Source organism: Argiope bruennichi, chromosome X2, assembly GCF_947563725.1.
Source record: "Argiope bruennichi chromosome X2, qqArgBrue1.1, whole genome shotgun sequence".
Classification (NCBI taxonomy): domain Eukaryota; kingdom Metazoa; phylum Arthropoda; class Arachnida; order Araneae; family Araneidae; genus Argiope; species Argiope bruennichi.
Window position 1 is genome coordinate 85,200,044 of NC_079163.1, and position 113,581 is coordinate 85,313,624.

General features: G+C 28.1%; 1 protein-coding gene across 1 annotated transcript; it reads left to right on the top strand.

Moving 5' to 3' along the window:
* The first annotated feature begins 16,952 nt into the window (after positions 1-16,952).
* On the top strand, positions 16,953-101,015 carry LOC129960925 (1-phosphatidylinositol 4,5-bisphosphate phosphodiesterase gamma-1-like). The gene is made up of 31 exons (XM_056074669.1): positions 16,953-17,210; positions 19,087-19,236; positions 21,678-21,813; positions 25,045-25,126; positions 25,813-25,893; positions 31,742-31,831; positions 36,874-36,975; positions 38,361-38,476; positions 39,134-39,219; positions 41,115-41,235; positions 41,419-41,504; positions 45,950-46,032; positions 46,502-46,556; positions 47,359-47,543; positions 51,599-51,969; positions 53,656-53,778; positions 60,690-60,867; positions 61,373-61,441; positions 62,828-63,022; positions 64,849-64,915; positions 69,971-70,125; positions 71,077-71,173; positions 77,074-77,159; positions 77,426-77,552; positions 77,929-77,974; positions 78,604-78,706; positions 81,055-81,169; positions 83,548-83,706; positions 85,027-85,118; positions 89,227-89,357; positions 100,401-101,015. The coding sequence occupies exons 1-31, from the start codon at positions 17,003-17,005 to the stop codon at positions 100,441-100,443; spliced, it is 3,738 nt and encodes a 1,245-aa protein (XP_055930644.1). The 5' UTR covers positions 16,953-17,002; the 3' UTR covers positions 100,444-101,015.
* The last annotated feature ends 12,566 nt before the right edge of the window (positions 101,016-113,581 follow it).

Consider the following 113,581-nt stretch of genomic DNA (forward strand, 5'->3'; position numbering starts at 1 on the left):
AAAAAAAAAAAGTCAGTATACACTTCCTAGTTTGATAAATAAAAATAAAATAATTTACTGTAAAACTAACAGCTTAAACATAATCATAGAAACTAAATACTCAATTTTACTCAGATGAATGTATACATTTCAAAAATTGCTTATTATACAAGTAAACATAAATATTTTCATTATGGAAATTTTAATATTTATAAACATAAATGCTAAACATTTTTTTTCCATCGTAGTAACTATTATATAATCCTACTTAATCCCATAATGAAAATTATAATGAATAAATCTAAAGTTCAATTAAGAAAGGAGGATGAGGTATGTTAGCATACAACAAAATAAAATTTTATTCAATACAAAACTATTTTCTGGATGCATTACACAAGTACAAAATAATAAAAAACATCTTGCTAAAGAAAAGGAGTAAATTCTTTTATAAAATGTAATTTTTTTTCTTTTGTTTGAATGAAATAAAAAATATTTAAATGTAGCTTTTAAGATATGAAAAAAAAATGTGCATCTTAGCAAGAGGAAATTTATATTCATTTAAATAAAAATCACATAGTATTAAGCAGCAAAGTACAAAACAAATGCTTAAATAGATTTCAAGACATTAAAAATATACATTCATTTTAATGTCTTTGTGTAATAAGAAATTTATATTCATTGAAATGAAAATGTTGATGTATGGAACAATAAAATCAAACACTACAAGAAATTTAATAAACAAGGATAATTTTATATGAACTTAGAAACGCACCACAGAAAAAAGCTTTATTAAATATAAAGGCAATTTTCTGGGTGCATCACCAAGCAATGAAAAACAAATCAACACAACTTTTTGACAAGTTTAACAAAAAGTTATTCTCTTGAAAAATGTACAATCCACATTCTTTTTGTTTTCATTACATTTAAAATATAGTTAAATTGAAACTAGAATTATATATATATATATATATATATACATAAAATATGTATTTAAATTTATCTCAGCTACAAACAGTTTCTATTGGAGTAAAAATCATTTTATTATTGAAATAATTAAGTATTTTAAAAAATCACTTTGTACTTGTTGATATCACTACACTTTTATCACTTCTAGAAACTGTTAAAATTTCTCTTCTATGGTCTTGTTATATATGGTCTAGTTTATATAGCATAATATATATGTTGATGCATACTTATTTGTTTGAATAACCAAAAAAGTTACTGTGGAAAGAAGTTCTTCACTCTAAAATCAAAAATATTCTGCACTAGAATGATTTCTATTGTATTTAGCATTGGAACTTGCAAGACAAATTGTGACACACTGAATTCAACGAACCAAATTTTTTAGTCAACTAGCGGCATTCAGCACTCTCTTTGGGCATTGACAATAAGAAATTGGCAATCTATCCACCTTTAACTTGCAAATCAAGGTTGGACTGTCTTGGTGAATACTGTTGAATATTGCCTATCAGTGCATCCTGTATTTTTATTACACTCTAATACATATAATAGATCTTTATTTCCAAAATCCCACTTTGACTTTTAACTCTGTCTACCAATAAGCTAACAACAGAATGTTTTGAACTGAATAAGTAGCAGTCATTATCATGTTACTATATTCGAATAAAAAAAAATGAATCTGGATAAAGTACCATCAACTGAAAAAAAAAAAAAAAAAAAAACAGATTTCTTGTATACCAATTAGGCAATAAAGTATATGAAAAGTGTGAATGATTAGTTGTATCAAATGGGGTTAAGCATAAAAGAAGAAAATTAAAAAGGATAAATAATTTGAAACAGAGAAGCTGGCAATCCATTTATGATATCTACACAGTCTGATTGAGCAGAAGAAAGTGATTGAAGCTATAAAGTTCTCGCAGTTAGCAAGAAGTGGAAATTCATCGAGAAGATATTAGTGATTGATAGATGTAGTGAACAATCCTGAATACTTCATCCTTTGATGGAGTAGTGAAATTGAACATTTTTCACATGCCCTGAAAGCAAATGTTTTTCTTGATTACAGATAATCTATCAATAGTCAACATGAAAATAAATATTTGCAACGAGTTTTTGCTCATTAAATTTAAAAGTTCATAAGCATCTCGTGATACATATTTATCATCAAGATATTTCTGGTCATGAGTAAACTAGAGAAAAAGAATTCATGCAATAAATTTCCAAATATAAGTTATTTCAGAATAAAAAATATGCATGGTAATAAAGGAAAACTTTCCTTTTTGTATTTACTATCCTGAATGTAGAAGCACAAGCTCAGAAATGATATATGTCATTATAAACTCAGGTAATAGAAATTAATAATTAGAAAGAAACTAGTATATAGATATATATTTATTTACTGTACAAAGCTGAAACTTTTGCTAGAAGCAAAGCTTGGCATCATTTAGCATAATTAGATAAAATAAGTATATTAACTTTTTGAGATATGTGCTCACTACAGTTGTTTTATCTCAAATTGTTCAAAATAAAATTTTCTTGAGTTTTATAAAGTACTTTCTGGAAAGATATTTTTTCAAAGAAAAGCAAACAAAGATTATGATGAAAGATTATTTGGAAAAGCATAAATTCGAACAATTAGTCAGGAAGTTGCCAGCTCATGTTAGCTTTATGACGACTAGTCTTAAAAAGATTTACATAGCCCTTACATGAACTGGCTGTTTATGTATAGAAATTTAATGGCATATATATAAATCAGTGTAAAAAAGGATTATTTAATCCTGCCAGTGGGCTATTGCATAGTGGCGACATTTGCTTTCTTCAAATCAAACCAAGACAATTGAAATTAATATTTTAACAATTCCTCATGTTATTTACGTATAATGACATAATATGTCATAAAAATGGGAGAAAGTGAAGAATCGGCTGCTGCTTTCAAATATCCCTGACGTGTTCTCCTGAGAAGCTCTGTAATCGATTTGGATATCAAAATAGCACCATCGCAAAAATCTTTAAAAAACATGACCAAATAAGTGGACAATTTTTCACATTAACTCAAAAATGTACTCAGCTACTTGCAATCTGCTGTTGCAGTTATCAATTTCTTGTTTACTAAACATATAAATACAAAATGAAGAGCGAATGATAAGTAAAGAATAAAATTGGGCTGTGTTTATAAATCCTAAGCTTTTAAACAAGAACATGAGAATAAAGAACTAGGCAACAAAATTTAATTAACATGAATGGTGAATGATAGTTAAAATATTCTTACCAGATTCAATACCTCTTTTCAAATAACTCAGTACAACTTACAAAATTTTATACTCAGAAATAAAAAGAATAATCCACACAATATCAAAAATCTACTTAAACTTTATCTGCTCTACTGCAACCTGCATGAAATTTGTTTACAATTTCAATGCTTCAAGCAGGAACAAGCGTTTAAATACAGTCTTCACAGCTTTGGCCGATTTCTTTCCGCATGTGCACCAAAGCCTGGAAAAACTGATCGGAGGGAATCCAGCCACCCGTGTGGAACAATGGATGAAGAAAAGTGGATTGAAGCTCTAGCACGACGTTAAAAATGTTATAGTGCGACGCCTTTGGCAATGTAACGACTAAACGTGCATATTTTTTTTATTGAACCTATCCAATCAAGCAATCAGAATAATTTTATCGACAAGTTTTGCCAGGAACAAGGTGTTTTTCTATCTATAATCACTAAGGATCTAGGTCTGCCACAATGTCTGCGGGATGTTACTTTTGGCTCAGTTTATCTATTTCTTGATTGTTGTTAATTCGGAAATAATTTTAAAAAGTTATTTGATTGGAGAATCGGTAGCAAAGATTTTTTGCATGTATCTCAAAGAACAGATTATTGAAAGTTCGCAAGGAACAACAAGGAAAAGCATTTTTTAATTAGACTAATATGTTTAGATTCTGAAATAGAAGACAAGAATAGATTATGCATTCATTCACATTTCTTAAGATTAATTAGAAGATTCTTAGGATACTACCTGATAATTTCAAATTACTGTGTAATTTGACAAATGTTATTTGTCTGATTTTTTTTTTTTTTTTTTTTTCATTTTTACATGAAGGTTTCACTTTAAAAGTAAGCATTATATTTTAAAAATTCAATGAATATTTAATTCATTCTAAATAAATAATATTTGTTTATTTGGCTACTTACAAATGTAATAATTATACATTAAATGCCTAAATTATAATGTTTTATCCATATTTTCAAGTTTTATTGCATGAATAACTATTTTGATTTTGAAATAGCATGTTTGAATTCATATATATATACATATATAGAAAATGATAGTTTCTTTCGCTGCATTTGAATTGCAAATCTTAATTATTTCTTTAAATTTTCTGTACATAATGAGACATATCTGATCTTTCATTGGTTGCTTTAATTCAGAGTTACACATTATAATTTCAATCATGTTTGCAAATTATTGTCAGAAGTCTTGTTTTCTTTTATTGAAAATTTTCTTTGAATGCACCTTTTATATATAACAATATTTCATTCTTTTCACTTAACTATGTTGAGTGTAACTATGAGTGTTAAGAAAATTTTTGAAATCATTTTTTCTCTTTAAAATGTCTAATAAAGGGTAAAATGTTTGAACAAAAACTGATCAGTAATCAAAAAGAATGCAAGGAAAACATGTTATATAAAATTTTATTGACATCTGAGTGATAAAAATAAATAGTGATGAATAATATACAAAATGAAACTCATATTCAATAATTTAGTTTATCAGAAGGGCCAAATTACTAGAGTGCATTATTTTCAATAGGCCGGTCATACATTTGTATGGCATTTAAATTTTCAGTTTTTATTTTCAGATTCCATCTCCCCCATGTGTTTCAAAATTTGCATATGATATTTGGATTGATTTTATTCATTAGTTTTAACTACCAACACCCTCAAACAGGGAGCTCTGTATGATTTCATAGAAAAAATAAAAATCTTTTGTTTTAGTCTAAGTTGAATTTAAAGTAATAAAGTTGAATATAAGGTGCACATACACATTGAAACTTCGAAAATCGTTCAAAATATCTAATATTTTTTTTTTTTTTTGTCTCAAAATGTTCTCCGATTCTTTAGCTTTCTAACGATACCAAGATGTTATCAATATTCGGAATATTTCTCGTATTATAATTATTTTTCTTGAGGTACTTTCACTAAAAACTCTATTTTCGTTTTTTAAAAACTCCTTTTATGAAGAATGATATTTTCCCATTATGTTGTTTCATTCAAAGAATCATTACTGAACAAGAAATTAACCAAATACAATTATATATATATCAAAATAATCTGTATGAAACAATGGATGTTTTGTGCCTCAATCAAAGTTATATTTATAGAAATGAATTTTTAATAGCTATTGAAAAGTTAAAATTACAGAAAAAATCTTGCTTTTTCTATTTATCGTTGATGAAAAAATTGTTAAAAAAACTATATATTTTTATAACTTGATTGAGGCAGACAACATGAAGACTAATATTAGGCATAATTTCCAACTAGAATTGTGTATCTGTACTAATTAGAATTTAAGATATCATGTTTCAAAAAATGTGCTAATTAACTGATTAAATATTATTTAATTAATTAATAATTAGTGTAATATGGTTTTTTCTCACTGAAATGATATTAAACATATATTAATGACGTACCGTAAAAAAACTGGATTTTTAAAGTTAAAATTTAAAAAAAACTCTTCTGGTGTGTGCCTACACCTTAGTCAGCTAATGGAAATCATAAATTAATGGAAATAAAAATTAGTGATTCAAATATATTCGCCGACGGTTTTTAAAAGAGTTTCTTAAAAAATTGTGAATTTAAAATTTGGTGAACAATAAAATAAAATTATTCTGATTACAATTTTTTATTTCAAACAAAAACTTGAAAAGATGTAAGAAGCCGACAACAAAATAAAACTGCAAATATTAGAAAGACTGGTGAAGAAAAAACATATTCAAGTCTCCACATGTGTTTAGTAATTCCCTATTTAAATGAAAGATGGAATCCTCTTTTTCAGGTAGTATTTTTTCCCTGAAGTCGAGTCATAAAAGGTGGTAAAAGGGCCGAGTAAACTCATTGAGGACGAATAAAGGACGGACTTCCCAAGTACAAAACATCTGCTGATTTTCCGCAAGCCTTTTACCCACGCGCCGATTTCAATCAATAAGCATTTTCAAAGCGTTGTTTCATATTTTACACACTTCGGAAAACTGAGGGGAAAGTATCTGGACGAAATTTCATTTGAAATAATACTTTTCTAATGTTTTGACGTTTTAAATCTGAATTCTTATAGAAAAATTGGCATATTTTGAAGAAAATTGATTTTAAAAAGTTTTTTTCCTATGTTATTTAAGAAGGCATCAGTTCTCCAAAAATGAAATTCATTTAAGGGGTCCGACTGCGTTAAAAACACTGGTTTTCGACCACACTGGCGAATTTTTCTTTTATTATTATTCCTTGTAGTTCAGGCTTTTCTCTTTCCAAAATAGTATCTTCTAGGAAAAGTAAGGTCTGATCTATCATCCAGGATAATTTTATACATTTTTTTAGCTAAAATATTTCTTTAACTTCATATTTCTTAAACTTTAATTTTTATAAAAATTATCCACCGTTAGCATGATATCTCAAAAACTAATACAGGTATTTACATAAAAATTTCAGCGTGTGTTTTAAATACTGTGGACAATGAAATGAACCAAAAGTTTTATTGTTGGTGAAATACTTTTTCATTTATAGGTGTTTTTAGAAAAATTAAGTTGTAAATTTATGGAAAAAATGTATATATACGTACATTTTTACCCATAATTTCTTTGCATCTCAAAATGTTTCTTAGATTTTGGTTCATTTCATTCATCATTATATTCTATAACTTGTGTACAAAGAAAAATAGGATTGCTGCATTACAATTTTGTGTAGAGTGTTAACCGTTTAGGTTAAATTTCATTAAAATTTACTACAAATTTTCCTATTTCTCAAAATATATTATATTTCCAAATAATTTTTTTGTATATATAGTGTTTATAATTGACAATACACATGTGAAATATTTTTAAGACATTTTTATCAGCTATAAGTTTTAGAATATAACATTTCAAAGCATTCTATTTGCATAAAATAATTTCCAAATATCTTATGAAAATATCATATCATAAAAGAATTTCAAAGAAATTTAATTTTTTTATTCATTTCAGATTCATTTTGAATTTCTTTATGAACATTACGAAGTTATAGAAATAATTCTTATGCTTAAAAATTCATATCTCTGTTTAAACTTATAAGCGGAACCAAAAATGATAGAGCGAGTAAATTTTATTGCACCGACAGCGCCTTTACACATATCATTGGTCTGAGGCGATTTCAGTTTTTAACAGATGTTCTCTGTGAGATTCCAAGTCTCTTGAATGTGATTAATTATCAATCATTGACATGTCGTTTCGAGAACTAATTCTATCGGAACTCAGGATTGAACGGTCACAATTGAACACGTTGGAAAACATTCAGCCAATCAGATAAAACACTTGCCAGTAATAAATAAGCAAATAATTCGATATTTATGCTTTTTATGATAGCCATCAGGAATGATTGAATTTATTTTGTGCTCAAGATATAAATTTTTTTAGAATTTTTTAGTTAAAAAAAACACGCCTTTTTTTCTATTAATTTTTTTTATTAATCATTCATTGTCGCTGACTAAATCGGATATTTGAGGAGAAATGACACTTCAGATGATACTCTTTTTCTGTTGTTAAGTTAAATTAAATTAAATTATTGACTGATCTATTATTTTTGTTTGAATAGCTTTCAATTTTTAATAATCTGCATAGGAAAAATAAATATAGACAATATCAACATATATAACTCATCGGATTTTTTAAAGTTTTCTTAATACTCTACAAGAACCAAATCTGGGAAATACTTATTTATTTAATTTATATATTAAATTAGTGTAATTTTATGTACTGTGAGAAGCATTCAAGAGTATCTTACAGGCTCAGCTAGATTTTTACACTCTGAATGAAAAAGATAAGCCATAGATAGTATCATTTTTACGAATACCGCTATAAAGTTATTTTTGAATCAAGGAAAAAAAAATCCCGCAAAGACAGTTTTTTTTTTTTTTTTTTTTTGAAAATTATATGTAGATGCACTGAGTTCGTGGAGATTTCAATTAGATTACCTTGTTAAACGGTGAAATACACAAAGATAAGATGAGACTTTTATAAATCACAATCTTTAAAACCTTTATAATTATATTTATATTAGCGAAATAATGTATTAATTTTACTGTTATTTTTTTAATTCCTTAAAGTATATAGTATTGTGAGGCACAAACACCTCATTTAGCTATATCTTTTACAGTACTGATTTTTTAAACGTTTTCTTTGAATCACGGCTAAAAATTTTACAATAGACATTTTAAAAAATGCAGAATTTATTTTAAAATAAAAGAATGTTAATTGAAGATATTTTAGTTTTGATAATAAATACTTTATAATTAATGGATTTTTTACGATTTTTTAATATAGTTTACGTGCGTTTCTTTTATTAAAACTTTCCCTGAAAAAGAAAATACAATTTAAATAAAAATAATGTGTAGACAATACAATCTAAAATATGCATGACTGAAAATCGAAAGGCTGGATGCAACTCTTTTTCAGCAATTTTTTTCCTTTACTTTTAGAAATTTCGATTGGATTTTTTTTAAATCTTTAGTTTAAATTGATTGAGACGCAGTAAACATTACTGGTATTTTCTTCAAATGACTTTTTTGCAAATTTATGAGATTATATTTTCGAGTCTAATGATTTCAGTACTGTTTTATATACCTCTAGAACACTTTGTTGAAGAGGAAGGGAAAGTAGAAGAAATTTTATGTTAAATTGGTAATTTATTTAACTTCATTTAAATTAAAAATATTTTAAAGAAAATCAGTTTATTGCAAAGAGAATAAATAAATATTTTTAATGCGAATATTATAATTTTTTCCCTTTTAATTCCGAAATTCGCGAAATTTTAATAAGCGAAGCAATTTTTTTCTTTGCCACCCATAATATTGGTGATATGTAAACAAAAGTATTGGTATATACGTGATGCCAGCATTTAAATTTTCTGTTATACATTAAAAAAAATTTACATTTGGATGAATTTCTGTGCATCACCCAAGATGTTTTTAAAATTCCATAAAGATAATGGACAATAAACATAATTCCATAAAGATAAATTCCTTGGAAATTTATCATTAGTAATTTATTTGAAATCTCCCATTTATTTTTAAAAGAGTTTAACAATAAGCTATAAATCTGTTTTTAAAAAATTGGGCAATCATTCAGAGCAGCGGAATTCTCATGCTAACCAGGCACAGAAAATTTAACTATGCGCATATCAAATCGTTTAAATCATGGAAAAATAGTAATTGTGGTGTTTATATCTATTTAAAGATATCACATATGAAATTTGTTTGGAGCATTGGATATCTGCAGAAACTTGTTAAAAAACAAACAAATATTTTTCTGTAGATACTGGAGTGCGAAAGAATTATTGTTTTCGTACAATGAGACAAGCCGCGTATTACTTCCAGCAATAGTCATTATCGTGCGATATGATCGGAAGAGCTCGGACTATGAGTTCTTCCGTGACTCTTTGTGAAATGGGAAACTCTATGCATGTGATCAATAGGTTCTGTTTCCTGCCACAACTATTTGTGGGAGGTCTGTTTCAGGAACGTACATTAATGTGTAAGGGACTTTCCCTATTCATGATTGAATTCTTGTTTGAGAGCTTCCATTGGACAGATCGTATCGATTGTTACTTTCTATCGTGATCCAAGACCTGTAATCAAAATACACCAGTAAGATCATTACAGGGATTTGAATCACTCTCCTTTTTGAAAAGTATTGATCACTGGTATTTGTGTCTTTTTAATATTGGTTACGTTTTAATATTGGCTCTTAAAATATTCCTCATCCATAAAACAGACATTTTAGATAAAAAAGTTTATATTTTTTCAAAATACTTTTTTAAAAATACAAAAATCTATTCATCTATAAAAGGAATATAAAATTAGTTATGCTTAGAATATAGAATGGTGCCATCTATTGGTAGAATATAGAACTAAAGTAAATATTTTAAAGAAATGATATTTCTTTTTAATTCAACTTTTTCAGAAAATGCTTTTCTCCAATAATTAAATTAAATAAATAGTTTTGAAAAAAATCAAACTTAAAAAGTTAGCTGAAATAGATAAATTAATTCAATCACACTTTACTTAAATTAGTAAATTAAGTATTAATTACAATTAATAAATTTTATATTTAATACTAATTAATAATACGATTGAAATAACAAATATTTGGAACAAATATTTAAAAATAACAATAATAAAATTATTTTTTATTCAAAAAATCGTGCATTATGCATCGCTATTTCAGTGCAATGCATAAATGTATTACTTCATCTATCCTTTAAAATGAGATTTAAAACAGTTATTTTAGATAAAGAGTAATTTATATTTTTTCAAAATACTTTTTTAAGAATACAAAAAGCCTATAAAAGTAATATAAAATTAATTATGTTTTGAATAGAAGGAAAAAATGGTTTCTTTTACAATCATTTATTAAATCGCATCCATAAAAGTATATATTTTATATGAGAAATACCGAGTGTTTCAAAAATGACCGGTGTATTTGAAAAATCAATAAAAACTAAATGGGAACGATAGAAATACACCGTTTGTTGCATTATGCTTGGGACAATAATAAATTTTCAGGCAGACAAACTTGCGAAATTAGTTACAATTTACAACAACAGATGGCGCTGCAGGCGATTTCAAAGATATAGAAGAAAACGCAGTCTGTTAGTTCGCCATTCTGTAAGTCGTCTTTCTGCTGTAAGCGTGTGCTTTTCACAAATTGCAAGTTTACTGTGAAAAAATGATTTATTCCTTAGAACAGAGGATTTTTCTGGTGCTGGAATTCCACCGCCTAGAACACAGTGTTGTTGCAACAAGACGAAGTTTACAACGGAAGTTTAATGTAGCCAAAGGACCGAAAAACGACACAATAAAGGATCTGTTTGAAAAATTTCAACGGAATGGGAACGTGAAGGTTGAACGAGCTGGAAAAGTACGGCGACCGCGTACAGGCAACAACAGAGGGTAATGCTCAGCTTGTGCAACAGATGATCAAACAGCGGCCTCGGCTTTCCATTAGCTGTGTCCATATAAAGCCAACGTCCACGTATCGTCTCATGCGTCAGAGTTTACACCTCTATCCATACAAAATTCAAATTCGGCAACCCCTCAGTGCTGCTTCCATGAATGCACGAGAGACATTCGCTAACGATATGGTGCAAAGGATTGGTGACGGCGATATCCATGCGGGCAGCATTTGGTTTATTGACGAAGCTTATTTTTACCTGGACGGCTTCGTCAATAAACAGAACTGGCGCATATGGGGAACCGAAAACCCCCATGTTACAGTCCCATCGTCCCTGCATCCGAAAAAAGAAATGGTTTGGGCCGCCATTTCTTCCAAAGGACTCAATGGCCCATTTTTCAGATCTGTAATTATAATTGCACCACGCTATCTTGACATTCTTCGTGAATTTGTGGTGGTACAAAATACCTTAGAGGACACTGCGAACACCTCGTGGTTTATGCAAGATGGTGCCCGGCCACATCGCACGGCCGACGTCTTTAATTTCATGAATGAACATTTCGATGATCGTGTGATTGCTTTGGACTATCCCATACATATAGGAAGCGGTGTGGATTGGCCTCCCTACTCACCAGACATGAACCCCTGTGACTTCTTTCTGTGGGGACACTTGAAAGACCAGGTGAACCGCTACAATCCAGAAACAATGGGGTCAATTCATGTGACGTAAAAGTCACATGTCATGAGCTATCCGCGCATGGCATTTAAGTTTCATCCGCACCGCTTTCGTCGATTAGTCTGCCATTAACGTTCTCCGCCGAGTATGAAGCGGATTTTTTTGTTTACATTTGATGTTATAATTTTTGAGTCATTTTATTTCCTCTTATTATGTGTTAAAAGAGGGAATACTGGTGTGCTGATGGATGCTTTAATGCGAAACACAAGAGTGACTGTCATGATAAAATGTTTTCTTATTTTCCTTTCAACAATCCTGCCTAGGGTTGGTACCTCTGGTATAGATTTTTTCAAGCCTTCGAAGTCGGTGATATGCTTCGATCATTTTGAAGAATTCATTCAGTGTGTGTTCATTTATTAAATCGTAAATGGAATTCCAGTAATTTTTTAGAAAAATTCTTCGAAAAAAAGAATTTGTTAAGCGATTTGCCAACAAAAACAATCAAACAAAATCGTGAGAGCATTTCTAATTCACTTTATTCACATTTGATGAAATTTCTGATAATTTTGAATATGCTTAGAAGGTTTTAAAATGTTTACATGAATATTACATTGCATTTTCTAAAAAATCTTATCTAAATTTAATTAATGTAAGTAAACAAACTCCTGCTGCAAAAATAACAACTGCTATAATGCTAAACTTATGTGGAAGTGAATAAATTTCTTAAAGATTTATTTAATAAGTGAAATCTTTACTAACTACTGAAAATTGAATTTTCTTATTGACTGTTATAATATATATATATAATTTATGTATTTTATTAAATGTGCTCTTAATTTGATAAATTGAATGCTATATATAAGAAATATAAATATATATATTTAAGTTTTGAAAACACATGTCATTTAATTAAGTATATAAATTAGTTAAGTATAAAAACCATTAATTAACGAAAAATAATTTTTGCATTTGATTTTTGGTTTTTGGCATTATAATAAAATGCATTATGAGGTTTTACTTTTTTATTATGAACCTTAAAGTTTTCTTTATCTTTTAGTAATTCATGTTATTCAGTTATTGCTGGGTAATCATGTCTAATAACAAAAGAGCAAAATGGATGGCTCCAGAAAGCATTATTACTAGTTTTCTAATTACATTTGCAGATTTGTGATGGATTCAAAGTGAATTTATATCAAACAACTTTTCTATTGTTAAAAATGAAATGTCAATAGTTTATTGTATTTAAACTGAAATTGACTTTATCATAATATCATGTTATACCATTATGCACCTCAGTGATTTCTGTTTTAATAAATACAGGTCTTTTCATTGAAAATCAATTTCCATATCAGCATTTATTATATAATTTTCATTCCCAACTTCATTGCTACATGCATGTTTCACTTTTTTTTTCTATTTTTTTTAATATATCAATTTTGAATTATAAAATTCTGTAAAAGCATAAAAGTGTTTCTTCTAACTCATCTTTATATCCTATTTAATTTCTCTCATTATATATATATATATATATATATATATATATATATATCATGACCTTATTCTTGTTTATTAAATTTACTGTATTGTATGTTTTATTTTATGATATTCATTCAATGTAATTTTTATCAATGTAACTTTAACATTTTAAAAAAAATTTCATAAATGTTCTGCTTTAAAAGTATATTGTTCGTATCTATACCTTTTATATTTCATAATTTGAAATTGTAAACATAATTTATTCAATATATACTAATTTGAATTTCATGTTCTTTCCTCTGAGCAAACTGAAAACATCAAAGTCTCAATATTAATAAAAATCAATACATAAGAAAAAAAATGTAATAATTTTATAAGTAAGCTTTAAAATATTAACTTATCTAAGAGTAATAATTTATTTTTAAAAAGAACTATATTTATAAGATTCAACATTCAATAATATGTAAAAAAAGAACATATGTAATTTTTCAAAAACATAGTCATTTGTCAAAATGTATCCTTTGGATAAAAAAAAAGGGGGAGGATATGGGAAAGGAAAGAATAAAGCAGCACCAAACGAATTAAAAAGCGACGTTAATTAATTATGCAAAAACAATAATTCCATTGAAAATGCTAATTAAAATTTTAATATAAGAAATAAAATTATATAACTACGAAGATTTGGGGAAAATAATTCAAAATAATATCTTTAAAAAAAAAATCAGAAGTTTTTAATAATTGATCGGCTAGCGTAACATTTCCTAAACAATGATTTCATCAACGTTATCGGCAGACATCCCGACATGCGCAGAACGGTTGAAAATTGAACAGAAACGGTTTGTTTGGTACCTGACACGTGACCGTGAATTGACCCCATTGAACAACTGGAGCAATACATCTGTTCTGCATGTGAAGCCATCCCGCCTGAGACGTTTACACGGGTTTATGCTCCTTTCGTTCTCAGACTAGGCCATGTTATTGCTGCGCATGGTGGATATTTGGAAAATATCGTAGTTTAGATTTTTCTAGATTGCAGCGTCATTTGTTGTTTAAAATCGTAACTAATTTCGCAAGTTTGTCTGCCTGAAAATTTACTGTTATCCCAAGCATATTGCAACAAACGGTGTATTTCTATCGCTGCCCGTTTAGTTTTTATTGATTTTTCAAATATACCGGTCATTTTTGAAACACCCGGTATTTACACAATAACATTTTTTTTTTCAAAATATATTCAGCAAAAAAGGATATAAAACTCCTTTTATTGATACAAAATTGATCATTCTTAGGTTATTGAAACCTCATGATAAAGACAAGACAATTCCTCGTGATCAAAAACAGCAGAAATGAGATAGAATTATCAAAAACTGCAAATACAAAGTCAAGTAAAATGAATCTCAAGTTTCCTTAGTATTGAAGTACTGAAAAATGTATTGAAAAATAATAAATTATTCATAATTCTTAAAAATTAATACACGGTCGATCATTCTTAGGTGAATGTACCAAAAAGACATCGAAGGAATAGTCGCCTTCAATTTTATGTACGATATTAATGTAAAATCTTTAAGTCTGAAATAGGAAAATATGTTGTAAGTGGAAAAGGAATAAAAAGAGTCTTTGATTTCCTTCATCCTAAAACAACAAAGGAACAACTCCCCGTATTGACATTACGCGGACAAATCTTAAGCGGCCTGAGCCGACACTTCTGAAGGGGTAGCGGCTGATCCCCGACCCTACATGGGGAGGGAAAGGAAATACAAGAAACACAAAACATTCTTCTCTTGTGTCTTCAGGGGTATATATTCTCCCATTCCCTTAACGGGAATAAAGGGAAAAGGAGAAATCTATGAATAGGCTGAAAAGTGAACGGACCGGTTATTCTTGGAATTATGTTATCATTGCTTCGCATATCACTGAAACTGGACTCATCCACAGGAAAGTGTGAAGTCACCGCTCCGCTTAATGGTATTTTCAACCTGTACTTCCGGATATTTGCATTTCACAATGCACTATCCCATAAAGATCATTTTTAATTGCCTGTGACATGACTTCCTACTGACATTTAAGGTGGGTTCAGACGAGGCTTATTATTGCGCGCAATAGAAGGTCACGCCTACTTCAGGAAAATCACGTGACTGCAACGGGACAATGGCAAATGGTTGTCCCGTCGGGACAACTATTAGCCATTGTCCCATCAACGTTGTCTCAACTGTTCACACGGGGACAATAGAGGGACAACAGTAGAGAGACAACGATTGCGCGCAATAAAAAGCCTCGTGTGAACACACCTTCATTCTGTTCACTCTGCAGGCGCCATCTATTGGCAGAATATAGAACTAAAGTGAACATTTTAAAGAAATTATATTTTTTTCAATTCAACTTTTTCAGAAAAAAGCTTTACTCCAATAAATAAATTAAATAAATAGTTTTGGAAAAAAAAATTAAAATTACAAAGTAAGCTGAAATAGATAAATTAATTCAATCACATGTTACTTAAATTAGTATATTAATTATTAATTATAATTAATTAATTTTATATTTAATACTAATTAATAATTTTTAATTAATAATATGATTGAAATAACAGATATTTGGAACGAATATTTAAAAATAACAATAGCGTAATTATTTTTTATTCCAAAATCGTGGATTATGCATCTCTAATTCACAATATTGTTCAATATTTCCGAAATATTATACAATATTGTAGTGCTACTTGAGTAGCGGCAGTATATTGCATTTAAAAATCTGTCAATTAAGGTTTAAAAATAGTTTTACATAGAACCAAAAAGAATTTTTTTCTTTAGCAGAATTTAAATTCTAAACACAGATGTGCGGGCACGCAAACACACACACACATGTTAGAATTATAAAATAAAATAGTATTAAAACCGAAGGTAATTAATTAGGAATGTCATTAGAATAATATTTCAAAATTTAAATGATATTTGATAGTAAGTTTTATAAGTTAGAGAATGCAACCTTCGTATATTAAAATATCGCAAATAAATAAATAAATTTTTAATAAAATAGAGACTTCGGGCTTCTGAAAATGGTTGTATCTCTATGCAGTAGCCTACTTTACGTATTTAAGAGCCGAACTTTGCATTCTTTCTATTTATTTTGATGAAAAACGGCTTACTTGAAATTAATAAGAGATTTCATTTTTTAAAAAAAACTTTTAATTATAATGAAAGTATTGCACTTTTTTTCGCATTTCACAAATATAAATCACGTAAGACTTTTAACATTAGTACTTTAAAGTCATTTTAGTAACACTAGATTGTTCATGATTGTATGAATTACTAAGTACTCCAAAATGATGCTGAAATAATATAATTATTTCCGAATATGCTTTTTCTGAATGAAAAAACAACATTATTTTTCTGCTTCTTAGTTTTTTACGGATTCCTAATCATGCCGTAATGAGAATTTACTATCTCTATTTCTTTCGAAAATTTGAACGAAACTTCCGATTTATGATGAAGCTGGAAATCATGAATTCCGGAAGCATTTTTTTAATTTCTTCTTCTTTTTTTTTTTTTTCCGATGTCGACGAATCATTCACTTTTACGAGTTAATCTCGAACCATCGATTGTGCGCTCTTCACTGAAAAGTATTCATATGACGTCACATCCGTTGTTATTTCATTCTATTTGTGCTTATTTTTATAAAAGAAAAGCGCGTTCACTGAAAGTTTATATACAGAAGTATAAACAATTTTAAATGGCTTCAAATGCGAATTGTTTCAATTCTATTCCCATATCAATGTCAGAAAATGAACAGATATATCGAAAATTAGAAAAAGGCGCTAATTTATTAAAAGTATATTTAAAAAGAAAGCCAGAAAGAGTGACTTTTTGTGTAAAGCTTGAAACTCGTCAAATACTTCTGTTAAAACAAGTTGCTGGACGCAGCGTTCTTGAAAGTGCCGGTGTGTTATATGAATTTAATTACTGACTGTAAATTGTACCTTTTAAAATTAATCATTTCTTTTTCAATCATAATTTGTTTGACGGTACTTTTAGATTGAAATGAAAATGCCGTGTTTAGTTAGCTTAAAAGAAGGATCCCCCCCCCAGATCAGCAAGATTTTTCAATTATCAAATTAGTTTCATCATATGCCATCTATTTAGTTATTTTTTTTTCTCTATTTAACATAGTCTTCACAGTTTCTGTTATCTGCATATTTATTTTGTTGATTGTGTATACTGAACTAGAAAAAGGAAACTAATGTAAAAGATATGTGTTTGTTACAGAGGAGAACTAAACTGTTTTAATTAATTTGAAAATGAATATCTCTACTCTGTAAAAATGGTTTAGTTATGAATATTAAAGAGTTATGAAAATAGAATAATACTTATGAGTGAGGTGATGGTGCTTTTGCAAGTTTTGAAATTAATTTATTTATGTTACAATGAATGCAAATTATGATACATTGATAAAAATAATATAGTTTAGAATACAGCCTATGATCAGTGACTTATGAAGCATTCATGTTTGCATATAATTTGTAACTCTTTGCATGGGTCTCTTTATTGAGTTTGTGATGAAGATGATAAGTATAATAATCTTGCGTGTTTTTATGATTGTGTTAAGAATTCGTAATTTTGAAGCATTTGATTCCTTTTATCTTAAATATTTATTTGAATTATTGTTAAATAAGCATTCTGCTTAGACTAGATAAATAATTAACTTATAAAATTATTCATAACCATGGAGAGCTCATTAAATTGGTTGTATATTTGTTATCAGCATGATATAAACTTTTCATTAATATTTTGATGAAATATTTTAGAACATTTGCTTAAAGCACTGAGGTTTCCATGAAACAATTTCTAAAAATGTGATGGGTTGTAGATGAGCTAATTTTCTAATAAGAGAAAAACAAAAAGTATTTTTTTTTGTTATGTAAAACTTTTAAACTTTGCCAGAAAATTAATTTCCTATTTAAGTTGTTTTTAATATGATTATTTCATTATATATTAAAATTGTATTGTGTTTTTATTCATTAGCTTGTAAAGTTATCTTTCACAAATTCTAATTAATCTTGCTTTGTAGAAAATTTTATGGGAGCAAATTGGAGAAAATTTTATTTAAGCACTGCAGAAACTGTTTTTTGATTCATTTTGGCCAGTAAAGCTGTTTTTAAATTTGTCATGTATTTTTTGCAATATAAATTTTTGTATCTGTATTGAGTCAGCTGTTTTAATTAGTGTTTGCATGTTTAATGCATTCACTGTTTCGTCTTAAATATTTAAAATTTTGCATATTAAACTAATTTCGATTAAAACAGTACTGTAATTTCTTTGTAAAAACTGTGCTAAACTAAATGCGTTATGGCAATTAGTTCAGAGCTTGATATCTTTTTTGCATTATCAAGTACAAAATAAATTATTCAGTTTTAAAAAAAAAAAACTTATTTTTTTTCCTTTAAGACTAAATTGAAGATAGTTGGCCTGTTAATATATATTTATATCATATCAAATATCTATATTTTGTTCACTTCATAATATTTTTACAAAAAAAAAGCATGAAAGAAATGTTAAGAAAATGTTTATTGAAGAACATTGAAATAGAAGAATTATTTCTAAATTTTATCTTGAAAATCAAGAAAAGCTGTCATTAGATTAAAGAAGAAATAATCAATAGTTCAATAAGTTTTGCTGGATATTATAAACTTTGACCTTTTGTATAATAGAGCAGCTATAATGGAACCATAGTTATGCAGTAAATGATTAAATTCTTGTAATTTAATTTATTATGTTTAATTTATAAAGTTTATAATAAAAATCTTTTCTGCTTCAAAGTTGATTTGCGAGAAGTAAAAGAAGTTCGGATTGGGAAGAATTCAAAAGCCTTTGAAAGATGGCCTGAAGAAACTCGAAAATTTCAAAACAATGAATGCTTTCTTATACTTTTTGGCAATTCCTTTTCTTTGAAATCATTGTCATGTGTTGGTAAGTTCTTTTAATTTATTCTGTTCTCTCTTTTAAGTACATGTATGTAATTTGGGTGTTTGTGTAAATGATTAAGAAAAATTTTTTTTGTTCATCTTTTTAGTTTCCGAGTTAAATAAAATAAGAAGAAAATATTTATTAGATATGACACTTAATAGAATATTACTTATCTTCTGTATAACAACAATTTGGGAATTATAAATATACCCAAATTTTAGATGTTTTGCCTGCTTTCATTATTTCAAAATAAAATTTTCTGACATTTTTTTTTAATATTATGTTTGGGAAGATAAAAAAACTGTATTTTTAGGAAGTTAAGTTAGTTATGAATTAAATAAAACTATTTCCATAGGAATCTTGATAAATGTTGAATAGTATTTTTGAATCCTATTAATTTATTGCATCTTAATATGTTTTTGATAAGATTACAGTGTGTATAGGCATCTAAATTCTGTTTATGCTGTGTATTTCACAATTACATCTGTTTTTGTTATTATGATTGGCATAAAGTTATGTTTCTAATTCTATGCAGCTAAAAATCCATGAGCTTTTGTACATGATTTTCTTTAAATGAATGAAATGAAATTATTTTCTCTCATAATTATTTGTCATTGATCAGATTCATAATTATTATTTAAAAACTCTTGAAAAAGTCATTTTAATTTCTCATGATTCTCTTGCAATTATGTTTTTAGAAATTTTAAGAAAGGTGTGTGATTTCAGTCTGAGAATTTTTAATATTTGACAGTGTGAAGCATTATATATTTTTAACTGAATTTTATAATGACCTTACATTCTGTATTAACTTAGGTGCATAATGCATTTTAATGCTTAAAATAACTACAAATTTGAAATTTTTATAGTTAAAAGCTGAGTCTTCAATTAATACAGTAATGACAAGTGAAAATTGATTAACAAAATTAATAAATTGAAAATTTTCGAGTAACTATTGTAAGTGTTTGCAAATCGAAATGTATTTCCTATACTTTCTAAATTATAAGGATAAAATCCTATTAAGATTTCTTTAACAAATGTCTGTCATTGCCATATGATGATTGAAGTGCCTGAATACTTTTATGTTTATAAAATAGACATGACATATTTTTGCAGAAATGCAAATTTCAGCATTTTCAGAATATCATTTTATCATTCTTGAGATCACTGTAAATCTACACTAAAATTTTTGTTAATATGTTATGGTAGATGTGCACACAAAAGAAACAAGAAGCATGCAAACCGAAACTGTGCTTTATGAACAAATCTTATGTATGCTTAAGAGAAAAGAAGTTTCAAATTTATTGGATAATGCATAATTCTCCCAAAAGCTGTTCAAGGTACATATGTTATACACATAGAAAAAATAGGGTTTAGCCACATTTTGGGACCAATGGGGAAATGCCTGAAGGTTAAATTCTTTTCTTTCTTACTTTTCATTTCATTCAGTCAGGAAATATATGGAACAGTTGATTGTAGAACAAAAACGTTAGTTCACCATGAAAGAAGTTATTTAATTTTTGTGATTGTTTTAACATATTTTGATTATTTGCAAAAGGAATTAATTATTGACGTCTTTTAGTAAAGTGCATCTGCTTGATTGATCCAGCTATGGGAAAGAGGTTACACTTAGTAAGAGTCTGTAGAAACTGCCACTTTTATAACAACTGTTTTGATGAGGGCTTAGGATAAAGAGGCTTATGCATTATTAATTCATTAGTGTCAATTGATTTAAAAATATATCTCCTGTTGGTAATGCAGGTAAATTTATTCTCATAGACATTTGATGGTCTGAATTATTCACTATGGAAAAATATACTAACCTCTGTAAGTTTCATATAAGCTATAATTAGTTGTTTTCATGGTCCTCATATTGAAGGCATACACAACATAATATCAGACTTAATATATAAAAGATAAGAAAAATGCACACTGAACCATATTCTTCAATCAGATTCTTCAATACAAAAAGATGATTAAATAGCAGTCTGCTATTGAGTATTTCATGGGGAAAAAAATATTTTTTTGTATGATGTTACTGATTGTAGTTTGTGCCAAAATTTAAACTCCAAAAAAGAGAATGGAAGAAAAATTTGATAGTAAGAAAATAACAATGAGGAAAAATTAAAGAACAAGCTGCCATCAACGAAAGAGAGCAGTAGTTCCAATTCTTTGAAAGTGGGGGAAAATTAAAATTGAATTGAACTGAAATTTAAAAATAATTTTCTAGATAAATGTTTCAATTTTGATGCATTTTCTGCTGAATTCTGCAATATTTTTAATGTCTCAAGCTCTTTTGATATTAATTATTATTATTTTTTATTTTTCAACTAATCAAACTTATTTTACTTTTTAATGTTTGAGTTTAGTATGATTCATTATTTATGAAGTTTAGATTTCTTTGTTTCAAACCTGTGTCATATCTGTATAAACTTTTATTTCTTTAGCGAAAAAGGATGAATGTGAAATGTTAGTCAAAGGTATTCGCCAGCTTGCCATTGATAGTACTAATGCACCCTATCCATTGTTAGTTGAAAGGTGGCTTCGTAAAGAATTTTATAGTATGGAGAACTTGAGAGGAGTGTATGTGTTTTAAACATTTTTTTAGATTTGGTTATTATTAAGATGTATATAATCTGAATAAATTAACCCTTATATGTATGTATGCATATGTAATAAGTTATTTATCCTTGTTCTTAATATTACAGTAGTTTCCACTTAATGTGATCTCTTTGGGACTTGAAGAATTTTGATAACATTAACCAATTGATAGCAATCGTGAAATAGGGTAAAATGGTCTATATTATTTTATCACATCATGGAAAAAGGGGGGAAAAACCCTGCATACCTCAGTGCTACCTATAATTTATTGCAGAAATTATTAAAAAATTCATTAGCTGTTCCTTGTCGACAATTATTCCTTAACAGTTTATTTATATTTTGTTTGTACATGCATTGTTTTATTAATTAATGGAACAAGACTGCATGGTGCATCTTAAAATATCAATTGCTTATCTCATTTTGGCATTTGTTGGAAGGTTGTCTTCAGCACATTCATCCTTATTGGGATCATCAACATGTATTGTTTGGTTTTGTTCACAAACAGCTTGACAGATTTCCATGTATGTTAGTGTGGCAGCTACTGGAATGTCCTTGTCAAAGAATGTTTACTCTTCATGCCTTTCCTTTACCATACTTTCAAGAGGTTCAATGACAGTTTAACTTTTTTTTTTTTTTTATATCTAATACTTCACAGAAGCCAGCACGGATGATGAAATTTCTGATTGCATCTGCCAATATCCAATTCCAGGAATTTCTAAGATGCAGAACTACTAAAAGATTTTGTATCCAAGTTAATTGCACTAATATTTTCATTGTCTTCAAAAATCTCTAAAATTCTGCATCCCACTTCCTGTTGGTTGAAAGCATACAAATTATTTCTTGATTGCAAGATTATATTAAGGATGTCTTATTTGCTGGCAAAAATACAACATTGATATGTTTTAATGACATATTCAAAGTGTGGGCAGTGCAGTTATTTATCAAAAGCAGCAGTTGCATGGTCTACTTCACCAGCGATTAATTAAATATGACGAATTTCATCCCAGCAGAAGTGTTTGCAAATTTGTTCAACCATATATATATATATATATTTAAACAGCATTTTGCTTTTCTTTTACTAACCACTAGAAGTTGTTTTTTTTCTCGCCACCCATGCTTATATAGCACAGAATAGTCACTCTGCTTAATGACCTTTTGTACTTTTACTCTTGAAAAGATAGGCGTGATTTTGCTTGACTCTAAAATACAGACCACATTTGATCATATTATACATATCTTTTGGAATGCAACGTACAGTAAGTTTTGGTCTAATTTTTTTTTTCTTTCTTCAATTTATTGATTTGCCATTGCTATGTCGCCTAATTTATTTATTCAATGAGTTTGCTTGAAAATGATGTTTCCTTGTTTTCTCCAAAGTGAAGTTAACCATCTATAGCAACACGTTTTTTAAAAATCCATTTTAACTGTTAAATCTTCTGTTTTTGGTGCATTAATGGAACATTGATTTGAGTATCCTATTTTTATTCATTTGTAAACCAAAATATCGGCTTTTTTTTGTCTTTCTATGCATTTGTTTTGCTTCAATGAGTGTTTTCATTTGCTTTTTTTCTCTTAATAGATCTACTCGATTTTGCAGAATTTTACAAAGTAGAGGCTGTAAAATTTTCAACTGTGCTGAAGAGTTGTGCTGACTTATTTTCGGTACATTTTCATATGTATTGAGGATTTCAATTTTGTTTCGAACTCTCAAATCAGGTCTTTTTTTATATCTATTTTGCATTCATAACTCAATGGCAGCAATAGTGGGTTATAGTTGTTCAAAAGATTTCTAGTCAGACCTGTCAGTGTGACTGTCCCTTTAAATTAGTTCAGACCATTTTAATTCAGACATAAAGAATATGAAAGCCATCCTTACCTATTGAATGAACAACTTTCAAAGTAGAGAAAGTGAACTATTCCACTCCCTGAAATTCTTTGTGTGCTATGTGGTGATAAGAGGGGGGAAAGAAAAAAAAAGACACCCAGATGTTTTGTTAAAAGTGGAATGAGAAATTCTGTGAATAGCAGTCGTCAATGTTGGTTAAAAATAAAGGATTGGTGAATTCTCTGTTTCAAAACTGATAACATAAAATGTTGTAGTGATAACTTAAATTAATATTTTTGTATACATTTGAATGCATCAATTTGGGACCAGAAGTTTTTGATAATAGAAAGCAAATTGTAACATAATCACAATCATATTAAATGGCATGCATTGTATTTTCTGTTTGCTTGTTTCTTTCTTACTTGAAACTGCAATATCATACAAAAAATATGTTCTTTAAATGAAGGCTTATTATTTTCTGATTCAACTCCTTTAATAACTAGTTGGGATAAGTGTTTTACCTTGAAATTTACAGTTAAAAAAACTTCTTAACCAGTCAAAGGTTTAAAAAAATGGTATAAATAAATTTGTCTTCTAATACTGCTGCAAATTCCCTAAATATTGATTAATTTGATTAAGTACATCCTTCTTGTATTTCTTGCTGAATAGTTTTTGATGTAAGAGTGCATTAAGTATATTTTTAAAGTAAAAGCTACAAATATTACCCTTTAATATAACTTAAGTAATTAAACAGTTTGAAAAATTAACATATTTCAGCTGCATGAAAATAAAGTAAAAATCATATCTAGCACTTCTTTGTTCTAATTATTTGTTGCTGATATGAAATTCATCTCATATTCATAAAATAAATAGAAAATATATTTCTAAAATACTTTCCAGTAATATTTTATAGCATATTAATGCAAATTTTTCATAAAATGTGTTTTCCTGAAATTTTTTTCCTCTGCTATATGCAATTAAGCTGTGAATGCTAACAAAGATTTTTAAATTGAGAAATATGCTTAGTAATTTAAAAAAAATTATTTTATTGAATAATTTTTCTGATTAGTAAATTTATAATTGTTAATCACAGAAATATTATCTAGAGAAATTCTGTGTTGAATGTTTATTACAGTATGCATCAGTGATGCAAGGTAACTAGCTAGCAGGTTGCTTGTTTTAGCTATTGGCTAGAACAACTGAGTTATCCACATAGCTTGAATTTTATTCAGAAATGTTTGGTATCAAAGATTGAATTTGAATTAAAAAATTATTTTATGTATATTGTTTTTTCATGAAATATTTACTTAATTGTTTGTCTTGCATTGTGATGCAGAACGTTTACATGCAAAGCAAAATAATAAATCATTTTATTTATTTTCATTTAGGATAACTATTAAGGATTTAAAAGCATTTTTGCCAAAGATAAATCTAAAATTGGCCACTAATAGACTTAAAGAGTTTTTTCAGGTATGTAATTTTTATGTATTACAGTTAAAATATTTGTGCAATTGAAATTCAACTGTTATTTAAAATACAAGAGGGGAGACAAAAATGTTTAAAAATAAGTTAGGAATACACAAATTATGTGGTTGCACAGATTATGTGGTTGCAGATGTAATAAATGAACACTAAAGGATTCGCTCTGCATTGTAGCAATAGTGTATAACACAATGTATAATAATATGCATAATTCTACTTGTGGAAGAAAATCTATGAGTCAAAGGACAACATACAACAGATAATTTATACTGGCATTACGTTTCTCAGTCTATACTGACTTCCAATACAGCTTTACAAAGGAACCTATTGCACATTATTAGAGAAAATAACCCTAAAGTAATGATCTGGGTGACATTCTGTATAACACATTGTTCTGTGTCTTATTTGGTCTCCTGTATTTTCATTATTGTGCATTTGTAACAGTCTATCTAGCAATCATATGTTGCTTTTTGTGACCACATTTCCTGCATAAAAATTACTTATTTGTGCATGTCTGATTTATTTTTAAAGTTGTCTGTAGACTTTTTACTTCCATAAATTTTATTTAATTAATAATTATTGATTTTAAGTATGTAAAAATCTTTAGTTTATGATGTTAACTTTTTTGTCAAATGTGTTTAGTACTGACATTTTAATTTTGCATCTTTGCTTAGGATGTTGATACTAGAAGAGTGGGAGAAATTGGTTTTGAAGGCTTTGCCTCCTTTTATCATAATTTAATTCATGATGAACAGGTAAAATAACCATCCATTTTCATTTAAATTTAATTTGTGCTTTTCATTCTGAGTATCAACTTTATTTAAATAAATGTAGATTTCAATATATATTTTAGCATATAAATTTTATACGGATTTCTTGTGTTGAGGGAAATGCTGCAAAATAGTTCAATTTTGAATAATCAAGGCAAGTTTATGAAGAGACATTGCAAAATTTTAACAAACAGGTCACAATACTCATGACATAGACTTATATATTTACTCCATAAATGAAGGCACATTATGGATAAACTATCCTGATGCATAAAATGAAGGTACATTTTCGCAATTAAAAAAACAGCTTTATGATTTCTTAAGCGTGTACTGCTTCAAGCTCATTTCTTTAGCTCTGAAATTAAATTAGTTTTCATATTTTCATCTGTTCATATATTGAAAGGTTTCTTCCCAAATTCTGAGAGTAGAATGGAAATTAGCTTCACAGTGTTTTTTTTTTTCTTCTGTAAAATTTTTTATTCTAGTTTTGCTCAATATTGATGAAAAAATGCCTCATAGTCATTCCTACCTAGTTGTATAAAAATTTCCTTCCAACAAGGATAATTTTGTTGATGTTAAATCTATACAGTATTTAACTTGTAACTTTAATATAGCACATCTATTTACGGTTGATTAAAGTCAAATGATTAATTTAGTTTTTTGTAGCACATAGAAAGGATATGCATAAGTATTTTCATAAACTTCTTAGTATTTCACCCTTCCATTAAAACTGCATATCATGAGCAGAAAATTATCGAATATGAAGATATGTAAAATTATGAGAAACATAAAAGATAGATGAAAAACTATTCAAGTTGCATCTACTCCAGTAATTTTCTTAATTATAACTCTGAAAAAAAAATCCTTTTCGAGTTTGTTTTGGTTGAGTTAAATCATATAATTTCTTCTTTGGTTCTTAATAATTGGCTTTCAGATTGCATCAATTCTTTTGATTTGTGGATTTTTTGAATGGGCATGTGCATGTTTTGCAGATAATTTTAAAGTCAAATTTTTAATGTCAAAGATCTTATTGAATTATTATTTGCAATAATGATATATAACCTAACACCAGTTAGGTGGTATGCTGGTATGCCAGAAGAGTGCTTATAGTTCTTGTCCTTTAGATCTTGGGGCTCTGATTTTAAGATTTGGTAGAAAAATATGGCTCAGTTTTCCATCAGATCATCTGTTATTTTGTGCTATTTTCATTGCTTTCTCAAGGATCATGTGTATTCCTTAGAATGGAACAGGTTTAAAATTTGTGGCCTACTCAGTGTGAGTGAGATAGAAGAGAAATATTTTGACTGGAGAGAACGCAATTACTTGTCCTGTTGCAAATTCTTTCACTATTTAGTTTCACTTCATACTTTATTATTAGTTATAATCAGCTTCAATTTGCCAAAAATCATAATGTTTCTCCAACTATAGTTTCCGATAATCCCAGAAAATATATTTCTCTTAATTTGCTGTTAGGAGGGACAACATTCTTTTTCAGAATATTTTCAGTAGAATTGCAGTTTCTAATTATTGGTAGTTTAGAACTCATTAAGTTGACCATTCCTGTGAACTTAGAGTATAAAACCCTGTCATTAATTATGAAAAAGGAGGAGCTTTAAAAAGAAAAAAAAAAAAATTGTCACATAGTCTAGACATGGAACATTTTATACAAATAATGAATTTTCTATGTTCTGGATTTCCTTTTGTGTTCTAGAAATAAGAACTAAAATCTATTTCATTTTTTTTCTTTATTGCGGATGTATAGTAATATATGTTTCATATAATCAGCATTTAAAGAGATTATACCTTTGATTACAAAAAAATGTAATCTGAAAAATAGAAACTTGATTGATATATATGAGGCCATTTCTTCCTATATGAGTTTCTTTTGTATTTAAATATTATTATGGATAGTTTGTTTTTTCTGGTTTTATTTTGTTTGAACTAATTGTTGATTCATTTGATTTATTCTTTTCTTATTGTGTATTGTTTCTCTTGACTTTTTGTTTATTGTATAGCTATTACAGTGCACGAAAAAAGTATAAGGACAACATGTAATTGCATGAAAATATGCTTTATTTCCATTTCACCTAAATGAACTTTTTATATTTCTTACTTCTGCGGCATAATTTTGTGATAACACTTATACCACATAAAAAACATAATTTAACTTCAAAATATTGATTTTGCAAAATTTAATATTAAAGGAAATATGGAAAAAATTATAAGGACATGTTGTAAAATACTTAAAAAATGTTTCAATAATCAAGAAAACTACCTTTATTTTCAATCACTTGAATAAAACGAGAGGTCATAGATCCTGAAAGATCTTTTAAAATCTCCACAGATATTTTTTCCCAAGCGTCTTTGATAGCGACGACTAGATCTTGTGTACATTGATACTGTGTGCCGTTTTTATAAACTTCTCGGGCTAGAAGTCCCCATAAGTTTTCGATTGGATTAAGATTGGGACTTCTCGCCGGCCAATCAAGTAAATTTACAGAATTAGCCTCAAACCAGAGTTTTGCACTCGTAGAAACGTGTATCGAAGCATTATCCTGCTGAAAAATATAGTCCCCTGAAGTAATTAGTGGCGCTTCAGGTAACAAAATTTCTCCTAACATATCAACATATCTGTTCGAATTCATTTTACGGTTGATAAATACGATTGGAGTGGTTCCATATGCCGCAAAAGCGCCCCATACCATAACCGAGCCACCACCATATTGACGCCTGGAAAACACTTCCTTGGTCTTTCGCAGATCATACCAAAAATAACGAAAACGATCAGGTCCATCAAGATTGAACTTTTTTTCGTCCGAAAAAATTACATCAGCCCACTTTTGACCAAGAGAAATGTATTTTTTGGCAAAGTAAACTCTTCTTTTCTTATGATTTGTAAGAGGGGGGCGTGACGCTAATTTCCCATAAGAAACTTGAGGATGTTTACTCAAAACATTTTAAACAGTTCTTGTTGAGCATGGTAAACTCAAATTTTGTCTAACTTCATTTGCAGTTTCTCTTTTCTCGCAAGCTCTCCTTACAATCATTCTTTTTTGTCGACGAGTGAGAATTTCTGGTCTCCCAGTTCGCTTTTTCATACCATACATCCCAGGAGTTTTTAGAAAATTATAAACCACCGTTTTAGATCTCTTGATTCTTTTTGAAATTTTCCATCCACTTAATCCACATTCTCGAAAAGCAACAAGTTTTCCTTTTTCAGAGTCAGAAAGTTGAGTTCCTTTGGGCATCGTTTAAAAATTCACACTGAAAGTCGCCGAGTGGGAAATTCTTTTCGCAAATGAATCTTTTAACTCGGAATTGTCATTTTATGCTTTCAAATATGCAAATTTTTAAATAATTACTGGAGAAAAAGCAATGTCCTTATACTTTTTCCGTTTTTATTTAGGTTTAAAAATCAAAATTTAAATTTTAGCAGATTTAAAAGTGAAAATTTTATGTACTTTACACATAAAATATTTTAGTTTTACTTCTATTTTTGCTGCAAAATTTGCATACGATTCTGTAAACAAGGCTTCTAGATTTGGCGATTTTTCGCGTGTCCTTATAATTTTTTCGGGCACTGTATTATATTGTAACTAGTTTGGTAAAACTTGTATTGTTAGGGCATTGTTACTATTGTTGTTATATTTGTTTTACTAAGTATTCTCATGAAAAGCGAGGTGGCTGTTGCTCTGCTTGAGACATTTCCCGCATTCTTTTTAAAGACTTTGTAATTTATATCGGTTTCTGATTTTCGGCATCAGCAAGTGTCATTCTGCTAAATGGGGTTGTTTTGTGGCGATGTCATTTAGTACTCCCGTTTCACTCTTGACTTGTTTGTGGTTTATTTATATTATCTTCTCTTATTTAATACAGTTTCTTTTAGATGAAAAGCATTATCATGTTATAAATTATTTTCATTGAGTTAGTGTTATTTTTATGTGAAGTTCTCCTCATAGTTGATGCATTTTTTTATTTACCATTTCTTGTCATGTCTGAGTAGAACCAGAACAAAACTTAAATCATTAATTATTTATATCATGGAATTTCAAACATATTGCAGATTGAATATTTAAATAATATCAGTCATGAAGCATAATTTTACCATTCTCAAATTTATTTAACTTTTAATTTGAAACTGTTATGTCTTTCGTTTTTCCAAAATTGTTTCAATTTGATTTCACATCATTTTCACCCTAGTATCAAAATTTTGCTCTCAGTAATGATTTCTATGTTGGTGAAGTTAAAAAAATTAATTTATTATTTGGGCATTAATTCCAATTCACATTCTTGCTTTTATTTTAACTTTTTTATTTATGACAGTACCCATAGACAGTCAGTAGTGCTGAATTTTAGAAACATTTGGCTTTCATTTAATAAGAAATTTTTCTTTTTCTTAAAAGGGTGAATTATATTTTAGTGTTAATGCTTTTCAAAACTTATTCACTTGATTAAACTATGTCTTCATAGATTTCTATCAGCTGAAGCTCTGTAAGGTATAAGAGAATTATTTTTTTCTTTAATTGATTAACTGTTGGTTTATCGTTCGTTCCATTTTATTATTATTAATAATATACTTTCTTGAATTTAAAATTAGTACATGAAAAATAGAAATATTTTTATAGTTATCAAATACCAGGTTTTGATTTTGTTTCAGTATCACAGTAGTTACAATGAAATAGTAATTTTTATATTCATATTAAACAAAATCAATAGCAATGAAAGTCTTTTTAGTTCTTAAGTTGCAAAGCTTAGATTACAAGATAATGGTTTCTTTACTTATAACTCTCTTTTTTTGGAGATGAGAACGTGTCCAGTTTCATTCAAATTAAAACCTAGTATTAGCTACTTAGCAGGTATCGACTATTAGATATCTATTTTAGCAGAGTATTTATATTTTTACTATTATTTAGTAATGGAACAGATAATCATGGTTATTACTGATTGCATTGTTTTTTCAAAATATTTTTTGTTGTAAACAAATCACTTTTGAATTATCAATATTTTTGTGATCTTGTGATTTTAAATTTCATCATGTTGGAAATTTTAGAGATGATAGCCTGAAATGCATCATAAACTAGGTATTCCATGACTGTGATGGCATGATGTTAAGGTTTTGGCTTCGGGATTGCAGGGTTTAAGGTTGGAAATCTGATTCTACCGAAGAATTGTCGAGTAAGCGGATCTGGTGCACATTAAATCAGCCAGAACCAAATATCTTTGTTTATTTGTAGCAGAAACATAGAGAGGTAGATGTCAACTCAGGCGTCATTTCTTGTCACCTGTCCAGGGTTCAAAAGTAAGATGTCTGGCCTTAAGTAGCCATAGTATTGCCGTAAAATATTAATCAAATATAAGAATTTCGAAATTCGTGTACTTGAAACTAGTTTTTGATTTTATCTTAAAAAAATAAATGAATTGCCTTAAAAATAAAGTTTATTGGCATATATAACTACTGATGATTGGTTTATGAACTTTCAGACAATGCCTGCTATTCTCAACAAAGTCTCTCAAATTTGCTACATACAGATATGTAATAAAAAAAAATTGTCAACTTCATTAAAGGAAAAGACAGTATAAAAAAAATCTATTTATCTCCTGTTTGCAGAAAAGCTTTTGATTTTGGAGACTCGGTGGTTGATTGTGTTTATTGCAGATAAACTTTCTGATTTTCTTTTTTATTCTATGTTTAGTTTTGGTTAGGAAAAATGTTTTTTTTTAACCATTTACTTATTTAAACTTTTCATACTAAATGAAAGAAAATGAAATACATCTATGATTTAAATTAATTCTTGATATTTATTTTTGGCATTATTCCTGCTTCTTTTTTCAGTTATTTAGTGGTACGTTTGGACAATATACAAAGGATGGTCAAAGAGTTACTTTGCAAGAATTCCAAAATTTTTTATTGGAGCAACAGAAAGTAGGCAATTTTCATTAGATTTGTTAATTTTTTTTTTGAAATATTTTCTATGTTTTTAAAAAACGTGTATCTAAGGAAAAAGTCCTTTTTTTTTTTTTTTCCTTTGAAGGATTGAAATATATGCATAAATGTGAAGGGAAAAAAATGAAATTTGTTCAAAGGTATATATAAATTATATATGTGGTTTTTTAATTAATCAGTTAATACAATTCTATTATTAAATAAATTTAGACCATTTTATGAATACTGAGCTGTATTTTTTTAGGTTTTCTTAATCCAAATTAATTCTGCTAATAGTTTAAGAAATATCTCAAAGTTATTATAAACTCCAGAAAATAAAAATTATGAAATTGATGTAACTCGTGCTAAATTCTAAAATTACATTGTGTCTTCATTTACATTATGTACATTCATTATATTTTTATTTGAGCGATTTTAATTAATTTACATATTCAATAATATCATATTTCTCCTTGAGCATATTTCTGTGCTTTTGTGTCTATTTAGACTGATTTATCTCTCATGAATATTTTTTAAGGGTAAATGCAATTTCATATCAACTTGTAGGATCTGAAATTGTTTTACATTGGTTTATTTTTTTAAAAAATAAATCTTCAACTTTTAAAACCAGTTTTCATGTTATGTATTTCATTATATTTTTATTACATTATATTTTTATTTGAGCGATTTTAATTAATTTACATATTCAATAATATCATATTTCTCCTTGAGCATATTTCTGTGCTTTTGTGTCTATTTAGACTGATTTATCTCTCATGAATATTTTTTTTAAGGGTAAATGCAATTTCATATCAACTTGTAGGATCTGAAATTGTTTTACATTGGTTTATTTTTTAAAAAAAATAAATCTTCAACTTTTAAAACCAGTTTTCATGTTATGTATTTCATGTGCCCGTGAATCTACATTCAATGCACATTTGAATTCATTATCATTTTTACTTGGTTATAAAAAATGTGCAGTTTTCTTTTTTTTGTTTAGGAATTTACATTTAAACCATAATATAATGATTGCTATTGTTGATTTAAACAAGTTATATTATAAGATTTTGGCACTGTGCAATCAAAAAAGTATCTGGATATTTGTTATTTCTTGCAATCTATAAAAGTTAAATTCCAGAAAAAAAATTTCATTCGTTTCAAAAAAATATTCTCTTTAAAAATATATAAACTGCTTTCACACAAGAGGCCATTTACAAATTTATATTTGCGTAATCTTCACATTTTCTTAGTTGCAATCCCGAATTTGTCTTTTATAATAGATTCTGCATATTAAGAAATCCACATATATAAAATTTTAGACAAATTTGCTCGAAATAACTGGAGATATACGAGAAAAATGATTTAGGGGCTGTTCCAATATGTGTAAACTTAGCACTATAAATACTTACCTTTATTCAAATTTTCACTTCAGTCCTTAATACTGCAACTTTGTTTTAGGAAGAATTGATGGTTTTATTTTATTGTTTGAACAGCACTAAATTAGACAGATCTGAATTCATGATTTATTTATATATTTAATTGCAAATAAATAATATTTTTGTAATATATTGTTTAACATAAAATAAATAGTATCTTTGAAGTATGGTATTTAACATAATCAAAAATTTGGGATAAGTTACTATTATTATTAAAAACAAGCTTACATTCAAAGTTTTTTAGTAGTTAATGCTGATTTTCTAATTACAGAAATAACATCATGTTTGATTTGCACATTCAAATTTCCACCATATGATACTTAAAATCATTTTTAAGAAATATTTTTTAATATTTATTTTCTTTTACCATAAAGTGTATTAAATAAAAAATAACTAATGCAGCATTTATAGGAAATTTATAGGCTTCAGTTTCATAAAAAAATTATTTTGTGAAAGTAATGACACTGCATTATCCATTATCATTATGTATTTTATTCAATAATATTTTATTTTATTCTGTATAAATTATGTAATTTGTACAGAATTTTGCTTCTGTATTTTTAAAAAAAATTATGTATCTCACATATCATTTCTTCAGTCGTAATAGGCTCCCATTTATCCCAACCGCATCTTCGCTTGAAGTGTAATCGGAATAGAATCTGTTACATGTACCGATTTTTCCCCTTTGCCTTAGCATTCTTTAAGAAAAATCTTAATCTAAAGTAACATTGAAAAACATGCTTTGATTTTCTTCCTGTTTTAATGATTTTTTATACCTGGTGGGCAATCCTTTTGCGAAGTAAAGATGCCTCCCCCCTACAAAAAAAAAAAAAAAAAATCTCTAACTTGAAAGCTTTTGGTTATTGCCACATATCGGAAATGGAAAAAATTTGGAATGTCGATGCTTTAAGTCCAGTTCCTTTGAAATTTTTATTAGTTTCTATTTAAAAAATTTTATCGTGTTATCTTAGAAATTAATTAAAAGTATAAAATGTGCTTTCATATTTTTAAAAAGTGCATTATTTTTGTCTCGCTTATTAAGTATTTTAATGCATAACAATTATTATTTTCAAAGATTCATCTTTTCTTGAAATACAAGGTGATTAAAATTAAATTGGTGGTATTCTGTGATTCGTAACTCCATTTCTACTGTACGGATCCGAGTGAAACTTCATATTTGTGTTATTTAGAGCATGGAGCAGAGGTTTCCCGCAGGAAAAAAAAAAAAAAAAAAAAGTTTGAAATTTTGCTCATTGATGGTGTCGTACTGCTTAAAATCATATACTAATGAGTAGCTAATTTAATTTCACTATAAAAGCGATACGTATAGTTCGAAGAAATTATTCACCCACAGTGAACATACCACTGATGAAAGAAGATCGTTTATTGGTCGTAAAACTTTTATCAGAATGCAAGGAATGTTTCATCAGCACTTCTTGCGTACCCGCAGATGAAAAACTAAAGGAAAGGACCCATGTTTGTGAATGCAGTAAGGCTTGATGGTTAGGCTTGGAAGAAACCGGTTCTCTGTTTATTGCACCTGTAAGAAAACGAGTGTAACGGAGCCGGCAGTTAACGGAGGAAATTGCAATTGCAGTGGCCTCTCTATAACATGTGCACTGGACATTTCATGAGCAACCGTGCGGATAATTTTATACAACGTTTTGAAATTGTATCCTTACAAAATGCATTTCGTGAAACAATGGAAATCAGGATTACAATGTCTTGATTTTACCTTGCGTTTTCTTCCGAAATTTACGTGGATGAGTATGGGCATCGCATGTTTTTGGAACAGATGAGGCTCATTTTCACGTAGATGATGCTGTAAACATACAGAACTACCACATCTGGAATTCCATCAATCCTCATGTTGTGCATGAACTGCGCCCCATTCCTCATACGTCATGGCATGGTGACGATGCATCAACGCGAATTTTATTATTGACCCGTACTTCTGCATGGAAGTAGCAGTGGAAGAGTTCGTTAAGTGTATAGTTATCGGTGACCGATACAGCTTTTTGGCAAAGAGGCTGTTTGGCCACCTCAGTGATAATGCAAGACGGTGCAAATGCTCATATAATAAAACTTGTAAAAAACGTGATGCAAGTTCACTGCCCTAATGAACGTGTCACTTTGTTTACTTCTCCATTTGCCTGGCTACAGCAGTCATTAGATCTGAACCTTTTTGTCTTCTGATTGTTTATCAAGGACTTGTTACTAATGCTGTGAACTTGAAAGTCAGCTGTATAAATAAAGTATTAATTTATACAGCACACAAGTGTATAAATTAATAAAATATTCTGTTTTTTTATTTTTATTTTTTAACTGTCATCTTTCTTTTTTTTAGTTACAGCTCCAGCTGTTGGCAAAATTCCAAATTATTTTTTTTTTGACAGAAACCTCGGCTTTATAGTCCAAGTAACGAATATATGATGTTTAATTCAGATCCTTTCAGTAAAAATAGAGCTGCGAGTTTCTGAGTACTATCAGTTTAATTTTAACTACGTTTGTATATTGGGGGGGGGGAAGAAAGAAGTTTCATTTAACATTAGAAATTTAAATTTACAATTGCTTATAACTCATAAATCATTACACAAATTTCCAAAATGTTATATGAAAATGTTATGTTACAAATGTTATATTTGAACTATTTTAATATGGAGAATTTAGATATGTTTTCGAAATTTTGCTACTTGTAAAAATTTTACCCTTTCTTTATATGAAGAAATATTTCATACACTTTCTGATAATGCATTTTACAGTAATAGGCATTTTCAGTTTTACTTTGAAGTAATTGATTTTTCAATAAAGAGCAGTGTCTGCATACTTTTTTGATGGACTGTACATTAGTAAAATAAATAAACTAGAAAGTCTTAATTAAAAAAAAAATTCTTTTTGTGTAGAATTATTATAGTGCCATTAATTTGTGATTGTTAAATCTAGCTCGGTTTTCATTTATGTCCACTTTATTTTTTTCCTGGTACTTCAGTAAATGCATTCGATTTCTTATATTGTATATTTTTATGTTTGTCACTGATTAATACCGTTTTCTAATCAGCCTAAAAATTGTAATTATATAACAATGTATTAATTGTTTTTGACATCATAAACAAATTGTTATAACATGAAATTGAATTATGATACCGATGTAGACTATAGATAGCAAATTAAATTTTAATATAGTTATTTTTTGTGGAGAGTTACTATAGTTCCATTTATCTGTGGTTGTTAAATTTAGCCATATTCCGTTTATTTGTACTAGGGACCTATTATGGTAAATACGAGTTCTTGATTTATTCAGTCATTCTTTGTTTGACTCTGAGGATTTACATTTTCTAATTAACCATGGGCTAATTATCGAAACCTTAAAAATATCTGACTGATTAGCAAGAGCACACATGGTATGTAGAAGTGATGGAAGTTTTAGGTATTTCTTTGTTTTTAATAAAAAGAAATGCCAGTTGTTTTAGATTTCTTGCCTGAAAGCTGAAATGAAAGTTGTTTTGAAATAGTACTTTTTCCATTACTTAAAAAAAAAGAATAGCAAATCTTTTGTTACATTTTTTGTTAGCATGAATGCATGTTTATGATATGTCATTGTTACAGGATCCAGATGCTTTAGACGAACAAAAAGTTAGCCAGTTCATGAGGGAATATCTTCAAGATCCGATTAGGGATGCCCAGGAGCCATTTTTTACTGTCCCTGAGGTTTGTTTTAGAAGAAATTAAAATATAAATTTATACATTATATCTATAATTTAAGTACCATGAATATAACAATAAATTGCAGGTAATGGATATGTAACTTATATTTAGTAAGTAATTTATTTTGTACAAAAATAATTAAAGGATTGATTGCACTTCTGGATTGTTTCTTTTCTCATTGAAGTGTCATTATTCGCCACCGAACTGCATACTGCAAATGAAGAGAAATGCATATCTCATTTTCAGGTGCTGCCATTTGATTATAGAAATCTGATGCTTATTTATTTTTATTAAAATTTTTTTTAGTAAAGTTGTAAAATCAAAACATTTGCTTTAAAAATTTTAAAATATTTGGAATACTTGTGATACAAATATTATAAATTACTTATTGAAAATCATATAGAACTCAGTGAAGAAATAAGAGGAAATGTACCATCTTAAAATTTAGAAAATTATATAAATTTTTGCTCAAAGAATTAATAATGCAAAATCATTATTTTTAAAATATGGAATAGAATGCATGTATTAATATATGTATACTCATGTTTCAGTGGGAATTTGATTGTAATTTCATGAAAATCTGTATATCCATTTTTTTATTTGTAAATCAACAAATATTTTCAGCTTTCACTTCTGCTTACAAACATATGTATTGATATGTATATACTTTTTATATCTAAAACAAGGATTCTTAAATTGTGAATTATTATGTGATCAAATAGCTGAACAAACTTTGTGCAGTAGAAATTTTTTTCTTTATATTCAACATTTTTGATAAAAACTTGTTGGAAACTAATGTTGATATAAATATGTCATTTAAATTTGTTGAATAAGCCCTGTAAGATAAATTTCATCATTATCTTCATTTAACACTTTATTTTTATTTATGAATCATTTTTGATTTTTGAATAATTAAAATTGACTTCGGAAAAGATGGTGTGAGTGAAAAAAATGTCCAATTAAAATCTTTTTAATTTTAAAAAAAATTATTTCTATTATATTTATTTTAATTTGAATTCATTTATTTTTTAAAATTTATTTAAGCAGATGTAGGGGTATTGTTTTAAGAATTGGGCATAACCTTAAAAGAACTTTGGAATTTTCTTAATAAAAATTTTCTTTGACTTTTTTGAGCAGATTCTGTTGAACTTTTATCATTATATTGGCATACTTGAAATAATTTTAAACATTTCTAAATAATGTGAAAATGTACCTGCATAGTATAGGAAAAGCATAATTCAAATTCATTCGAAGCTAAGATTAAGTACTGAATATTTTTTCCGCTTTCATCAAAAGAAGAAGGGGGGGGGGGAAGTAGAAATTGTTAAGAATTATAGTTATTCTTTGCAAGCTAAGCTTTTGCAGCTAATTATATTTTTTTTGTGTAGTTTTTAGATTTCCTGTTTTCTAAGCAAAATGATGCATGGGATGCCAAACACAATGAAGTAAATCAAGATATGACTCAGCCCTTAGTCAATTATTGGATTGCATCATCTCATAATACGTATGTATTTTTCCTTATGAAATTTTAAAGTACATATTTCAATTTCAAACTGATATCCTGTACTTTTATTTTAAAAAATGTATTTTATTATACTATTTACATAATAGTACTCTATAACTAGGATGTATATTGAGTGAATAAAGTTTTTATGATAAGTAGTTTCATGTTCATTTTATATAATATAAAATATGAATCATCATTCTATAATTCAGTGTTGAAAGTTTGTAATTTAAAATTATTTACTTTTGTTGAATTATTAGTATTGTCTCTATATGAATTGGTCTTTCATATTATATGTGCTGGTAATTATATGCATTAAGATGATATAAACTCTACTAAGTTGACACATTGACTGCTATTTGATTCCCAAAGGCAATTCACATCTGATATCTAATTAGATAATAACTTATCTATTTTAATTAAAAGATAGTAGAGAAGGGTTTTCTAATTAAATGGAAGGATGAAATGGCAGGCATGAGTTATGGCAATTATGTTATTATTGCTTATCAAGAATAATTATTTTATATTGCATGCAGAAAACGATCATCTGTGATCTATGTATGACATCTTTATTATAAATACATAATAAAAGTGTCTTTTTAGTTATTCACAGTAACAATTTTTAATTTATCATTTTAATTTCTTGTTCTCATTTAGCTATCTTACTGGTGATCAAGTAAAATCAGAATCGTCCACTGAAGCCTATGCCAGGTGCCTTAGAATGGGATGTCGATGTATTGAATGTATGTATAAATGCTTTTTTATTCATGGTGTAATCATTTAATAAAAATTTAAACTGTATTTGATCCATTCAAATTTTGAAAGCAAGAAATTTGCAATGAATATACTGGTTTACTAATTATGTTTACTCTTGAAATTAAATGCAATTCTACATAGACTAGATTGGTCTTCCTGTAATTCTGCTTTGTGAAGTTTCCTTTAATCTGGGCTCAATGCTGGCATTCTAGAACAGGGACTCTTAGTCTGTGGGTATGCAAAGATAATTTTGATAGTGGGAAGAAGCAGAATAAAAGGGATTAAAATTTTAAAAAAGAAGAGAAATGTTGTAAAATATTGTTTTTCCCCATTCATGTGAAAAGTTGAAAGCTTTTGAAATCTGGAAGATATTGGTAAACACCCTATATATAAATTTTGCAGTAAGTCTCAGGCTACAGACATGACTTTGTAAATGTCGTCATTTAAATATAATTTTATAAAACTCATATCTATGAAACAGTTTCAAAGATTACATTGAAATTTTAAATGAATTGTTTATGATGGAGAATAATTGTCATTAGTTGATGTGGGACTATTTTGATGCTACATTCATTTGTTTTGGCATTGGATGAATGATATTAAAAGCTGAAATAAAATATAAATTCAAAATAAATCTTTCAAATGTTACTAATTTATTTCGTGTTTGTTCACTTTTATTTTGAGCTCTTAACATTTTTAATAAAAATTGTGCAGAAAGAAATTTGGGGGGAGTAGGATGGTGAGATACTAAAAAATAAAAAGTCTAATCTAGGACTATGGGAAGAATAAAAGATAAGGATTTACAGTTCTAGAGCATGACAGATAATCAAAATCGTAATCTATACAACAAATTATCTCAAAATTTCTGACATCCTGTGAAATTTTGTATTTTAAAATAATTCATGTCTGAGTGTAAAGCAGTCATTGAATAAATTTTTTATTATATTTACTTTTTGCTTAATAATAGCAGCTCATCTGTTAATGTTTAGCAAATGGTCATGCTTGTTGTAAAAATTAATATATTTAATGTCTTAACAAATGTATAATACAATCACAAAAGCAAATGTTTTTCTACTATCCAATTAGCAAACATATTATCCATTAAAACATTAAACTAAAAATGCATGCAACAAATGAGTTTCTTCAAAACTAGTTGTTTTAATTGTTATTTTAAGTTTTCAATATAAATCAGTATATAATTTGATTATAAAGATTTTTTCAATATGTAGAAATTACAAAAGCTGGCATGTGTATTTTTGTTAGAGTTATGGCTGAGAGATTGCTTGGTTTAATTTCCAGATTTGACACAAATTATATATATTTAGAAATGATTCCTTTTCAACACTCTGAAGTGAATTTTTTTTTTAAAGATTTCTTATATATTTGTTAATTAACTTTTTATTTTATAACTTATATTTTTATTGGTTAGATAGTAAATAAAGAGGTTTTAGTTAGAGGGGAAAAAAGTAGTTTCTCTAGTTGAATTTGTTAAACCTTTATAATCTTTTGATATTAATTTTAAGAGTTTAAAAATTGTAGTGTAAGCTGATGAAATGCGTATACTTTCATAAGTATAAGCATTTCATCAGTCTTGTTTCAAGTTTCAAGACCCCCCCCCCGGAATGTTATGAAAATATATAGTACATTTGATATTCTGATAAATTTTATGTTTATGTTAGAAAATATTGGATACTATTTTATTGTTTTAAAATGCTATTGTATTTCTTTTTAATAGAATTTGTAAATTCTATGCATAAATTACTGAAAATATGCATTCCATTTGATTAAATTTGAGCAAGTAACTTTTACTGGTAACTTTCATGTTTTTAATTTGCAGCTGTGCATGTTTTTTAAATCACTTTTTTTAAAATTCCCTATGTAGTGGACTGCTGGGATGGTCCTGATAGCATGCCTAGTGTCTATCATGGACATACACTGACAAGCAAAATTAAATTTATAGATGTCATCAGGACAATCAAAGAACATGCATTTGTTACATCTGAGTAAGGGTTTATTTTTGGCTTCTAGTTTTTTTAATAATATTTAGTATTATTATTTTTTTTCCTTGGCATCACATTTTTGCAATCATAGTTTTTCTTTCCTGAAGTCAAGCAGTAATTCAATATGTCTTTGTAAACTGTGTTATGCTCTATCTAGTTAATTAATAGTTAATCCTTTTCATTCAGGTATCCAGTTATTTTGTCAATTGAAAACCATTGCACTTTACCTCAACAAAGAAATATGGCTGCTGCATTTCTTGAAGTTTTTGGAGGTAACTTATTTTTTAAAATATATATGAATAGCAATTTTTGTGATTTTCATTATGTAAAAACTTTAATATTTTTTTTTTTATTTCAGGACATATAAAGTAAAGTAATTTAAAAAGAATCATTTGATAATTTAAATTAAGTTTTTTTATATCATTATTTATTACTATTTTATTCATAAGGAAATATTATTCCAACTTCTTCAGTGTGGCGAAAACGTAGTTTGTGCTGTAGATTTTCTTTGAATAGAATTTTCGCGATTTTGTTCCTATTGGCAGCCTTTCTTTATTTTAATTGAGTCATTATATTTCCAATGTGCACATGGAAACAGCCAAATTCTAATGTTCTTATGAATAAAAAAAGCCCTTCCGTCACAAATAATTTTGGAGATAGCAATATAGTTGGTTGCTTTTGGTCAACTGCAGCAAATCAAAAGATTTCAAGATCGAACTGAAGAATATTCCTAATGTTTTTGCAAGAAAGCTAGAGGCATCTAAATTGAAAACATTATTACAACTAGAACTATTCGTTTCTCAAGTTACTAATATATTTTGGGAAATAAATAGATTGATAAAAATTGCTTGCATCCTACCAGTGTTAATATGCGCTTGCGAAAAAAGTTTCAATCCACCGAGAAAAAGTTATCTGCACTCTACCATGGTTCAGAATAATCTTCAGTTTAATGATCTTAAAAGTGAATAGTAGCAAGTGAAGAAAATTAGATTTACATCATATAGTAGGAAAGTTTGACAAATTGTATCTGAAAAACCAAATTGCACTTCCACTTGGACCTACTATCACTATGAACTGATTTATCATACGTTCCAACAAAATATAATACATTTGCTTTTTATGTTTATGCCTATTTTATAATATTTCATTTATTAATTATAATTTGAAAGCTGTATCTTTTTGATGAGAAATGTACTATTGGATATTTGGGAATGGATGCAAAATTTTACTATCTATTTGTAAATATTTAAATTAAATTTTTTTTATTATGTTTAAATATATTGTATAAGGTCCAGTATTCTTACATGTTAAATCTTTTTGATGAAAATAGTAAGAAAAATATTGCTTAAAAAATTAGTGAAATTATAAATGATGGATGTCATGGTAATTTAATTCAAAGATTTTTAATTTCACTGTCAGATTCTATTTATTTGCTTGAGTCTGAGTTAAATTTAAAATAACTCTAATTATGAAAATGGAATTGCATGATTTAATGCTAATTTATCAGTGGTTGCGATTGTTATTTCCTTCGCAATATGTACAAATATGCATAGAATAATAATAATAAAAAAAATTAACAGATATTGACAAAATTTTTATAATCTTTTCAAGCAATGGGCTATAGAACTAGGATGTAAATAAAGATTGGCGAAAAATAAAGAGCGTTATTATTACAGTCTTCACCTGTACAGCAGAGCATGCCCATTTGCTGTGCAACAGCTGTAAAAATGTGTTATGAGCTCAGATTCTCATATAATTATCTGTTTGGCTTATAATTACCGCATTGTTTTTGCTAATCTGTTTGTTATAGCTGTTTTAATTTGTTTAAAGGAGATTTTTCAGAACCATAGTATAAAATAATTTAAGTTACTTTCTAACTACTAATTTAATCTTCACTTTAGAATATTTATAATCAGATATTTTAGTTTTCAAATACTAAGGCCCAATTTAAATTTTGAAAATTACATTTGTTCTATTTTGAATGATGATTTAATAACTAAGAAATTTCAGTAGTACTTTTTTTATATATTGCAGAATTAGCAGCATTCTGGAAAAGGGTCGAATGTGAACCACTGTTTGTAAATTGTCTGCCAACTTTGCATTTCGAAATGGAAATTTTCAAAGATGCGAAACATTTGTTTCTTATGAAATACTTTTGGACAATATATACTTTGCTTGCAAGATTCATCATTACATATAATCATTCACTGCCATCTATGAGAATATCCCTGCCCCTTTGGTTTGCAAAATCAACTTCTGTTTTTGTGTATAGCAAATGAGACAGATTTAAAAAAAAAAAAAAAATTAGTTGATTTATTGATTTGCGAATAAACTTAAGCATGAATAAATAGCTAAAGTCAATGAGCCGAGTTCTGCTATTTTTATTTTATATTTCTTTATATCAGGGCTGCTACGGTACCGGGAGAACCTGGAAAACTGGGGAAATGAATAAAATTTAAAAATCGTTGAAATAAAGGGAAAATGCAAGGAAATTCGTAAATTTCCGTAAAAATCGGAATAATATATTGAATTTTAAGCTTCTTAGTTCCTTTTTTATTCCATCTAAAAAAATGGCAATCTATGAACATTGCATGAATAATGGATCATTGCCATAGCACCAGAAATGGAACCAGTGTGTAATCGCGAAAACTCAATCCTTTTCTGCGATTACACACTCGTTCCCCTCCCCCCTTTTTTGTATAGATCAGTCTAATTTCGATTTCAAAGGTAGTTGTTCTCTTTTTATGAGATTCCTGAATTGTAGCTATTGAAGATGCGTTAGAATGCTATAACTATGAGAGAATAGAATAAATTTCTCTGGAGAGAATAGCAGCATTTAATCTGCAGAAGCATCGCGGTGGTATTTAGTCACTCACACGTGAGTTTATTGAGTGCTTTGTTTATTATTTGAGAAATTGTGGGCTTAATCAGAGTAGATTAGAGAACTTTTTAAAATAATGGTCTGCTTAAAATTTGTATTTAATACGGATCTGATGGATAAAAGTATGAATCCTGACTTCGCCGAATTGGTTAGAAAAATTCCGTATTATCCGTTTGTTGCATACTGTTTGTAAATAGCTTATAAGCTTAAGTAATATGGGAAAACAGGCATTTACTAGCCATGCTAAAAGAAGAAAGCATGCAAAACGGATATTTTATGTGCCAGTTAAAAATAGTAATTGTTGATATCGGACTAAAAGGAATATAGATGACACGTTAAGTCCAAAAACATCAAATTTGATGTTTTCGGACTAAACTTTTTAGTTCAAGAACAGTAATCGAAAACTGAACTATTGTGGGCATTTTAATTTGTTGCGCCACATTCGTCCTTTAATGCATTCAATGATATGTCGGAAATATTTTCACATATTTTCACTGATTGTGAAATAGCCCAAAGATGTACTTAGATTGTACAAAAATGGCGTGTATTATTTGTTACGGATTTTTTTTTTTCAACAACGTATTTTGTTACAGATTTTTTCATCATTCTTGTTGAACAGTAGTGAAAAATATTGTCAAAAGAAGCATGATCGAAGTAGCAAAAATTTTAGATAGCTTATTTTTGATAGAGCTTGATGATCCTAGAAATATAAGGCTGGGAAAATAACACGTTACTGGAATAATGACTACAAGTTACTTGATTATTAATAAAGCTACTGAAACTGAAAAAAAAGTTTTATATTTGTGAAGAATTCTGCTAGAGCCATTTAGACCTACTAATAAAGAAGTTCAGTGGGGCACCCGTCTTGCGTGGCAAGGCTATCTCCACGGTCCTGATGCGATTCAGACTTGGCGTTATAGTTGCACTGTGCCGAGAAGAGGAATGAAAGTTTAAGTTCATCGTTCTTTATTCAGAATCCAAGAGGTCTGGTACTTTGAGGTCTACAAGTCTTGGTACTACAAGAGGTCTGGTACCTTCTTCACTTTTTCTTTTTATGCCTGCTCCTTTATTTTTCTGTTCCTTTTATTTATTTTTTATTTTTATTTTCTTTGGATGCCTTTAGCTTCTTTTGCATCTCGTACACATGCACATGAAAGTTTTTTTTTTTTTTTTTTGAATAACCAGTCCTTTGATACCTTTTTAAATTATTTTTTTTTAATTTTAATTATGAGCTTTTTATTGGTGTAACGACACTTTTGGCACACACCTAATCATCATCAGAATAAAACATATTTGAAAGCATGTCCAAAAATGTTACTGTTTTAAATACTGCATCTCGTTTAAATCCATATTTATTGAAGAATCTTGCTTTTTCTACTCATTAAAACTATACTGTATTGTTATTAAATTATTACTATCACTTGAGTACTGTTCTCACATTTCTTTATTTATTGCATATGCGTACAGGAAAAACATGGGGAATTCTTTTTCCAGATTTTTTCAATTAGTGGATCCCTATTTGTTTCAATCCGTTTTTAACGATTAGTTTTGTTTTGGCGTTCTTGGGCATTATGATAAGGTGAATCCATTGGAGGACCAAAAAAACTTCTGTTGTTATATATATGCATATAAAGTATATTGCAAATAATATATATATATATATATATATATATATTTCTTGAACATCCTGCCAATGCTCATGAGACTTTCTACTGCTACTTTTCTTAGTTAATCTGTGACACCAAATTTTGCTTTCCGGTAACAACCATCTAGATTTACGCATCTTCTAGTTTTGGGTAGATTTACCAGGAGTCATATTCATTTTCTTTATTTTAGATATGCTCCTAGTACAACCCATTGAAAGAGATGGTACACAGATGCCATCACCAGCCCAATTAAAAAGAAGAATTATTATTAAGGTAAGAAGATAATATGTATCTCTAATTAATTAATTTTTAATTTTTTTGGAACTTTCAACTGTGTTCTAGCATTAAACCATGTAATATATTTGTTTTTCAGTAGTTTTTTTGGATTATCTTTTTCTATTGGCCATATGAAATGAATATTAAAAATTAAATTTAAAAAAAAATCATTTTCTATCTAGCTAGTAGCGATAGAAAATATTATTAATAATTATAAAAACAGGTAGGTAATACAAAATGTATGAAAAAGAAAGATATCTGTTCACAACTCACCATCAAATACAGATCATTGTTTCTTCTGACCAATAACTTACTTACTATCATTAATTGAATTCTTTTGTTAAGTTTATTATTGCTTACTTTTTGTTTGTAGTTATTTTAATAGCATAATAACATTTTGTGGAGTTGAATTTAGCATTTTCAACGTCTTTTCCCCTCTTTTTGAAGTTCTCTTTTATTTTTCCAGCATAAAAAACTGCCAGATGGACATGAAGAAAAACTAATTTTGCAAAGGGATGAAGGTATAGAAATATTGTTATATAATGATGAAAGTGCATTTTTAATTTAGAAACTTTTAGTACTGAATGGATATTTCAAATTATCACCTCTGCTTACGTTTTAGTTAGGTATCAAATTGACTTGATTTGTTTTTTTTTACTCGATTATTGCAGTGAATGTAATATAATTCATTTTAATGTTATAAATGGAGTCAGATTTGACAGAGGGTTTCTGAATTTCTGAAATCGTATAAGAACTGAATCTCGTTCCCCTCGCTAGGTTTCCAAGACTAAACTGAGAAAACAGAGGCAGTTAAAAAATATCAAATTTTGAACAACAACCAAACTTGAAGGTTTTTGTTTGGGGGGGGGGAACAGTCACGTCTTACGTTCCTAATAAAAGCAGATGCACTAACTGATATTGCAATTTAATTGAACTATTCTAACTGTCGGTGAGTGGAGTGTGTATTGTGTGATTGCTTCATTTTATAAGCTTGGAAATCCCTCTTCTCCCCCTAAAAAGTAGAAGTAAATGAGATATTAAGCAATCTAAAGGATTGTCAAATCTAAACCTAATCAATTAGAGGGACTCTGTCAGATGAAGTATAAGTTATATTGACATCAGATTTGAGCTTGAGATATTTGAAAATTATTTTTAAAAAGATTCACGAATTTTTAGGTACTTAATTCTGTAATATCATTACTGCTTATGCAATACCAATGAAACGTTCTACAAATACCCTGCATTAATATCCTTTCCTTTGGGTTTCATTAATTTTATAAATTTAATATTATTTGTGGATTTTGAAAATTATTGTTATTGTAGGGGCTGATGCTGATATTAGCAATGCTGTCAAAAATGGTATTCTTTACTTGGAGGATCCTGTAGATCATGAATGGAGGCCTCATTTTTTTATGCTTACGCAAAACAAGATGTACTATGCTGAAGAACAGCAGTGCACTGAAGACGAAGATGGAGATAATGAAGACAGTAACACTCATACAAAAGAGGTATTAAAAATGAAAGTGATTATATGAAGGTATTTTACGAACGAATAAAATGTTGTTTCCAAATACTCAACCAATAAATAAAACAATATTTAGAGGTATTATACCAATTGTTAAATTATTTGCTGTGTATTTCTATTTGCTGGAATTGTATCAATGGATAAAAATTTATTTACAGGAATTGTGGCTTTTAATAAAATGCTGTTTTCCAAAACTGTGCCATTGGATGAAACATTATCCCAGGAAATGTTATTTGCTCGACATTGTCTGCAGGCTTTCTTTCTTTCTTTCTTTTTCGTCCTTATAGCTGAGGGATCATTGTGTGTTGAATTTTCACTAATCAGTTTTAAATGTAATGTCTTTAAAATTCAAGAATTTTTTCGATTTTTCTCCTGTTTTCTTACTTATTTAATTCTCAGATATGTTGAAGATAGTTATTATTCTAATTTCTGTTCTCTTCCCTCATATTTCCCAGAATTCTAAAGTTAAAACATGTTTTTGAAGGCTTCTCAGTGATTCTCATAGGAGAAAAATCAGGTTAAACAGAATGTGCACTATCTATAAATAGTGTTTTATTCGAAAGTACAGTACATGCAAATAAGAGAATCCAAGTATAAGTAGCATTTCTTTACACAAATTTTAACAATGTATTAAAAACTGGCAAATTCAACAGATACAATGGAAAAGTTTGAATCTAAACTCAGCAATGGAAAAATATTTTATTGAATTTGTAGTTAAAGCAGTTGCTTTTTATTGTCTTCATTTGAGAAGAATTTTAATTTTGATATAGTCTGTAACATTGTATTTTCAAACTAAATATTCTTTGTATTGAATTTGTTTTTTCTACAGAACCATTCGACAGCTGTACTCTTTTCTGTTGGTTCTTAATTGGTTAGCCAACAAATTATATGATTCATTGTGCACAAAAGTATTTTATGTACTCCATATATTTATTGAGGTTTGAGAAGAACTTCTGTTTCTCAGCTCCTATGCTACTTTACTATATGAAGAGTATTTTTCATTTTTGACTGAAAGTTAATTGCTTCAACAGATAACAGTAAACAAATATGTTATTCGTTCTTGCTAATCTTTCATTGAACAAGGATAAAGGAAAAGGAGCCAATTCAAAAAGTAAATTAGTTTTTGAGTTTTGACTGCTTTTTCTTATGAAAATATATTTCTTTTGAAATAGTGTTTGGGTCTATAGGCATCCCTTCATCATGCAGCTTCATAAACACTACTTTTCCAAGAGTACCTTGCATATGAAATTTCTCACAAAAATTCTTTTCATGCTTGAATGTCATATTTGATTCTGATAAATAGTGTTTTTTATTTATCCTTGATTACTTCTGTAGTCAGTTGATATTACATATTCCCATCTCAGAATAAATTGGGGCAAAGGAACCAATTTACAAATTCTTTCAATTGTTGTTACTCCTACTTACTTTGGATAACTTTATATTCACATGTTGCACAATGGCTCAAGACGATTAGTCATATATTTTCTGCACCTGTTCAAAAACTATTGTAATTGTAGGCATAATTGCTACTCATTTATTCATTGTGTTGTCGATAGTCTTCTTCCGTGAGTTAAGCTTCCAGTATTTTCAAAGATTTCATTAATATTTGTTGAATGGTCATGTCAGTCCAAATTCCTGACTAGAATTGATCAGATTTCCTGACTTTCAAGGAGTCTTTTCTTAACTAAAAAAATCTTATTCATTAAGTTTTAGTCAATACATATTAAAAGTATTAATGTACATCTTGTATAAATAATAGGATAGTAGAAGATTTTAACATTTCTTAGGTAACCTATTTATTACCCCATTAATGATAGATTGTCAATGATCTTTACTAGTGGTACAGCTCTGACCTTTGAAGAAGTTGAAATTATTAAAATTTGATGTGTACTAAATTGATAAATACTTTGTTGGTAGACTAATAAGTGGAGGTAGGCATTGTTGACAATTATTGTAGCCATGTTCAAAAATAAGGTCCAAATATACGAAATGATATAGAACTATATCTGATGTAATGGTATTTATATATATACAGTGAAACTTCTTTGAGCGGCGACTTCTCCATTCTGTGGAAATTTAGCCGTTTTGTAGGGTTTTCGTTACAATTGCAAGGTAATTGTTGTAATGCATAATATAAATGTCTGACACATTTAAAGTGAAGTCTGACACTTATCTAAAGATAAAATAGTATTTCATTTTTTTTTGGCCATATAGCCACATAGTGATCGAAAAATGATGTTATTCCATATACAAAATATGTCCTGCTACCCATTGCTGGCAGAGAAATTTTCAATTCCTAGAGCATCCTCAAGTTCTTTTGCCGTGTGTTGTATCATATATCCACTGAAAGAAGTTTTCCTCACATGAACAATTTTAAATACTACGAAATTTGAAGTCTTCGTATTTTTTCAAAATCAAATCATTTTCTTTAATGATTTTGTTGACTTACATTCTTTCCCAGTTAAATATTTCAGCTAACTTTCTTGTTGATGTGCCGTTCTTGTATTGTTACAGAACTCGAATGTACTACTCGAAATTCAGAAAAACTCATTTCAACATCGTTGCAAAAATCAATGATCAACTAATGAAAGAAACATTAATGACGTTTTGTGTTCCAAAATTATCTTATAGCCGGAAAAAACAAGAACTACAAACGATCTTACTTAACCTGGCCTTGAATTTTTCGGCTCTTAGTTAGAAGCAGGAAGTGAACACATTTTCATGAAAAATGGGATTACTGAATCGATGAGGCGGCCAATCAGAGGGGGTTGGATGCCGTTGACAAGGGTTATTTTATCATTTGGTCTATGGGCCAAGACTGAATACTATACAGGGGTGGCCGCTCGAAGAGGTTTCACTGTATAGACATACACACATACACATACAATGAGAGTCAAAAGAAAATTAACACCTATGATTGATTTAGAAATGTGTGATTTCAAATATATTATATGTATTATAGGGTATGTGTGAAGTATAAGCAGAAAATTTGCATGAACTTCAAGTAACTCTTTTTCACATGTAAAATAATAAAAATAAAAGAAAACTTTTGGCTTTCCACAAAATAATAGGAACCAAGTGCCTCTTTTTCTCCCTGGTCTATTTACCATTTTTGAAAAGAGAATATGGAACATGATGACCATCTTATGCACTTGGAATCATAAAATTAATAAAAATTTATGAGAATTGCATTTAACTTTGTGTAGGATCTGTGATAATACCATTTGAAGAAATTTTTTTTTAACATTTTGAAATAATATGAGATTGCTTCTGATTTAGCTCAATAAGAAGTTATTAAAAAATATTGCTAACAGTCAGTATATCTAAAAGTAAACAAAACAAATATTTTGCTTACTTTTCAAATATATGATTTTTTAAAAAATGATCATGGCATCTCTTTATATTTGTTAAATTTCAATGCTCTAGGTGTGTTCTGTAAAGAATCAGATCAACAATTTTCTCAGTAGAATGTGACCATGTATAAAAAGGCTACTGATAGACACACATGCACCCATTTATATTGTTATTAAGGATAATATTAAATAATAAGTAGACTGTATATTTTTAATGGCATTTTAATTAATTCCTCTAATTATTTTGAATTAGGTTTCAAATTACTCAACAGTTTTATAATGAATTTTCCTCTTCAATATCCTTAGACACCCTATAAATTGGTTAATTTTTGTCTTGGCTAAGGTAATTTGCAGGTGTCCATTCCCCGAAATCAAACTGATTCAAACATATTGCAGTTGTAGTTTCTGCAAGATAGCTTGCAGGAAGCATCCTGGATGAAATCATCATTTATATATTATTTTGAATTGGTTGTCAATTTATTAAAGAATAGATTGTTAGTATTGTGGAAAGTACTTATTCTCTGATAATTTTAAAAATTTACCTTTAGTTTACTAAGTCTGCTCCGTTTTTATCCCTTTTTAAATACATACAAATCTTAGGTCCCAAGGTTCAATCGTAATATTTAACTAATTGATATTTTGAATTTAAATTTTTGCGTACACATTTTATTTACTGCTTTTTTAGGATGTTCCTAGTGATGAAATTCATTTTGGAGAAAAATGGTTTCATGGGAAGCTGCCGGGTGGTCGAAATCAAGCTCAGGAACTTCTGAATCAGTATTCAAGTTTAGGTGATGGCAGTTTCCTTGTTCGTGAGAGTGAAACATTTGTTGGTGACTATTCTTTGTCATTTTGGAGACAGGGTGTAGTTAATCACTGTCGAATCAGGTCAAGGCAAGAAAGAGGACAAACAAAATACTTCTTAATTGACACTATTTCTTTTGATACTCTTTATAGTCTGATCACATATTATCAGTCTAATCAGTTGAGAAGTCCTGAGTTTTGTATGTGTTTGACTGAACCTGTTCCTCAGCCGAACAAACATGAAGGGAAGGAGTAAGTACTGTTTAAATTTTTTTATTTTTTTTTATTTAGCGAATTAAATTAGTAATTTACTTATCTGTACTTAGATGTATTTACCAGTGCATCAGTTGTCTGTGCTGATTCCTTGAATTTTTTTGTTTATGGAATTAAATATTTGTTGCTTTAATTCTTTATGAATCTGAAAATTTATTTTCATACATCATTTTATTGATTTGAATCATCTCATTTTATGAATTTGAATCATATCTTCATACTTATTAGTGTTTGCATTGGTAATGTTATTGATAAGTAATAGATGTCATTATTATAAATAATGGTAGTTTATAGGATACAAAATGTTTAATACTTGCTCTGTAATTTTCTTAATGGAACTGACTATTTATTATATCATTATCTTAATGCTGACTTAATTTTTTTATGCAGTTTACTGTTATATTTTCTTATAGAAATATTTCTAGTTTCATGCATACCATTTAATTTTCTTTAATTTTTTTGTTTTGAATTATTTTTTAAGGAAAATAATTAAAAAATAAATATATCTTAATGCACAAATTAAAGCTTATGCTATTAGTTAATTAATAGAGGAGGAATTGCTGAAGAGTCTTATCAATTTTTCTTAGGTTTCTTTATTATTGCTAGATTGAGAGAAACCATGAATGTTCATATACCCTTCAGTCATAATGTTAATAGTGAACTGTCATCCACTGAATGTAAGAACTATGAACTAACATAAATAAAAGGCTTCTTTTTTGGATGTATGTAATTCAATATTTGAAAAATATCTTTTGCAACTCTCATTTTTTTAGTCAATGTGTAATCACTTGTAATGTAATTACAGAAAAGGGGCTGTTTAAAGTACTAAGTTATTTAATGTTATGAACATCATCATGGTTTTGAAAAAAGATAAATGGGCATTATGTTTAAATTTCTCATTAAAATTTTTTTCTGTTTAAATTTTTTTATTAAATTATTTTTTAAAATCTGTTTGGCATCATTAAAATCATATGGAAATATACGCTGGTAAATAATAATGAATTAAAACTCAATAATAAAAGCTTTGTTTCTTTATTATAAAATAAACTTATGTAATATGTAACTTGAGTAACACAGCCTTAGATAATTAAATTTGCTTGGTTGTAATTATACTATGGCTGCTGTTGGATTTCTATTGTGATAAGCATGGCAGAATTTAAGAATGGTTTCTTATTCTCTTTGCAATATCCCATCTTTTATTACTTGTATTTTTTCAACCTATTCTTATTCTTGAGAAAAGTTAACATTCAAACAATTTTTTGCGTTCTGTTATGAGCAGGGACTATTTCATTTTGAAATGAGAATGATTTGGAAATATGTAATTTGGTATTCACGATATTTACATTTCGTCGAATTTTCTTTTTTATGTGCAAAAAAAAAAAGAACAATTCTTTTAGAGCTGTTGCTTTTTTAGATTTTGAAAAATAAATATTCAGAGTTTTGGTGGTGGATGCCTTTCTAAGAACAAAAGGCTAGATTTTACTTATTCATGTAATATAGCATTTTCTGTGGATACTTTGAACTAATAAAAAGGTTACACAGCCAGTAAATATAATTTATGATATCATAATTTGTAAGTCAATACGTAATACCGGAATTACAAGCATTTAATCATAGAATGTTGAAATGTGATGTTTTATTTCATAGAATTGACTTTTTTAACAGATGGTTTCATTCCAATATGACAAGAGCACAAGCAGAAGAAATGCTAAAAAGAGTACATTATGATGGTGCATATTTGGTTCGTCCAAGTGAAAAAGATGCAAATTGTTTTGCTATTTCTTTCAGGTAACTATTCTTAAAGTGATAATCCATGTATAATAGAGAATAAAGACTAAATTGTATTCTCACATAATTTTTTTTTGTTAGCAATTAATGATTTACAACTTCAAAAAGTTAGTGCATTCAATTTTTACCTCATTCTAGGCAAAATATGCTGCCTAATGAACATAATAAAGAATGTATTCAAGAATTTTCATTTAAATTTAGAGAGAACGATTTAACAGTGTGGAAATTTAATAGAATCTGACCATATTCTTAACTCGTAACATTTGACTCAATTTTTTTTATTCAAACTATGATTTGTGTATAAATAGTTCCTGTAATTATTAGCCAATGATTCTGATTTCCTGTACTATTAAGTATTAAAATTACTAACTGAAAGAGTTGTCTGAGGAAACAAGTAGATAGGTAAACTGGTTCAGGAAGATAGGTAAAATGCTATTTTGAAATTAATTTCTCTGTGATTATGACATTGAAATTGAAGAACTGGTATTAATTAAACTTGATAAATTACCCGATTTTAAAACTATTTCAAAATCTAAATTTTTATATACATTTTGAAATAATTAAAAAAAACAGTTTTTATAAATCAAGTGAATTTAATAATTCAGTTATGTAGCAAAATCATCAGAATGTTGAACTTTAAGAAACCATGATGTTCAGCTTTTCAATGTTTTGTAACTTCAAAAAATTTAACCTTTCTTTTTATAAAAGTCAGTATGTAAGTAAATCTAATTATCAAAACAACAATTCTGTCAGATATAATCCAAACTATTCTCTAAGTAATTAGTTGAAAGTAACTTTTTAATAGATAGAGATACTGCAGGAAAATTATCACAATTAGTATTAAAACATTAAGAAACTTTCAAGATATTTTTAAGGGAAAAAAAATCCTGAATATTACAAAATTTCATAAAATTTAATGTTTCCATTATAAGTCAGAATGAAACTAACTCTGTGCATGCATGAAAATATATTTTAATTTTCCATGCCTTTAAAGGTAACGAAAATTAGATTAGACATTTTAAATTTTTTAAAATTCTTTTAAGATTGCAAGTTGTTTAGTTTTCAGAGAATAAAGCACTAAAAAAATATTTTCTTTTGAAACAATAGACGAAAGACGTTTTAAGACTAGTCTCATTGGTGTGGGACAAGAGATCGCACGCATGCACGCACCCCCCCCCCCGCAGAGATGTGAGTTGCAGATCTGCAAAAAATAGTTTTTAATTAATAAAGAATGAACCATTCAGTTAATTAGCACGAAACTTTCCGAGAATTTCCTTGGGGTCTCAGTACATCTCTGTGTGCAAAATTTGAACAGAATCTGCCCAGTAGTTTTTTTTTAGTCTATAGAGGACACACGTAAATCAATATTGCCTTATATATATATATATATATATATATATATATATATATATATATATATAACCAATCTTAAGTAAGAAAAAGTTTGAAAACGAAACAAAACAGTTTCGAAATCGCAACTAAAATTTATAACCTATTTAAACTAAAACCAAAAAAGAACTTCATAGTATTTAGAGAGCGCAATTGCAGCTACTTCTAAAACACAGATAAATTAATACAAAAGTATTAGAATCAAGTTAATAGGAAAAACAAAAAATCAAATAAAAATTAAACCAAAAAAATTATAAAAAATATAAAAAAAGAATCCGGCCTGAAGACTTTTTCAAGGGTTACCCTCAGGCGGGGATTCAAAGAAAGGGATTTTTTCTGTAAATCTGTAAAAATGATAAAACAATAGTTGGTATATACGATAAAAGGGATGATTTCAACTTTAAAATAACAAAACTATGTAACTACCATTCCAATCTAAACTCTAAAATTTTCAAAAATCTAATTTTCTCACAAGTTAACAGGATCAAAAGGGTTTGCAATAATAAAAATTCTTATATTGAAGCATCAAACAACCTCCTTAAAAATTTAATTAAAAATGAATTTCCTAGAAATTACTGTAATGTCAATTTTTTAATTAAACAAGGTATGGTTTGGGATTAATCCTTTGGCTTAAATAAAAATAGAACTTTCCTTGCATATTGGATCACTCAATAGATGGCGCTGGGAGCCTACATCTGTTTACATAATTTACCGTTAGTATTTTAAAAACAGGGAATCACAATCGATAGTTTAAAGTTTCCTTGACTGTTGATGGTATGTACTGGCCTTTTCGTTTTTAATTTTTAATTTTAGTGCTATTTTTTGTTTTTATTGTTATTTTTGTTATTGTATTTTTACTTTGTTGTGGTTAATTTCTTCTAATTTGTTGTTTTATATTTCCTCTCTGTTAAAATGGTATATCTCTTGAGCATAATTTCAGGGGATTTTCGGGTCACGAGGAATCATTATTAGACAATGTCTGTATTTCCTCACAGAAAAAATCCCTTTCTTTGAATCCCTGCCTGAGGGTGACCCTTGAAAAAGTCTTCAGGCCGGATTCTTTTTATATATTTTTTATAATTTTTTTGGTTTAATTTTTATTTGATTTTTTGTTTTTCCTATTAACTTGATTCTAATACTTTTGTGTATATATATATATATATATATATATATATATATATAATATAATATATGATATTTTATATATATATATGATATTTTAAACGCTAATTTAAGTTTAATTAATTCAAGAGAAACTTTGTGAAATTGCTGAATCGGCTAAAAGCCTAACTTTCCCACACTCCGAGTGAAGGGACAAAATACCACTGACGTGACAAATTCTTTTTTAAAAGATCCCTGTGTTTCCCTTATGTCGTCGACGCGTGTAGCAAAAATCTCTATCGAAATCTTAATAATATATTAGCACCGTTAAGAAATATTTTCCCTATCAAAATCTCAGGTTATATATGACCAGGGATAAAATGTTCAAGAGCTTTTTCCTCATTCCTTTCCGCTTGTACATAATGCCTGCTTCTCCAAAATGAAATAAACCGACGTCACGAAATCGAAAGATTTTCACTGTCTTCAAAACTGCATCTTGCTTCACATAAAATAATGCTTACACACATATATACAGGGTATCCCATAATTACCGCCCAAACTCTGCACAGCCAGATTCCTTGTTGGGAGTACATAAAAACCGCCCAGATAACTGCACATGTACGACACATAGTTTTGGAGAAAAATACGAAAAACAAAATATGACGTTACATCCGGTGCAAGGGAAAAACACTGTAGTAGACACATTAACAGAACTATTTGCATATCTTTCCGGACGATGATGTTCAAATGTCGCTTCATGCCTGTACGCGCCGTGGAATGATGTGAAGCCATCGTATAACTCGTATTTAAAAGGCTTTAATTCATATTTATTTTTATTCGCCATATGTGGTCCCAGTTTAATTCTCATTGGATCCGCTCGTAAGAATATCAGGAACGCTGATTTGTAAATGTGTGGGCTGGCATACTCGGGGATCGCCTGCTTGGACCATATCTGTTGCCTAAACGGCTCTTGGAACATTCCTACTTTGTATTTCTCTCTGATGTGTTACTCAATTTTCTCGATGACATACCCTTAACGGCAATACAAGAAGACCTTTGGTTCCAACACGATGGGACTCCGGCACATTTCTGAGTTCCTGTATGTGATTGGCTGGATGTGGAATACCCCGACCGCTAAATCGGGCATGTGGGTCTGGTTCTGTAAATGCCACATCCACCAGAATTCACACCGTGGGATTTTTTCCTATGGTGCCATCTCAAAGAACTGGTGTATCGAAATATAGTGACTACACAAACGGATTTAATTGCTCGTCTGCATGTTGTTTATACTTCGGTGCGTGCGAGGTATGCATTCATCCATTCCATGGCGGGCTCAAACTTGCCTCGATACGCACGGCGAACATTTTGAACATCTGCTTTTGTAGTTTGAAAATAGTTCTGTTGTTGCGTCAAATAAAATATTTTTCCTTGCACTGGATGTGACGTCATACTTTGTTTTCGTATTTTTCTCGCAAACTATGTGTCGTGCAGGTACAGTTCTGTGGACATTTTTTATGTACTTCCAACGAGGAATCTGGCTGTGCAGAGTTTGGGTGGTATTTATGGGACAACCTGTATATATATAAGGCAAATTTGAAATATTATTGTAATTTAGATGTTAATTTCATGTTCAAATATTTTTGTAACACACTTGTTAAATTAATTGTTAATAGTACATCAGGTCATTGTATTCCAGATTGCCTTAAAAATTGCAAGAGTAGCCTTAAAAAGACCATAAATTTTTATACAGGCAAAGGATGGGAAGCCTGTTGTATGGATACATATTGAATTCTGTAATGATTGGAAGTATAAGGTTAAAAACTAAATTTTTCTACAACTTCCATAGTGTAAAAGTAGTAAAATATTTCCCATCATGCATCTATGTATGTACAAAGTTTCCTGCTTCTATCTATAAAATTTGCAAATATATTAAAATGTTATTATTTATTACTGACTTAGATAACTTATTGTTACTTCTGATTGAAGTTGGAATAAATCTTGTTGTGCTTTTCAGGGGTAATACACACATCGCAATATGCTATTAAAAGGTCTGATTTAGAAAAAGATAATGCATTTGTTAACTCTTATTAAAATACCCCCCCCCCCAAAAAAATGACCAGTAATGGAGTGAAACATTTTCAAAACTTTTTCTTACACCATCAAAACCTCCACAGAGTTGCATTGTTCTGGCACAATGCTTTCGTATACGCTTGCATTCTGTTCTGCCATCAGGGCAGGCTTTTTGAATTCGTTGGCAAATATCTGTTACAAATACAGGAGGATGTATATATAGCAGAACCTAAGCAACCCCATGAATAAAAGCAAAGCGGCACCAAGTCAGGTGATTTAAGTTGAAATTTATCAGGTCCTTGCAATATAATCCACTTGTCATAGAACTCTGCATTCAACCATTGTTTTACAGCTGACATATGAATAGGAGGACCATATTATTGCTACCAATGTGTGCGGGAAGCATTGCCTGTTGCAATCCATCCATTAGTTCAGACGGTGCAATTCAAAACAAATCGAATGCATCTGTCACTACTGTATAAAACTGCAACTACCATGTGCATGCAGATAGATAGATATTATTACCGCATACACAGATTACTTAAAATTCAGCAATACCCCCAGATAATTATAATTTGGTTTTATGAATAGAATATTAGATATGTATTGAATTTTTGATTATGTGTGTCATCAGGATTGCATATCTTGATCTATCTGTTTGTGTGAATATGATTGTTCAAAAAGCTAGATGGATGAATTTTTGTTCAATTGATTTTCACTATTCTTGTAGACATCGGATCAGAGGATTGCTAGATTATCAGAGATTGATTAGAAAAAGTATTTTAGTACCAAACCTATGTTTATTGTAATAGAATTTCAAAGCATACTAAATTATGTATGTTTGTAAAGTTTGATTGCCGTGGAATTTTGTCTTGGGGCTTTTAATAGCTAATGAATGGAAGGTAAATATTTTTATTAAGCATTACTATTTACAATACATGTATTATTTAAGTATTTGAATGGGCAAATTTAATGACAGTACAATTTCTTAATTAATATTAAGAAATTGTATTTAACTTTACACTGTCAATAGTTGTGAAAGCTGTCATCGCACAATACACCGTACTGCACAGAAACAACTTTCGACTCTACTATTGGGCCTTAACTTGCCTAGTTTTCAGAATCCACCAGGAATGTGCATGCGCAATCAAATATGTCACTACTTAGTTTAATTATAGCTGAATTTTAATTATTATGCGACTTCTAGGTATGAGAAAGAACATTAGGGCTACAGATCTTATCTATTGTTACGAAAAATTCCCTAAAATTCCGCAATCAAATAGTGGGTGTATGGTGGATTAGTCCATCTGGTTCAGCATCAAAACTATTAAAGACGTTTATTCAGCACGAAGACACGGATACAGCAAACAGAGCAGAGCGTACACAAGAAGAGTACTAACAACAAACAAAAGCACACCAGCAGCAAATCGGTAGTAAACAACAGTAGTATCACAAAGTGCTTTGATAAAATTTCGCTGGAGGAGAGACTTCACTAATTATTCACATCCATCCGAACTGCTGCTGTTCTTCGTTGTCTACTCTTTTGTGCTGTGGTTGACTGCAGACTCAATTCTGACTTGTCTAAGGACAGGCCCTGAGCATGCGACTCAATGCTACTTCAATATTTGACTACAAAACTCGGCACATGACTGTTTAATCACTTGAGCTCTACTCAGTTGACTCTAGCTCGGTCTACCGATTTTTTTACCCACACTTCAGAAGCAGGACACAACAAGTACTAGAAGGATCGTTATAATTCCCCTCCTAATGATCATATTGCCAAAATTCCGGTTGATTCCGAAATTTTCTATTTTGTCGTCAATTTCAAGTCAATACCAAGTCCTGGGGTCATTGATCCGTCATTTGTTCATCATCCGCCAGAACTGTCTTACGATGAAACTAACTGCGCAGGGAAGCAATATTAGAAACTCGTAAAATTATTAGAAACTTGTACATGTTTAATGAAAATTACGAAATAGAAATTAAAATCTAAGCAGCGATCTATTGCTTGCAATACTCCAGTCACAGAAATCTGCATGACCTATTTTCACTTAAATGCTCCCTATTTGCCCTTCTGAATATGCTGGGTTATAAGGGGCCAGGATTATTTTGAGTCTATTGCATATGTCATTTACATGAAAGTTCCATAATATGGAAATAGATTAAAAAGTTGAATAGTGTAGAGGTATTGGATTTTTCCACAATATGAAATGTTATTTTTCTTTTATAAATTATTTAATGATCGTATTCAAATGGAAAATATAAATTTTCAGCTATTTTATTTATTACTTTCTCACATTTCCTTTTCTTATGGCTAGCATTTTATTTATGATTCTGGTATTTCTTTTTAGAGCTGAGAACAAAATAAAACACTGTAGAATAAAGCAAGAAGGCCGTCTTTATACCATTGGCACTGCACAGTTTGAGAGCTTAGTGGAACTAGTCAATTATTATGAAAAACACACTCTTTACCGGAAAGTTAAATTAAAGTACCCTGTTAACGAACAAGTGGTTCGTAGAATTGGTGGAGTAAGTTATTTGTTATTTTTATTTTGTTTATATTTATACTTGAGGATGGTCTTGTTCAATTTACGAACTCTAATTTCTTTCTTATAATGAATGCAAATAACATTTTTTTAGCCTTTTGTGATATTTTTGGCATTTTTTTTTTCTTGTTAATGAACAATTTCTTCTAAAGAATTTTCATAAAACTAATTTTCCTAATATGAGAAGTGAATGTCATTGAAGTTTTGATTAATTGAAAGTCACATGTTTGTGTATGGAACTTAATCGATTTGTTAAAATTTTTTTACATAATATTTTTTGAAGACAAGATGTTTGATTCAGTTATTGTAATGGTGCCATTTTGATTCGATTTATTAGAATTTTATGTATTTAATATCATTTTGGCATTTTGTAAATATATTTCTAATTATCAGCATATATTAGTTTTGCAGTATTATATTTAATACTTGATTCTTTATAACTTGTCTAATATGGAGAATGTTTTGATTTATTATTGAATGCTTTTCAGGAGCCAGAATATTCACCTGTATATGGACCTCCTGGAATGTACATGGATCCCAATTGTTTTGTATCAAAGGTATTATCAATTATGATATAATTGAGATTTACTAATTTGTGAATGAGTGTTTGTGAATAATAGAGGTAAAAAGTCATTTAGTTACAATTCAAGCTTTCATTTTCTTACTTAATGTATGATTCTATATATATTCACTTTTCTCTCGGTGGCTATTTTGAGTATGAGAAGTTACCATATGAATAAGAAGGTTCTTGGTTCTCTTAGCAATATATAAATGGTGTATGTTGGTAAACAATCCATCATTGTTAATGGGATGTACTTCCTTGTGAGAGCTCTGTGCATAAGGTAACTGTAATTAGATCTGTTATGCCTTGCTCTCCATTAGTATGTTATTTACAGTGATTCTGTCACTGAAAAATACTGTATATCTTGAAGAGGGCTCAGAATCTCAATTGGCAATTGCTTCAGAAATGTATTTTTTGAAAATTGTTTTAAAAATTAATTTAAATTGGGGAAATTTAGATTTTGATTTCCCCCCTCATCATAAATGCGTAATAAAAAAGCTTCTTACTTTTAAATAATTTTAAAATTTATGAATATTATGTATACATTGCGACTTCAAATACATTTGTATGAAAAATAATTATTTTGAAATTACATTTCTTATATAAGTAATGTTTACTATGTTCTGATTTTGACAGTATGTTTAATGATTTACTGTTAATATAATCTTATATAAAATTTGCTTACTTAAAATTAATTTTAATCATGTACATTCTTGTCTTTATAAAAGGCGTGCCTCTAAAGGTACAAACAGGGCATGTTAGTTTACCAGCCTATAATGAATACATTTTATAAGGAAATGGGTTTTGAAACGTGTGTATGATGCTGCAGTTTTATTTGTAGCACAGGTAGAAAGCTAATCGATTGCAGTGTGAAATATTGTGAAAATTCAGTTTTATCATAATAATTGTTTAACGTTTTTTTCAATCTGCTAACTACTTTGCATTTGTAATGCCTATGCATGAATGCTTGGATGTGTTAAAATGGAGCTATGGGTATCATGGATATATGCTGTTAAGTGCACTGATCATAGCGATGAAGTTACCATATGCTGTGATAAATGTATGTTGCATGTACTCGAGGAATGATATTTTGCAGATGTCTATTTGGTATGCATACTGATACTCATCTATTGCCATCCACAACTATATAAACATTATCATATCAATTTTTATTACTTTTCCAATGATCTCCCCCCCCCCGTAAAATCTTTATTTTGAGTTATCCCAACTCATTTTTTCCAATAAGCTTCTAGCATCTGTAATTCTAGACATTACTTAAGAAAAAAAAATATTTTTTCCGTCTGACAGATTAACATATAAATCTGTACTAACCTTTGAGACTCTTTTACAATTGGTATAATGTATTTTTGTCTTTAATTAGATTACTGTGAAAGCTTTGTACGACTATCGTGCTCAACGAGTGGATGAATTATCCTTTTGCAAACATGCCATCATTACAAATGTGGTTAAGGAAAATGGAGGCTGGTGGAAAGGAGATTATGGTGGAAAGAAGCAACACTGGTTTCCAGCGAATTATGTAGAAGAAATCGAAGCTCAAGAAAATAGTGATGAAAGTGTATGAAAGTGTTGCATGCTTTTACTGCTTGTTTCTTTTTATATAGTTCAATAATATGATTGAATGTGCTGGCTAGTAGTTTATAATGTTAATTTTTTTGTTGTAGAAATAATTGGAGTCATGCAGTGGTTTTTGGAAATGGGTCTATAAATTGGAAGATGCCCTTAAAATATTAAAAGCTTGACTGAATTCATTTAGCTGTTGCTATATTCCAGCAGTTTTAGATAATAAAAAAAAATAATATTAAACATTTTTCTCTTGTTTATAATGAATAATTACTTCACAGTAAATTAAAATGCTGCATATAACAGTATTATATATATATATATATATATATATATATATATATATATATAATTTCCCCCATTTGCTTGTTTAGTGGTAAGCTTTTTGTTTGAGAAATCGGATTTTCTATTTTGACTCTTGCATCCCACAATAATGATAACTTTTACAGTGCTTCTGAGATCTCACTGTAAAATTTTATTGTTTTCGGTTTATAACTTAATTTTTCGAGTTAGGGGCATTTCCTTTTTCTGGTAGTTTTTTGATAACTTGATTTTTTCAAAAAGATAAATATTCATAGTTTATGTATAATTCAATAAAAATTAAGAATTGTATTTTTTATTGCAACTTGTGTTGAATATTGCTGTGCTTGGATAAACATACAAATTGCAGAATAAATGCTTTGCATTTTTGTTGATAAGGATAAAGATTCATATTCTTCTTCAAGTTTAAAAAATGCTGTAAAGGAAGATAAAAATAATTTTTCCAAATAAATCTTAATAAATTAACATTTGTTAAGATTTTTGTGATATTTATTAAATTTTTGTCTTGGATGTTAATAATGTTGATGGATTTTGAAACCTCACTATAAGCGTGACTTCCTCACATCTCTGTGTCAGCAAATGCTACAATTGACCATGTTATTATTTTTATTTTTTTATTAAAGTACTGCCTGGAATATCTAATTGTTCTCCCTTTAAAACCGCCAGTTTTGTTTTCATTTAAGGTTATACTTTTTCTGAAGATTCCACTCTTAGCCTGTGCGCTTGTTATGAAATGAAATTATTTTTATTATTTTAAAACTAATTATGCGATTTTATGTGCTAAAAACTGTTTCATGATAAAGTTCGTGGACAAGTAGAATTTTAATTGTATCAGCAAAACGAATAAAGTAAATGAATTGAAATTTATTTAAAAAGATATTAAAAGTTTGTACGTAAGTAGTAACTCAGAGTTCGAATTGCATTAGTAATGTAGTAATACGTTATGACCTGAAAATATTTGATACAAATCTTTTGTTTGATGTTATTTTGAAAATTCCGTTTTTTACTTTTATTAAAAGTAGTATTTATTTTTTAAATGATTTCGCAATAAATAAATAAAAATCTTAATAAATGCAATAATGATTATAAACGACAGGGATGCATGGTTCAAAAACCTTTACTGTGTTACATAAATGTATGTATTTATTCATTTTATCTATAAATTGTCATTAATTCTTAGGTAATATTTGACTGTTGCATTTGCTATTTTAAACCAATGGTGTATTGCATGTCAAAACTTTTATCATAAATTCTCTTCCATGACCATCCCATCCCGTATTAAAAATTTACTTTCTGCTGTTGATACAATATACCTTTCTTTAACTATCGTTTTTCTTTTGGGGAATAGGGGTTACTTTGTATGTATTAGCATGTTAAAAAGTTTATTTCCTATTTTTGAGTTGGCGAAGTTTTTTTTAATTGCTTTTGTTCTGAAGTTAAGAATGAAATATCAATGGAAATTTATTTTCTCTTCTAATTCCAAAATTTATTTTTTATTAGTCTGTTGAAGCTATGCCTTTAGGTAGTCTGCAGAAAGGCTCCATTGATATAGTTAATTGTACTGTTGGTAAGTACTATGTGTTTGGTATATAATTTTTTCTTAGTATTATATATTTGATATTTAATTTCTTTTTAGTAGAAATTAGAATAATTATATTTAACTAAAAATTGAAAGCAACAAAATTCTTTAGCAGTTTTATATATCTGAGTTCGGGAGTGAGGGGCTATATTTCGGTGAAAAGAAAAGAAAGACAGTTGAATAGGACAAGATAAAGAAACTTTTTCATTTATTCCATTAATTATACTTTAATTTTATGCAATAGATTATTTTTGATTGTGCAATTATTTTCAAAGTCTTCATATTTTCAAAAGTTAGTACTTGTTTGAAGATTTTTAAGTTTCACTTGTGAAATTTGTTAATGATAATTTCTGTTTTATTTCAATGATGCCTATTTTATCAGTGGATTTATTTATTTATTTTGTGAAAATTTGGGGTGAATATTAATTAAACTTTAAACTTTTTAACTTGTCCAACTGTATCAGATAAGTAACTGAGCTATTATGAACAACTCAACTCTTATCAACAATATTATTCACCATCTGTTTTAAGATTTTTATGTGTATGTTGGTTCTGTAAATAAATTAATGTTTTCTGAATAAGGCTTCATTTATTAATGCCTATATGCGGCGATTGGTGACCCGAACGTGATATGCAAAGTATGAAATATTTTGGAAAAATCGTTTCGTTAACGAGAAGTATCTTTTTAGGCTTAACGACAGTGAACACAGCTTTTAAGTCCGATGCCTTCAATGACTGATTTTTTAAAGGTACTTTAAAATACCGACTTCGTTTGACAAAGATGCGAGAGTTGGATAACTGTCCAAAGGTCTATACACGGCGCACTCATAGTTCTTATTAAATGTCTTAAACAATGTGTTACCATATTACTTCTTGATATTTTTTTTTCATTCCTATTTGTATATGATTTTCGTAAATAATTATACATGTTCATTTCAGTCTATGCTGATTTTATAGTTAATTTCGGATATTATCGTATTGTATACTTCCAATTGCAGTTGTAAATCTTGCGTCAGTCAGTCTTGCAAAGTTGCACACAGATAATATCCTATTGTAAGCTGCTTGGAGTGGTTGAACATGGTATTGTTGCTTCCTTTTAACCTTTTGCATCCATCATGTTCTGGATTGTAATTTATGTGTTTCTAGATAGACCAAGGAAAAGTAATTTAGGTAGATAGAAGTTATTAAAACGGCTTTATGAAACTGATTAACAATAAACTCTGAAATAGTCCATATGATATCAAGTATATATATTCAGCAGTTAGTGCATTCATAGCTGAAATAAAAATACAAAACGCATCAGAGAATAAGAGCAGATCACTGCTAATAAGTGATATCCAAGTGATAGTGCTCTTATTGATGCTACTGATAATTAATTTCCATGAGTCAGCATGAAGAAATAGATACAGTAGACTCCCGATTATCCGCGAGCGGGTTATCCGCGGTGCGGATTATCCGTGCTAGCGCACTAAGTGTTTTTTTTTTTTTGCTTCTAAATAAAGGAAGCATTTTCTCTTTGCTTCTAAGCAAAGAGAAAATGCTTCCAAAGCAAGAAGCAAACACAAATGACTGATTTCTTCAAAAAGGCGTAGTTTTACAGTTATGCTTTTGTAGTTACATAATACATTACAGTATTAAAACAGTACATATGTATTAATTTTTCTGTTTATCCTTGACGCCTCTCGTAAGTACAAAGCACTCTTCTGTTTTCATTAACAAAATGCATTTTAGGTTAGTTTTGAGTGATATACTAAAATATTAAGCGTTAGTTAAACATTTCCTGCTGTTTATTTTACGTTTTATTGTACATAAAACGATTTGGAATGACTGTTTTCTCTTTTAGCTTTTTTCGGATTATCCGCGATTTTTGTTATCCGCGGCGGCCGCGCCACCCAATTCCGCGGATAATCGGAAGTGTACTGTACTGCAATACTAATAGCGCTTGTGTATTGATTTGCACTTGAGACAATGTTTTCATATGAAAAGTGGGTTCAGATATTTGGATCTGAAAGTTTCAGAGAGTCAACAGGATTGCTATTGTATGACACACCTACTACAGGCCTACAGCTTATGTGCTTGTGCTAGACTGCTCTGCCACCATAATTAGAATGACCTGGTCCTCATTTATTTTTCTATTAATGAACCTTTATCTATTGATTATTCACAACCTGGATGTGATTAGGAAGAAAGTAAAGATCTCATTTCTGACAACTGTGAGTTCAAGCATGCAGATTGGATTGCATTGCGATTGGTGAACAGCCTAAGGAGAAAATAATTTTGGTGTATTTATGTTATCTCTGTTATTGCTTTTTGCAATTCCATAAATGAAATAGAAATTGCATTTTCAATTTTAGTTTGTAGCTCAGTTTTCAAATGCATTCCAGCTATGATTAACAATGCTGCATTGGGAAGCTGAAAAAGATTGGCATCGAAACTTTTTACTCACCATAGCATATAATTCCATGTTAGCTCTGTTCCAGTTGTCATGGTCCAATAATTTGCAACAAGATGACATTTAACATTTGCAAAGTAGGCATTAATCTTTGAATTTCAATTGAGAGAGTGAATTATCTCATGAAAATGACTATAAGTAGCACTTGAAATTTCTTTCATCTTCTTTAAGATATTGTAGTAATGTTTTCTTTCTGACTGAGAGATATCTTTTGTTTTATTCTTCCATAAATGTTGTTTTTATAATTGCAAAATTATTTATGATATATAGTGCCCCCCCCCCCCAAAAAAAACCCACTGTGTAAAATGATTTTCTTAACTCATCTGTAAGGTCATGAAGTTTCATGTTTCTTTGAGATAAATTTACTGAGATCTGATTACTGATTTTTATTAACTTTTATTAAATCTTTAAAAAATAGTCTGATAATACATTAATCGAAATGCTTACAAACTTGTTTAAATGAGCACCTTTGATACCTATAAAAATTGCATTTATTAACAATACTTGCACTTGTATGTTGAGTTCATCACTTGTGATTTAAAAACAAGTTTTATGCATTCGTTGGAAAAGATCCACAAAGCATGTACTGCCAAAGCAATTAATTTGTACATAATGCCAATCAAAATTAATATATCAGTCACCACTCAGCATATTACTGTATAAAATGGAACTAACTAAAGAGTTTTTAGTAATGCTGTACCACACATTTATAGAACCACTAATGATAAACCTCTTGTACAAAGAATGGATTTTTACCGTTCCAAAAATTTTTCCGTTTTGAAAATTCACATCTATTTTTTTATTCGTCTGCCCAAGTTGCATTTCTCTGAATTGGAGATATGTCCTTCTCCCAATTGTAAAATTCAAGATGTCTATCCTGTAATTGTAAATGTAATTGTTTTTCTCAATCCATAAAGTTTATGAATACTATATGGAGGCAAGTTGTTATGGTGAAATAATCTCTATATTGTCGGTTTTGAAATGATGATTTCTAGACTGATTATTCGTACTCTAGCTAGAGGGTACATGAAAAATAAGCCAAGATGTCGATTTCTGCATTGCGTTTATGCCTCATTCTTCCTGTTCCTTCGGATAAAGCTCCAGTGTTTTGCATTAGCTAGACCATTTCTATAAACACACTTCTTAGAAGGATGCTAGAAATGCGGAAGCAACGTTCTCTATGACTAGACTGGTATTACAATTTTGTGCATCATAAATCGTCATTTTTACCAAACATTCCTTTTATTGAAATGCGCCGTTCTTTTAGAAAACACGCAAATGGGAGAAAATGCTTTTATTTTCTTGCTCGGCTCTTGCTCTTTTCTTTCTTGCTTGCTTTTTTCTTTTTTGAAATATTATAAGTGTTCAGTTTTTCAGATTTCTTTTCCATTCTTTATGGAAATCATTATTGCAATTCCCGAACAATAAAAATGAACAACTTTATGCATGATTAGCTAATTTCTTTCGGATGATGTACTATATGACAAATATTTGTATATAACAATTTTTCTGTATTGAATAAATTTGCATTTCCAAAATAACTGTTTTCATCTAATTTCCTGTTAGTCCCCTCTAAATATAACAATAAGCATGTCTTTGCAAATTTTGTAGATAGAAACTTGAAAATTTAGGTGTGCATTGATGAATGTAAAAAAATATGATAGTGTAAGAAAGAAATAGATGAATGTAAGAAAACTGACATTTTTTCGCTCTAAAGGTTGTATAAAAGTTTAATTTTTGTAATTTTTTTATTATCTCTCTCTAGTAATATTAGTGTTTTTTTACAATTGCCCTTCTTATGTAAAGAAATATTGTAATTTGAAGTATATGCTTTGGTGCGATATTTAGGGAAGTAAAAACTTGTTCCACTTTTTTCCGATGTTATACTTGAATAAAATAGTACTGACGAAGCCGAACTGAGATAATGAGCAAGGTATAAAGTCAGAATGAGGATTTCAGTGACAAATATTGGTAACATAAGCTATCTGAAGAAGATTTAATGTCTTATTGATTTCTAGAACCTCTGAAACTTGGATTCTTTTAAATGAAAATCCTTTTAAAGTACTAGTTATTCAACTTAAAATACTGAGATTAAATAGACTAAAGTTTGACCAAACAGTTAATAGATCCCCAAACAGTAAATAGACAAAAGCGATTGACCAAAAGTTTTTGCTTTTTGTTAGCTTTGAATTATTAACTTGCATGTGAAATGGTTGTGAATTTTGCATAAATTGTCAATAGCTGTATTAATTTGAGTGTGTGTAGCTGTATTAATTTGATTAACTGTGCCCTTTTTTGGATTATTTGTTTACACATATTAATTGTGATTTGTTCATAGTCATATAAGCAGTTATCAGTCTGAAAAAATTTGTTTCCGTCCTTTTTACTGACATCTTGTTTTATCAAAGATTATTTTCTCACTAAATCTTTGATTTAAAGAATTATTTTAAATTTTTAGGAAAACTTGATTGATAATGATATTGTTGATAATAATATTGATAGTGCTACATTCTTTTTATTTCTCCTTTTATTCCCACTGATGATATGAAACTGCAGAGTTATCAAATAATTATATATTGTTCACTCTGCAGATATAACTTCAATGACAAGCAGAGGTAATGAGTATGTGTTTAGAATAGTTTCTCCACATCAAGTCCCTCCTATTGAAATTGCAGCTGCATCTAGAGAAGAAATGCTAGATTGGGTTCACAAAATAAGAGAAACCGCACAATCTGCTAATGACATGGTATTTTTCTTTTTAAATATTTAATTTTTATGTATTGAACCTCGTTTTTCCTTACACTAAGTTAATAGCATGGATAGCATAAATCTTTAATAATAATCTTTGAAGATGAATTTATAGGCATAAAGACCTTTTTTTGTGCCATATAAATCTTAGTCAGTGTCATTTTTATAGTTTGAGTACTTAGATTATTTATATGTATTGCTACATTAATTTTCTGAATACAATGGACATAATTAAAATTCTTTATAATACATAAATAGATATTCCACTTAGCTATATGTCTGTATAATATGAAGGATTTCATAGAAAGCAGTGTAATTTTGCAGTATATTAATAGAGAAACAAATTTTTTATGCTAAAAACATTTATAGTAGTATTATATAAAATATTTAGGGTAAGAAATTTGTTACTTGAAACTCTAGATACAACTGTTAAGATATGCTACAAAGGAAAGAATTTTGGGAGGAATAATTTTTTTTTACTTCATGGATTTTCACTTAATTTAGCTTTAAAATATTCCAATTGTGTTTTGAGAAAAATCCTTGGTATGGAGTTCTTTATATCATTTCAATAAATTTATATGTTTGAGTTCTTCGTTTTATCACTGAAACTTTTTGCTATAACATTCATGGTTTTCATATTCTTAAATTACATAGTAATATGTATAAAGTGAAAGTTTTTAGTGTAAATATATATTTTTTTTTCTCCTACAGTTCAATTTTTCATAAAGTCCTTTTTTGAAATGAAAATTCAACATGAAATATTAATTAAAAAAATTTCTTATTGTGCACACATTTTTTGCTTAGCTATTCTGTTATCATAAATTTTGTATATTTCCTGCCCCCTATATTATAAGTATCATTAGTGCTGTTAAATGTTCATAATAAAAATTCTTATGATTGTTTTCTGATATTTTGCTATAACATATTTCTCTTTTTCTTTCTTGGGTAGTTACAACACAGTAAAAAGTTAGAAAAGGCACTAAAAATAGCAAAAGAATTATCTAGTTTGATTATATACTGCAAATCAATGCCATTTAGTCCAGAAAGTAAGTATTTAAATTTGTAATAGATGTGTTAAATATTTACATTCAATACAAAGTATAATAATATGCACTAATGGTCAAAAGTATCAGAGCATTTGGATTTACATTTTTTTTTCTAAAATTTTGTGGAAAGCTGGATGAACTGACCTTCAACTTGGACATAATGAAGAATGTGCCTGAACTCATATTACATTGTGAAAAGTCGGTCACGAATGCATTTAAGGGACCGACCAGAAAGTGATGAAAAATTTATTTGGGTTCACCTCGATTCACAGAAATCCGATAATCTTTTGCAATTTTCATGAATGGCTTCATTTTGCTTTGCACAATTCTTAAATGTATTTTCGTAAAAATATCTATTAATTTATGAAAAGTTGAAGATTTTCCTAAAACAATTCCAAATTTTTAGGCACATTTGTTTGTTTATAACGTGCAATGTTAAATTATACAAAACTTACAAAATACATGGCAATTTTCCAACAAAGAATGATATTAAAATTTGGAATGAATATGTTAAATATTCAAGTAAATATGGGCATTTGTTGTAAATAACTTAATACATATTTTATCTTTCATATTTTTGAAGCCAGATATATAAAATCCCTTTTATAAAAATTCCAGTTGAATGTTATAAAGATTTTTAAAAAACTAACAATAATAGACATCGCAAAATACAATAAGGTTTATTACATTGTTTGCATAATTTATAGTAACATTAGATTTGGATTATATTATATAATTACAGAGTTATTCTGTACTTATGTCAATTAGTAATGTGAAGTAGGATCACAGTTTTGCTATGCCCACTAATTTTTGGAATGCTTCTGCATGAATTACTTATCATTCATATAAAAGAAAAGTAATGTGCTATGTCACCATACATGTCAGCAAACTAGATCTGGTGAGTTCATAATTTTTGAATAGAAATTCAATCATGTTAAACAAGTAAGAGCTGATTAGCAGAAACATTCCAAAAACCTATGGATAGCCTTCTTCATTGAGTAGTAGCAGAATACAGTATATTGATACAACTGCAGATGAAGTAAAGCATAAAAGCATAAGGGTGTTTTTAGTTATAGTATATCAATTAACATAATGTAATTGTAATGTTTGTTCATGTTGCATGAATAAGAATGAAATAATTAAGATATTTATGATACCCAGTTTACTAAAATTTAAGTTATATACTTATCTATTAGTATGCATGGATATTTTGCATATTTCTGATCTTTAAATTATCCATATATGAGAACCCCCTTGTCGTTTAATTTATCTTAGACTACAATTGAAATTCAGCTTATTGCTATACTGATACACACTGGTATCCAAAAGTTAAACATAATTTGTTAAATACGAGAGAATGTGAGTAAATATTGGTGAATTTATTTGAGATATTATATCTACAATCATCTATTGAAAGTGAACATTTGTCATTTTGCAAAACATTTCAGTCCTTGCTTTCATCTGCAAAATACATGTGCATGTTGGAATGTGGATAAGTAGACTTATTTCATACATGCAGTTCAGACATAAGCATTCGGACTGCGTATTCGTATGCGGAAGAATGCTTTTAAGGATTAAACAGAACAAACGCTGGCACAAAGATGACAAATGGACATGTTTGCGAAAGGAAAAATCGATGGAATGCTTGAATCCAGATGGGTCATAAACCGAAATGTCTCAAATTTTGAATATGCTTCAATGTGTGATCAGAAGACGTAAGATTTTAAATTGCGGGAAATGTTAATTGACAACCAATTCTTGATTGGCCAAGTCACAGCCTTTCACCTAGATTGATATCTGGCAATTAATGCACGGCATTAGAGGGGCATATGTGTCAGAAAACCGAATTCAGTTCTCACAGCTGTCATTGAAATATGAGTTTCCAACCGAAAAGTCTTCTGTCAAACTCTATGTCAGACGAACAAAAATTTGCATTCTCCTTACATCTACGCATAAAAGCGCTCATTTAAACTGCAGTGTGAAGCATAATTATTAGAATTTGGGAAAATCAGGCGATTACTGTTCAGTGATGAACGTCGCTTTAGTCTGAATACTGATTTTCATCTGCTTACTTTATAAACAAAACGTGAAACTTGTTTTCACCATTGGTTCACTTCGGAAAGGCATCGTTTTCCATCAAGATAAGGATGAAGAGATCTCCATACTTTTTAGACTAAATCTGCAACTGTTAAAACAGCAGGGATAAGTTCCGGAGGCTCTGTTCGGCTCTTTTGAGATGTTTCTGTCCTGACTTCATATTTGTGGATGACAATGTGCCTTATCACTGTGGAAGCCTGGTCGGCGATTTCCTTGAAACAGAGAATAACCTACACAAGCTTTCATAATGTGTAGGAAATTTTCCAGAGATATTTTATCCCTTTCGCAATCGCCAAGCTCTCTTCCAGAATTGAAAAGAGCGTAACGTTTGGAACGCTTTGAACCCACATCTCATCCACAATGTCAGCTAAATTTGGGAAATCATCATAAAGCGAAGCTAGTTATTAGAGGTGACCACACATCTTATTAAACTGCAGTATAAAATCTATATTTCATATGTTTTTGAGTGAAGTATGAACTACTCTTATGCCCAATTATCTTTCAAATAGTTTCTTTGAATAATAAATGTTGTTATTATCGTTCTTCCGCATTGTTATCTTATATTACAACCATTTTACACTTGCATTTCCCATTTCTCATTATTCCCATAATTGCTAATTTTACCTAACTTTTAGACGCTAGTACATTTCTGAATCTTGACGAAATTTCACTCGAGTTTTTATATTAACTGCTCTAAATATCTGGCTTCGAAATTATTAATGATAAAGTTTGCTATATTTCTCTCATGCACAGTTAAAAATTATTCACTGCAAATACTTGTATTACCTCGAATATTTAAAGCTAATTTTAATTTAATTGCTGGCACACTGCCGTATATTCTGTAAGTTTCATATAATTTGTTTGGAAACTCTGCAACTTATAAGTAAAAAAATCATGCGGGGAAAAAAACCCGGCAATTTTAGAAACCCTTTATATTTTCTCAAACATGTGCTCTGTTGCAAAAATGCGTGTAAGTATTGTATACAACAAAATGAAACCATTTAGGAAAGTTGCAAATCTTTATTCGTTTTCTGTGAAGCAAGTGTGTCCAAATTATTTCCTTCTATTTCAAATTCTTTTCGTCCCCCTAATTGTTCTTATAACCGATTCTTCAATGCAAAACATGAGTTGAAGCATATTCTTTAAGTTCAAGTTGAGACAATGACAAAATGTAAGAAAGTTGGGAAAAATGTGTAAATCTGAAAGCTTCATAATACTTCTGAACTTAAGTATGTATGTATAAAATTACTGCTTGTTTCAGGGTTGCCACGGCTTCGGGAAAGCAGAGAATTTTAAAATCATCTATAAAACAGGGAAAATGCAGAGACTTTTTTAAATTTTCCATAAAAACTGGAAATTACAGCAGAATTGAAATTTCTTATGTTTTTTTTTTTAATGTAAAAAATATCAATCTTTTTAACATTGCAAGAATAAAATATCGTCGCTATAGCTTTAAAAACTAAACACCATTCGCGACTGTTAAATCGTGTTAGCTTTTCCCTTTGTTACTTATTTTCTTTTCTTTTCATAAAACAGTCCATTTTTTCTGACGGAGGAAAAATATCGATATTGGAATAGTGACTATAATCTACTTGAATACTAGTGAAGCAAACTGCAGAAGACACTTTTAACAGAATTTTAAAAAATATTACAAAAAAAAAAAAAAAAAAAAAATTGAAGGCATATTTAAAAATTATGCTATTTAAAAAATTGATCTTGTTTTAATGCACGTTCATTGAAAAACAGCATTATAATGTGAAAAGAGAATGGTTAATTTGCTGAAGAGATTTGCTTCTGTATGGAAAATTAGTGAATGTGAAATATTATGAAGTTTTAGAAAAATCAGAAAAAAGTTCTGGGAAAATAAGGAGTGTTCAGCAAACATTAAGCAGCTTTGCGAATTAAATTGTTGCAGAAGGATAAAAGAAAAAGAAACTGGTGATATAAAAATCTGCTGAAATAGCAAAAAATTATATATAAATTAGCAAAAAAAAAAAAAAAAAAGCTTTATAATATATTTTGTGAAATAATCGTTAAATAGTTTGTATCATGATAGCAAGATTATTATTTTCTGTTTATTTCACTTCAGTCCTTAATTTCATTTGACTTTAAATTAGAAAGCTTTTGGTAAGTAGTCAGTATCCCCCCCCCCACACACACAACCTTTGAATTTGTCTTACTAAATGCTAAGCAGTAATGAAGGGAATTTGTGTTTTTTTTTTTTTCTTTTTTGTATGTAAATATAAATATTCATTTTATATACTATTATTTCAGGTAATGTTGAACTTTTGCTTACTTTCCTTTACTTTTTCCACTGATAAAAATTGTAGGGCAAGAGGGAAGGTATTGTATTATAACTAGTGCATGAATGCTGTTCACTTCGTTCCTTTTATATTGTCTAAACGTACAGGGAAAAATACTGGGAATTTTTTTCCCGGATTTGAGTGGCAACCCTGTTATTTATAAATGAGAGAATTGTATTAATTTTTGTAATCTTATTAAATTTTATAAAATAATGTCTAATCTGTTATATTCAAAAATCAATTTTGAATATATCTCTATAATTTTAACAAATACTTATTTGTGTTTTATTAGAGTTAAACGGTTTCTGTGGCTTGAAAATTTATCCTGGACTGTTTTACAGTTTTAAAACAATTTGAATAATATGCATTAATGTGTATAATAAATTAATTTTAAGAGTAACCCAGTAGTAGATCATATTTCTGCTGATGATTGAAAATTATTATAGACTTTAAGAAAATTTAGAAAAAAAATGTAATTGATATCATTTTTGAGGAGGCAGTTAATTGAAAGATTACAATTTTTCATTTTAAGAGGAATCAGTATTCATAATAATTTTGAATTTATTTCCATTTTTTAATATTTTTAATCAGAGCTTTTTTTATACTGGTTTTATATGTTGACGATAGTTTCAAGATCCATCCATGACTAATTTGGAAGAAAAGTTATAAGATTACAATCATGTATCTGGTGTGAGCAGGAGTTGAACACACACACATACACACAAAGAGAGAGACAGAGAGAAAGATTCTCACTTAAATAGTATTCAACAAATTCTGTAATGGGGTTTGCGATGATAACCAAATTAGCATAGTATTCTTATGTGATAAAGCAAGTGAGGAAAATTAAAAAGAATTTAAGCTTAACACGAAAGATTTCTTTGTAAAAGGTTTATTAAGTATTTTACAAAATGATGAATAAGTTGACTTTACATGAGTTCTTAGAACATTTGAAAATCCCCTGTCACTGATGTCATAAGTAAGAAAGTGATTTAATATGCTCTGTGAAATATTATAAATAAAGTTTTGGAAAACTTTTGAAATTTTTACTTTTATTATATATTTGCATTGCTGTTACCTATAACATGACATATGGATATAAATAAATATAGAGTTTAATTGTTCACCTCTTTCAACTGCCATTTTTGTTGTGCATGGAAATTTTAGACCATAGAAGGGTTTTTTTTTTTTTTTTTTTTTTTTTTTTTTTTGTAGATAATACTTGAAATTCACTTTGTTATAATTAATGAATTATGTTTCATTTAAATACATGTACTCCAAGCATGAAGCCACCTTTTGAATTTTCATTTCCTGAACAAGAAGTGTGATACATTATATTTGTATAAAAATTTTATTTGTGCATTTTAAAATTCTATAAAGTATTTTATATTATTAAATTATACAGCAATTACTCATTCATACATGTGTATATTCATTATAATATTAAATTAGAAATTTAAATAAACTGGTTCTATTTTGATATCTTTCTGTCTTCCTTTCAAGAAATTGGAAATTTCACTGAGATGTCTTCTTTTCCTGAAACCAAAATAGAGAAGTGGGTTGGACCTGAAAAATGCAAGTTTCTTCTGAAATATCCTTTTTATATTTTCTTTTGGGAGATTGGGTCAGGCTTGATTTTAATTTGCAATTTGTTAAATCTTTTCTTGTCAGATTTAGCTTTGTTGATATTGGATATTCTGATGTTTAATTAATATCTCATTTATTTTCAGTATTTAACTAGGATTTTGATGCTTATAAATATATTATTGGGAAGGCTTAAAAGTAATTACTCTTTTTAATAATCTAATGAGAAAATTTTAATGAATATAAAATATTATTTATCTTAATTATATATAAGTATCATAGGACACAGTTTAGTCGAGTCTATCCTAAAGGAAGCCGCATTGATTCATCTAATTATGATCCAATAAAAATGTGGAATGCTGGAGTTCAAATGGTTGCATTGAATTATCAGACAGCAGGTAAGCATGAAAATATTTCACTTCCATTTGAAATATTTCAAAAACTTCTTATGCTGTTACTATTAAGGAATGAAAAATTAGTTTTCTTCTATAAAATTCGATTTGTTAAAGAATTTGTTTAATATTTTAAAAAAGAAGTTAGAAAAACGATTTATTTTTTAGTTACGAAATCTAATACAATCGTGAGACATTTCATTTGAAATTTGCATAGGAACACTATCTTAAAATAGGAAATTAACTTGATAGTTGGAGTAATAATAGTCTAATTTAATTAACTAATTCTTGAATTAAATATATTTCCATTTGAGCTCAAATGTTGTTTATTTCACAATTAAAGGCATTTATTTATTTTGTGTGTTTTGAATTTTTTATTTAGATAGAGCAATGCAGCTAAATCAAGCAAGATTTCTACAGAATGGAAAGTAAGTACATGTTGGAATAAAAACTGCCTTATATAATGCCATATAATCAACTTCCATTATCTTTTATTGATTTATTATATTATGTGTGATTTATGATTATATAAATCTCTTATTTTTAATTCTTGAAGAAAGTGCTTATTGAATCAAGTATTTGGAACATAAAATAAAATTTTTTTTGAATATATTGATATTTCTCCAAGATGCTTGGGCAGTCAAAAGCAATTAGTAAAAAAAGTAAAATACAAATTTAGGCTACTGTTTGAGAAGAAAATGAAACAGAACTAGCTATAATACCTAATTGATTGCAATAATAACATTTTTCTGTATTAGATTTATAATTGAATGTATATATTGATTTTATGAAAATTATTCAACTCTAATAGACTATCAAAATGATCTTGGGTGAAATATCCTTTAATGGATTATGTAACCTCTTTCTCTCTAGAAATATTTGTTAAGAGTGAAATTAATCCAAATATAAAAGATCATCCTTTTCCTTTTGGTAACGTTTGTCTTCTAGAGATCTTATATTTTTTTTTCACCATTACCTGTTGAATAATTATTGTATGTCTCATTTGATGTTTATTTTGTAATTGTGTTTTAAACATTAAAAAAATTTTTTTTTTAAGGTGTGGTTATGTTTTGAGACCTAAATGTATGTTTGATGATAACTTTGATCCTTATGACCGAAGTACATTACAAGATGTGGAGCCACTTACTCTGACTGTTCAGGTAATTGTGCACTTTTGTAAAGGCAAAATTTGCACATTTTTGTTATTGTTTTAAAAAATACTTTTTCATGTAAACGGGCATACAAAATAGTCACTTATTGCTATTGTAATTATTCCCAAAACTTTAGGAAATATGATAAATATAGCTATATTGTTTACGAAACAATACCACATTTTAATCCATAGAAATAATTCTTTTGTAACATAACTTCTAACTTGTGCCATTGCAGTTAGATATATTTGTTTTCAACTTGGGTTTGATGAATGCATTTTTAGTATAAAGTTAATTATGTATATAGTTGAAATTGAAAAGTTGGAATAGTTTTGACTAAAATGAGAAAATAAATAAATTACTGCTTTACTTAATTTTGTTCCTTTTTGAATGTTATTTATGATATAATTTTTTATCTAGTATAAATGTCTTGTTTGTCGCTTATGTGTGTGGGTGTATAACAGTTTTTTAATCAAATATTTCTATATATATTTAGTAGCTGTAATTAAAAACATAAACATAAACATTCTACTTACTGGTTTTTTTCCCATATTTGAGCTATCCAGAAATGGGGGGAAAAAAGTATATATTTAAAAAATATTTGATAAATTGAATTCAACTGCACAAAATTGTAAGAAATTAAAAAAATTTTCAAATTTAAATTCCAATTATGATCTGCAATTTCTGTCATTTGTGTTTCACTTTTTTTTTATATGATACTTCATTGGACCTAAACTAATGACTGTGATACTGAAATTATTATGAAAGGTAGACTAGTTTTTAAAAACAAGAGCATTTCTGTATTTATATTTATTTGTAATTTGAACTGTATTTTTTTTTCTTTTGACCAGTTGCAATGATTTATCCATTTTCTCTTTGTTTATGGTGGTTTGTATTAATTTTGTTGAATTTTTATTTCTCGTATTGTAAGTTTTTAGTTTGATAATTTCCTATAATTTGTCTCAAGTATGTAATGAAAATTATAAATTATTTAAGTAAATGATAAATTTAGAAATTGCTTTTTCATTATATTTAATTCTAACATCGTATTTTACTTTGTTTTTTAGTCTCTGCAATATATTTATATAAGTATTAAAGTAGACCAGCTTTCTTCCCTCCTTTTCCTTTCACGATCCTTTTTTTAGATACAAAGAATTTCTTTGATCCATTTATACACGAAATTTTACTTTGCATCTAGTTAGTATAATTTATTTTCTTACTCATTATGAAATCAATACTTGAATTTATGATGATAAAATATTAATTAATTCAAGCCTGTATTTGTAAACTTTTAACTAAGAAAATGAAAATGGCATCAGATAAACTGCTTATCCTTAGTGTAATATCCACGAACCTGTAAGAGAAATGTGTGCCATTATACATGGGACTTCAAAATTCCTCATAGTGTAGGGTAACTTATTATAACCGATGGAGCATTTCATTTAAATATGTTCATTTTTTTATATTTAATTATTAAATTTTGATACATTAACTGTTTGTATGTTAGAATTTAATATATATATATAATTGTGTGTGTGAGTGTGAGTGTGTGTGTGTGCTGGCTATTTTTAATGCTGAAGTTGGACTTATTAAATCTATGATATTAGTGCCTTTTGAATATATATTCCTGATAAACTATATAACCTTTTTAAAGGTTGCTTAATGCATAGGAGTTATTCTTATGGGACCCGTTTTAGAGAACAAAACAGTTTTTCAAAATATCTTTTGAAAAACTTTCATATCTGTTGTTAAAGACGTAACAAGTAAATTTTTTAATGATTAATCATTAGATTTTCAAAATTAATTTTTAAAACAACAAAAATGTAAAAATGATGCATGTATGCATTTGGGTTTATCTACATTATTTGCTTTAGAACTGTTATGTACTTAAAAGTCATTTTATTACTTACAGTTTTAAATGTTCATGTATTATATGTTTGTGCTTCACTTAATAAAAAAAGTTTTTCATCTTTTCCCAAAGTATTTGAACAATATACTCTGCTAGTTGAAATTTGTATACCTGTAAAGACATGTCAAATTATTAGTTTGTGTTGCTAAATGTAAAAAAACTGCATTGTGCTGTTGACTTTATTTAAATAATAGTTTATAATGCATTTTAAATTATGCAATCATTTCCATGGAAGTCATTTGCGTTTTAAATTTGCTCTTTGATTGAAAGATTTATTAATGTAATTTTGTGGCTTTGTTTGATTAAATTTATTACTGTGTGAAAACATGAATTTTTTTGTTATATATTATGTAAATGTTATAACATAATATTGTTGTATTTCTTTTTCCTTTGTATTTATTAAGAGTAATTTTCAAATTTTGTTAGTTAAAATTCTGTCCGTTTTTAGATCATAGCTGCTCGCCATTTGATGAAAACAAGTAAAGGAATTGTGAGCCCTTTCATTGAAGTTGAGTTTGTTGGTGCTGAATATGATTGTTATCATTTTAAAACCAGTACAAAAGGTATAAATTGTTAATCGTACACAATGTTTTACATTCACAGTACCATTTTAGATTAAATAACTCTCACCATATAATGAGATGAATTTGGATTGAATGATAATTTCAAAGTCTTGAAGATATTCTGAATTTTATTAACATCAATAATAAATTGACTTTAGCATTTTTTTCAACAGAATAAGAAATGCATAATTTTCTGAAATTTTGAAAACGACTTTCTTGTTCAAATATTTATTTGGAGAAGGAAATAAGATTCAAAGTAATGGAACCAGTTATTTCAGAAATTCTTCTTGTCATTAAAAGATTAATTGCTAGGAAATGAAAAAAAAAAAAAAAGTTTTCGCAATAACTGTGTTTCTTACTAAGAAAAATTACGTAATTGACTCTTGCAAATGCTCCATATGCAATAATTAATTTTTAAGTACATTGATTTATGGGTTTTCCCATCTAATAAATTATAAATGAATGTATGAAGACGAAATTAATGTAAAACAACTGTTTAAAATTCCAAAAAATCTTAATTATTTTTAAGGTCAAAATGAAGATATTAAATACCATTAGTAAGAGAAAAGAAATATCAAATGTCTCGATTTCGTTCTTTGAGATGAAGATCATTAGATGTCTTAGTTTTTCAACAGTTAATGGTATTGTTTCAGAAAACTTTAAATTTATCTGGTATGTAATCTAACAGTTTCTGGCGTCTATCTATTTTGCTTTCCTTTATTGCAAGAGCTTGGGCATAGTCCAATCTATTAAAAATTCCAGAAAGCTCCCTTCTATCGTTTTTGACTAAGAAAACATTTGTTGAGAAACTGTCAGTGGAGTCTTTTGTCATCGTCAATTTCTCACTCTTCGTACCGTTGAATAAAAGGTTAAATTTTGTAAACAATTTTCTGATGTCATTATGCTGCTCTTCTATACGTTTCCGCAGAATTTGTTATTTTTGTATAATGTTGAAGCTACCATTTCTTGCAATTTATATTTTTGTCGAATACTTTGACTTTTAGAGGAACGTTTTAAGTATTTAGTATGTTGTTCACTACCATAAATTCGATCCTTATCCCTTTATCAAAATCCTTGTCTCTAAATGAATGATATCAGATAGGAGAGTATTATTAAATTATCTGAAATTTTTTATAATTTAGAATAGTAATGCTGGCACCAGTCTAACTATTATATGATATTTATGGATCTGAACTGACCACATATGTCTGAAAAAACATAATATTCTCTAATTTTTCACGAAATAGCCTCAAGGAAATGACTATACTCCTTTAAAACCATTTGCTCCATTTCCTTCATTGTAGATGAAAAGAAAATGAGTATTGTCTCTGAGATTATGTTTGCAAAAGACACATTTAATTGGCGAAAATAAAATATTATCTGAATAGGAATTTGTAAATTCTGATAAATTTTTATTTGTAAATTCTAAACAAAACCTAGAAACTACTGAAAGTTTAAAGCATGATCAGTTGTTTTCTCACTGATTTAGCTTTTCTGAAGAAAAGACGATTTTCAAGTTTAATATAGGCATTAACCTGTCTTTAGAAATCTCTGTCTGCATTGATCTCTGAAGAATCAGTTTGTAAAAAAAGGTTAATTTAAAAAAAAAAAGTGTTGTATGTCATTTTTCAAATAATTGCTTCAATTATAACTAAGACATAAATCTTTTCTATTAAGTTTTCATTTCAGATTAATGTGCAAAACCTTATTAAGCTTATGAAAAGATTTTTTATGATCAGTTTCCTAGAATAAGTTTGTCAATTATCTTCCTAAAGCTTAATATTTTTCTTGCAGGGTATAAATATTCTATATCAGACGACTTTTTTTGTCCTTTTTCTTATTGACTTGTAAAGATGTCTACTAATACATTAGGATCCCCATATTCCCTGGAACTAATTTAAACTTTTAATTATGGTCGATAAATTTTCTTTTAATCCAGCTGTATTGTTGCATATATGACGGATAGATTCATTACTTAAGAGGAAAGACAAAAGTAAATGAACCTTAGGCTTGTTGAAACGGAATATATTTTATCTTCAGTGCATATATGGTGAGGGCGGGGGATATTGCTGTTTTTCAGTATTAAAATCTGTTTTAAGAGGTAATAAATTTTCTTATTTTCACCTTAGTAAAAAACCATTTCATGAAAATTGGGTTGAAAAGCTGTGTAAATATGCTGCAGTTTACTGTAACTACCGAAATTCTGATATTTTAGAAATTTGACTGATAATTAATTATATATGATTTTCCGTTCAGTTGCTTTAAATTTACATATTAAGATGCTTTTGAGATGGAGCAAAAGTAACTTTTATATTTTTTCATATATTGAAGTGAATTTCAATAGAATTATTTTTTACTAGTCTATTTATTATTTGCAGAAGATAATGGTTTGAATCCTGTTTGGAAGGAATCTTTTAGATGGACTGTTTATAATCCCGAGTTAGCAATTATCAGATTTGTTGTTAAATATGAAGATATGTTTGGTGACCCAAACTTTCTTGCGCAGGCTGCTTATCCCATCATCTGTTTAAGAACAGGTATTTACTTTATATATTAAGAATACTTCTCCCCTTTATGCAATATAAATTCCTTCCATTCAAATAACTCTTTATATCTTCACTGCATACAATTTTTCTTTTAATTTTATGTTTAAATTTCTGTTTAAAAAATTTGTTTAGCAAAAAATATTTTGTATTTAGTTGTACCAGCTGTATTTTTTTTAAAAATCAGGGATGAATAATAATATATCAGTAATGGGCATATTATGGAATTTAAAAACTTAACATGAATTTAAAATAGTGTAGGTGAAGCAAAAAATTTTTTTAAAAAAAATTATTGATTTGTTATTTTTGTATAAAATTTCATTTCACTTGAATTATGTTTAATAAGAAATGAAAAATTCTCAAATGTACAGTTAATTTTTGGAAATATATAGAGAATATTCAGACATATACGTCCTAAAATTTAAAACAAAATTTAGTTTTTTTTTTTTTAATTAGAAATGTAAAGGATTTGAATGTCTTTTATGTTTGTTCACTCTTAGAGACTAGCTTGTAACTATGTGGATTGTATGAATTAATAATTGAGTTACAAAAATATAAGTATTTTTTTTATTGTTCAGACACTTTTTATTTGTTTAAATACCTTAAATGTAAATATATGGTATCTGTAATCAAAATTCATCAGTCAAAAATCAGTTATTTCTTGAATTTTTATCATCTCCAATTTCTTGGAATTATAAACAAAAGTTTTTCCATTCTTGGTATAGTCTTCACTATCAGAGGACATATGTTTATGGCTTTTTTTTAATGTTTCTCTTTTTAATTGAATTAAAAGAGTAACTTTTATTGTAATTTTACATTACTTATGAGTGCCAAAATGCAAATGCTAACATGAGAACTTGTCTACAGATTGCAGAAAAGGAAGTTGCCTTATAACAAGGCATATATACAATATATATATATATATATACTTATACAAAAATAACAAGAATAAAATGATTTGCATTCTGTTAAAATTCGAAAAAGCTTTTTCCTATATGCAATTAACTCTCATTCCAAACTCAAATCAAAATTTGAATTTAATTAACTTAAGTAATAAGCTATAAAACACACAGCCACACCATAATTATAGTACTGAGTTGAGAGCTTTATTTTTTAATAGTATATGTTTTTCAAACAATCTAATAAGCCCTTTGAATTTATATTAATGCTACACTTATGGAAATAATTTAAGATGCATTCAATATATTAATTTTAGAAAGGATCTTGGAAACTTGTGACATTTTAAAAGTTTTGATTATTTTAAAAAAAGTTTTGCATTTACAATTTCATGGATAATTATGTTCATAATTATAGGTTATAGATCAATTTCCTTAAAGAATGAATTTAGTGAGGAACTGGAGCTTTCATGTTTGCTTGTACATATTGATATCCAAAAACATTCACAGGTAAGACCATTTTGTATTAAAAATTCTTGTACTTTTTATAAATGTTAGTATATACTTGATTTGAATTTTATGTATTATAATAAATCAAAATTCAGAAAATGTTTAACTAATGATTAAGATAATTAATCATTTATATACTAGGTAGCAAGTTTTCTTCCATATGAACTGAGTACTTTCACATAGGTATTAAATGGTCTAGGTCTTACTTGAATTCCTATTTAATCACTTATTGTTTTTTGTTGTTAATTATTGTTAATTGTTTATAAATTTTATTCTACTTTTCGTAACAAGAAGTTCGAAAGATTTAATAGTTCTTTTTAGGAAATGGGAAGGTATTTAGCAGGAATATAGTAGTAAAGGTGTACGGAGCGGAATAATAAATAAAAAAAAAAGTAAGAAATTTAAGATTTCTTATGAAATTTATACAATAAGGAAATTTTAAATAAAAGTACAAATGTATAATGGTAATGAATGTCTTTAATATTTATAGATATTTTTCTATAGTACTTGTGTGAAGATTAAATATTGAAGTAGCTTGTAAATTTTTTTTATCTGCAAACTGTTGAAAATATTATTTTCTGTTATGAAAATATCAGATCGTCTCTCCACTATACTTTATGCTTTTGCTTCAAAAGTTTGTTTGAATATGTCTAACTCAATATGTAGAGTATCAATAATTTATATTTTTGAATTGAGACTTGTACTCAATTTCGCATTCATACTTTGTTTGCCCAGAGATAAGCGGAAATTCCTGAGAAACTCATGTACAGTTTTTGCATAAAGACTTGAAATGCTAAAGTTTCAAACTCATTCTTTATGTGCATATATTGCTTCTTAACTGTTTTGTCACAATTTCTACCCTGTAATCAAAGGCAAAGCAATTCTTAAAAGTACTTTTTGCATTTTTGTGACTGTGGTGTTATCTTGTCAATTTTAGACAGAAAGAGGAAAGTTGTATGAAAAAAATGTGCAGTTTATTGGCAATTATAAATATTTTTTTCTATTAAATGTTGTTGTTATGAAAGTTTTAGAATAATAACAGTAAAACTGAGACTAAATTAATCCTATTTTTATTATTTCTAATCTAGTTATAGCTGAATGATATTCAGTTGATTTTATATCTTTTCTTGGTGGGTTATAGACACTACTTTAATGCAAGAAGGAACAAAACTGCAATTTGTTTTGCATTGTATTCGTAAATTACCTGGATATTTACAAATTATTCAGTTTCAACAAAAAATCGTCATATATAATCGCATAAAACAAAGTTTCATTATGCTTTTATGGTTACAGTTTTATTAATGATGCACTTGTCTTGGCAAATACTTAGATACAATACTTTTGGCAATACTTTTAGCGATACTTAGATTCAGAATAATCGTATGTTGCACTTTGATTTTGTTGCAGATGTAGCTAAAAGAACATCGAAATGAAAGGTATTTCTACCACTTCTTTAATAATAGTGCTTGGAATCACCATGTTTTCAAAAGCAGTTTGTACACTTTTTGCAAATCAAATTTAGGGGAATATTTATCTAATAATCTGCCAGGAAAACCGGAAAATATAGGGAATTTTAAGTTTGTTAGTTCCATTTTTTCCATCTAAAAAATGCCTACATCTGAACATTGCAAGATCTTAGCCATAGCACCAATAATGATACAACTGTGTGATCGCAGAAACTCGCACCTTTTTTTACTTTTTTCCCTTTTTTTCTGTATAGATCAGTCTAATTTCGATTTCAGAGACAGTTGCTGTCTTTGAAGCTAATGAGGATGAGCGAGATCTATAACTGTGTGAGAAAATATAATAAATTTTCATACAAAAATGACTGTGAAATTTTACATTTAGATACTTGTGGACTACACATAATCCATTGATGGCTTCAGTCTGAACATAAATCTACTGAATGAAAAGAAGATGTTATTCTAAGAGAAATATATAGAATATTTAAAGGCAGTTCAGCTAGATGTGCCGATTTCCAGGCAGTTATAATTCTGAATTTTCATTGAAATTTTGTTCTTTCCGCTGGGTAGAAAATATCGAGAGCACTCTAAAAGTTTTTGACATTCACAACATTTCAATATGAAGAAAAAAAATGCCTGGATCTGCCACGAGTAATAATATGATAAATGCTTGTTAGGATAAATTGATTCTGGCCAATGATGGTTTTTCTTGATAATATTCTTCAGCTATATCTTTAAAAAATGTAGACATCTGAACTAATCGTGCCCTTCTTATGTCAAAATCTGTCTTTTTTGTGAAACAATAATAAAAAAAATAATAAACATTGTCAAAGGAAACGTAATTGAAGAAGCAAAAATATCCGATACTGAATTTTGAGAGAGCTTGTTGATCCTAAAAATTTAAGGCAGAGAAATAGTACTGATTTTTGAATAGGAACTACAAGCTACTTGATTATTAGCGGAGCTTCTGAAACTAGGGGAAAAAATAAGGAGTTTTTAGCTGGGTATTTGTGAAGAATACATTAAAATATTTAAACACATGTCCAAAAATTTTAATATTTTAAAATATACATCTTGTTTAAATCAATATTTATTGAAGAATCTTGCCTTTTACACTCATTAAAACTATGGAGTATTATTATTCCATTATAATTTGCTTTCCTCTAATATTGCATATATGCGCATTTCCTCTAATATTTCATATATGTGCAGGGAAAACACAGGGATTTTTTTTTTTCAAATTTGAATAGCAACCCTCTGCTTAATTTTGGTATTCTCTAATATGTAGACTTAATCGCATATTATATGGTAAAATGATTTGTAAGTAAAATTGTTATAAGAACATGATTTGTTTGATTATATTTTTAGAGATTAGTTGATTTTGTATTCAATAGTTAGTTCCAATGTAAACTTGATTAAAGATATATGGCATTCAACAGAACTCAACCGTATCTGATTTAACCAGTCACATCCGATTTATTACGGTGTTTTTATTCTTCATTATATCTCTTTGCACTTCAAGTATTTTTTTATTTTTTTTAGATATTGAAAAAAAAAAAAAAAAAAAACCCGGAAGAATATTGTTTATTTGACAAAAATTTATTCCACTCATTCAAAAATGATCATCAGTTCTTTGCCACATTCGCTATGAATATTGCATTGAAATGAATTCTGATGACGCTAAACAATATCATTTGAAAATGAATTCATCATGATCCTTGTAATGGCTTTTCTTGAGAAATTTTGCAGAATAAAATTATAAAAGAAAAGCTAGTGTGTTAAAAGAGATACGAATGTGTGTGTGTCTTTAATTCCATGAAGTGGGGAGAAAATGCGCTGACATATCATATCAGCATTGATTTATTTTAAACTCTTGTTCATTTGCAAGATGTGGTTAAACAGTTAACATCATAAGCCATCTCTCCAGTGACAACAGTGCTTTGTCAGATTTGTCGTGCATAATAATCTAGTGTCAGATAAGGACTAATTTGAAATTTCAATAAATATTGCAGTTATTCATTTTTTAAATTTATTTTTATTTTGAATGTACAATTATCTTATTCCGTATTAAAGCTTATTTTAATGTTGTGTTATCAAATTTAACATTTGGATCTGCCAGATTCAATATTGCTAGCATAATAGTTTGACTCGAATCTACAAATCTTTTACTTGTCATACATATTTCATGATTTTATATGTCATTTCCTTTTTAATTTAAATATTTTCAATTTGCTCAAGGTCTGGAATTGCTTTTTAAAAAAAAAGGGGGGGGGTTGATAGAAAAAGGAATAAATGCTAATTCTCCAGTAATATTTTAGAAATTTGGGCTTTCAAATATTTTTTAAAATTTATTTTGTATCTTTTATATTAAAACAGGCTAAATTTTGTGTTCCTTGTTTGAAATTAGTGCATTGTGTAAATTTGCTTCCTATGTCTGATTGCATTCTGAATAATTTTTGAGCAGCTATAACAGTATCATCTATTATAACTGTTTTTTGGAAAATAATTATTTACTTATCTAAACTGTTTTTTAACAAAAGAATTTCAATTTAAATTGTGTTTATAATGAGTCCAAATTCTTCTTCTTCTTCTTTTTTTTTTTTTTTTTATTAATGTTACTAAACTTGAAAACTTTATTCATTTAGGAAGTCATCAATCATAATCCTAATCCACCTACAGAATCCTTGACAAACGACCAGCAAATAGTTGGAGATGAAATAGATGTCCTATCAGTTCAGACCAATCATGAGCTACTTTGTAGAGAAGCTCAAGAGAGGTTTAGCTCTTAATTATTATTATTTTGTTATATTTTTTCTTGAAACATTAGTATAACATATTATGAAAAATGTCAATTTTCTGTTCTATTGTGGAGCATGTATAAGTGATTGGTAAAGTTCTGTTAAGCCCTTGAAATTCAAAATGGCATTTAATATAATAGGCAAGTAACGTGTACTAGTAGTTAAGTGACTATGCAGAATTTATTGAGGTAGGTTGCAGTGCTTCAAGCGGTGAAGTAAGAAGTTTCAAAAATAACTTAAAAAATAAATGATTGGCAAAAAAATCCTATTCGGAAAAATGTACGCTATACCATAATAAAAACACTTCTAAAAACATTAAACAGGGAAAAGTTTTATGGAGTTATCTGTAAAATTGACATAGATATTGACGATTAAAATTATGAATTTCCCGTTATTTGATAAAGGACTAGTTCTATAACTAAAGATGCATTTCCTGATGTTATCATAAAGTTTTTCAGAGCTAAGCAATGGCAAAATGAAATTTCAGCAACGAAGAAAGTAAGCATAAATACTAATAGAAAAATCTAGAAAACACAGTCGGGGGCCTCCCCCGAATCTTTGCGGAATCTGTGGATTTGATGTCACAGCCTTCGGGCAACTATCAAAATACCTGAGTAAAATCTCGGGGCCATACAGCAACCAGATTGATAATTTAAACATTTTTTCTTGATAAACTTTGTGCAGACTTGAAAACGTCAAAATCAAATGTGTGTTGTTCAGTGGAGTACATAGGAAAAGGAAAAGACACACATTAGCAAGAAAGAAATATGTATTGCTAAACAAAAGCAACCTGTGTAGTCAAAAAGGTCACCATTGGCCTCAATACACATTTGTATTTGATCAAAGTCGTGCACAATCCCAATCATCTGCGGTGTGACAATAGCGCAGCTATCGATGATACGCTGCCGCAAATCCAGCATACTTGTCGATACAGTTTCATACACCTGACCTTTGAAGTAACCTTATTAGAAGAATAAATTTTTCAATTTTTTGGAAGAACTCTTTTCCAAGTCACTTCATAATTTTTATCACATATAAATCTGTTAAATTTTGCAGATTACACTATGGAACTTTTTCCTGTGTTTGTATAATGGTATAGTGTACGTTTTGCTAACTGGACTTTATGACCGATTTCCTTTATTTATTTTATTTCGCCACTGGAGGTACTATAACCTATCTGTAGTATATGGGTACCCTTATAGGATACTAAAATTTCAGATACTTGCAATGAAAAATAATAAGATATAATTAATTTCTTATAAATTTTGATAAAAAAAGCATAATGTTACAAATCTGTAATGTTGCTTCCCAGCACAGTTAGTTCCATCGTAGGAAAGAGTTTTATGGTTAACCCTATTGGATACTAATCGGATGCCGGGTCAATGATCCCTGGGCTTGTCGACAAATTTGGCAAGAAAATGGATAATAATAGAATCTAGCGAAATTTTAGAGGTAAGATGAATAGGAGGCGAGTTATGCATAACTATTCGAGAACCTTCTGTACCCTGCCTCAGAAACTACAAAAGATCTGCAGTCCATACTGAAGACAGTCTTATAGTGAGTCAACGAGAAATTGACTGGATCAGTCCAACCAATCCACTAAACCGTTAAAATCCACTAAACCGTCCACTCAAGCAATTGAGCTTTGAGAATTGGTACCGCGCGCTGAGTTTTGGAGATAAGTATTGAAGCAGCATCGAATCGTGTGTGGAGCAGCCAATCGTATTGTAGTGGGTCGGCAGTTGGGTACAGCTAAAGCGAGAAGACACGAAGAATTGCAGACATTTGGGGAAACTTTAGTGAATAGCTGTGTAGATTCCCCTTGCTGAGTTCTGCGTTGTGTGCTATGGTTGTTGTTTACTAATGATTACTACTTGTGAACTGCTGTTTATTCTGGGCTGCTGTGTATTGTTTGTGTACGCCTCGGCTGTGTTTTGTCGTCTGTGTATTCTTGTCTTCGCGTTAATAAACGTTGTTATTTGTTATTGAGGCCAGTTAACTGTGTCACGCCATACATCCACTACAAGCGAACCAATTCGAGTTTACCCTAATTTGATTACCCTAGTAATATAAAAATCATCGGAGAGCGTTTATATGTTTTTTTCCATGTTTTGATATCAACTTCTTTTTTTTTTTTAAAGTCACAACATGTAAAAATCGTTACGCCTTTCTTCAATAATTTTATATGCGTTTTCTATACTATTTAGTATCAAAAAGATGGTATTGAAATGAATTATTATTTTTCACTATAAAAGCCTGAAATTTTAATGTCCACTTGGGGTATCCATACACTACTATGTTCCAAATTTATTAAGATTTTAAAGACGATAAAGCTCAAGAACAATGAAGTTCTGAAAAGATTTTAAAGCTTTTTAAATTCATTGGAGAAAGGCTTATTTTTCATGTAAATCAAAATTAATATCAAATACAAAAAAGTAACAAGAAATAAAGTCTAAATTGAAATAAATAGACTTCATTTCCTTTCCCATAGTCGTTCTCTCCTTTATATATGAATCTTATTTTGACAGTTCATTAAAATGTTTAATCTCCTTTTCGATTATTCCAATTTTTTTTTAATTATTACATTATTCGAGTAGAAAAACAGTCAATTCTTCCCAGCCTTCATCTACTAATTTCACATTTATTTTTGCACTATTTTTTATTGATATTTGTTTTATTTCATTTACAGTATGTTCTCAATCAATTTTAATTTCATTTAATTTTTTGAAACGTGCTATTTCGAGACAATCCGAGACGTTGAGCTCTTTCAGTGCTTGCGTTTATTTCATTTCATTTTTTGAAAGGAAAAAAAATTTGAATTTAGAAATCTTTTTCATTATGAATAATTTGCTGAGCATTTTGCTCAATTTCATCATAACTTTTAATGTATATAAATAGTCCAAAATTAATAAAAAAATTTGATAAAAAAACTATTGAATATACTGTGAATATTATTTAAATCTTCACATAAACTAACGTAAGTGATTACATAAATATCATGATAATCATTGCAAAATTCAATCATGTGATTTCTGAATGACTGTGTTTATTTCATTTCATTTTTTTAAATTAATATCAAAATATTTAATTTCCAAGGGTACAGTATCAAAATTATCCAAAATTATCTTTCGTAAATACCAGTTATGTATCTTTTATTTATTTGCCTTCATTTATTTTATTCTCTCTTTTTTTGTATATGAAACTGATTTATTTCTACATCTACTAATCTGTTTCCCCTCTTATTATTTTCCGTCTCTTTAACACATCCAAAATAGGAGTCTCATCACTTGATTCTATACTTACTTTAACTGAATTCATATGTATAACATTTCTTTTTAAAGTATATAATAATGTCTGTAATTTTTCTACTTTCTACAAAAGTATCTACATTAGATTTTGAAGTATATGTTTATACACCTACATTTTTATAAAATCATATTGTGGAATTTTTAGCTTTTGAGAAATTTAATGACTCATAAGTTACACCATATATATCATCTTCGTCATTATAAATAAATATTTTAATTTCTTTATCATTATTAATATTACTTTTGAAAATAGTTTTGCTTGTTCTTTTCATCTCAAATTTTGAACCTTTCATTTTATCCTTTTCAATTAATGTAAATATAGGGTTTCCAATAATTGACAAGTAAGAAATAATCCTTTTTCAGTAAACACATTCAAAACATTTGTTTTCAGATCTTTATTTTGAAGAATTGGCATTTTTTTTTGTAATAAGCATTGGTTCTTTATAAATATTTTCATCAGTATATAATACAGTCCTTTTATTTTTTATAAATGCTTAATAATTTATATTAAAATCATTTAGATAAATTTTTTCCACTTTAGTAGAACCAGGAAATTGTTTTGTTTTATATATAGCAACTTTCATACAATAATTTTCAATTGGCGGACTTATACGATCTTTTAAAATTTTTTAATAATAATATCTATAATATTTAGTTTATTCCATTGTTGTAGTTATAGATTGCCTTAATATAGAATGATTTTACTTAAGGCGATTTGCGATTTTTTGTTTTTGTTTCTTAGACTTATTCTTCCGTAACACGTCTGGATAATTGGGAAGACATATATTAGGTCCTGTTTTAATACAAGCACCGTTTATGTTTATGATAAAAGTTCCGTTTTTTATGGAATTGAGATTATTTAAAAAATTTTCAAATCTGCATTCGAATTTTTTAATTCGTATTTTTTATTAGTTTATTTTACCATTATTTTAATTAGCATAAATGCGGGAAACAGTAAAACGTGTTGTGTGAATTCAAATTTTGGATAACCAAATTTGTTTGATACGTGATAGCTTTGATTTGAGATACAAAAGAATTGATACCAATTTGTTGTTCAAACTCAAAGTTTAACGGCAAAGAATCAATTGACGTAATTTTTGGTATGTCTTCCCGACATTACTTAGATATGATTGGCAAGATTGGCCATATGATTGGCAAGATTGAAGAAGATTAGAAATATAACAAATGTTGCCAAGTAGTTTGACGTCAGCCACTGTGTTGTTTCAATGCTTTGGAGATCATTTCAAACAACTGGAATTATATAGCACACGTCACGTGGGTGGTCGTGTTCGCTGTACGATGCCTGCCAAATATTTGTATATGCTATAAAACAAAAGAAACAAGCGCGGCGCAGCTAGTTACGCTGTAAAAAATTGTGCTGCTACTGGCTAGCGGATCTCTGCAAAACTGTCGCCAGACGTTTGTAGCAAGGAGTACTATACTTCTTCTGTCCTTTTGTGTTCATCCCATTATCCAGATGCCACTGTACTGCCCGTTTAGAATGGTGTCACCAGCATCGCAATGGGAGGGAAAAGAACTAGGACTCTTCTCTGATGGGAGTTGGTTCAGTCTCGCGTATGATTGTCAGCGATAACTGATCGGGCGTAAGAGTGGTACTGCATATATTTTGGCAAACATACAGGAAAGGCACAGATATTTTATTTGTATTTTCATAGTATGGGATGGTATTATGCTCAATGGCCGTACATCCCTCTTTGTCCTTTCAACTGGGACTACGACTGGCGAACGATACATTAATGATGTTCTGCTGCCTCAGGTACGTATGTTTCATGGTGTTGTCGGTGGTAAATTTGTCAACAACAACGCAACATGTCTTCTAATTGTCGCCGTCCAGAAGTATCTAGAGAGCGAGGGTATTCAACGCCTCGAATGGGCAGCACGTTCTCCAGATCTGAATCCCATTGAAATGTTAGGATGCTTTGGGAAAGAGTTTCGCTGGTCGACAGTGCCCTTCAATAAACAAGGGCACTCTCACTGACAGAGAGTGAACTTGTTTATTGAAGGGCACTCTCTGTAAGGGATAAATTACCCCAACAGCTTTTGAATAATGTTGTTCAAAGCATGTCACAACGTGTTGAATCTTGCATTGCCTGACATTGTGGACATATCCCGTACTGACATTTTCTGTCAGAATACCTGCAAACAGTAATTGCATTATTTATTTATTATTATTATTATTATTCCGTTTTACCGAATTCAACTCAAAATGATTTATATTGTCTCTTGAACACTTTTCAAACTCTTCTGAATTTCAGAGTACAATGGAATTATCGTTATTGCAATGTCCTAGCAATTGTCACATTATTTTATATCTCTTTAGATCCATTGATGCTTACTTTTTAAAAATTTATAGCTATTTATAATCTGTCCTTAGCAGTTGTTCACAAATATATTTTTGGAACAAAATAAAGATAATTTATTTATTTTTCATTGCTGTAAAAATCAGTGAGTTGTTAAAACTCCTACTGTATATTTTAGGATGAAAATCTTTTGTCTTTTAAGGAGATCTTTTGTGCATTGTTTGAAAATATTTTAATCTATTCATCATTCTTTCTTTATAAATATCTTTGATTAAAAGTTCCTTGGATTCTTCTGAAGTTTCACCGGTAAAAAAAGGATAATAAAAATACACTCAGCATCCGTCATATTGTTCTGCTTCTCAACTATCATTTATTGAATTTTTAAAAATTTAAAAAATAAAATTAGTGGATTAATTTAGGCTCCTGGAAGCCAGGGAATTATATATAAAGGATGTTTTATTTAAAAATTATATAGATAATATATAATAATAGATATAGATAATTTATATATAGATAATATATAATAATTATAGATGATTTAGTTAAAGAATATTATTTATATTAGTTTGATGTAATAAATTTTTAATATTAAAAAGGCATATCATTATATACAATGAAAACAAATATTATCTTAAGAATTAGCATGAGCTCTACAAACTTTGTTTGTGTGTACATTTACTAGTAGTTATAACACATGCCTTTACAAGGGTTTATTAATCTATTGCAATCACATTTAAAGTGGGATTGAGTACATATAAATATCTTACAATAACCCTTTATTTTTGATACCACATGAATTGCATCTTGTGTTAATACATTTATCACTAGACATTGCATATTTCACTTCCTAAACTTTTAATCCATTTTCTAACTTCAAAAACGCTTTAATAATTTTTTTTAAAAAAATTATGTAATTAAAAGTATTAGTTTTAGATAGTTTAGTTATTATTACTTTATCAAAGTATCAATAATAATTCTGTCACATATTTCTTTATATTTGTTATCTTTAATTTTCGATTAAAATTATTTAATATAATAGGATATAATACAATTGATAATTATCATCACTTTATATTTATTTATTATATATTTATTATTTATATTATATTTCATTTGAATATGTTAGCATCTATGAAGATCGCAAAAGCATTGAATAAAAGGCTTTACTAATATATATATATAGAACAAAGGTGGTCTTAAAAGGACATATCTTTTGAACAAATCAAGATATTGGTTTGTTTTATTTTGAGATTTCAAATTTAATATGGATATAGACTGGCCTTTTCAATGCTATGAAGCTATGTAAAGTTGGAGGTAAGAGATATAAAAATGGGATAAAAAATAAAGAATTACACGAATTTATTCATTATTGAAAATTTTCACCTAATTTCGTGACAAATGATAAAAACGTAAGTAGAAAGATTGAAAATAACAATCTAATTAGAAAAATTTATGTTTCAAATTAGTACAAATATCGTGTGTTGAATTTCCATTGAATTTTCAGTTAAAATTAATGATATTTTAATGAATTATCATAGTAAAAAAATTGATGAAAAGTATAAAAATGATACGGGGAAAAAAAACTAGAAAAAATTTACAAAAAATAGAAAAGAAAATATCAAAATAGAAAAAGAAAATATTAAGTATAAAAAGTTAGTAGAAAATATCTCTTTCAAAACCATAAGTGAAGAAAAAAGGCATGCATTTTTATTCATTCATAAAAATTTGGTCGAAATATCCATATTATGTTCTTTAGAGAGTTGTACTATTAATGAATTTGTAGGAGATTTCAATATATTAACATCTATGAAGATTAATTATAGATAAAAAATACAGTGAATTTTAAAGTTGAAAATCCCTTCATACTTTAATGCTAGTAATTATGTAGAGACGCTAGTTGAAGGTTATATAGATGGTTTAAAAAGGAACAAACTAAAGGAAATATTTAGTACATAGTGGGAAATTCTGGCCAACCGAATTTAGTTGATCACAAAATTATATATCAAGTTAGAATAGGAACTGAAACAAATATAATTATACTTATGTAAATCAAGATATAGTCACTCCTATTGCTTGTCATCTGAATTTAGTTCAGAAGTTAATAAATTTATAATAGATTTTTATATTATGTAAAAATAAAAATAAATATTGTTATGTAAAAATAAAATGAGATAAGCGAAAAATTATTGAATAGAAAGAAGATTTAAAAAATAGCATGGAAATAAGGAAACTATAAGATATATTAAATATTTAGATAACAGTTCTCAGAGCTCGACTATAAGCTCTGAGAATATTATAAAACAATGTATCCTCATCTTGAGTTTATGCTATAAAAGCATATAATACTGTATAATGTATACTGTATTGAGAAATTTTTTAAAATTATTTTTTAGTTAAAAAAATTACAAATTATATCTCCCCATAAAATAAATTCCAAAGTATGAAAATTCAATAACTCCAGTGTTTTTATTTTTTTTTTTATTTTTTTATAGAAAACATACTTTTTTTTCAGGATTTTCTTTTTCAATTAAAATCTTCCATCGGCCATGATCGTCTATGCAATGAGAAAGCTTATCTACAGATAGCTTTCTACAATAACTAGTTTACAAAGTGGTATTTGTTTGATATTGTTTCTTTGTACAATTTTGGTGCTGTAATATAAGTATACAATAAAAAGATAATTCTATAAAATGTTACACCTTCTCAGAATAATTAATCGAAATATTTATTAAGATTTATTCAATTTGTAATTACGAAATTACATAGATCATTATACTCTTTATGTTTATATTTTAAGAAAAAGGTATGCACTTCTTTAAGATTAATCACATCATCATTAACTTTGTCCCCTGCATCCCGAAGATCTAGAAAATTATTGATAAATTCCAAAATACTCATTAATTTAATTGGATGATTTTTGTAATGAAAAATTAATTTTCAAAGATAACTATGCAAGAAATAGTATTTATTATGATACGGATAAATTTATTTTTGATACTAAATATTATCCTTTTTTGCATAAAATGTATTACTTATCAAAATTTTTAGTATATATATTATCACGTAGATAAAGTTAGCGTAGGTAAGCCGTGTGTTAGCTAAAGTCAAAGATAACACTCGTTAATCTCAACTCGAGACTTTATTCAAGGACTAAGCCTTACATCTGTTTTTATCCACAAGACGGAATGACTTGAATCTTCCAGATATAGAAAGATTCAGAAATTATAAGTTACTTACTTATTACTTAAAAATACTTATTACCAAAAAAAAAATAAAAAAAATCCTGAGATTTTTATGGAAAGTAGAAAAATTACAGACATTATTATATACTTTAAAAAGAAACGTTATATGTATATGAATCCAGTTAAAGTAAGTATAGAATCAAGTGATGAGACTCTGATTTTGGAGGTGTTATAGAGACTGAAAATAACAGGAGAAGCAGATTCTGTAGATGTAGAAGTAAATCAGTTTCACATACAATAAATAAATAAAAGATACATGTTTGGCTTTGACGAAAGAAGAATTTTGGATTATTTTGATATTTAAACTTTATATGATCATCATGATATTTATGTAATCATTATAGTTTATGTGAAGATTTATATGATATTCATAGTTTATTCAATAGAGATCTTTTTTATCAAATTTATTTATTATTTTGAACTATTTAGATATATTAGAAGCTATGATAAAATTGTGCAAAATGCTAAGCAAATTATTCATAATGGAAAAGATTTCTAAATTCAAAAAAAATTTCCCTTTAAAAAAAATGAAATGAAATCAGTGCAAGCACTGAAAACGCTCAACGTCTCGGATTGTGTTCGGAAATTACACGTTTTAAAAAAAATGAACTTGAAATTGATTGAGAATATACTGTAAATGAAATAAAACAAATATCCATGAAAACTGGTGAAAAAATAAGCGTGGAATTGGTTGATGAAGGCTGGGAGGAATTTACTGTTTTTCTAATCGAATGATATAATAATAAAAAAAAATTGAAATAATCGAAAAAGAATTAAACATTTTAATGAATTGTCTAAAATAAGATTCGTATATCAAGGAATGAACGACAATGGGAAAGAAAATGGAGCCTATATATTTGAATTTAGACTTTAATTTTTATTTTATTTATTTATTTTTTTGTATTTGATACTGATTTCTGATTTTTATGAAAAGCATTTTTTTCAATGAATTAAAAAAGCTTTATAATGTTAAAAAACTTTAAACTTAGCACAGAAAAAAAAAAAAAAAAAAAAAAAAGGTAGAGCCAGTGACCCCCCCCCCCCAATATTTGAAGTTATTTTAAATAACATTTCATTTTAATTTATTATAGTTTCACTATTGTGTAACTGTTACACAGACGGAATTGGAGGGGAAAAAAAGGACCAGTTACAAATTTGGGTCACAAAAAATATTTTAGTAAAATTAACATGCGCAGTTAAAAAAATTTTAATAAAATCTTTGGTTTTTATAAATAAATTCTAATAAACTAAAGTTGTTTGGGAAAGCAATTTGTACCATCTAATAACTGATTTAATGTAAAAATAAATCCAGAAAATTATAAAAAAACTGAGTGGCTTTATTTTTGTTTCCAACTTTCACTCTGTACATATATTTAAAAAATGATTAGTAATTTTTCTATTGTTTTGTATTAAATTTTTAGTAAAAAATAATTTTCTTCTTTTAGATATTTAATTACTTGAAAAATTTAGTATATGATATTATAAAGCATAGTAAATATCGGAAAATTATAGATGACCCTATCTTTTTTTCCCCACTACTGTAACATATAGGTTCCTTTATAGGATACTAAAATATAAGATATTTATAATGAAAAATAATAAAAATTAATTTATTTCTATATCATCTTTTTGATACCAAAACTTATAAAACATGCAAATGAAAATTATTGAAGGGTGTTGTAATTTTTACATGTTTTGGCTTCAAAAAATAAATTTTTTGGTACCAAAACATGAAAAAACTGTGTAAATGCTCTCTGATGATTTTTATATGCTTTGGTATAAAAATGAAATGAAGTGAAGTATTTTTTATTATTTTTCATTACAAATACCAGAAATTTTTGTGTCCTATCTGGGTACTTAAATACTACTCCTGCCGAAATAAATTTAATGTAATCACTCTACTGTACATACACGTTACTTTTCTGGATATATGAGACGCCGTTTTAAATTTAAATGGGTTTTACAAATTACCGATCATCTCGTATATTACACTAATATATATAAACATCCATTTTTTTTTTTTTTTTTTTTTTTTTGTACTCCCCTCTTCCTCTAAAGATCTCTTAAACTTATTTCTAAGGATATTTATGTATGTTATTTTTTGTAATTATTTTGTTTTGTTATATATAATTTTTTTTTTTCTTTTTCAGCCAAGAAATGCCTCATAGATGTTTACAAAGTATACCAGATTAAATTTTTGATAAATATTTTATACTGGTGGTAATCTTTGATTTCTAAAATCCTAACTTCATTTTGAAGTCATATGTGTTTGTCTTTGCAGATGTAAATGTTTCATTGTACATAATTAATATTTTCTACCGAAATAAATGTTTGAGCATTGACAGCCATTTTATATAAAAAAAGCTGTTCTTTGGGAACATAAATATTTGTTCATTCCGTCTATTTATTATGTTTTGTAATTTCTTTAGTTCTGTTGATATCTTTATGCCTTTTAATGTAGTTGTGTTTATTTTCTAAATTATTTTAAAGATGTGGAAATCAAATTACTGAATAGTAAGCTTTTTTCAATAAATGTTATTAATTCTACTCATACTACAGGGAACTTGTAGCTGAATTGTCATAAATATTACATTCCCGTAGCTTATCATTTCGCTTTAAAATTTATTTCAAAGTGATTTTTTTTAACTCTTCAGTATATCAATATCTCTTGAATCAAATATTTAAATTATTTTTCATAGCTGAAAAAGTTTTATTTCTTTTGACATATCATTGAACCAGGGATAAAATTGATTTTTTTATTACATATAAACCATTAAAAATTATCCCTATTAAATTGCAGATAAATTCTTCAACTTTATCTTGGAGAAAATATAAACTAAAAGTTGGGAACTCTTAATAATTAACAAGTCATATCTATGTAAATGAAATAAATTTTTCAAAGAAATTCTTTACCTTTTGTAGTTGAGCATAGAATATTAATATTTTCTTGTTAATTGATCAGCGTCTATTAATTCTTATTTAAAAGTAAATGGTACTTTAATTTTTATTCTATTGTGTTTCTTTTGGCCTTTTTTAGTGATTGCTACTTTTAATGAAAGGAAGGTTCTTTACAGCTAATTAATTTAAATTGAATTGGATTTCTTTATTGATATGATTTGTGTAGTAATTTTGTAAACCATTAGAAATGCTTAATGCAAAGAAGAAAAATCAATTATAGTATAAAGTTTAGTGTTTATTCTAAAAATTAATTATAAAGACAAAAATAAATAATTTTTGTTTGATTTATTTTGTTTAAAGAAAATCGATTGCTTTTATATTAAATGATTTTTTTTTTATTCATACAAATCTTGGGAACCAGTGTTTTTATTTATTTTTAAAAAAATAAACAATAAATTTCATAAATATGAAAGAAACAAGTTTTCTCTGGTATTTATTAATACTTCATAATGTTAGGCAAATAGTAGAAAACGTGCCTTTTTCAATTTCAGGAAATATAAAAGCATTTGTTTCTGAAAGGTATGTATGTGGGCTTAAAATAAGAACTGGGTTTTACAGTTTTCTTTAAATTCTAGCAGGATTTCTGAGACGAACCTGATTTGGTGACTCATATTATTGTCAATCATTAAGCCATATGAAAGCGGCAGTCAATAGAATTTATTAAGAAGCAGAGTTCTAAAAGGACAAAAAACAAAAGTCAGGTTACCTTGTTGCATTCTTAAATGCCAAAATATTTTTGAAAGAATGTTCGCAATTTTTCTACAGATTTACTAAATATTCTTAAAAAAAATCTGTAGTTTTAGCAAAGTTTTCTATTTTTTGACTGAGGTAGTTCTTTCTTATCTAATCAATTACTTTTTATTATTTCGTGATATTAATTATTTTGAAAAGAAAGTGAGTGGAACTTTGAAGATGATTCTGTAGTAGTTTAAGGTAACTTTAATATCAAAGAACATTTTTTTTTTTCAAATCAAATGGATGTTTTTTCTGATATCGACATAGTCTGGCATTCTGTTATTAGCTTCTGTGGACTGTTTCTATATATAAAACATGAGTATTTGTTTTATAATAAAAAGCTATATATAAAATTGATAACTTCTGTAAAATTGCTGGAACAATTATGTGGAACATACTGTTAAAACCAAAAGGAGATATTTTAGACAGCAAAAATTTCAATATTATGTAAGAAATTATGCTTAGATGTCAAATAAAACTATTATGTTTTTTAAATAAAAAAATAGACGAAATGAAACACATCATTTAGCTGTTTCAAATGACAGTGTGAAAATTTTCAGGTAATTAGAAGAGATTTAGTTTTTGTATAGTATTTTCTCGAAAAAAGGATCTTGATACTTTTTCGAGCTTTTGTTTAATGCATTATTTCATTATTTTCCCGGCTGTGTTGTAGAAATATATTTGATTTTTGTGAATTGTAAATATAGTGCTTATGTTTTAATGTGCTTGGTGTTTCATGTACAAATTTATTCATAATTGAACTTTCTTGTGATACAATGAATTGCTATAACATATTTCTCGTGGGTTTTATGGATATGAACTTCGACATCGTTTTTATTTTGAATTTTGTGAAATCAGTTGATCTTCTAAAAGCTGCATTGTAATTAATCTGAATTTTTTTTAAAATTATTTTTTAGTAATTTATTTTTTAAGTTTATGGTTTACAAATAAGTGTTCCATATTGACTAGAAATATATTGATATCTCTTCAAGACATTATTAAGATTATATTTAGTCTGAATTATTTTAAATTAGATCTTTAATTTATATAGAACAATTAAAATTTTATGTACAAGTTCTTGAAAGAAAATGATAGCAAATGATATTCCATGGGAAGGTGGTATAAATGGAAATACTACTATTATGTGAAAAAGATGAATAGCAATTTAAATGATTGGTTAGTAGGTTGTGAAAAGAATCTTTGCAGGTAATCAGTATTCCAATTGGTATGTGAGAAACCCTTGGCAGCTAAACAACCATTGGCGTTTGTAAACTTTCAAGCATGCCTGTAATGCTAAATAAATAATTCCAAGTTATAGGTCTCTGAAATTTTTAGAGTCAACTTTACAAAAATTCTGTTTTATATATCAAAACTCAAAATTTTGAAAAACTACATTTTTTTTTACTTCGGGAGGAGGTATCTTTTCGAGCCCCACCCCCTTTCAGCAGTAGTAATTAAGACCAATAAATAATAATAATTTTGTTTTATAACCTTGCTATCTTTGTACCTGAAAGTATATTGCTTTCGAGGTGAAATCTCGCATTTTAATTCCAATATAAATTGTGAACATTAATTTTATTCATTATAAGCTTACAACTTTTCACTTACTATAAATAGAATAGAAAACAAAATAACTTGTTTTATGTACATTTTATTCTAATTAGTTGAAGCAAAAGAGCAATAATCATTTCTTTATATAAGAAACAGCGTGTATTCATTTAGAATTTTTTCATAAAAACTGATTTTCTTCTTTTTTTAAAGATAAGAATGAATAATTCGTATTTAAATTAGTTATATTGATCGAAATTAGTGCATGTAACTCTTTAATTCCATATTTTGTTCAGATTTCCCGTTTTGATCTATGATTATTAGTTGGAAGAAGCAAGGTACTTTACTGTGTGACGTGCGTGCATAAAGAAATAATAATGTTTATCAAAGAATTAAAAAAAATCCACACTACACTTTAATGCCTATCTTCCTTTGTTAATTCAGCTATGTAAGAAGTGGTCAACGTGAAAAAAGTCACCTGATATTATAATTAATAATTTCCCCCCCCCCATCGTATATATCTTGTAGTTTTTGCACTTATAAATGTCCTTGAGCACATTAGGGTTGAATTTCTAGTCATGTATTCTTTTGGGCATTTTTTTAAAACTTTAGATTGATCATACTCTGTATTTTTTTCTAGGTTAACATCTGAAATTTTTAAGACAGTCTATGTACAGAATGCCAATTTTAAACGAGATTCAGTTGTTAATTTCTAAACCATTAGAGGCATATACTCCCCCATGGGGAAAATGCTTTAAATGGTATAAATAATTATTTTAATTATTAACAGTGTTAATTAATTATAAATATTATGGGTAAAAAACCCACTGATAAAAAGTTTTTTTGGTGCAATCTGATAATTTTGTGAGTTATTTTTTGTAAAGTCATGACCCTCTAACATTTTAAATAAAAATTTTTCGCTCTTCTGCATCCTAAACTGAGCCGAGTTTTTGGTCATTTTAGGTTGTTTCACAGGTTGCCTTAAAGAAGACCCGGTAATTAGCGGACCTCGCTTTCTTGTAGCGACCATTGATTCACCTATCAGAATTAAATTTAATACTTCATAACTCGATCAGTTTTGGTAGCAATAGCAAATTTTAATCCTTTAACTAAATACCATTAATAAGATTTGAGAATTAATTAAAGATTTAGATTTTGTAATCTTTTCAATGGTATATTTATAGATTTAAACAACGTAAAATATAATTCGTTACTTTTTTAAAAGTATTTTTTAATTAGAAGAATTTACTTATATCTAAGGGTTTAAGGACCATAATCAGAGTGGCTACCATGTATATGTAGTTGAACCTCTATTTATCCAATCGAAGATTTCCAAATAAAATTCGATTTAGTGAAATCTCAATATATAGAAAATTTAATGTACGGAAATACGTATTGTAAAGTTTTCATCATTTCCTCACTAAAAAGCAACCAGGCTTAATTTGAGTTATAGAAAAATTATACCATCAAGGAGCTTTTTTAAAAAAATATACAAATGGCAACGATTTTTAAGAATTGGCAATACCGTACTCGTCAAGAGTTTTGCTGCGTTTTTATTTTTTATCTAGCTTTCTACGTTTATTTATTAAGCTGAACTTCTCTCCTGTTTAGAACATACTCACAATAAGAAATTTAAATTGATTTGAATTTCAATCTCCCTCCAATTTTAGGAAGGGGGATGTGTAGAACAGAAGAAAAGAATGACTTATAGGAACATGTTTGTTTTTTCATAAATGACTTCCATTCTTCTAAGAATTTCTACGTAATAAGAATCAGTAAAAATATTTTTTATTACTTAATTTATATTTTTCCTAATGAATGAAATCAGTGGCTAAGAAAGGTTTACGTAATTTCATTTTATTCCAGAATTTTGGTTCGATATAAAGAACTATTATTCAATATGTATATAAATAATTTTTACATGAAAATTTCAAGATTCCTTTTAAAAAAAGTAGAGAGTTTCAGTGTATGGAAGTTCAGTATATGGGAGCCCCATTTAGGTGCTTCGTTTTCGTTACAAGGAGTGCTAATGAATACTATTGCCCCTCTCCCTAAAAAATCTTAAATCTTTTAATTAAGTAAAAATGTCTTTTAACTTTAATTCTTTTACTTCCGTATTAGTTATAACGTTTATAATGATTGAACATTTTATTCCAGGGATATTTAATTTAAGAATTTCTAACCTTGTCATGTGTGTGAGTATGTCATATCATTAAAACATGCTCTTGCTCATCGAGTGTTAAGTTTCTTCTTTTGGATATTTTCTAGACATTTTGCACTCGTTAGATTTCTTTACATTCTATTTCGAAATTTGTGTTATTTCAGTCTATTTGTTCCCTGTATTTATTATAAATGTGTCAGTTCTCAAGATTAATGAAGTAGATGATTAGATTTAATTTAGCTATACATTTTGATTTCAGCCTATTCTCTATTAGAGAATAATATAGCTTTTATGCTGTCACATTAAATGTAGGCGTACTTATGACAAACATCAAAATATAGCATTTAAAGTTTTTAACTTACATTTAAAAATAGACAAAAGATTATTCTGCATTCATCCACTTTGACTTTTTTGCGGATACCCATATGAAGTAAATGAGCTTATTGTTTATAGTCTTACCTTTTGCTGTACAAAGAAAAACTGGCTAATTCAGTTGTGCATTCATTAAATGTTGATGAACTGTATAAATGTTTGGTTTTGAAAATATTTATTTTTACTTTGTGGTTTACTTAGATTTTGTGGATTTTATTCTAATTTTTATTTTATTTAATTACCATGCATTTTTCCTTACAGTTTGTAATTATAATGTAGTCATACTTTTTTCTGCTGAGATTTCATTATAGGAATATGATTGTTTTGACTTTTACTGTTTCTAATTATATATATTTCTCCACCTTAGTTATTTTGTTACTTTATAATGTAAATGTGATTTTTATATCAGCCTTTAAAAATGTGTGTCATATCAAAAAATTTACATTTGAGATAGTGTGATCAAATGTGAATTATGTGTTTACCATGATCAAATACCAATAAAATAAGGAAAAGCAAGTGTTTTATATATAAATATATTTATTATATAAAATACATTATTTTTATTATTTTTATTTGTGTACCTATAAACACTTTTGCATTTTATTCTAAACTTTTTAATTCTGGAATTTTAAAATATAATTTCTTGTCTTTTGCTCTTAATTTTTTTTTAAAAAAAAACATAATGTACAATAATAAATTTATGTAATATTTAAGCTTTTATTTATATTTTTGCATTTGAATTCTCAAACTTCAGATCTATGGAATCATTATTAATAACAAGCATCATTTTTTTATACTATAATAGATTAGAGCTTTTACAATTCAGCTTGCCTGTGATTTGAATTGGTCTGATTGTCAAATTTCATAACAAACCTTGTATCTGCAATTTAGCAAATCCATTATAAATGTATTAATGATGCTTGCAATAGTTATTTCATTATTAAAACAGGGTGGCCAGCCGACCGGGAAAACCGGGAATCGTCAAAGAATTCCAGGAGATCGGAAAAAAGTGTGAGAAATTAAATATAAATCTAGAAATTTTTTATAAATTAGTAATTTTTATCGAACATAATAATTCGTTGATATTTCTCATAAGTAAAATGAAACGTCGTTGGCAACTAATGAAAATCAAACTTTTACTGATACTGTAAAACAGACTATAGAAAAAAAAATTAACTACCATATTTAATTTATTGCATATATGTATAAATATATAATATTTCCACCGAAAATTTTTGTTTGCTTTTTTTCAAATCATCAAGTTATCGACATAATTAACGAAAATAGTTCTGCATACTATGGGAAAAGGCAGCCTAACTAAAGACTAGTCAGTTCTTGTTACTGTTATGATTTCAAGTTTTAATAGGTCTCTTTTATTTAAAAAGATATATGTGCTTATTTAAAAATATATATTTTATTTAAAAAGATATAATGTTGTCCCCCCCCCCTCCCTTGTTTGATCATACCATGTATTATGAGAGCGAAAGTTGGAATTTTGGATATTAATATTCAAAACTGGATGTAAAATATTGACCCATTATTATAATTCCCAAAAAATTCATTTATTTAAATAAATATTGTACAATAATTATTTTTTCCCTCGTCTCGGAGATCATTTTGTTGAGTTATGATGTATCGGACGTTATAACTAATATTTCCTTAAAACATTTTTTTTTTGTTTATTTTTAAACATTATGAATACCGGTTTACTAAATTCTTCATATGGACTGATGTTATGGACGTTATTGCTAATATTTTCGTTTAACATTTTTTTTTTTTTTTTTGTTTAAAATTCTCCATACATACAGTTTTAAAATAATAATAAACACAAGAAATTTATTTGTTTCATACATTGTAAGTACACATTTCTTTTGTAATTTTCTTATTTATTTTTTTTTTTTTAATGAGAAGGGCAGCACTTTTCTTATGTTTTGATGGTATATAAAACTGTTTGCCACAAAATATAATCAAATTCATTCCTACTATCTTTGAAATTTATACCTTTGAAACATTTTTCATTTTATGCAATTAAAAAAAAAAAAAGACAAGGACCAATTTTGCACCTTTTTTCTCTGTTTTACGAGTTAAGTATTCAGTCAGCATTTTGTCGATTTTTTTATTATAGTTGGTGGGCTAAAAGTTCATTTGATATCATTGGGGACTTTTTCTTATTTTGATGCAGAGATTTCATTTTGATTCATTTTGAATTTATCTTCTGTTAATAAAATTATTGTTCAGTTCTGATTGGAGTGTTGGTAAATAGTATGGATAGGGGAGACCCCCCATGAAGGAAACAAATAATTTCATTCTGTAGCGTTCCATCAAGGTGCATATATTTTTGTACTGCATTTTTCGTGAATAAATTTGACAAACAGTTCTGAGATACGACTGACTGGCTAAAAGTCAGTCATGGTGGGCATGTATTTTCTGATGTTGGTTAATATGTTTGCAAAAAAAGGGGCAGACGGGAAAGGTTTTTTTAATAAGTGAATTTTCTTTTTGAGCATTACATTTTATTTTACACTAATTTTAGTTAAAAGAGTGGAGAAAGTTTTCACTGTGAAAAAAGTCAAGGGAATTTCTTAAAGAAACTTGGAAATGTCAAGGAAAAGTGAGAGAAATTCAAACAACAAAAGTGCTGGCCACCCTATAAAATAATTGTGAAACATATTTGAAAAATCTAAATATAAAAAAAGAAAATCTTAGTATTTATGCAGTGTAATATTTTGAATTACAACTTGAAATAGGGATGTAAATTAATTAAGTTGCATATTTCTTATTGCTTATATTTTTTATGTCTTGTACTGGATTGTAATTACTTACAGAAAGCTCTAGTCACTTTAAATTAAAATATACGTGTTAAGGTTCGAGAATAATCAAATATCTTTAAATTTTTGAAGGGAGTATAATGGATTGTTTTTATTAAATTTTTTCCCTTACTGGACTTTCTCTCTTGTTGGAATCCTAGTGCAATAAAAATGAATGATTATTTTCCTCTGGAGCACTCATCAGATTTAATCACATTTCTGGTCTCTATTGTTTCATAATTGACTGAATCCTCGTGTGAATTGTTGTTGTTTTGTATATAATTTCTCTCTCAATATAAAGTTATAGTTTCGTTGTATAAAGAGGTATAGTTAAAACAGGGTGTCTGTCGATCACAAAAGTCTCTCTATGCATGAAAAGTTGCTGATTTTTGCTTAGACATTAACTATTCTCAAATACAAACCTGGTTGTGTGAAATTTTTGTGTTTCCAAGAAAAATACAACTTTCAGAAAAGTTCTAAATTCAAGTGGTTTCTTTTATTTTCTAAAGGAATAGAGAGATTGACTAAAAAACTAATAATTAATCTAAATACTTGTATCTTCACTTTCTTCTTGTTCTTTTTGTTTAAATATTCTTCTTTGTTGTTTAAATATTCGAATGTTTTGGAGATTTTAATTAAACATTAGGCTTATTCAATTTTTAGCAATTAACAATATCATTTGTTATTTGCATTTTGATAATTTTTTTGTTGATCACAAATAAATCTTTTATTGCTTTTAGTATATATTTATAAAAACAAAATTCTTATAAATATTTTTAAGTTATAGACGTTTTGGTACATTTGATTTTGTTCTATGATTTGTTCCCTTAGAGCAAAAAAACGATTTTTAAATTTCGTATTTTTGTAAATTTTCTAAATATTTATAAAGTTTTTCTTAACAAAAAGAAGTATTAATGTAGATTGGCTTGAAACTCGTGAAGTAAAAATTTTGAAAGTGCCTTCATATATAGTTGTAAAGTTTACATGCTAATATTGGGTATTAGTATTCCATAACGTATAAAGACTAAAATGTAAGCTTGAATTTGGACATTTTAAAAATTTGGTAAACAGTATATGCTTTTTAAAATAGTTTTACTGATAATTTATGTTATATTGCCCAATAGGTTTTTCGAAGTTAAATTTAGGCTCACATTTTTATTTTTATTTTTTATTGATAGTTGAAGATGGTACTTTAACAACCGTGTGTGTATATATATAATATATATATTCTGTTTTCTAGTGACGGTTCTATTTGAACTATTAATCATTTTCTACTTTTAAAAGTGTATATATATATATATATATATATATATATATATATATATATATATATATATATATATATAATATTGATCATAATGAAATTAGGTGGAGAAATAATAAATAGTAATTAAATCATTAATAGAAATTGATTTGTATGTTTGCATCTACTTTAAAAAAGATAATCAAACTTTTATTGGCATAGCAAAAACTGCAAATTGTAACTGTGTTTCTCTCATCTAAAATGTCTTTATGTTCTTAATGATTAGAAAGTGTCTATAAATTACATATAATGCTTTCTTTTTTATTCTACTTAAAACAATGGAACTATTTTTCACTTATGCCTGAATTTAAATAAAATTTTTCTTTTTATTTATATTGTCTATAATGTTTTTTTTTTCTCTTGCAAGATATTTTTTTGTATGTCTAAATATAGATCTTATTTATTTTCTTACACATTAATGTATTTATGTTCCTGAAAGGTTAAAAGTTTTTGTGATATATGTATGTATATGTTTTTCATTCATATTTCACTTTTTGTTATATAAAATGTTTCAGTTATATAATGAATACAATATATATATATATATATTGTCATACCTGCATTGCTGTAGAAGAAACTGTGTTCACATTTATATTAATTGAACTTAGCAAGAGTTCTATGAAGATATTCAACAATCAGTGTTGCATTTATACATTTTACTATTTTTTTTATAAGTTAAAGAATAAATGGGATTATTTTTGATCCAAACAAGTTTTTCATGTCTTTATAAGTTCATGGTATATGTGCATTAGCATATTTTCTATTTATGGCATTTTATCAGTGATACTGTAAAAACTTGGTTATTAATAATAACTGTAATACGTTTTTGGTTTAATGCAATTCTAAATAGGTGAAATCTTTATGGCAATTAAATATTTCTGTATTTACTTTGTAAATATAATATTATAATAATGTTATTATAGTAATTATAACATCACCCAAAATAGCATCTTTCTTTGTTTCTCATCGGTAATTATCCAGTTGTTTGGCGCAATTTTGCTTAAAATTGCATTTGTGTTATTAATAAATTATTAAGAAGTGGAAAAAATGTATATGTAAATGAATGTTATTTTCATCTTATTTTTCCAATATTATATGAATGTATTTAAAGTTTACAATGTGTATTTCCTTTTGTTATTGTGCCAAATTATTGACTTGTTGCAAATCCATCAAATTAAAAATTGAAGAAAAGCATCCATTCTTGCCTTTTCTTGTGTAAAAATTTACAATGTTGTGTATTTTTTTCTCTGTGAATAAAATGAAATTTTCATGTGAATTTGTGTGATATTTGTTGTATTAAATTAAAAAGTTGTTGTTGGTCTAATTTGGTTGAAATTTATAATTTCTGATTAAGCTGTGACTGAAACGTTACATAACTGTTATGATATGCTTGGCGCCTATAATTAAATGTTTTTATATCCAGGTTTGCCTATTGTCTCAACCATTCGTCAGAAAAGTTTGGAATTCTATGGCGTCATAAGGCGACAGGAAAAACATTCAACGAATTAAAAGAAAAAAAAAAGTATCAATATGACTTCTAATGCGAGTAATGCCTTGGGGGGTGGGAACCCTTTGACATAACATAGTAGTTGTTATAAAACATATAAGCATTTACTTGGGATTCATTTTCTGTGTATTCGCCACTCATAATGGCCTTCAGTTTAAGAAATCGTATTTTGTTACTTGAATTATTTCTATTTAAACTTATTGCTCCAACTTGCTGTATGTAAGTTTCAGATTTTGAAGGGACCCCGAAAAATTATATTGAAGTTTGAAGAAACAAGACTGTTGTCTGAACATCCCCGAAGAAGAGGAAAATCCACTTTTGGAAAGATAGTGTATGAAACTGCTGTTCCATTGGAAGGATACGAAGCTCCAAATTTTCAAACCTGCAGCAATATCCACAGCAAGTTCTTCTCGAATGTTTGACGGTTTTATAACAGCTACTGTATCACAACGAAGAAATTTTGCATTTATTTTACGGGCTTTCACAGTCATATTTAAAACTATTTTTTTTTTTTTTTTTTTCCAAATCGGTGACTGCTTTTCCCTGTACTTCACTTTATTAATTCATAAAATTTCACACTTTTCTGATTATTAGTTGTGGCTGTCAACAGATCTGAATAAGAGAACTGTATGCATACATGATATCCACATCTTTTATTAGAAGTATAATGATTTGGCTGTATAAACTTCAGATTTCGAGAATTTGATATTCGTTGATTATTGGAACTGCTATGGGCTTGCATATTTATAAAGTTATTTTATGATTACGCTGTGTAGGTGTAATAAAGTTGCGGATGAACATATATTAGTGGAAAGTAAGAATTCAGGTTGGAATTAGAATTTTTGGTAGATTATGTCTCCTATCTCCATATATCATAATTTAAAATTTGTTAAGTAATTTTAACACCTATGGTTTAAGTTTCCAGATTTGAGATTGGAGAACCACACCATTGTTCATACAAGGAGCATGAAACTGCGTGCACATTTCGGGAAAGCCAGATGTAATAAGAGAAAGAAGTTTCATAGCAGCCATATAAAAAGAGAAAATCATCGCATAATGAAATGCCATACTAATAACAGTTTGCTAATTCGGCATTCTAAAGGAGCATGTGAAGATGGACGAATGAAGTGATAGAGTTGAGAAAGTCTTAATAAAAAGAGGAAGCATGAATCAAGTGTAATTTAATCATAAACCGCTTAGCGGTGGTAAAATATTTATCCTCTGTATCTATAAAACTAATATAAATTTAAGCAAATTAACATATAGTACAGCTTTCGAAAATTCTCTGCTTTTTTTTTCTTCTTAATACTTTCCTTTTGAAACTACAATTTAAGAGTCATCCACAATCTGTTAAATGGAATCACTAAAAATCTCATGAAGATATTATATTCCTTAAGAAATGTACCATTCTGTCTATTTTGAAAATCCATTTTTAAACTATGGTTGTTTTCAAGCATCATATAAATGCTTTAGAAATTAAAGTAAAATGTGCACTTTGCTTAATTTTAATAGTTGAATTACTTGTATTAAGATATACAAAATTATAATTAAAAGCAAAGGTCACCTGTTTATTTTCTGGTAACTAAGAGCACTGTAATTGTTAAAAACTTAGACCTCGAGATTTTGATGATATTTCGGATCTCTCGAGTCCGAAAAAACTATTTTTGGTATTATGTATATCAGTGAATACGACGACTAGTAAAGGAATTAGCTAGATATGTGAAATTTAATGTGTGGTTTTGGTAACAGAACTCGATTTTTATCAAACTTTGGGCGAAATCTGACCATCCATATGCATGTTCACAACTGCACAAGCTGATTTTAAAGCGCAATGGACTACATGGTTTAAATTTATCATTTTGATTTATCACTAGAATTGCATATGTAAATCAAATTTGAAACAAATCCTTAAACTTGTCGACTGTTTGTTGGCGTGTCTG

What these genes read in the sequence shown, in the direction of transcription:
- LOC129960925 (XM_056074669.1), top strand. Translation starts at nt 17,003, where the DNA reads ATGGCTTCAAATGCGAATTGTTTCAATTCTATTCCCATATCAATGTCA. An exon ending in ATTTAATTCATGATGAACAG is followed by an intron (nt 25,894 to 31,741) that starts GTAAAATAACCA and finishes TTCTTTTTTCAG; the next exon opens with TTATTTAGTGGTACGTTTGG. An exon ending in CATGCATTTGTTACATCTGA is followed by an intron (nt 41,236 to 41,418) that starts GTAAGGGTTTAT and finishes CTTTTCATTCAG; the next exon opens with GTATCCAGTTATTTTGTCAA.